General features: G+C 41.6%; 1 protein-coding gene across 1 annotated transcript; it reads left to right on the plus strand.

The window, feature by feature from the left end:
- The first annotated feature begins 39,671 nt into the window (after positions 1–39,671).
- On the plus strand, positions 39,672–116,086 carry LOC126335780 (uncharacterized). Its single transcript, XM_049999242.1, has 5 exons — positions 39,672–39,743; positions 40,077–40,247; positions 51,257–51,439; positions 104,574–104,743; positions 115,471–116,086. The coding sequence occupies exons 1-5, from the start codon at positions 39,672–39,674 to the stop codon at positions 116,084–116,086; spliced, it is 1,212 nt and encodes a 403-aa protein (XP_049855199.1).
- The last annotated feature ends 28,093 nt before the right edge of the window (positions 116,087–144,179 follow it).

Raw genomic sequence — 144,179 nt, forward strand, 5'->3', positions numbered from 1 at the left:
TGTTAAAAATGTCCACCGTTAGCGAGGTTACATGCATCCACCCTCCGTCGCATGGAATCCCTGATGCGCTGATGCAGCCCTGGAGAATGGCATATTGTATCACAGCCGTCCACAATACGAGCACGAAGAGTCCCTACATATGGTACCGGGGCTGCGTAGACAAGAGCTTTCAAATGCCCCCATAAATGAAAGTCAAGAGGGTTGAGGTCAGGAGAGCGTGGAGGCCATGGAATTGGTCCGCCTCTACCGAATCTGTTGTTGAGAAGCGTACGAACACTTCGACTGAAATGTGCAGGAGCTCCATTGCGCATGAACCATATGTTGTGTCGTACTTGTAAAGGCACATGTTCTAGCAGCACAGGTAGAGTATCCCATATGAAATCATGGCGATGAATCGAGGACGTACAGCACATACTGACGAAACTAAAATGAGCTTTTCCGGACATTTGGTCCACATAACATCTCTTCTTTATTTGTGTGTGAGGAATGTTTCCTGAAAGTTTGGCTGTACCTTTTTGTAACACCCTGTATATAAGTACTCGAAAGTAATATTGTGGAATATTTGACCATAGAATTAATGTATAAGTCTCTGTAGACTTCCATATTTCTCTCCAAAGGACCTTCACTGCACGAAACAGTCATAAGACTGAAGCTTCCGTGCAACTTAGGCGATTACTATTGCGTGAGCCAAGGTTTCGCGTGAGATTAGCTCTGCCCTCACTACTGAGTGCAGGAAGTTCGCAGCCGGCTCGAGAAAAGACAACGTCTCTCTTGTCTATGCAGCCACTCGACTGGTTTGAAGCCTTTCACATACAGCGCAGGTGACGTACTTTCAAGTCATTAACCCTTAGGCTTATTCGACTGTCCAAAAAACCGTAGTCGAAGTAATAAAACAAATACTATCGATATGATTTGTATGATGTCGGCAAACTGTGGACGTTTTGTACAGGAAGTAGTATAATTAATAGCAAAAACTGACCCTTGTGTAAGTGTATTATAGAACTGGCGCAAACGTCTCGGTAAACTTGGGTTCGCAAACGAAATGTTTACGAGACAGTTGCGAATGTGTGGTTACGAGCTGGTATTGACTTAAGTGAGGATTACAGTCCTTGTTTCCACGAAAGGATTTGAAATGTGAGCTTTTACATTAAGTATCTATTTAATAAGGCTCACATTTCCCGTATGGCCAACCTTAATAAGATATACTTGACTACTGCAGCATGTTACATGTGACTGTTTACAGTACCCTTGTAGGCGTTGAAGGGGGGCGATGAAGGGGGTGTTCCTTGCGTTACCCTACCATTTGGATGTAATATTATACGCCTCTGCAGCGATCCAAGAATTATTTCAAACATCCCCGGATCATCTCGTAAATCTTGACAAAACTGCCCAATTAACTGTTTCATTTCCTCAAACATATTAGTGGGAATGCTGCACATGCTACTTTTGTGATGATCCCAAACAGAAAGATCAGTAGGATTAAGGTAACGTGATCGCAAGGTAATAGTACTCTCCCCGCTTGACCTACTCGCATTGGACCAACGTGGCGCATTAGCAGAATGTGTACGAGTTTTCGAAAAGTCTAACTAAAATGGTGTTATCTAAAGAAATGGAAATAATGACAGCCAGAGGATGGTTAAACGCTACCCAATTTAAACAAATGTCATATTTTAACTACTTACACTCCAGTGTCGTTTGCTGATGAAAGACGTCGTAGGAAAATCAGCAGGGTTCGCATCACGAACGAAGATTTAAAATCACCAAATTATCAAAATCTGAAAAGAATTAAAAATTCACCAATAACTACATAGCCGTGTCAAAAAATCAGAAACTAGCGTCAACCAAAGCAAGCTGTAGTGTAGGAGGCGAAAGACCAAAGACGTTTGGGAAGCCCAAAAAATTTTGAAACGATAGAATGATTACCTTGTTTGTCAAGACTATATGAAGCGTTCAAGAGTTATTACACTTCACTGGGTATTTGGAAAAGTATTCATTCACTGTGACATTCAAACTTCAGCATTTTTCGTGATATACATAATATGAGTCTCTCAATGCATATTCTGGCCTGTTTCAAGTGATGTTATTTTACGACCCATTTATACGCAGATCCTGCTTACAAAGGGCTAACCGCCATCCCAAAACTCCTGCGGCCTCGGGAAAACTACCGATGATCTGTCGCTGGCTTGCCGTGACGATCCAGCTGCTCTCACTTTGGTCCCACGCGCCGAACCAATACATAATTCCATTCATCCCAGTCAACGAGGACCAAAAAAACGAAAAATTCGTGTAGCCGCAAATATTTTGCACATTGATAGGAGGAGTGGGGTGCCATGAATAAAATACAAAACACCCCACCTGTGGGGTGTGAGCGTTGACATTTTACGTCAATTTTTTACGTTTTCTTGAATAACTAAAAACTCGCAGATTCTAACGAAAATGTTTCTCCATACATCATTAAACTCTGTTAAATTTTCTGCAAAAACGGTCCTCTTCATTTTTTCTCTAGGGGTGGAAAAATCGCTGATTATTAAAAATAAAGATAGTGTTATTATAGCATAAAATTAAAGTTTAGTGTTAAATAAAGTAGGTTAAAAACAAATATTAAGTACGTGTACCAGTACGTACCAGTGCAACAGAGCAATATTAAGTGATAAATTCTGTTCTCGCTTGTAACAGGATGGAGTGGTCGGAGAGGGAGGGTAGAAACGCGAGGGCAAATAGCGTACCGGCTTATTGTCATACTCTTCCCTCCTTCATAGGTCTGCAAACTAAAGAGCGAGAAGGCGATTCACCATCACACATACCCTGCTACATCAGAAGACGCATCTACAGGGTGTCTCACAAAATCATGTTGAGCCCCTTAGCGCGTCTCATGAATCACTGCGACTCAGAAATGCGCGGGGCGTGTTTACCTTCCACAAAATGTATTAACACTGCATAGAATGCCGATACGAATCAGCAATAATACTAACGCAATAAACGCTTCTGGACAGGCACTACGTATATGTCCAATGCTATTCTACACTGCTAGAAGGAAAATTGATTCTTGTCATCCCGTAAGGGAGCGGTAGTGTTCTTCTGGGAAATGGCTCTTGTACGCTCTGTATCTGACTCAGCCCCACTTACTAAAGCCGAATTCCCCAAGCCCAATATCTTTTAACGTGCTAAATTCACATTACTATCCTTGATCCTCAAATGTCCGACTATACATAACTGCGTCGTCCAAATAGCTACAAACAAAGCGGAACTTGAACTCACAGGATCCAAAAGTCTGGAGAGAACAGCTGCACCAACGGACAAGCCGAGTGGAATTCGGTTAAATTCAGATAAGTCATAGTTGGTACGAAATTCTGTCTAGTGATTTAGAATCTTCAGTGAGAGAAATCTGGTTGTACGGCTGGTCTAACACTGCGAAGAAAAGTGCCCCAGGAAAACACGTAAAATAGTTGTGTAGATCTTGAAGAGGCACCCACTATAGAACTACCTAACCGTTTAGTGCCCCTTAGTCGACAAAGGGTCTCTAACCTTCACCCCTAGGCTTGGGAACAAGAAACATGAGTAACACGTACGAAGACGTTGATAGCCTCATGACCCCTTCTTGCAAAAAAATTTTTATAATCTTTCTCATCTCCTCCGTTGCAGGTAGAGACAATCTACAACGTAAACTGGAAACAGGAATTTTATCACAACTGAATCTGATAGTGTAGACGGTTCGTAACCCCTAAACGATTGGTAAGAACATTGGAAAATTGCGCCCATAACTGCGACAAGCATCTTGCTTCTTCCCCTTTTAAATGAAAAATATCGAAACCTGTTTCACTAGCTTGAACATAATTAGCCCCAAATCTGGAATGATTATGAAACTGATGCCTCTGTTCTGAACTTAAACCAAAGTGTACTATTATATAAATCCAATACACAATTTGCCATACCGAGAAAAGCACAGCCCAATATGACATTCACGGACAAAGCTTTAAGCATGCAAATCACGAATTTTAATGCGACCACTAAACTGACTAAGAATAGGAACCGACTCGCCATTGACTGAACAGCACTTTTGCTGAACTGCAATTAATGATGTAAACTTACAAATGCCTTTATATCTCAAAAGCTAGCACAAATTCATTTAACATAAATTACTACCCCAATCCCACAGTGTACAAACTGACTCTTGGCTAATTAAGTTGGATACACACGGTCATGAACTTCGAACCACGGCACTAATGTTGTCACATCTTCGTCGCACACCGCGCGCAGCACCCAGTCGAGGGGGACGCTCATGGCGGCAGCTGGTATTAGTCGCCTTCTTAATTAATGGACAGTTTCGAATAGAATGGCCTGATTCATTGCAATGAAAAGAATAATTGCCTTGATTGAACTTTTAACTTAATGACGCTGTTTCAACCATTCTTCCTCCCATCGCTAGAACGAATTCCCTCAATAGTGCTACAAATGTGGTCAAGATCCCTGAAACTAACAGGTTTCTCACGGAAAGACATTACCGATCGATCCTCCTCCTGCGTGCCCTCAAAGATATCATTAATACCCTGACCTGCACTGAACTGGAGGCTTAGAGCAATATAGTTCGAAAAGGTCTCAGTTGGTGATTGAACACGAAAGTAATATTCGTTAATGAGTTAATTTCCCCTTCACAAGTACTCTTTTAATACATTTATTTCATAAATATTTCAATGATTCAGATTCTGGATAACACTATTAATCATTCAGGCTAGCCGCCCTTCAGCTAACTGATACATCACTTGTAAGATGATAACATGAACAAACTGAGAAACATTAACATGAACCGTTAATCTAGTGCGCAATACAAAATTGCAAGAATATTCACGAACGTCTCAATTCTAAGCTAATCAGTACCCTGTGGAAAAGGTAATATTCATCATTTGACTAAATGATTTCCAGGCCGCAGTCGATCTACTATTCAATGACATATGATATTATATCTACAGCTCTCTGACAGCCTTGCTACCACATCTGTAAACTCCGCCCACTAAACCGCATTTATTTACTATTCAAAGTATTTTTTCAGACGACTGGTTAGTTAGTAGCATTTTAACGGGACTAGAATTAACAGTTCACGTATCTCCAACCCTACTGTAGAGATGATTGAGATAAGACTGTATCCGGCACAACTGAGAGTGTTATGGGAGACTACTCTGAAGAAGCTCAACTTTACTCTGTATTCTGTAAAAAAAACACCTCTTTATACACGCCGAGCACGTCACGTACCTCGCCAACCTTCTCCTCGGTGACCCGAAATAGACAGTCAACACCGCCAGGCAGCATTTAATACGTGAATTCATGTACACGCATCAAACACGTTCGCATCACCTCGGTTCCGAGACTTCCGGAACCTGTACAGAAAATTGGAGAGCGATTAACATAACCATCATGTCCGCCCTTTTTATTGCTCATGAAAATCACACGTTGCATTTTGTACCACCGTACAGCGAGACTTTAAGAGGTGATGGTCCAGATTGCTGTACACATCGATACCTCTAATACCCATTAGCATGTCCTCTTGCATTGATGCATGCCTGTATTCGTCGTGGCATACTATCCACAAGTCCATCAAGCACAGTTCAGAAGGTAGTTCTGCCTTCACCTCTGTTCCTGGGCACAACTTTTCGAAAGGTTTGAAACTGTCCAGTAATGCAATGCCCCACTCGTCAAGGATGATTCCGCGTAGATCTCTCAGTGGTTGGTGGGTCACATCGTTCATAAGCAGCACTTTTCAATCTATCCCAGGAATGATCGATAGGGTTCATGTCTGGAGAACATTCAGGCCACTCTAATCGAACGATGTCGTTATCCTGAGGTAAGTCTTTCACAAAATGTGCACGATGAGGGTGTGAACTGTTGTCTGTGAAGACGAGTGCCTTGACAATATCCTGCTGATATAGTTGCATTATCTGTCGGAGGATGGAAGTCACGTACCGTACAGCCGTTACGGCTTCCATAACCGCCAGCTGCGTACGTGGGCCCCACATAATGCCACCCCAAAACAGCAATGAACCTCCACCTTGCTGCACGCGATGAACAGAGTGTCTAAGGTGTTCAGCTTGACCGGGTTGCCTCCCAACATGTCTCCGACGATTGTCTTGTTGAAGGCATATGCGACACTCATCGGCGAAGAGAACGTGATGCCAATCCTGAGCGGTCCAATCGGCATGTTGTTGGGCCCATCTGTACCGCACTGATGGTGTCATGGTTGCAAAGATGGAGCTCCCCATGGGTGGCGGCAGTGAAGTTGTGCGTCATGCAGCCTATTACGCACAGTTTAAGTCGTAATACGACGTCTTGTTGCGGCACGAAAATCATTATTCAACATGGTGACGTTGCTGTCAGGCTTCCTCCCAGCAAAAATCCGTAGGTAGCGATCATCCACTGCAGTAGTAGCCCTTGGGCGGCCTGAGCGAGGAATATCATCGACCGTTCCTGTCTGTCTATATCTCCTCCATGCCCGAACAACATCGCTTTGGTTCACTCCGAGACGCCTGGACACTACCCTTGTTGAGAGCCCTTCCTGGCACAAAGTAACAATGCGGATGCGATCGAACAGTGGTATTGACCGTCTAGGCATTGTTGAACTACAGACAACACGGGCCGTGTATCTCCTTCCTGGTAGACTGACTGGAAGTGATCGGCTGTCGGACCCCCTCCCTCTAATAGGCGCTGCTCGTTTATGTTTATTTATAACATCCTCGGTATGACAACTACTGCTTGATTTGCGTATCTAATTGCTGCAGCTGACATTTGAAACTGCTAAAGAGGATTCATAGGCACCACGCCACAAAAAATAATTGAAAACAAATTTCAAAAATATTTATTTCATTTTGAATTTATGAATCATTTAATAAGATGAACCAACCTGACCAAGCTGTCTTGAAAACTTGAAACCAGTAAGTATAACAGGAATGACATTAACTTGGAATCTTGCATAATTCTAAACTTATAAATTATAAAAGACTTTCATCACTGCACTTCAGAAGGTAGTTCTGTCTTCACCTCTGCTCCTGGGCACAACTATTCAAAAGGTTAGATACAGTCCAATAATGCAATGTAATCAGAAAGATGATTACGCTGTAAAACAGTCAGAAGATACAAATCATTAACGCAAGCGAACATGGACGAAAATAATCCTGTACTGCAACTGACAGTGTCTAGAGTTATCACACGTGAAAGTGTGAGAACGTTTTCGAAGTGCACGCGAACCGTGTAAGCGAAGTGGCACTTGGGTACCCGGGAAACCGTCTGAAAACCACCCAGGCCGTCTGCCACTCCTACTCTCCTTGTCAGCTCCTCAAGCGGAACCAATTTGAGCCAGCGCGCCTCCCCGAATCCCGGAATCAGCATGCTAACGTGCGCCCATACCCGGGCACGTTCTTAAATCGCCCGACGGACGCCTTAACTAGACTGATTACGTCTTCGCGGATCCTAAGGCAGCGACACGTAGGAGAACAAAGGAAATTCCTAGAACCCTCACTTAATGCTAGTACTCTGAACTTTTCATGTTGGACTATGCGGGATAGTTTGCAACTATCTTGAAGCGTCTTCCTGTTCAAATTCTTCAGAATCGTGTCCTGACATGAGTCAAACAAACTGGCGACCATTTATTCCGATCTATTTTTTGTATGTTGAATATTTTACTTTAGTCCTATTTCGTATGGGTCACTCAGACTTTGAGCAAGGGTCTAGGAAGGGTTCCGAGTGTTTTTCAGGCAGTTTCCTCTGTAGACTACGTTTTCCCTCTACTCTGTTAATGAAGGAAAGTCGGCCATCTGTTACACCTACAGTTGAACTTACGTGATAACACCATTTCACATCACTAAATATTGCTACACTCAGGTATTTGTACGTATTCACAGATCCCAGTTGTCACACAGTGAAGTTGTAGTCGAGGGACACTACGCTTTTACGTTTCGTTACATTCTGAACATTACAGTTGATAACACCATTTCACATCCGTACATATTGGTACACCCAGGTATTTGTACTTATTCATAGATCCCAGCTGTCATACACGGAAGTACTAATCGAGGAACACTAAGCTTTTACGTTTCGATACGTTCTGTACTCTTAAAGCAATATTTTCACCAGTTTGAAATCTTATCAAGATCTTACTGAATATTTGTGATGCTTTTCCCGGGCATTACTTCATTGCCGACAACCGAATCAGCTGCGAAAAGTTGGATGTTAGTATTATATTTCCTTCCAGAGCGTTGGGGTTTAACAAAATTTACGACTACGAGAATTTAGACGTAGGCCACCCGACAGATCAGACCAGTTTCATAACGGCAGTGCTGGCGAATAAGCAGCACGCACTGAAGGGTGCTGGCGTTGTGTGGTGTGGTGTGGCGGCGTGCGGACTTTACGGCCGTCCCGTCGGCGCACTGCGGCGGCGGCGGCGGCCTAAATTGGAAATTGAACCATACGGCGAGCAGCTGCCGTGGGCCGGGCGTTTACGCCACCGTTAAAAGCGGCGATAAAACCTCGCAGGCAGCGGGGCACGGGGCTCATCTGTTGCACCGCGCCGCCTTTACGACGTGTCACACCCTCCCCACCTCTACCCCTCCCTTTTTCCACTCTCACACCCTCCCCACCTCTACCCCTCCCTTTTTCCACTCTATCTCATCTCCCCCCTCCCCTCCTTTCTCTCGCTCTCTCTCTCTCTCTCGCTCTGTCTCGAGCTCTGTGTCGCTCTCTCTCTCTTGTTCCAAACTGGACAAGCCGCTGGATCATTGTGTCCCTTCTATAATATCTCGATCAATATTTGACCTAACGCTGGCACTGCACAAGAATGGATGCCACCGAGCGTAAGGCGTAATCTAAAATTAGCCGGCGCTATATTCCATATCCAAAAGTGAACAGTAAGTGTGGATTGGACTATAATTGTGGACTCGGCTATTTTCAAAGGATAGTTGAGCAATGAGGATGACCTCTATGCAGCAGCAACATCCACGACACATTTTCATTACCAATAATAATCGTTGCCAACCCAGAGCAGGAATAATTAAAGAGTCATTCTGGGTTAGTTAAACTAAGCGGTCTGCCACAGCTATGCGATTGAATTCGTGGTTTCTTGACATAGTTTTCTGAGCATAGCACCATATCATGACGCAAGAAAACTATACATGAGGCTCCAACGTTACGCGACAGTTACAGAGGTTTTCTGCTGGGTCTCATCAGTAGACCCAGATGAATGTCACTGTAACTGTGTCCGAAATGTTGGTTTCTCCAGTAAAACTTCTACATTATGACGCAGTACGTTATTCAGAAAACTATTACATCAACTATCTCTGGCCGCAGAAGCCTATACAGTTATCATAGTTTCTTGTCAGAAATGTCACAGTTCATAGAAACTAACAGGAAGTTGAGTCACTATGATACAGCTGTGCTACTTAAAAAATTTTCTCAAATATATTCACTGTAAATATGATGTGTTATATTGCGTGTTTACTAGAAATTTAATATGTGCTGCAACTTGCATTAATTATTCTGTATTATGATATAAATATCCTGGGTTAATGCCATTGGGGAAAATTAGGAAAAGCAACATCGTTGACAGAGAGCAAAAACTTGCGAAGAAGCGCTCTCTCTGGACGCCAATGTGATGTCGGAGCAGAGCGCACGAAGACTGACTTCGTTGCGACACGTGAGGGTGAACCCACGGAATTGTTACCAGCGAGGCACTGAGAGCCTGAAGAGTGTGGGCAGATGTAACAGGCACCAACAACATCAAGATCCCGCCCCACAACTGGCTCCCAAAGATAATGAAGGCAGCGGCTTAACATGTGCATCGATATGTAAGATCGTTTGATTTTCGTTCATGTTTAAAACTTTCTGAGGCATTACCCTGTGGCTGAATCTGAGTGACTTTAGTTGCATTTTTTTTTTTTTTTTGTCAGTCTACTGACAGTCTACTGACTGGTTTGATGCGGCCCGCCACGAATTCCATTCCTGTGCTAACCTCTTCATCTCAGAGTAGCACTTGCAACCTACGTCCTCAATTATTTGCTGGATGTATTCCAATCTCTGTCTTCCTCTACAGTTTTTGCCCTCTACAGCTCCCTCTAGTACCATGGAAGTCATTCCCTCATGTCTTAGCAGATGTCCTATCATACTGTCCCTTCTCCTTATCAGTGTTTTCCACATATTCCTTTCCTCTCCGAGTCTGCGTAGAACCTCCTCATTCCTTACCTAATCAGTCCACCTAACTTTCAACATTCGTCTATAGCTCCACATCTCAAATGCTTCGATTCTCTTCTGTTCCGGTTTTCCCACAGTCCATGTTTCACTACCATACAATGCTGTACTCCAGACGTACATCCTCAGAAATTTCTTCCTCAAATTCAGGCCGGTATTTGATATTAGTAGACTTCTCTTGGCCAGAAATGCCTTTCTTGCCATAGCAAGTCTGCTTTTGCTGTCCTCCTTGCTCCGTCCGTTATTGGTTATTTTACTGCCTAGGTAGCAGAATTCCTTAACTTCATTGACTTCGTGACCATCAATCCTGATGTTAAGTTTATCGCTTTTCTCATTTCTACTACTTCTCATTACCTTCGTCTTTCTCCGATTTACTCTCAAACCATACTGAGTACTCATTAGACTGTTCATTCCGTTCAGCAGATCATTTAATTCTTCTTCACTTTCACTCAGGATAGTAATGTCATCAGTGAATCGTATCATTGATATCCTTTAACCTTGTGTTTTAATTCCACTCCTGAACCTTTCTTTTATTTCCATCATTGCTTCCTCGATGTACAGATTGAAGAGTAGGGGCGAAAGGCTACAGCCTTGTCTTACACCCTTCTTAATACGAGCGCTTCGTTCTTGATCGTCCACTCTTATTATTCCCTCTTGGTTGATGTACATATTGTATATGACCCGTCTCTCCCTATAGCTTACCACTGCTTTTTTCAGAATCTTGAACAGCTTGCACCACTTTATATTGTCGAACGCTTTTTCCAGGTCCACAAATCCTATGAACGTGTCTTGATTTTTCTTGAGCCTTGCTACCATTATTAGCCGTAACGTCAGAATTGCCTATCTCGTCCCTTTACTTTTCCTAAAGCCAAATTGATCGTCACCTAGCACATTCTCAATTTCCTTCTGTATATTATTCTTGTAAGCAGCTTCGATGTATGAGCTGTTAAGCTGATTGTGCGATAATTTTCGCACTTGTCAGCTCTTGCCGTCTTCGGAATTGTGTGGATGATGCTTTTTCCGAAAGTCAGATGGTATGTCGCCAGACTCATGTGTTCTACACACCAACCTGAATAGTCGTTTTGTTGCAGCTTCCCCCAATGATTTTAGAAATTCTGATGGAATGTTATCTGTCCCTTCTGCCTTATTTGACCGTAAGTCCTCCAAAGCTCTTTTAAATTACGATTCTAATACTGGATCCCCTATCTCTTCTAAATCGACTCCTGTTTCTTCTTCTATCGCATCAGACAAATCTTCACCCTCATAGAGGCTTTCAATGCATTCTTTCCACCTATCTGCTCTCTCCTCTGCATTTAACAGTTGAATCCCCGTTGCACTCTTAATGTTACCACCGTTGCTTTTAATGTCACCAAAGGTTGTTTTGACTTTCCTGTATGCTGAGTCGGTCCTTCCGACAATCATATCTTTTTCGATGTCTTGACATTTTTTCTGCAGCCATTTCGTCTTAGCTTCCCTGCACTTCCTATTCACTTCATTCCTCAGCGACTTGTATTTTTGTATTCCTGATTTTCCCGGAACATGTTTGTACTTCCTCCTTTCATCAATCAACTGAAGTATTTCTTCTGTTACCCATGGTTTCTTCGCAGCTACCTTCTTTGTACCTATGTCTTCCTTCCCAACTTCTGTGATGACCCTTTTTAGAGATGTCCATTCCTCTTCAACTGTAATGCTTACTGCGCTATTCCTTATTGCTGTATCTATAGAGTTAGAGAACTTCAAACGTATCTCGTCATTCCTTAGAACTTCCTTATCCCACTTCTTTGCGTATTGATTCTTCCTGACTAATGTCTTGAACTTCAGCCTACTCTTCATCACTACTATATTGTGATCTGAGTCTATATTTGCTCCTGGGTACGCCTTACAATCCAATATATGATTTCGGAATCTCTGTCTGACCATGATGTAATCTAATTGAAATCTTCCCGTATCTCCCGGCCTTTTCCAAGTATACCTCCTCCTCTTGTGATTCGTGAACGGGGTATTCGCTATTACTAGCTGAAACTTGTTACAGAACTCAATTAGTCTTTCTCCTCTTTCATTCCTTGTCCCAAGCCCATATTCTCCTGTAACCTTTTCTTCTACTCCTTCCCCTACAACTGCATTCCAGTCGCCCATGACTATTAGATTTTCGTCCCCCTTTACATACTGCATTACCCTTTCAATATCCTCATACACTTTCTCTATCTGTTCATCTTCAGCTTGTGACGTCGGCATGTAAACCTGAACTATCGTTGTCGGTGTTGGTCTGCTGTCGATTTTGATTAGAACAACCCGGTCACTGAACTGTTCACAGTAACACACCCTCTGCCCAACCTTCCTATTCATATTAGTTGCATAATAAATAACATATATAAAATCTGTAGCCACTGAATCTTGCCATTATCGTCAACCATTGTCACTTACTTTGGGTCCAATTGCTTTCCAGTTATTGAATACCCGAGTGTCATTGTTTAAAGCTGAAGAAGACTAATAGAAGACTATCATAACCAGCTTTGTTTTCTTTCTGAAAATATAACTGAACGTAATTAATAATGAAGCCTCAGTAAGTTAACCGTGTTGTTAAATAATATTCGGAGACCAGGGTACGGTTTGAGAAGCACGAGGAAAACTCGTAGCAAAATGAGTCCCACTTCGAACTGAGCCCTTATGACCAGCGAAGACCTGTCTGTAGACACCTCGGACAGCGGCCGGCTACCAGCCTGAATGTCGCCCGCCACACGGCTCGACAGCCACCCATACAGGAAAGTTGTGCACTTAACGACATTCCGTGTCCCGTTGTGCTGCCCTTCATGCAAGCCATCCTGGGCTTACATTTCAGCAAGAGAATTCCCGTCCTCACACGGTTTGTCTCCGTGCTTGCCAAACCCTACTTTGGCAAGGAAGATCGCTGGATCCCTCCCCAATTAAGAGCGTTTGGAGCATTATCGGCAGGTACCTCCACCCAGCTTGGGATTTCGACGATCTAGGACGCAAACTGGGAAGTATCTGCCATCATATACTTCAGAACGACATCTGACAACTGTGTCAATCAACGCCCCACGTAATAACTACTTGCATAAGGGCCAGCGGTGGACCAAAGCGTTATTGACTTGCTCAGTTTGTGAAGATCTTTCTCTTCAATAAATAATCCTATTTTCCTGAATTATGATCATGTTTGACTCTGAATGTACAACACATTTACCGATTACCGCCCGATTCTGATAATTTTTTGTGATGCGGTAGTGCGTCGTTTCTTTTTCTCCAGAGCGTACATAGCGATTACGATATTACGATTAGGAACAATTTGCACCGTAACCATAACATACGATTGTTGTGGTGAAAGCAAGCAAAGACAGCGTTTTATTGGGAGAAGATGCAACAAACGGATGTCATACACTATGCTCACCGCTCTCTTACCAGGTAAAATTTCCGAACGACGTCGACAAAGTTCAAAAATCAGTTCGGTTTGTATTATGAGGAAAAATGGGAGATACTGCCCAGAATATGCTGATCGAATTCCGGTGTCACTCGTTAAAACAAAGGCATTTTTCGTTGCGGCTACATCTTTTTACGAAATTTCAATTTCCAACTTTCTCCTCAGAATTTCAAAACTCCCACCTACACAGCAAGAAATTACCACCGTAATAAAATAATATAACAAGACAAGTTAGATATCGCACGGAATTATATAGGTGTATTATTCGATATTGGATGGAAGAGAAATAGTACGAAGTAGTTGTATGAATCCTCTGCCATAAGATTTCAGCATGAACTGCAGAGTAGTCATGTAGAAGTGGAGAGGTGCCAACACATCCGCCTCTGAATGAGAAGCCACTAACACATGTCCATATACTCGCACTCCCTGATCAGCGTACATTTGTGCGGAGGAGTCCTCTGCGCCTTGGAGAACGACATATACATCCGCGAGTTTTTATTTCCGTTTCAACATTTTCTTTAAATTAACTAACCATAACACATTTTTGTAAGAAAATTAAGAAGAGTACATTAGACGCCTACATTCCACTAAATATTGCCGGGTCTGATTCATTACCAAAAACTGAAAAGAAAGCCAACAAAGACAAATACTGATCCGGATAAAATGTTGCAACAGCAAAATGTTCAAATGGAAGGATTATACTTATTGAAGTGTGTTTCATGCCAAGTTTAAACGTTATCGTTAGCTTAAAAACGTCCTAATAGAAGTAGTAGCAAATGGAACTCGTTATTATGTACTTCATTATATTTAAACAGTTTTTCGTCTTTCTTCTGACAGTTAGAGTATTTCAGGTATAATTTACCACATTTTAAGTTTATAAATAACTATGTAATACTGCTCCTTAGCTTACGATTGCTAACATTTTTACATGGTGAGTTACTCATGCGGGGAGTGTCCAAGAGAAAATCGAAGACATCACACTAGTTTTGGAGTTAGTGTACTTAACATAGGGGCAATTTTAACTCTTCATTTACTAGCAGTACAGAGATGTGTTATAAAAACTGAAGTACGAAATAAGTATACGATTGTATATACCGTGAGAGACTTTCCATAGCATTTCACATACATAACCAATTTGTGTCCTATATTAATGTCAAATAAACTCTTATGATTTTGGCGGTGAGATACATTGACTCCCACAAAAGTATTGCAAATAAAGATATTTGTTATGGTATATTTGTTTTCAAACTGGTATTCAGTCACCACGATTAAGTCTGACCTAAAATGTTCATATGGAATCTTCATTCCTTTCTTCCTCAGGGATGCTACGACCTATCTACAACCATACCTAGAACGCTGCCAGTGATACAGTACTCTCATCACACAATATGAGTTTTGTTTATGGTGTGTAGCCCGGTGAAGATTTGAGAATTTTCACAAACGGCCTGTTGCTTTACCTTTATTGCCTTAGATTACTCCTTTGTAAAAACTTGCCGTGCAGCTTTCGCCAAGCCAGTTTAACAATATACTACAGTATGCTCTCAATTGATTTTTTCGGCATTACATTTTTTTATTCCACGGTAACCGAAAGCAGGTAACATCAATATGTGATCAGCTACAGAGCTAGCTCTGCCAGGCAGCTATTACGCTGCACAATTCCGCGCACTAACTGTTAATTATTCCAGAGCAGTGGACGTCATTCAGGTTATTTGGCGCGTAGCCTTCATTTCCCAGCAACTGTGGTCGTAGTTAGGCAGTTAATGATCTCGTGGATTAACCTATTTACGCAAATCAGTTTCTCTGTTAGGACCGCCACTCATGAATAACGGGAACGGATGGCGTCAGGCGTGCAGGTTTATTCATGACAAGCGCGCGAACAGCCACCCACCAAACCACTCAGACACACTTTGTAATGCAGACAGTCCAAATGAATTCAGTATTACCCATTAACACTCAAAGCCCTAGGCTACAGAGGGCTTCCCTTTCAAACCTAATTCTTCTTCTGGTCGATGGCTTAAGTGATTCTCAAACTCAGAAGAGCTTGAATGTAGGAAGGCCATATACACTGACGGATAAAGAATCGCAATACCAAAAAGCAATTAGTGTAGAGAAATTAAATTTCTGGAATACATTTATCTAGGTAAAATATTTAAGTATTTAAGTGACTAACATAGCAAAGATCACAGGTTAATGTATGCGTGAGAGAGGCCATTGCAATGCTGGTACATTAATAGCAGGTGCAACCGCCAGAGTGTTGAATACAAGCATGCAAATGTGTATGCATTGTGTTATACAGATCCAGATGTCAGTTTATGGAATAACGTTCCATGGCTATTGCACTTGGTCGGACAATACAGTGATGGTTAACGCTATTTGTGGATGATGCTGGAGTTACCATCCGATGATGGCTAATACGTGCTCGATTAGAGACGGATTTGTTGATTGAGCAAACCAAGGCAACATGTCCACACACTTTAGAGCAACAGTGGTACGTGCACGAGAGATATCCTGTTGGAAATCACTCGCTGGAATGCTGTTCATGAATGGCAGCATAACAGACCTAATCACCAGGTTGACGTACAACAGTGCAGTCAGGATGCGTGAGATAACCACGAGAGTGCTCCTGCAGTCATAAGACGTTGAACACCAGACCATAGCTCCAGTGCAGGTTCAGTGTATCTGGCAGGTTGGTTTCAGTCTCTCAATTGGCCTCCTTCTAACCAACGTGGGGCCATCACTGGCACCGAGGCAAAACCCCCTTTCATCAGAAAAACACAACCGACGTTCTCCGTGCCCCCCAATGAGCTCTCACTTGACATCAATCAAGTCCCAAATGGGTGTGGTTTGTAAATGTACTCTACACAGCATCTGGTTAGGAGCTGTCTTTGAAGTAACCAGTTTGTAACTGTCTGTTGAGTCATTGTGATACCAAATGCTGCTGCTGAAATTGCTGCTGCAGAATACGATGCGTCAGAGCGATACACCGAACACGACGGTCTTCCACATGGCCGTCTGGGGCCCTGAGCCTGGTCTTCTTGCGACGGTTCATTCACGTGACGACTGCTACCACCAATAGTGTACAGACGCTACGTTCCTACTAAGTCTCTGCGCAGGGTAGTAGAAGGAAGATCTAGCTTCTTGTAGCACCGTTACACGACCTTGTTCAGATTCAGTGAGGTGTTGATATCGAGTCTTTGTAGCCTTAGCAGCGTTCTTCATTAACATCAACTCACCAAGTCCAGCCTCAAAGGCGACTAACGCTCACGACCATTACAGTGTGTATTTAAGGCAAACCTGATTTGCATCCTCATACTGGTGCCACTAGCGCCACTCTTGGGCGACCAACGAAAATTTGAATAGACGTCATTTTTCAGATGTAGAAATACGCCTACCAACTTTCGTTAATATCGCACTCTTCGTGGTGTGAGATATAAATGAAAGTTGGTAAGCGAATTTGTACATCTGAAAGATGATTTCTATTCAAATTTCGTCAGTGTAGTACTAACATTGTCAAATTAAAATGAAAGACACAACGATGACTGAACATATTACTGTATTATTTTTTTTAACTGGAGAGTATTCAGTGCAAAAAAATTAATAAATGTGACAGTAATCGCATTACGTACACTCAAATCAACAGTTTTTATATCTTATATATATAACATTTTTCCTGAGACTGTATTAGTTAACAGTCAATATTAATAATGATCTTTAAAAAGGCTAAGCCTATACCGGAAATATGTTGCCATATAAGATATTTATTCGAGCACTATATGCCAGCTGTTTTGAGAATAAGGAAGTTCTATGTTTAAGGAGGAACAGTTTTCAATTCTAATGGTTATTGAACAAAATTTTCTCTAATATCGAACTAGTTCACAGCAGAGTGTACCCTGGCGCAAGGTCGACCCTTTATATTTCATGCAATTTAAAACATTAGACCGTAGGGGTCTTCCGAAACCCCATTTTAATGCTCAGCTCTCCATTCCCGTATGCTGCATATTGTGATAGTCCTTAGCGAACCATGTCGATTTCATTTGGCAGAATACAATCACGCTCAAATTTCAACCAAAACAAAAATGTTTGAAAACACCTAGCAAGATTAGTTATCGTGCGTCCTATATAGCTAGAGACGTTGTCAGTTGACGATTCCAAGTTACAGCAATTAACCTAAATGTTTCTGCCTATCACAACGTGTTCAATCAAGATAGTTTCAAAATTTCATAGCAGATGTTACTTATTAGGTGCAGTACCCCATTGAACATGCATGTGATATATCCATTGCTTGTAACGCGAAAGCAATCGAGGTACCTATATAACGCCATCCCTCACACATTTACCATGAAATAATTCTTAATAGCATCCAAAAACCCTTATAATATTGCCCCTCTGTCTTTCAAGAATTTCATCTCTGAATAAACTGTTCCACTCTGTTGGCTTTCGCAGTCAGAAAGCCTAAGTTGAACATTGGTGGCAATTTCATCAATAGATGATAAGACATGATTGCAAAATTAAATCTGTAAATACCAGTTTATGAACCTGATTGCCTCAGGTTTCAACGCGTGGTTGTTGAGGTATTACAGCGCTTATGCTCACTTGATACTAGGCAGTTGTGTTCTATGGTATTTTAGGCGCGGGAATCTATTTGAAAGATCCACCACGTATCACAAATGTGTTGAAAACACTACGCTAAACTTGCAGTGGCATCCATTTGGGATTCCAAAATCAGAAGGAAGTTGTAAGAATGGATTGGTACTACACAACACCAGCTTGAGGACGTGGCGATACAAAAGGCACGTCACTTTAAAAGAACTGAAAGACGACTCGCGAGTGACCCCTTTACATATTCCATTTCGGTACTGATGTACTATAGAAAACATTAATCAGGGCGAGTGACTGACGTTCTATATGTAACTTTCTCTAGGTTTCAACGTCTTGAAAACGTATGTTCGTAGAGAGTGGTTATAACTAAACTTTTGCTACTTGTGCCAGTGTCGATGGAGAACTATTCACTGTGGTGGACAAAGTGTACTGGGCTTTCCTCACAAAAGCTGTTGTATCAAAACAGCACCAATACTGATGCTCCTCTTCGCGCGTGTTGGTGGTTTAAAGGAATAAGGATAGTTCCTCTTTCCGCAACGAGGTTGATGAACATGATTCAGAAATTCAAATTAACTGGCGATTCGGAAATTCGTTCCGGGAGGGGCCGACGAACAATTTCGCCACAAGCTATTGATGATGCTGTTGCCGTGGTTAAGAATGCTGGACGTAGTGTGCGATCTTCAAGCAGTGCACGCAACTGAACATTCCGTGATCCACCGTTGGAGAAGTGCTGCGAACAATTGTGAAATGGTATCTCTAGCGCTGTTCCAGGCTGTCGTCTATTCAGACGGCCTCAGATGAACAACATTTGTTACATGGAATGTAAACGCGGTACGCAATTAACAGTCGTTACTCTCTCGTGTGGCAATTAAAACGTGTTTCTTTCAATAGTTTGTTCGTTACGTCTCTCCCTTCAGTCACTACAAATGTTTCCACAAAGTTCTATTGCCCCACTATCACTCGTTTTGCATGGGCCATCTCAAGTAGTGGAAGTTTATGTATAATCAACCTGTAGTTTGAAAGTGATATAGAATGGCCAGCTTCATCTTGTGAATGGTTTTCTGGGAGTGGGAGCGGATGCGATCTGCCATGTTACAAGACCACTGCAGGCTACGTTTTAGATGACTTCTTTGATCTTCTTGTATCCTGTCTTATGTCAATTGTATGATAACACTCGTTAGCTGGATTTGATACCTAACAATGTGTTGGTCCATCTTTGGCCCTAAAAGTAGTTTCAGCACGACGCGGCATGTATTCTGTAATATTTGACACATCGCTAGAGGCTGGCAGAGCATACCGGAGGGTATAAGTGTATGCTACACAAAGAAAATACAGTGGATCTGGACAGTATGAGCTGGAGCTCGATAAGAATTTTTTGTTCTGTACGGTTGAAGTAAGAATCCAAAAAGCTGAAGTCAATTATCAGATCCGCACCTATAGAACACGCTTCCGGGAATCAGGAAGGCACGCAGGTCCTGGGTCGAAACAGCTCGTCGGCTTAACGACGAGGTCTAGTGTGAGATTTTTTAGGTGTTTTCCCGCATCCTTCAAGGTGAACACCGGACTGGAACCCATGTCCCACCTCGGTTACACGAATCGCATTGATTTCTAAAACGTTCTCAAACGTTTACATGGGATAAAATTAGATACAGAATACTAGGATACACAGATTTCTTTCCATGTTAACATGCCGGCCCCGCAAAGATATCGAATAAAACAAGGAAAACGGAGAACGAAGAGCTGGAATTACTCATTATTCTCCTAATACTATTTTACCATAGCTTTCACTTTGTGACATAATTTAGTTACTGGGATATGCTATGCAGGGGGGTCAGAAACAGTGTAAAAAGGTTGTAAGGATGTTGCAAGAGATGTTGTGCTGAGAAAGAATTATTAAGAAAAAATTCAATACGTTGTGCCATTTCCTATTTATTTATCGTTAAGCTTGCCAATCAGGTGGTTGCGCTTGCAAATTCAAACACTTGCACAGACTAACACGCGGTAATACGCAGACATACGCAGACATATGAGGGTCCGTGAGTTACCACTTGTTGGACGCTCATTAACCAGTTAAAATGTGTCTTTTCCGAAAGTGATAAACTTTAACTAGGAGAGAAAGAGCTATGTTTGTTCAATTTGAGTAAATCGAACGACGAACACGTTTGACAACACCGTCTCAGGCAGTCTGCGTGAATTTGCGTACTCAACAGTCTGATTCACTAACTTCACTTCTAAATAACAATTATTTCTCCTCCCCTGCAATACACTTACGAACTTTCAAGACTGTTTCTCACAGCACTGTATATGTGGTCAGAAAGACATCATTTATGGAGGGAATTAAGTATGAAATCATAATATTTAAGCAGATCAAAGCCTTCTGGAATAATCATAATATGTTGGAAGTCGCAGTTAACAAAAAATACTGATAGCATCGAAAGGCTTATTTTTCTAGAGGCGTTGTTGGCGTAGAGGAAAAAGGAGCTTCATTCATACATTCGTTCTTCTTCTATTGTTGTCCCATGACAATATCGTATCTCCTCTTAGCTGGGTGGTAGTGTGCTCGCCTCCCATGCAAGGGGCCTGGGTTCGTTTCCCGGCCGGGCTGGAGATTTTCTCCGCTCGGTGGCTGGATTTTGTGTTGTCCTCATCGTCATTTCATCTTCATCAACGGAGCGCAAGTCGCCCAATGTGGCGTTATCTGAAATAAGACTTGCACTTGGCGGACGAACGTCCCGGAGTGAGGCCTCCCGGCCAACGATGCCATATGTTCATTTCATTTTTTATCGTACCTCCTGGAACCTTATCTAGTAAGTTCATCATTTTCCTTGTTGTTGGAACCCCGTTTGCACGCATTTGCCTCCCGAAGTATAGTTCTCAGTGGTTAGCTGCGCTACAGACTGTAACATATTCTACTTACAGAACAGTCTACCAACGAGTGAATTTGTGATTGACGTCTTGTAGTCCAGTACTGGTTTTGACATCTTTTGACGAACTACAATGAATGCAAATGATACGTGAATATTCAACGTTCTTGCTGCCTACCGGAGTCCTACAGTTTCCGAAAACCTAATTCTGCTTTAGCACATTCCGCCCATTCTTTAGACACAGTATTTCTCTATAATACCTGATATATATTTTGTCTCTCTGTTCTTGGTGCCTCCACATTGGAAAGGACAGATCTGCTTAATTATTAACGGGAAAAAATATTTATTTTTTCCCTGTTGAGGCATGGCAGCCAGCTTGGACGCTGGGCTGTGCCACAGTCTCACGCCTTCAGAGTTCTCACAGTGATGGGTGCTCAACGAGGGACGCCGACAGTGAACTTTGTTCAGCCTCGTTGGCCAATAAGGTTGCGCTAGATGTATCACGGGTTGCCTTGGGTGCAAACGCGCAAGGAACTGTGCAGGGTCCCATCCATATCTTGTTCTCCAGTCCTCGTCCTGTTACACGCTCCTGTTCCGGTCACCAATGACATGATTTAGGCCTTCTTGTGCAGCGCTTAGGGTTTCCTTGGTCACCTCTCCCCTTCTCTAGGCACTGATGTATACACACATTTAGCAATAAACCTCTTTGGGGGTCAGTTTTTGGTAGCAAATATCTTGTTGTTCATTTGATCACCAAACTACGGACGCCCACTTCCTGCCCACTCCTGCCTTCCTGTACATCTCTTCAGGTCCAGAGAACATTATCTGAGTCTGATAATTTCCAAAGTAAGTAATTGAAGTATGAAATACCTATATTTACTAACATTAATTGGGCAAATACGTTCTGGATACTCGAAGCATTGTCACGATGCACGTGTTAACTAACATACATCGATATCGATCGTTCTACCCAGACGCGAAAGCCAAAAGATATTTCTAATAAATAGCATGCCCCTTTTTTGAGTTCAAATGGAGAGAAAAGGAGCTGTTTGTTGGTGTTTACCAAACCTACTAATTCAAAGACTTCACGGTGATTTAGAATCAAGGAGTATTTTGATATTTCAGGTAGTTTTCGCTTCGTAAGTTATTAACTCGTTTCACTACATTTCCCTTTACTTTTGTGTTGAGTCGCTTTCATCATCCGTCTAGGATGCTACTTATTTCACTGTAGTGAAGGAGTAACTCATAATGACCTAAAACAATCAATTAAGCAATCCGTAGAAGTAAATACAGCACCATCCCCTGACACTTCCTGGTATGGTACATAAGCTCTTGATGGGAATAAGCACTCAGTTAAATAGAAATTATCAGTACCTTAAAGCACGCTTGATGTGTCTGTATGTTGTTCTTTTTTCTGGTGCGATGATAGGAGTGATACTAGCGCGAAGCTGGTTCATCAGTTTGCTTAGCCTCTTCCATAAAGTGAATTTTTTCCTCTCATATCAAGAGAATAACGACTTTAAATCACTTATTTATTGAAGCTGACAGAGAAACTGGTGGGATGGGTGCGCAACCACATACATTCAGAAGGCCTCATATACTGCAATTCCTGTCCGTTAAACGCGATCGCCGGCCGCAGTGGCAACACACAGGCCCTAGAGACAGAAGCCACTCCGCGCGGCTGCCTATTGTGTGCAAAGCATTATTAGTATGTTGCACATTCTTTGAACCGCTATGTGATGAGCACCGGTGCGGTGACCAAGCGGTTCTAGGCACTTCAATCTGGAACCGCGCGACCACTGCGGTCGCAGGTTCGAATCCTGCCTCGGGCAGGGATGTGTGTGATTGCATTAGGTTAGTTAGGTTTAAGTAGTTCTAAGTTCTAGGGGACTGGTGACCTCAGATGTTAAGTCCCATAGTGCTCAGAGCCATTTTTAACGCGATATTATTTGGAGAATACGTTTAATAAAGAGTGTTCGCGGCGTCCAGGTCAAATTGTTTCACCCTCTTACGTTTGTTATATGTCCTTGCTTTAAATTCATGAACGTGTTCGGGTGTAGGAAAATCAAGGTTAAGCGACTTCGCGTAATGTATTGCATCCTTTTCCAGGAAGTCTGTGATCTCATTTTATTTGAGACACTGGTTTCATATATTGTAGTTTTCCTTCTACTTTTGTGGAAGGCCTAAATCGATGCAATCGAGATCTTACTGTTACTACCTGTGGACATTTAGGGATTACACATTGATAACTATCAGTAACAACAGAAAATGGACGCGTCGGGAAAACCACAGGAGCGCTCTGTGGATCGAGCTATAGAAGCATGTAAAATACCGCTTACAATAGCATACGCACCAGGTGGGCGAAATAAAATTAACTAGAAAGTATTTTGGTAAGTCTGAAGCGGAATTGAGCATTCTAACAAACAGGAGAACTACATATCACACAACATGCTCGAAACAGTGATTCCGGTCCACAAATCTGATGCTGTCACAGGTCTGTTCAAGTGCATCTCTTGCCTGCTCTGTCCAGAGTACTTCTGTTGTGTACGACCTCGTGCTCAACAATAAGCAGAGGTGGTCTACGGGGTGGTGCGACAACTGTCGCCGTAAGGAACTAGACAGGAGCAGGAATCAATAACGAACAAGATAACACAGCAAGTAGAAGACTAACTCAACTTGTATTTCTTCAAATGTAGGAGACTCACTACAAATAATGCAACAAGAAACAGAGTCAAGTGGCGGCCGCGGTGGTCTCGCAGTTCTAGGCGCTCAGTCCGGAACGGCGCGACTGCTACGGTCGCAGGTTCGAATCCTGCCTCGGGCATGGATGTATGTGATGTCCTTAGGTTAGTTAGGTTTAAGTAGCTCTAAGTTCTAGGGGACTGATGACCTCAGATGTTAAGTCCCATAGTGCTCAGAGCCATTTGAACAGAGTCAAGTTATGAATGTCACAAGGAAGAGATCCCACCAGTGTGAGTGCTTACTGGCTGGCGCCAGTGGTGGCAGAAGACGCTCACAGTCCAGAGCTACTGAAGGCGTGGCTTAGCGGGCTCGACCCATTGGGTCCGCCAGACCGGGCGCGACCGCTACCAGCGTGAAACGAAAACTTGCTATTTCGTTACCCGCACTAAACGCTAATTGGGTGGTATCTGTACGTGATACGACAACTTCGCTGTTTCAGTATGTTTGAATGATTGGGAGTACCAGACATATTTAGACACTAGATGAATGCAACAGAAAATAGTGTTGACGGTTGTTGTTGGTGTTCCTTGCCGAGTGGCATGCGAAGCACACTCCATGGAAATCGTGTGTCAAACTGTTTGCGCAGGAGTGTTTTTGCAAAACATTCATCAAAGTCTGTAGTGCAAAACTTAGTGCAGGAATGGCGCGAAACTGATCTGTAGCGAATAAAAGCTGTGGCGATCCGAAAGAGTCACTCTTGTTTCAACCTCATTGTAAATTGTAAACATTGTCTGGATCTGTTTCATTTCACCCTTCTTGCATTTGATATATTTCGCCATGAAACTAAAGAACTGTAGACAATATCTTGAGATGTCTGTGGTGTGTTGTAGTGGAGGAAGGAGACGCTTTTCTAGCTACAGTCAGATGGACCGCATTTAACTGCTGGACGAATGTTATTTTTTCCAATAACACCGTGCCTTTGCTGCATCTAATGAAAGTGGGATTGGAGTCATGTAGCGTTCACTATCCAGCTGATATTTAAAACAGAAAAATATGGACAACTTCGTGTTCATAATCCAGAGGCACGTTAAGTAACTATGCTTTGAGTGGTGTGCGAATATGTAACGTCACTCAATGTTACAATGCTAGGAGACGATTTCTACTCATTAGTAAAAAGTTTTGACTCGGGTTTCTGAATAAGGCTAGTCGGGTTCAACTACGGTTGACAGCTTTTAACAGAGCTTTGATAGCTCTTAATAGATTCATCTTTGTAATATCAGTGCCACGTTGGTAACACGATATAGATCATACTGATGGAGCCAGACTCAAAAGCCAACCCACAGCAGAATCTCCGATTTAAATAACACAGACAAAATCGTAGGTGTAATGTTAACGTTATGCAATACGTGTAGTTTATGCATATAGAGGAAGAAAATATAATATTCGCTTCATGGTGGAAGCAAACACCAGCCCTTACGATAATGATTCTAACACGCCTTCAGTTTTAAATAAATATGAAATATGCTCTCAGTCTTAGACCATTATATGCCATTTTCTCTTTTGAGCAAGTGTTAGTGTCAAATATTCTGAATTTATCCGTTACAATTAGATGTAAATTCATATATAAACCCATGCTGCGAGTTGCCTATTATAATTAAAGTGGTAAATGTTATGGCTTCTTTTGTTGAGTTGTACTCCATGAGGGCGATTATGGAAGGATTTGATCTGTTTGTAGCAGATCTGTTTGTAGTAGATCTGTTTGTAGTAGATCTGTTTGTAGTAGATCTGCAATAATGACACCATTCTACATAGATGACAATGGAAAACAAGAATGTTAAAGGTATTTTCTCTCCGACTTTCTAGAGATGGACAAAACTGTTATTTTTGGGGATCGGATCATGTCACTCACTCACTAGAATGAACTTTTCACAGCTCGTCACTCACCGGTCACATAGTAACATGAAAGAAAGGCGCCTTGTCATTTTAATTCAATGTATCTGTATTTTTACATTATTTCAACATGTTTTGAAAGAACACAAACAATTAATTATTTACTGTTGCCTCCCTTGCAGTTTTAAAATTGTCATAAGTTCTTACATTTGTCTTCAGTAAAAAATTTAAAATATCATAACGAAAGTCTTGATATTTTTATCAAGCGGAAATTATGAAAATAAAACTCCTTCTTGATGCCTTTTTATATCTATAGAGAACTATATGTAACATAAAGTCTACATCGTACCTGAAATTAATTTTCTTATTTTTGAAATTGTCTTATGCTGTCGTTTACATCCAACACGACAATATCCATGCCCAGGAGGAAGAAACTAATCAATAACATACAAATTATTATGCAGTTATAAGCAAAATTTGACCAATTTTACATGCAGTGAATCGGATCCTTCTGAACAGCTACGCTCACAGGACACATACATGTCTATAACAAATAACTTTCAGAACCAACTAATGAAGTGGTGAATATAGTAGCTATCTGTGTAGTGGTTGATACAGTAGCTATCTGGGTCCTCATAATTTTAAGGGATCTCTGCTTCTAAGTAATATATCTCAGGCAAATGTGTCTCGTTCGACATTCGCCGCAGGTTCTGGGTCCTGGTTTTCCTCGAGCTGAGTGATGGTATAACCGAACTCCTAAACTGAAGAATTCGTAGCCGTACAGCAGTTATTGGTTTGGTGACCTCAATTTTTAATTTCAAAATTTCTCAAGGTAAATATTCTTTTTGAAAATATAACTGTTCTTTAGACCTCTGTCCTTTGTATTGCGTGTTGCATGAGATTTACAAAAAAAAAAAAAAGAAAAATGTTCAAATGTGTGTGAAGTCGTATGAGACTTAACTGCTAAGGTCATCAGTCCCTAAGCTTACACACTACTTAACCTATATTATCCTAAGGACAAACACAAACACCCATGCCCGAGGGAGGACTCGAACCTCCGCCGGGACGAGCCGCACAGTCCATGACTGTAGCGCCCTAGACCGCTCGGCTAACCCCTCACGGCTGAGATTTACATAATGTGTAAAGCGCAAAATGTTCAGAAGTATGGTAGATGATTGCAAGTTTAAATCATCGTCCGTTATTACGACAGTGATTTTAACTTTGATGTTATATTTGTTGGTAACAGCATTTACCCAGCTCGAAATATCTTCTGTAGGGATTCTTCATATTGAAAGCAGTCAGAAATGAAAGACTTGAGATTTTCTGTCTATGAAGTGTGCCGTGAGGTCACAGAAACTATCATTTACAGTTGTCCAACTGTCCGTTCCATTACGGCTGTCAAATATTTTTTAATTTTATCACATAACTGGGCATTAGATAGTTTATTAAATTTTTCCAATTTGTAAAATATAATTTCGAAAACCGTATTTATGAGTTATTACATACGAAAATCGATTGGAGGTGAGACCATCACAAAAGGAGAAAAAGTCGTCATTTGATTAGGAACCAAACGACCCTGGTAGGCTGGATTCAGATTTAGAACGACTTTAGTCAAAGTCATTCTAAATCTGAATAGTAGCTATCTGTGTAGTGGAATTAGGCATCGATGAGGACGGGTAGCAGAGTTTTCCTTTTTTTATCCACATTGCTAAAATAATACCGTATATGATTTGAAGGCCTTCTAGATCAAGGCGCTGTGTCTGACTTACATTATGAAGTACTGAAAAACACGTTACATATGAAAATAAAAATACTTACTGTTATGATGTGCTTTTTAAAATAACAGAAACTTATGCGGCAGGAAACAGAGAGCGGAGAAACAGCGCTTGCTTGTCAATTCCTCGTAGTTCACTTGGTCCCAAGTGAGCTGCAGCGTTTTCCTTACAAGCTGTCTTTTCAAACCAAGAGCAGGAATAAAAGATGAGAAAGGTTTCTCTCAAGAAAGCAGCGTCCTAAAGAACTTAATTCCTAACTTCCCATTCTTTTCATAGCAGACAAAAGCTGCTCACAACAATAATGTACAGTATGACAATTATTAAACTGTATTGAAAAACATAAATTATTTACAATCTGCGGCGTGCGCACGCTTTATTCAGCATGTAAACGTCACTACAGATATTCGGATTTAGGTTAAACATGTTCTATATGCGTGCCATCATTGACGATGATGTAACGCAGACGAATAGCGAAGTTCTGCACCACCCGCTGAAGTGTCGGAACATCGATGCTGTCGATGACCTCCTGAATGGCTATTTTCGGCACAGAAATGTTTTTTTTTTTTTTTTTTTACTTGCTGTACACCTTGTTTTCAATATATCCCCACGAAAAGGAGTTGCATGTATTCAGATACGGAGAATATGACGCTAACAGAGGCCTATGTCAGTACCCCAGAGACAGAATACGTTCACCGAAGTGCTCCTGCAGGACATCAATCCCTCTCCTGCTCGATGGGGTCGAGATCCGTCTTACAAGAACCACATCTTGTCGAAATCAGGGTAACTTTGGATAATGGAAAACAATTCATCTTCTAAAACCTGCACGTACCGCTCGATTGTCATCGTGCCATCAAGGAATACCGCACCGATTATTCTGTGCCTGGACGTTGCACACCACACAGTCACTCGTTGAGGGTGAAGAGACTTCCCGATCGTGAAATGCAGGTTCTCAGTCCCACAAATGCGCCAATTTTGCTTATTGAGGTACCCACCCAAATGAAACCAGCTTCGTCACTAAAGCGAACCATACATACGTATACAAACTCTCATCATGCCCCGCAGCCAACCGTGCAGTATGAACGTCCTATCGCAAACCGTTCAGAATTTATGACGATTTTATTTCATGCAGTTCAATAATTGTCACCCTGAAAGTAAACACATACATACACATCGTCTACAACGTATTTTCTGCACCTTGGAAGATGATTCTTACTGTAATTGTGTATACCATAGTGACTATTTCAGGATGTTACATGGTATGCTATTGCAGCAGTCTGCCCAAGAACCTTCATTCAACTCAGTTACATCGCTGGAGAGACATTTCAGACCTGAAACGATATCGCTCCTTTTTCATATATCACCAGTTTCTTGCTACATAGAAGGACCTACGTCACCGAATCAGTTTATGAGCGGATCAATTATTTCCCTAGTTGACATGTTGGTATGTGGCTTACTATGCGTCGTAGCTTTTCGACACACACCAGCCTATCACATAGGACTGTCACATAATATTCTCTGTAGAATCGAAACAGGAAGGCATTTCATGTCAAGTATACGATGGAAAACTGAGATCTGGAAACGAAATACATTGTTTTTAGGTCAAAAATGCACTCATTTTCAGGTTACAAACGTTATGGGAGACTTCCTAATAGCCGAACTGTATGACCGAGCGGTTCTAGGCGCTTCAGTCTGGAACCGCGTGACCGCTACGGTCGCAGGTTCGGATCCTGCCTCGAGCATGGATGTGAATGATGTCCTTAGGTTAGTTAGGCTTAAGTAGTTCTAAGTTCTATGGGACTGACGACTTCAGATGTTACGTCCCAAAGTGCTCAGAGCCATTTGAGCCATTTTGAGACTTCCTCATAACATGTAGGACCTCCTTCTGACGCATAGTGCTGCTACTCGCCGTGGCATGGTCTTAGTAAGTCATTGAAAGTCCCCTGCATAATATTGACCCATGCTTCCTCTATAACTGTGCATAATTGCCGGTACAGGGTTTTGTGGACGAACTGACATCTTCATTATGTCCTGCAAATGTTCGATGGCATTCATGTCGGGCGATCTGTGCTGCCAAATCATTTGCTCGAACTGTCCAGAATGTTCTTCAAAGCAAGTGCTAAGAATTGAGACCCGTCATTGTTTGCATATATGAAATCCATGAACGGCTACAGATGGTCTCCAAGCAACCGAGCTTAACCATATCCCGTCAGTGATTGGTTCAGTTGAACCAGAGGACATAGTCCATTCCATGTAAACACAGCACTTACTATAATGAAGACGCCAACGGCTTGCCCAGTGCCATGTTTACATCTTAGGTCCATGGCTTCGTGGGCTCTGCGCCGCAATCTAACTCTTCCATCAGGTCTTACCACCCTGACCATGGCGTTCCAGTAGTCTGTGGTCCACTGATATGGTCACGGGCCCAGGAGAGGCACTACAGGCGATGTCGTGGTGTTAGTAATGGCACTCCCGTCGGTTGTCTGCTGACATAAACAATTAACGCCTAATTCGCTGCACTGTCCTGAAGGATACGTTTGTCAAACGTCCCGTATTCCTTTTTCTCGTTATTACACGCAGTGTTCCTTGTCTATTAGTACTGACAAAGTTTACGCAAACCCCGCTGTTCTCAGCTATTAAGTGAAGGCCGTCGGCCACAGCGTTATCCATGGTGAGGAGCATTGCATTAAATTTGGTATTCTTGGCACTCTCTTGATACTGTGGGTCTCGGAATGTAGAATTCCCTAACGATTGGGAATGTGCCGCACGTCTAGCAACTATTACGACAACGCGTTCAAATCTGTTGATTCCCGTCGTGCGGCCATAGCCACGTCGTAAACATTTTCACACGTCTCACCTGAGTGCAAATGACAGCTCTGCCTGTGCACTGCGCTTTTATACTTTGCGTACGCGACGTACCGGCACTGTACGTGAGAGACGTCGGTATCCGATGACTTTCGCCACCTCAGTGTAGTCTCCATCAGTTCTGTGCACATTGTCCAAAATTCTTCGGGTGTGTTGATTCCACCATTGAAGAATTTATACTGGACAACTAGAGAAATACTCTGATGAGAAACAACATCATGACCACTGACCTCGAGAATATTGAATACTAAAGGCTGGTGTTGTGGATATATGATGCGGAAAGCTAGCTATAATAAGCAGACCTGAAAAGGATGAGCAGCAAAAGGGAAAATATTCTGATATCAGTGAGTTTAACAAGGAGATATATATTATGGCCCAACATCTGGGAACGAGAGTCTTAGAAGCGGCGAAGCTGGTCGGCTGTTCTGGTGCTGCCGCAGTTACAGTCAGTGGAAAATACTTCAAAGGTGGTGGAACCGTACGTATTCGACAAAGTTAGGAACGTCTTCGCCTCCATTTTGTCTAAGATTCTATTTTTTTTCACGTTGACTACACAATGCAGACACAAACGTATTGAAAATTCTGTTTTTTGTTTCGTCTTAATTGCGTAGTGTCTCAATTTCGAACCATTTCATAATACTAAAGAATAAATGACTCATAAACATAAATGTTTATTTCAGCGTTGATAACATGTTTGTTGTATGAATTGACAATATAAGTAATAACCAGACAATTTGTATGTAATTTCGAGTCCTAGTAAGTTACTATAGTCAGGTGACAAAAGTCACGGGATATCTCCTAGTATAGTGTTGGACCTCATTTTGTGCGGCACACTGTAGCAACTCGTCGTGACGTGGACTGAACAAGTCGCTAGAAGCTCCTGCAGAAATGTTGAGCCATGCTGCCTCTGTAACCGTCCATAATCAAGATAGTGCTGCCAGTGCAGGATTTAGTGAACGAACTGACCTCTCGATTATATCCCTCAAATTTTCGACGGGATTGATGTCGGGCGATCAGGGTGGGGTGGCCAAACCATTCCCTCGAATTCGCCATGATCTTCTTCAAACCAATCACGAGCAGTTGTCGGCCGGTGACTTGTTGCATTGTCATCCATAAAAATTCCATCGTTGTTTGGTAACATGAAGTCCGTGAATGGCTGCAAATGGTCTCCAAGTAGTTAAACATTACTATTTCCAGTCAATTATCGGTCCTGTTGGATCATAAAACCCAGTCCACTCCGTTTAAACACAGTCCACACTACTATGATGTCACCAACAGCTTTAACAGTGCGTTGTTCATAACTTGGTTCCATGGCTTCGTGGGGTCTGTCCACACTCTAATTCTATCATCAGCTCTTACCCACTGAAATAGGGACTTATATCACCAGCCCACAGTTTTCCAGTTGTGTTGGGTCCAATCGATATGGTCACGAGCCCACTGCAGGTGATGTGGTGCTGTTAGCAAGAACACTCACGTCGGTTATCTGCCCATTAACACCAAATTTCGCAGCATTGTCATAAAGGATACGTTTGTCGTACGTATCATATTCCTTTCTCTTTGTGTCGCGCTGAGCTCAAACTGGGTGGGATCAGGCTCAGTCGTCCTTGCTGGACCACGATGTCCTTAGAGAAGGGTTGAATCGTCCGGAGATTGTCATCGCACTGCCAACTGTTGTCTAGACCGCGAAGTTGGTGGATATACACGCCCAGAGGCCTTTTCGTGTCGATTCCGAGCAGCGGTGTTTCTGAAATGTTTCTCTTGCTCACTCTCAAGCAAACCAGATTATTTAAACGCTTGGTGTCGTGTTACGGACCTCCATCGGAGAGGTGTCGAAAGAAGGGTCGAAATTTGGGTAAGAGAAGCTGTGACGCCGTTTCCATCATTCCATACGTTCACGGTGACCTTAGACAGACTTTTAGTAAAATTTGCTACCAATTTGACATTATTACAGGTCACATAAACTCCTCTGGCTTTTTTTCGCATGTGTAGACTCCTTGCTGTTTGAAGCATCCACGTGCCCGAGGATGACGTCACAGGGCGCCATGCTTCAGCATCATTATAAAGGAAGATTGTGAGCACCTTTGAACCAAATTTAAAACTTCTACACTACGATGGGAGACAATTACAGGGTCCATAAAAAGTGACCCTTATAATTTTGTAGTGTACATTTACTATTTATATTCATGTAACCTTAACGACATAACAGAGATGCCGTTCCTTAACACTTGAGATATTGACATAAAAGAGCTAAATACAATATCTGTAGAACCATAAACATCACCTAAAGTGTCACTCAACACATACGATTGTTTTCCATCTTTCTGAAGTACTCATTTGGCCGCTCATTAGTTGCTTATTGTATATTGATCACGTATTCTTAATCTGAGTTACTGGGCTTATTCCTCTAGTGCTGGGGCATCACTTAAATTCGATATTGCATAACATCGTCGAGCATATGATGAAAAGTTTCCTTTACTGTGGATAGACGCCGAGATATCTTGAGGTCCTTGGAACTTTTACCACAACCCATTGCACCTACACACAAATATAAATGGCCGCAAAGCAGCAAATCATTTTCTCTTTTGAAATGATCTGCTTGTGTTATATGGAATTGCGGTGAAAAATACGCCCGCAGCGAGTGCTTCTGTGTTACCTTACAAGGTGAAATCGTTTCCAGGAGGCAAGCGGAACTACCAGCGCGGAACATGCGAGTGGATACGTTACCAGCATGTTCTCTTAGTGGGAGAGGATCCTGCGACACACGCGCCGCAGAAAATTTCACGCATGACAAATTACAGTACGTTACAAGGTAACTGCTACTTCCGGTCCACTGTATTGGGTGGAAGAGTGTAGCAATTTTATGAAACTCTCTGGTAAGGAAACTGTTTGACAGGCACTTCTCTTTTTAGCTCAATGCCGGTGGCGTTTAACGTAACTTTTCACCTAATTTCGGAGCAAGTAAGAACCGACTCCTTAATGGATGTTATGGATGCGAAAATACAGTAGTGAGCGAGTTAATAAAAATATTACTATCTTTGAAAATTTAGAACCTGCCACTAATATTTTTGAAGTTACACTTATCATTAAAAAAAGAAGCTTTGACAGCATTAAAGAGACAAAGAGTTTTCCTTTTATTACTCTTTGTGGTGATTCAAGCTTATTTGTTACGAAGATGATATAATTATGCTCAAAGAAACCTAACTGTATTACCTTTCGTTTAAGTTTCTGCGCTCTGATTTTCATAACTTAATCCCACTCTGTGTCTATTCTTTCCTGACTATAAAGAGTGGTTTCTCTTTGTTTTCTGCACTGCCCTGTTGACTGTCAACGAGGAATCACCCGCTTTTGCAGTCGGTCTCGTACTGCCTACACAATAAATTACGCTAACCTCACCAACAGAAAACGTGAGAAACGAAAAGTAACACAGAATTTAAAATAGCAAAATGAAACTTAAGAACGCTACAAAAAGCTGGAAGAACTAAATGAAGTCATGAAACACGCTGAATAGCACGGTATTGGAATCTCGATATAACAGTGTACCTGACTTCGTACCAAACTGATTTGATTATTTTGATGCGACAGAAAAGCCAGGAAAAACCTGTGTTGCGACGGTTCTAAGAGACAAATAAAATAATTCAGTTGTTAATATCTACCACGTTAACTATCGAACATTTTTGACGTAAATCGATGGTTTTTCAGCTGATCAGTCCGTAGTGGAAGCTTACTAACGACGAGCAGCGAACATAAATAATGATCCAAGGTGGTCAAAATAAAAGTGGCCAGAAAAAAAATTACAGTCAGACTGACACAGAACTGACCCTTGTTAATGAACAACACAGAAGATGATGGAACTGGCCACCGTTCACATCAAAGTAGGACTGTGGTCGACTTATCAAGCTGTGAAGCAATCCAAACACTCCAATATGAGAGATTGCAGTAACATGTTTTCAGCGTTCGGCTTTTGATCTTCTAATAAAAACTCAAGTCCGTTCGAACGGGCCACGGAAGGCGCAAAGATACCGACCCACCGCCGTGTCACCATCAAGCAATAGGCGTCGCTGGATACGGATATGGAAGTGCATGTGGTCAACCGTTTCCAGTTTTCGTTGCCGAAATCGCATTTTCTCAATCAAGCAGCTCCTCAATTGACCAGACAAGGGCTGAGTGCACTCCACCGCTGACAGCGTTCGACAGACCCGGACGGCCACCCATCTAAGTGCTGCCCGAGCCCGACAACGCTTAATTAGTGTGATGTCACGGCTTCCAGAGTTATCACTGCCGCAAGGCCGTTGGCAGCTGTTCTAGGTATAGAGAATTGCATGAGTATACCTGCCCCTTCAATTTAGCCCAAAGTAAAAATCACAGGAAGAGAGATCGATTATACTCTCCTCGCCAAACGTCTCAGGCGCTTGTGACGGTGGTGGTGGTGGTTAGTGTTTAACGTCCCGTCGACAACGAGGTCATTAGAGACGGAGCGCAAGCTCGGGATAGGGAAGGATTGGGAAGGAAATCGGCCGCTCCCTTTCAAAGGAACCATCCCGGCATTTGCCTGAAACGATTTAGGGAAATCACGGAAAACCTAAATCAGGATGGCCGGAGACGGGATTGAACCGTCGTCCTCCCGAATGCGAGTCCAGTGTGCTAACTACTGCGCCACCTCGCTCGGTGCTTTTGACGAGCCTGTCAAGGCGCTGTGTGCTGCTGTTCCGTCTTGCTGAAAATATCTAAACACTTGTTCATTTTCTGTGAACTGATCCACATATGGATTAAACAGTTTCTGGATGCACCGATTAGCCTTAAAATTATGGTGAAAGAATCGTGTTATGATGCGGACACCAGACATTGCACGTCGAATACGAGTCTTGAGACTATGCAACGGCTTGTCAGAGTACTTATGGAGATTTTCTAATGCATAATCGCGTATACCCTGACAAGCTGGACCAGGTATCATCTGAAAAAATGAAAAACTAAAGATCCAAAAAGTCTTCACCCAGAAACGACCGGTAGGGATCAAAATGTAAAAGTTTTTCTGGACGTTGTTAAGTCAAGCATAACAACAAATTTTTAAAGATAAAGATGTGGATTCTTTTGGATCAAGTTTCGATACGACGATCTCTTAATTCCACTTGCACACATGAACGACACTGAGATGTCGTCGGACTTTGTTTCAGGCTTTTCTTCTCTCTAATAATGTTTTCTGAGGTTCGAACTCTTTACGACTAGTGCCACTAAGTTTCGCATTGCATATTTCGCAGGTTTTAAGCTCTTGCGAAAATGGTTCCACATACGTTTTGCACGAACTGTGCTTAGCATAACATTCGACAATAAAATTGCGCTGTTTTATCGAGAACACATAACTAAACACGACTGCTTCACTCACTCACTCACTCAAACTAAATGACGCAGCGATTTACTAGGGATAGAGCATGCAGGAGAATGGCAGAGTAGACACGTGACAGCAACTGATTGCTGCTTGTAAATCGCAGTTCACATCGTTTAGTGTGATGTCTTCCTGATAATTAACAAGTCTCATTTTCGAGTCAGCCTGGTAATTATTTTCCTGGCCGATTCCATTTTGCCCAATCCGCTCGTTTGGTCAGACAGTGGAATTCTCTGGAACAACAACAAAAACGATAATGGGAGACTTCTCGCCTGCTAACTAATTAAGGCTGTTAACTTTGTATTAAGAAACATCCACAGCAGAGTGGAAAGGGTGATACATTTTACGAATTAGGAACACTTGATTCAAATACTTTTCAAAAGATCAAGGATAAAACTCTGTTGTTGCTGTTGTGGTCTTCAGTCCTGAGACTGGTTTGATGCAGCTCTCCATGCTACTCTACCCTGTGCAAGCTTCTTCATCTCCCAGTACCTACTGCAACCTACATCCTTCTGAATCTGTTTAATGTATTCATTTCTTGGTCTCCCTCTACGATTTTTACTCTCCACGCTTCCCTCCAGTACTAAATTGGTGATCCCTTGGTGCCTCAGAACATGTCCTACCAACCGATCCCTTCTTCTAGTCAAGTTGTGCCACAAAATCCTCTTCTCCCCAATTCTACTCAATACCTCCTCATTAGTTATGTGATCTACATATCTAATGTTCAGCATTCTTCTGTAGCACCACATTTCGAAATCTTCTACTCTCGTCTTGTCCAAATTATTAACCGTCCACGTTTCACTTCCATACATGGCTACACTCCATACAAATACTTTCAGAAACGACTTCCTGACACTTAAATCTAGATGTTAGCATCTTTCTCTTCTTCAGAAACACTTTCCTTGCCATTGCCAGTCTACATTTTTACCCTCTCTACTTCGCCCATCATCAGTTATTTTGCTCCCCAAATAGCAAAACTCTTTACCACTTTAAGTGTCACATTTCCTAATCTAATTCGCTCAGCATCACCCGACTTAATTCGACTACATTTCATTATACTCGTTTTGCTTTTGTTGATGTTCATCTTATATCCCCCTTTCCAGACTCTATCCATTCCGTTCAAATACTCTTTCAAGTCCTTTTTTGTCTCTGACAGAATTGCAATGTCATCGGCGAACCTCAAAGTTCTTATTTCTTCCCCATGGATTTTAATACCTGCACCGAATTTTTCTTTTGTTTCCTTCAGTGCTTGCTCAATATACAGATTGAATAACATCGGGGAGAGGCTACAACACTGTCTCACTCCCTTCCCTACCACTGCTTCCCTTTCGTGTCTTTAGACTCCTATAACTGCCATCTGGTTTCTGTACAAACTGAGAAAACGCTAGATACGAAATATGTCTACAAGAGCGTGCAGAAAAGTAATGCTTCGAATTTTTTATTCTCTTCTCAAAGTCTGTTGAGGTGTTACATGTCAGAGGTATTACTTGGTCGAATTTCCTGCGTCGCTGACGCAAGTTCCAGGCTTCTGCCGATAGCGTATAACACGACTATAAGTAACGTAATTATGTCGTTGCATGAGAAACTGCTTGCTGTAATCGAGTTTCTTCAAAGACTTCGTCGAAACAAAGCGCACCCTTCTCTTCAGCACGACAGTGTCAGACCTCACACAAGCGGTGCGACATCAGCAACAGTCTGACGCCTTGCGTTCGCTGCCATCAGTCATTCTTCATAGAGTCCCGACGAGGCCGCATCCGATTTTCATTTGTCTCCAAAACCTGAAGAAGACATTCGAAGACTTCATTTGGATAGTGATGAAGCGGTAGCAAACAGAGGACAGGTTGTGGCTTCGTCAACACTATTAAACATTTCACAGATAGGTATCAACAAACTGGTCTCTCCTTGACAGTAATGTGTTCGTCACTAGGATGACTATGTTGAGAAATACACTACTGGCCATTAAAATTCCTACACCAAAAAGAAGTGCAGATGACAAACGGGTAATCATTGGACAAATATACTATACTAGAACTGGCATGTGATTACATTTTCACGAAATTTGGGTGCATAGATCCTGAGAAATCAGTACCCAGAGCAACCACATCTGGCCGTAATAACGGCCTTGATACGCCTGGGCATTGAGTCAAACAGAGCTTGGATGGCGTGTACAGGTACAGCTGCCCATGCAGCTTCAACACGATACCACAGTTCATCAAGAGTAGTGACTGGCGTATTGTGCCGAGCCAGTTGCTCGCCCATCATTAACCAGACGTTTTCAATTGGTGAGAGATCTGGAGAATGTGCTGGCCAGAGCGGCAGTCGAATATTTTATGTATCCAGAAAATCCCTTACAGGACGTGCAACATGCGGTCGTACATTATCCTGCTGAAATGTAGGGTTTCGCAGGGATCGAATGAAGGTTAGAGCCACGGGTCGTAACACATCTGAAATGTAACGTCCACTGTTCTGCATTTTATCAGTCTAGTCCTTATGGGAGACAACAACTGTAGCATTGCCTTTGTCAGGCGGTAAGACAACAATTTCAGAGCGCTCCCTCAGATCACGAATGGTCGCCCTCTTTTTACTGGTGATATTTGACGTCATCGGCTTGGACGACACAAAGGTTTACAGATGATGAAACATGGCTCTATCACTTTTCACCAGAGACGAAGAGGCAATTAGTGGAGTGGCATCACACAAATTAACCCAAGAAAAAAATAATTCAAAACCACCCCTTCTGCTGGAAAAGTTTTGGCTATAGTGTTTTATGATTACGAAGGACTCTTGCTTGTGGACATGGTGCCAAGTGGAACCAACATAAATTCTCATGCATACGTGATGACGCTGAAGAAACTTCAAGCTCGACTGAGTCGTGTTCGACCACATCGCCAAAAGCAGGATGTTTTGGTATTTCACGAGAATGTACGGCCACATGTCGGTCAAAAACCATGGAAGCGATCACAAAACTCGGATGGACAACAGTGAAACACCCGCCTTACAGTCCTGACCTGGCTCCGTGTGACTATCATCTCTTTGGGCAACTGAAAGTCCAGGGCCGGGCAAACGTTGCACGCGGCTCATGAGCGCACAGCGCCGCACGTGTGCTGCACGCGTGCAGTCGTCGCCCGGGTCAGAGGCAACAGCCGGCAGGTTGCGGAAGTGTAGTGCCAGGCTAAACCGCGGACGTTGTATTTCAAGAACCGGAAAATGCAGAGTGAAACAAGGAAACTGGGAAGTGGAAATCTGCTATCTTCTAAAAAGTAATGGGAGAATTATTTTTTCCTTAGTGCAGAAACTTGAAAATTCGAAATGTTTAGTATGTGAGAGTATTCTCGCTGGTCAGCGGAAGTTTAGTATTGAAGGCCATTATAATAAATTTCACAAGGACGAGTGCAATTTATTATCGGATTCTGAGCGGATGGGGAAATTGACTGAGCTTAAGAAGAGCGATCTGACGTTATTAGATGAAGCTGTCCTAGTTGCTGTTGTCACGAGAGATATGCGACTTTCTTTCGTCATGTCTCTCATCTAACTGATTTAACATTTTATGAAGCAATGTTTTCAATATTTCAGGACGACAACAATAATAGCCCAGCGGTACGTGCAAGTTATAAAATTGCGCTTAATATAGCGAGAGCTGGAAAACCATTTGCTGAATTAATAAGCCTCGGTTAAGAGCAAACATGAGTGATGAAAATTTACGTAACTGTTTGCGTTTGTCTGTATGTAGAGATTTTGTTCCAGATATTAAACGTATTGTAAACTCCACCTGTGATAATTAAATAAAACGTATCGTACATATCAAGTACTCTTTCAAACCATGATTTCTTTCAAGCACTCCTACAAACCTTATTCCTTCATTCAGTAAAGCAAGCTAAGAAAGAAAACGCATTGCAGAGGGAGGAGAGGACAGAAGGTATGGTGGGTCTGGGAGATAAGCGAGTGGCCAGCTTGCCCCTATGTGCACGCACCTGTTAACAACACGTGCAGGGTTCCTGCCCACCCCTGTGAAAGACACTTCGTGGAACAAGGTTTGAAGATGATGACTCCCTTGTGCACACTGCCAACCTGTGGCCCCAACAAGTTGGTCCAGAATTTCACCGTGCGGGTATACAGGCGCCGGTTCCAATATGGCGTATGTCAGTTGAGAGGGATGGAAATTATGTGGAGAAATGAAAATGTTGTTCCTAAAGAATGTATCTATGCACTGTATACCTTACAAACATGTAGAATAAAAGAGGGATTTTAAAAAGAAAGTGTGTATTTCTTTTGGAGTGACCCTCGTATGTCGTATGTGCTTGTTGCCGTGTAGATGAGAATACCGCCGCTTGGTGACGGTGTGGCTGTGGTGTGGTGTGCCGCAGATGCCACTGAAGGAGCTGGGCCTGCGGCGGCTGTGGAGCGGGCTGCGCGCGGGCCGGGCCGAAGCGGCCAACGGCTCCGGCGCGGGGTCGGGGACCAGGGACTCGTCGCTGTCGCCCTGCGGGGACCCGCAGAGGCCCGCCGCACCCGCCGGCGGCCTCCCGCTGCTCCAGGTAAGGGGACAGCCACGCAGTCCGTCAGTCGGGAGTGGCGGAACACGCCTTCCAGTACAAAATACTGATTGCAATGGATTTTATTATTCTGTTGTCCTACTGAAAGAACAAACTGTGGAGTTCTGATGCATTCTTAAGTCACAGCCTTGTTAGTGCAAAATCCGGTACTGGGGCAGACAGGTTCATAATTGGGAGTAGCCAATTTGAGAGTGGATTTACAGCCACGACATTTGCCTTACAACCAACGTTAACTTCCGGAAAGTCTTGGTCAGAACGACCCTACCTGGCTTTTTCCTATACGTAAAATACAGAGTTACATGATGCTCTTAACAGCAAACTGAACGGGTTGTTCAGTACGCGAAGGGAGATGGAAATCGAATAGTCATGGAGGACTGCATGAAGTTTCAGGGGAAGAAGAAAGAGGTATGGGAGAATATGGGCTACATAGTAGGAATGAAAGAAGGGAAAGACTAAATCAATCCTGCAATAAATTTCAGTTAGTAATAGTTTTCATTATTCACAAGAGCAGGTGGTATACTTGGAAAAGACCGGGATATAAGGGAAGAAGTTACATATAAGGGAAGAAGTTGCATCGTGGTTAGGCAGAGATTCCGAAATCAGATACTCTATTTTAAAACGTACACAGAAGCAGATATAGACTCAGATCACAATCTAGTGATGATGAAGAGTAGGTTGAAGCTTCAGAGATAAGTCAGGAAGAATCAGTGGCAAAGAAGTTAGATAAGAGTGAACAATAAGAGTGAAAGACCAAGAACGAAAGCCGAGCCGTGTAGCCGCACGGCCTCAGGCATCTTGTCACGGTTCGCGAGGCTCCCTCCGTCGGCAGTTTGAGTCCTCTCTCGGGCATCGGTGTGTATGTGTATCGTCCTTAGCGTAAGTTATTTTAAGTTACATTAAGTAGTGTGTAAGCTTAGGGACCGATGATCCCATAAGATCTTACCACAAATTACCAAATTTAACAAGAACGATCTGCTCCTATTAAAAAGGATTTATGACTTTGATGTAGTCTTTCGCCACTACTGCTCAATCTATACATCGAACAAGAAATGACGGAAGTAAGAGTAAAGTTCGAGACTGGAATTAAAAATTCAAGGTGAAAGGATATCAATGATGCGATTCGCTAATGACATTGCTATCCTCAGTGAAATAGAAGAAGAATTACATGATCTACTGAATGAAATGAACAATATAATGAGTACAGAATATAGACTGAGATTAAGTCGAAGAAAGACGAAAGTAATGAGAAGTAGCAGAAATGAGAAAAGCGAGGAACGCAAAATTAGGATTCATGGTCACGAAGTAGGCGAAATTAAGGAATTATGCTATATAAGCAACAAATTAACCGATGACGGACGAAGGAAAGAGGACATCAAAAGCAGACTAGCTGGCAAAAAAGGGCATTCCTTGCCAAGGGAAATCTAGCAGTGTTCAAACATAGGCCTTAATCTGAGGGAGAAATTTCTGGGAATGTATGTATGTTGCACAGCATCTTATCAGAATGATACATATGCTGTGTGAAAACCGAATAGATTTGGGGCTAGAGTAGTGTGTTGAGAGTTAGATGGGCTGATAAGGAATGAGGAGGTTCTCGTCAGAATGGGCGAGGAAAGCAAGACATGGTAAACACTGATAAGACGAAGGTACAGGAGGATAGAACATCTGTTAAGACATCACGGATTGACTTCCATGGTAGCTGCAGAGGTTAAAACCTGTAGAGAAAAACAGAGATTGGAATAAATCGAACAAAATATTGAGGACGTTGGCTGCAAGGATTAATCCGAGGTGAAGGGGTTGGCACGGAAGACAAATTCGTGTGAGGCCGCATGAAAGGAGACTGATGACTGAAAAACAGAAATCTCAGCGCTCCTGAGTGGTCTTCTATTGCCATGCTGAAGGAGAGGGAGTTCCATGTGTGGAGGAAGTCTGCGAATTCGAAACTTGATTACAGCACGCTGTTTCCCACGTACCGACATTGTTACACGCTACAATTCGGAGCCCTGTAGCGGCAGACGGCTGCAAATGTGTATTCATTAAGAGTAAAGATGGAAAATGTTAATAGCGTTTGTTTTATTTTAAAGAAGCATTAAGAGTTGTCACACAGAAAATTCGTAGGCAATTCTTTTCAGCACGCCAACGTATTACTTTGAGTAAGTTTTAAATAGAACTGCAGTTTGCACTGGTCTTTAGTCTTTTCTTACTTTCATCTTGACCTTTGAGTGAAGGAACTTAAGCTAATGCAAGTCAAACACATAATGAAGCAATGCGATCCATCAAATCTGCCATACTTGTTTCCTCACACCAATATACAACAACAACACTGTTTTCAGTGGTGCAACTTTCCAATCAAAATTTCTTAACTTCAAGATATTACTTAAGCAAATTGAAATATGTGTTTGAACTGAAACGGTGACACTCGTTAAGGTTCACTGCATTAAGTTAAAACCACTTTTAACACAGTTTGAATTAACGTGACTCTGGCTCTCCTACACTATATCAGAGAATAAAATGTCTGTAATTTGCCAGATGCAGTGCAGGACTTGCTGCTAACATACTCCTGCATATTCTTCACTTCTCTAATAAATTAGCTAGACCAAAGTACAATAATGTCTACCCTTGAGCAGAATACCTAAAACAATATGGTACAGTATTTGCAAGACTTAATAATGCCTGGAAAAATCTTGCATCCCTGTAAGCGATACAATAGAGACGACTTTCATATGCGGAAGTGCACGTAACTACTTGTTGTAATCGGCTGTGCCAAAGTTAGCACAAACAGTCGATGTCTTACAGAGGTCGCCGCAACATGACTTCCCGTGCTCGCTGTCACTACAGTAATCTCCACAGCCCAGGCCGTCTGTGGTATACCCCTAACAGAGACAGGCGTTTCCAAAACGGAAAACGACAAGGCACATTTGCCACTCTATCTCAACGCTGCTTACCAGGTCAGCCTACTGCGCATTTTCCCTTATAGAAAAGGTGTTAAAAAACGGGACAACAAGGGCAAAGGCTTCGCCGTTCTCAGTGCTAATGACTGCCACTGTTCTCTGGCAGAATATTTTGCACTGCGTAAACATAATTTTTACTGCTCTTAGGATAAGCTGAGACCTTACATATTTCTTATTGATTTATGTGCTTAAGTTAACAAAAACGATAAATACATAACATCATATTACACTTTCACAGCATGTTGATTACGTTTCTCTGTATGAGCCTCATGAAATATTTGTAAATCATCAAATCATATTTCGTAACACACTATGAGCGACTTGAAGTAACGCCGCTCCATCACACTCGGCAGCAAAATATCCAGAAAAAGTGTGAAAGCCATCTGTAAGTGTATTTCTTTATGTGTATACTGTAGTGGAATCGAAATTAACGTTGCAAATTGACAATAAAGCAAGGAAATTTATGTCTATTGTTATAATCTTTTACAAATCATCATAACAAAAGTTGGATCAGGATCGATTTGACAGGGCATAGACACGACTCAGTAATTGGGCATGAAGGGAGTAGTATGTTACTTTATAGCATCACATGAAGGAGTACGTGTTACATGCAAGCGTGTGTGGGTGGTGTGATTTGTTGATCTCTCAACAGATATCTTGTGGGTCGTGTGGGCGTTGACTAACAGCCTGCAGCTTTAGTTTTCGTGTACCATGGCTCTGGAGGAAACACTCTGATTGCTTAAATTCTTCGTCTGTGTTTCCTGCCTAATCCCTTTTCTGATAGGAAGCCGCTGTGTGGCCGACACGATGTTATTGTCCTCTCCGATTGTAGTGGATATTCCCCTGCTCCAAACAGGCTCACAGCATGTGTCTTCTGCAACTTTATATTTCTAACATAAGGTAAGACGAGTAACGTGTTTGGATGCTTAAAAATTCTAGAATCAGATCGTGCGAAAGGCCATCCTTCAGGCGTTTCTCTGTATTCTCGAGCCATCAAGGAGGGCCGCTTAACAACAAGCCGGTCTGTAACGGAACTGCCTTAGTGTCTTAGATGCTCGACGCTTGGTGGACTCACGTAGCTGAAAGTCAGTTTTTAAATGGGACACCCTTTTCAGAGAGAAGTAGACACTTAAGCTGTAGCTGTCCATTTTCTGGGGTTTTTGGGAAAGTCTCACTATATCCGAGAGTGGATTCACTGGAACCGTGTTCTCCTGAAGAGTTACAATACCAAGCCAATGTCAAGTCATATGGACCACATTTTGGAACTATCCTTAATGACGTCAACTCACCATCCATTATATCATGTCCTCAGTCTCAGAACTTAATTGAATCGTCTACCTTCCATGTGTTGGCATGCACGTTCCACACACATACACTTCACTTTCATTACGTTAGTAACTGCAGTTTCCATTCTAATCGGGTCCCAGATTCATGTGTTTGTTTTCCTGTCCGTAGCGATTCCCAACATTCACCTCTAGACTGCTCGCCGATCAAATCTTGGCTATTGAATGTTTTCGTTACAAAACGCCATATGTCACAACCTTAAGTCACAACTGGTAATACAAGCTAGCGGTGAACTTTCTGTATCAAAAACTTTGGAATCTTCATTGAGAAACTCATTTATCAAAAGCAATGACGACCATTTTTAATCCTTATTGCATAACTTATGCTGTCTTTCTACTCGTTGTCTGAAACTACTCTCGAAATTAAAATTTATCAACTGATTGACAATTTGTTTAATTTTCTTTTCAATTTTCTATTTTTTTTTTAAATCTTGATCTATTGTATTTGAATCTCAAGCGTGTCGTCAAGACTAAACACGGTGAACCCGGTATGTTTCTTCTTAATTCGATTTCCTTTTTCGCAAATTAAAGACCTGAGACGTCCATTTAATACTGCTGAAAATAATTAAATAATTTTAATAAATTGAAATCTAAAGTTTGGAGTCTTCTTTCACTTCTGAATGTGCAATTCAGATTAAGTCTAATGGGAAGTTTCGCATTTTTATGTATTCTTGATTATACAAAGAGATGTTGAATAGTATTATATTTCTTAACGACTGTTACAACATATTTTCTTGAAACGCAGATAAACACTTTCAAAATTTATTAATACCATTCAAAGCGGTTATATACTTCCTTCTTCATGAATGATACACGATTTATTTTTATGTACTCACTTCGAAAACTAGCTTCCTTCGCATAACTAAATTCTGTGTTTCTGTAATGTGGTCGTTGTTGATATTAGCAAACATTTAGTAAATTACGAAGAGAAGGCAGGTAAGTCCATGGTGTTTTTATGATCTGTCTTATTTTTCTCCTTTCAGGCGAAGAGAAAATTTACCACATTTTTTACCGTTTTTGGAGAACAGTATTCCTCCTCAGATAAGCTTTAAATATTTTTGCTATTTCTTCTCCTATTACTTCGACTCCTGTGGTCACAATTTCTATTTTAACACCGGCTTCTGTACGCATCTTTCCATTAACGGCTTTACTCCCATTCTCTACATTAATGCCAGGAGAGTCATTATTTGCAGTGTTAGGGGAACGGCGGCTGGTTTGGGCCAACAGGTAGTATGGGCCACTTGGTGTTTCTCGGGTTTTCTGCAAAAGAGCGGAAGCGTGCATTGCTTAGAATGAAGCGCGAACATGACTCCGTCACTTTCTACAACTTGCTCGATGTAACTGTCGAGTTTGTGTCACAAATTTGTAAACTTAATTAGTTTGTAGAGTCAAAGATGTTAAATGGCGTAATTTTCAGTATCAGTCCAAAATATTAAGGTTCATCAGTAATGTTATCATACTAGCATTAATATGTAAGAAATCTTATGTACAGGGAGTCTAGAAAGTAAGTAGGTATTGAAAAAGGCAAATAAGTTCTACATTTACAACGCCAATTTCTTTAAAATTAGTTTAGTGCGTCTTTGACGTCGACCAAACATCTGAAACTTCAGGGTATGGAATCCTCAGTCCTCTGGAGGACGTCGTGTGGAATACTGCCGATGGCGTGCTGAATCCGTAATTCCAACTCTTCCATTGTGTGAGGTTTCGTCCGGAACACTTTTTCTCAGCCCCATAAAAAGAAGTCGCTTGGTCTCAGGGCAGGAATTCTTTCAGACAGCTCAGGAGGTGCGCGTCTTCCAAGCCAATGTCTTAGAAGCCTCTCAACCACCGACGCTCGTACATATGTGAAGCGAGAAGATGCGCCATCTTGTATAAAAATAATGTCTTCGATGTTTTCCCATGCAAATACTGGGAGATAAACACAATTTTGAAACGTATGGGGGTAGCGTACTGCGTTAATTGTGTCACGCATGACAAATGGCATTTGTGACAGTCATTCCACGCCGCACAGTCACTTTTGGGCGAGGCTGCATCTTCTGCACCGTCTTTTGTCCAATAGTGGGCACTGAGTCGACTGATAAAGCTTCCCACATGGAATACGGTCTTGTTACGCTACAAAATGTTGTTAAACAATTGAGGTCAATCTTTGTGCCAATGCATAATCGACTCCCCGCACTTCATTCTGCAATCACAATCCTCCAGTGTCAACTGTTGCACGTATTACGGTTTCCATGTTAAATAATTAAGTTCATTATGCAAGACCTGAGATACGCTTACCTTATGAGTACACTTTCTCGTGCTGCATAGAATGTTGATTTCGGAAGGCTGTGTACGTACATTTCCTGCACACTCACCACTTTATCATCAGATCGAGACGTAGGTGGACGACCAATTTTTCTAGCATCTTTCACCGAGCCTTTGATCATTACCTTCTGTGACTTTTTTTTTCTCCCGTGGCGAATTGTGGCATTGACACCACTCACAGTATGCCACCGTCTCTGCACGAGAACGTTGGAATTCCACACTTCGTAACGTCCAGTACACTGTGCTCTCGCTGTTGAACAGTCAGGCGACCGGCCATGTTTCCACATGGCGTGTACAGCTCCTCTCACGACAACTTTCTGTACTGCAGGAAACGAATAAACAAGCGCTGGCCGAGGGGAAAAGAAGAAGGAGGGCAAGAGGCTAGAAATGGAACAAATGCCGAGCATCAAGCGCAAGTCTGGCCTGGTAACAAGATGTCTGCAGCTGTATCATCGCCGGTATGGCAATATGACCTCGGAGCCAGCTGAAATGCAAACCTTATTTAATGACCTATAGGTTAACACTATTTCCATTATGCTTCCGTCGACTTGTAAACCCACTTTGTATAACCTAGTTACGTTGCATACACCCTGTAGATTAGAAACAGCGGTGTCTGTGTTATTAAGAAATATAATGCACCAAGAACTGTCTTACAGGAAACATCACCCCACAAGTTTAATGTGCTGTGTCAGACTCAGTACACCACAAGTTCAAAGGTTTTTTTAACGAATTGCTTTTTATCATCTTTTATTTTTATATGTAAATGTATTAATTTGTTTGTCACCACGAATACCCTTTTTTATTTAAAATACCTATTCAGCGTGTTTCTGAACTCCAGGAAAACATTATTACAGCCAAATGAGTAGCATCACAAAGTAACAATATACATAATTTGAAAGAGCAGACATTTAAGTTCTTTTCAACAATATTCGCTTCACACATACATCGTGTGGGAAACGTGTGATCCTACAAACTATTGCCACACACAGTCCAGCGTACCTTCCGGAACTGTGGCTATTGCTAGTTCTACTCTCCGTTTTAGTTGCAAAACATCCTCTGGAAGAGATACTTTACGTAACGCCATAAAGAGGAACTACAATATCCAGGGAGATATCAGGTCGTTTTAGCACTTATTGGTCTGTTGCTCCATCACGATCAATCCAACGATTGGGCAGCACTGTGTTCAGATGTGCCATGACATCACGGTGAACATGCGGAGATGCGCCATCTAACTGAAGGACAAGGTTCTCTGATTCTGTTTGCAAATATGGCATCAGCCAGTTATGCAACATCTGATGGGAGGACTTTCGATTAACAGCTTGTTCTTCAGAGAAGAAAGGTCTATAAAGTTTTTTGTGAGACATGGCACAAAAAGACTGATCTTCGAAGAATGTCGCTCGTGTTCAACAATGTTATGAGAGTTTCCCCAAGTCCTACAATTGTGCCTCTGTAATTTCCCATTTGTATGAAATCTCGCCTCGCCAGAAAAAATTATGGGATTTATAGTACCATCATCTTCGACCTGCAATGAACAGCAAAATTCGAAGCGCTGTGTTTTGTCTTTAGGATATATGTTTTGCATTACTGTAGTTTCCGTGGTTTCATGTTTAATTTTTTGCGCAAAACAGACCACACAGTCGTTGTTGACATTTCCAACTCAAGTGAAGCTCTGTGTAGAGACTTTACAGCATTCGTTCAGTGTTATTAGCATTCACACTTGCCCGACCACTTCTTCTCTTCTTATCTCAAAAACACCCAGTTTCAACGAAAGTCACATGCCAGTTGTAGATTGCCTTTCTGGTTGCTGCTGCTTTCCCGTAGCTCATCCTGAGTTGTCGTTGGACATCAGTTTCAGTCTCTGTTTTGTGAAATTCTAGGATGCGGAAAGCCTTCTCAGCTCCAGAAAGCGTCCCGACTGCAATGAGGAAAAAGTTAGAAGTTTACTCTTTAAATTATGTATACATAGCAAACACAAATAAAACCGACAAACTGCAGGGGCGGATTCCTGACTGGGAATGGAGGAAAAAAGTTCCTATGAACAGGTGTCCGGAAATGCACAGTGTTCAGGCAACGACAAAAAATGGTCCCGGAACACAGCTCAGAGTTGTCCATACGCGTCACAACAGATATTCAAAACGGCCTCCATGTGATGCGATGCACGCGTTCGCACATGCCTGTCATGCAGGATTCACATAATCGTACTTTGGCTTACACCATGTTGGCGGGCGACTTGCCTGGAGCTTGTATTAGGGTTGGTCTCAATATCCCGTAGAACCCGATCTTCCAAATCTGGTATATGCAGTCGGCCGCCTTCCTGCACGTCCGTCTGTCCAAAATGGCCCATAAACACATAAAGGACGACATAGGGCTTGAAACTTTGTGCAGTGTCGTTGATGTCTGTGGGGGTGCTTGTTTTGTTATAGTCGTGCTGCCTCTCGACCGTTTCCATGTGCTTGGCAGTACATAAACACCGTCTCGGCTTGTTCCCGACTGGAATACCGGGCCATTCTGGTGCTTATACCACGCTGCGTCAACCAAATAGCCTGAAACACCCAAAGAACACACTACACGTGGTCAGAGGAACTTACATGTGGCTACGACACATTTCCGGACACGTGTTCATAGAACCTTTTTCCTCCATTTATGGTCAGCAATCCATCCCTACAATTTGTCGGTTTTATTAATGTTCACCCTGTATTGTTACGATGTAAAGGTACTCATTTGGCTCCAATAAACTTTTTAAAGCGCTCCCGGATTTTTGAAACACGCCGTACTTTTTTTGTATAACTCATAATGCCTGTCACAGTTCTTAATAGCTCGAATTGTAAGCCTTGTATAGTCTTTTCTTGCATTTCTTGACGAGTGTTGTTCGTGTTACAAACCTTTTTTCACCATTTACGCCAAAACAAGCGTTCAGGCAAAGGCTTTATGCAGTTACGCCTTATTTGAAATACACTACTGGCCATTAAAATTGCTACACCACGAAGATGACGTGGAACAGACGAGCAATTTAACCGACAGGAAGAAGACGCTGTGATACGAAAATGATTAGCTTTTCAGAGCATTCACACAAGATTAGCGCTGATGGCGACACCTACAACTTGCTGACATGACCAAAGTTTCCAACCGATTTATCACTCACAAACAGCAGTTGACCGGCGTTGCCTGATGAAACATTTTTGTGATGCCTCATGTAAAGAGGAGAAATGCGTACCATGACGTTTCCGACTTTGATAAAGGTCAGACTGTAGCGTATCGCGATTGCGGTTTATCGTATCGCGACATTGCTGCTCCACTTGGTCGAGATACAGTGACTGTTAGCAGAATACGGAATCAGTCGGTTCAGGAGAGTAATACGGAACGCCGTGCTGGATACCAACGGCCTCGTATCACTAGCAGTCGAGATGACAGGCATCTTATCCGCCTGGCTGTAACGGATCGTGCAGTCACGTCTCGATCCCTGAGTCAACAGATGGGGACGTTTGCAAGACAAGAACCATCTGCACGAAGAGTTCGACGACGTTTGCATCAGCATGGACTATCAGCTCGCAGACCATGGCTGGGGTTACCCTTGACGCTGCCTCACAGACAGGAGCGCCTACGATGGTGTACTCAACGGCGAACCTGGGTACACGAATGGCAAAACGTCATTTTTTCGGATGAATCCAGGTTCTGTTACAGCATCATGACGGTCGCATCCGTGTTTGGCGACATCGTGGTGAAAGCACATTGGAAGCGTGTATTCGCCATCTCCAATATGGCGTATCACCCGGCGTGATGGTATGGGGTGCTATTGGTTACACGTCTCAGTCACATCTTGTTCGCACTGACGTTACATTACAGAAGTGTTACGACCCGTGGCTCTACCCTTCATTCGGTCCATGCGAAACCCTACATTTCAGCAGGATAATGCATGACCGCATGTTACAGGTCCTGTACGGGCGTTTCAGGATACAGAAAATGTTCGACTGCTACCCTGACAAGCACATTCTCCAGATCTCTGATCAACTGAAAACGTCCGGTCAATGGTGACCGAGCAACTGGCTCGTCACAATACAGCAGTCATTACTCTTGATAAACTGTGGTATAGTGCTGAATATGCACGGGCAGCTGCACCTGTACACGCCATCCAAGCTCTGTTTGACTCAATGCCCAGGCGTATCAAGGCCGTTATAACGGCCAGAGGTGGTTGTTCTGGGTACTGATTTCTCAGCATCTATGCACCCAAATTGCCTGAAAATATAATCACATGTCATTTCTAGTATAATACATTTGCCCAATCATTACCCGTTTATCATCTGCATTTCTTCTTGGTGTAGCAATGTTAATGGCCAGTAGCGTGCGCGGCAGTGTGTACGGGACTACTGAGTGCGGAACGTGTCGGTGTCGGGTGCAGGTATGGCCGAGCCAGGACTCCCCGCGGGGCGAGGCGGACGGCCAGAGCTTCGTGTTCCCCTCGGAGGAGCCGGGCTCTCCGCTGGCGCTGGTGCCCAGCGTGGTGGCCGCCGGCCGCGACGACGAGCCCGGCTGCTGCGACGCCTCCGCCAACCAGCACGACTCGGGCATCGACTCCGTGCAGGTGAGCAGGCGCGTCGCCACCGCTGTTTGCAGCTACTTTGTAATCTGTAAAAAGGACTCACGAGCTCAGTACGCGATTCACCCGTGTTCCTAAATTAAGCAGTCCTCGAGATCAACAAGAAGTACGGGACCATGACGATGCTGTGTCTTCAGCAGTCACAGTGACATATTAGGAGCTCTTTCGAAGAACAGTCGAACAACATTTTACTTTATCTGTCATACATCTCACGAAATGACCAAACGTCGAAGTAACGAAAGTTCGACCTCGGACTTCTTCTCAGCGACAGTCGTTCTTGGTTCTTCCAACATTCGCCAATGGAGCTGGAAAGACAGGACACGATAAGCGTGCCCGAGATATTCCCTTTGGCACAAAAGTTCCAGGACAGGTTGTTTATAATTCTAAGTTGGTAATACTAGAAGAAATTAATGTTTTATGTTACCCTGTATGCGTGTGTCCTTCAAATGACCTTGGCCGAGTTTCCGCCCCAACTCACAAGGTGGCAACTTAGTAACACACTATTCGGGTTCCTGGTGCATTAGTTACAGTGACACAATGGATGCTGAATGTGAACAAAGACTGAATACTATGTTCTGGGTTAACCTTGGAAAAATAGCTAGTGGAAAGTGGACAATGATTAAGCAAGCATATGCAGGCAAGGCACTGTCGAGAAGTTGTGTTTTCGAGTTGCATAAAAGGTTTCGTGAAGACAGAGATTACGTAGAAGACGATTCCAGAGCTGGTCGCCCGCCTACAACACAAACAGAAGCAAACGTGGAGCGTGTGGCGCGGTTATTGCCAGATGCAGGCCATGTAACTGTGCGTACGAACTCATAAGAACTTAATTTGAGTCGTGATGTGTATCTTTAGATATTACGGAAAGATTTAGGAGAACGCAAACTTAATGCAAAACTCGTCCCTCACACACTAAAAGACGAACAAAAAGAGAAAAGACGAAGAATTTCTGACGAACTACTGGATACAGCCTGACGTGATCCGACATTTCCGTCAGTGATTACTACTGGGGATGAAAGTTGGTTCTACTAATATGACCCCTTACACAAAGCGTGAAGGTGCTGAATCGCCGAGTCCTGCATCACCAACCTCGGAAAAAGTCAAACGACAACCTTCGAGAACAAAGAGAATGTTAATATCATTCTTTGACAGTAAAGAATTAGTTTACCATGAATCTGGTACTCCAGGTCAAACAGTGAACAAAATTGTTTACTTCGAAATCTTGGAACATTTGCGACAAGCAATTCAACGTCGCCGTCCAGTCTTGTGTCATTCTCTGGGCTGATCCTTACTGCTTGACAATGCAAGACCCCATACTTTTATCAGTTACCGACTTCTCACCTTGCAATGTTTCCTTATAGCCTCGAGCGAAAAGGGGACTGAAAGGAAAGCTTCATCAAGATATCGCACAAACCCAAAGGGCTGTCACAAATGAGCTTGCAGGTATCGCAGTCGAAGATTAATGACGTAGACGAGACGACACGTTAAGCTACTCCTTCTGTTCCAGACACATTTTACTTCCTTATTTTTCCATCTTTATAATTTTGTATTGCTTATGTACATATCGTGTGGCGTTCAGTAAGTAAAGCATTACTGTCTATTTACTGCTCAATGGGCACTGTTGGGAGTAAGATTTCAGTTCCCACGATAGCTGAAGGAGGCTGTGGGCTACATGGCGTTGCCAGTGGAGGATGGTATGGGGCGCAGTGGCTAGACACGAGAACACCCGTTACGTCAGCAGCGAGGTATGTAGGTAAAGCACTGTTATTTAGGAGGGTATTAAGTAATCTTGCTTAACAAATATCTGTTAATAATAGTCGCTTTTTCCAATACGGATATTCATCTAGTGAAGCCTGCTCGTCACAAGTAAACATTCTTACGACAATATTTCAATGGCAGACATCAATCAATAAATAAACGAATAATGTGCAAGCTAACGAATGTGTACCAAACGCTGCGAAATAAAAGGAGTGTAAGAACGAGGTACAGGCTGAGCGCCATAGCCGCCGATAGGATGTCTTCCGATTTAGTTCTGGTGTAAGACGCGCTCTCAGGAAATTGTTAGTTTTTTAAATTTCTAGTTTTAAGTTAACCATTATTAATTGTGTCTATATTATCAGTTTATTATGTTTCGTAAAGCCAACGGACTGATACTGCTTTTGCTAGGGACATTAACTTCGAGAACGTTTAAGAAAAACAGGAAGAAAGAATGGTACTCACTAGGATAGTCCAAGGACGGTTTGTCTTAATCGCCGCAGAACTGGGGTAGAAAAGTAGGGCTAGTCATACTGTACTCCTCTTATACCATCCTCTTCGGACTCACTGGCTAAACTGCGACATTCCTCGTGGTGCAGTACAAGAGGAGGCCTTACTGCACTCGATAGGAGCTGAGACTCCCGGACTCCTTTATGAGGCTGCTAAGTCCAGGTCAAGCAACAGCCCCTGGGAACTGAACATCTGAAGTTACTTTGCACACCAGTTACGAGTCGTAGGTTTAATGGAGCAGGGAATACTTTTTGGTTGACACTATAACTTTACTGGTGATTAGTTTATTGATGGCTGGGCGCAGTATGGCATGGATCGATCAGGAATTACATGTTGTCCTTGAAATCATTTCACAGCTACAGAGAACATTCCAGGGGAGGGGAAACATCCAACGCTAGATCAGCCAAGGTGTAACAAATCCTATAGCTCAACTGTGCCCTAAGCATCCAAAATAAGCCATTAACACACATCCTGCCGTATCTAGAAACGTATTCGCAACTTCTATGTCACTATTAGCCTGTGTGTCTTCTGTTGCGCAAGACGACTGCGTATGCTCGCTGACTCGTCAGACACATTCCACTCAGATAAAAGTGCTGTCTTTGTAACACACCTATTAGGTAAGCTGGAGAGCGGAAGGCTGGTTTCGGTTTTTACCAAGGACATTAGTTGAACCATTTAGCAGCCTTATTTACATGCCAACCCTTATAAATCATAACGGTTTAGGAAACAACCATAAAAACTAATATCTCCAACTCCACCTTGGAATAGATGAAATTTAGTTATGTCTGCTTAAGTTTTAAATTATTAAAACTTTGGAGTGATAATAAAATTACCTGGTGCCGGAAAGAATCTTAAAAGAACTCCACAAACCAAGATATTAAAGAAAAAGTTGAAAATCAGTTATAGCAGCACTTTACGAACGGTTAATAGTATTTCCCCCTACATACAACCACCGTAGTAACTCATAATCAACATGTTGAATACACTCTTCCGATCAGGCACCGCTTGGAGTCCCACACTATGAGCCTCCACATGCAGATTCACAGCACGCCCCAGTCACCCACCGCTTTGTTGCTGTCTACTCGAACGGGCCAAGAGGGAGAGAAGCCTGCCACCAGTTTGTTGTTGCCCCAACCAAAACCACACAACACCAGAATATAACCAGGGGCCCATATTACAATACGGACGCACAGAATGGCAGTGACTTGGCAGTGAACTCAGAATACGAGAAAGTATGGTACGAAAATCTGTATTTTCAGCTCGAAATACGCGATATTTTTCATTTGTATTTTATATGTTGATCTCGTAGTGTAGTAGTAAGGTACGTGCTTGGAAACTGAAACGTTTTCGTGACCCTGCGTAGTAATATGCTCGAAAAATTTCAACATTTTTTACTCTTAGCTTTAAGATTAACTTACTGTAATTTAGATGAGTATAAACTCATCTAAAGCTTTGTGAATCACATCGCGGTCTTTTCATATAAAATTATTTATTTCTAAAACCAAATATTGTAATTTTGACTGTATGGTAATTATAAAGTGGAAGAAAATTCACCTTGGCACATGTCAAAACCGTAAAGACATCTGATAATAAACTGGTTGCATCACATTATTTTTCTGGTTACGACTTATATGTGTGTTGCTCGTATTCTGCTTTACTCTTAGATGACAAAAGTCATGGGATGGCGATATGCAAAATTACACATGACCGTAGTATCACGTACACAGAGTATATCATGGCCGTGTTTTGGCGGAACTGTCATTTGTACTCAGGTGATTCCTGAGAAAAGTTTTCCGACATGATATATGGCCGCAGGACGGGAATTATCAGAGTCTGAACTCGGAATGTTAGCTAGGGCTAAAGCACGGGACATTCCATTGAGTAAATCGTTAGGGAATTCAATTATCCGAGATCCACAGTGTCAAGAATGTGCCGACAATTCCAGATTTCAGGCATTACCTCTCCCCATGGACAGAGCACTTAATGACAGAGAGCGTTTACGTAGAGTTGTCAATACTAACAGACAATCAACACTGCGTGAAATGACCGCAGAAATCAATGTGGGACCTAAGATGAACGTTTCCCTAACGACAATGCGGCGAAATTTGGCGTTAATGGGCTGTGGCAGCAGACGACGGCTTCAAGCGCCTCTGCTAACACCACGACATTGCCTAAGGCGTCTCGCCTGGGCTCGTGACCATATCGGCTGGAAAACTGTTGTCCGGTCAGATGAGTCCCAACCTCAGTTGGTAAGAGCTGATGGTGGGATTCGAATGTGGCGCAAACCGCACGAAGCCATGGATCCAACTAATCAACAAGGCACGGTGCAAACTGGTGGCGATTCCATATAATGGTATGGGCTGTGTTTACATGGAATGGACTGGATCCTCTGGTCCAACTGAATCGATAATTGACTGAAAATGGTTATGTTCGGCTACTTGGAAACCATATGGAGCCATTCATAGACTTCATGTTCCCAAACAACGATGGAATTTTTATGGGTGACAATGCAATATGTCACTGGTCCACAATTGTTCGCGATTGGTTTGATGAACATTCTGAACAATCTGAGCGAATGATTTGGCCATCCAGGGGGCCGAACATGAATCCGACGAGCATTTATGGGACATTACCTAGAAGTCTTTTCGTGCACAAAATCCTGCACTGGCAACACTCTCGCAGTTAAAGACGCTATAGAGCCAGCGTGGCTCAGTATTTCTGCTGGGCATATCCAGTGACTTGTTGAGTCCATGCCGTGTCGAGATGCTGCACTACGCTGAGTAAAAAGAGAACCGACACCATATCAGGAGGTATCCCCTCACTTTTGTCAGCTCATTGTATTTTCACACGCATAATTTTTGCAGTATATGATTCCACATTTGTTTCTGTTTTGTATAAAACTAACAACGTAGTATTCTGTGGACTCAAGTAAATTTTTTCCTGCTTACCAATTTGTGTGTCAACTGCTTAATTTAAATGTTGTTCACATCATACTTTGTTTTAGTTCACATCCATTTTTCATACTTCCTTGCATTTAATAGAAACCTCCGCGATGGGAGCTTTTGACAGAATTGTTATTCAAGTTTGTTACTTCTGCTTTCAATGGTATTGCTTCTTTCCACTGAGACTGCCTTGTAACTTTAGAGACCAGGGTATTCTTAGTCGCAAATGCAAAAAAATATAGCACTAGTTACGCAAATGCTTTCACACGTTATTAACAGGTACTACAAACAATACGAGTACATTTCAGTATAAAACAGTATACTACACTTATCCTCCCATTCCAAAGAAAACTTGAAACCAAATAACACACACTCTCATGCTTTCATCACTGGATCTACTTTTTCTTGTGTGTATCAATGACCTTTCATCAGTAAGATTACCAGATGCCGAGGTTGTTTTGTTTGCCGATGATTCAAACATTGGAGTAAATAGCAAATCAAGTGTAGTCTTAGAAATATCAGCTAATAAAATATTTTTGGACATTAATCACTGGTTCCCGGCCAATTCTTTGTCACTAAACTTTGAAAAAACAGATTACATTCAGTTCAGAAAGATGTCGGGTTTGCAGCCGGTCGTCGTAAAATTCATTGTACGATATTTCGGCTGGTCAGCTGCCAGACATCTTCAGGTGAGCCGAATGAGGACTGACGAAGACGTTCTCCGCTGATAGCACTGCGTTGCAGTTGCGGAGACAGAAGGGCCAGAGGCAGCGCCCTCGCTGGTGGAAGTGCAAGACGCAGCTGCCGTCGGTATTGTCGTTGGCCACAGCTGTCGAAGTCTTCTGGCGTCTTCGTCTCGAGCAAATTTCGGAGATGACGGAATTCCATGCGTTATTTAATTTGTAACCACTGTCACGGTTCGTTAGATTTCCCGCAATGCGAATTTCAAGGGATTCTTTGATAATGGAGTCCCAAAAAGTAATTGCTATGGCCACAATCGAAGTGTTGTCCTACTCCATTGAATGTCCGTTAGAAATACAATATTCCGCAACTTCAGACTTACTGGGTTCCAGTAGGGGTGTGCAACGTTAATGTTCCGTACAACGCTCTTCCACGGTAAGCGTTGTCTGTCCTATACAGGCCATACCACATTGACACGGTATTTTGTAAATTCCCGCCTTCCGCAGTAACAAAGCATCTTTCACCGATCCAAGCAAATCCGAAATCTTAAAAGGCAGGCGAATAACCACGTTCACATGAAAATTATTAATAATCCACGCTATCTTGAAGGACATATTTCCAACGAAGGGAAGAAAAGCTACGGACCTGGCTGACGCGTTCTCCTCTTTATGCACTTCCCGCTTCCTGGCTCTAGCTGACAAGCCCCTGTTAATTTGCCTAGTCGAGTATCCACTATATCTGAACACCGTCCTCAAATTTGCAAGTTCCTTAGGCAAATTATCTGCATCCGCACCGTATGTGCCCTGTGCACGACAAAACTTCAATTTTGGTCATAGCAATGACTTTTTGGGACTCCATTATCAAAGAATCCCTTGAAACACGCATTGCGAGAAATCTAACGAACCGTGACAGTGGTTACCAATTGAATAACGCATGGAATTCCGTCATCTCCGAAATTTGCTCGAGACGAAGACGCCAGAAGACTTCGACAGCTGTGGCCAACGACAATACCGACGGCAGTTGCATCTTGCACTTCCACCAGCGAGGGCGCTGTCGCTGGGCGGTGTGGCCCTTCTGTCTCCGCGACTGTAACGCATGCGCGACAGTACTATCAGCGCACTATATAAGACGAAGCGGAGAACGTCTTCGTCAGTTGTCGTTCGGTTCATCTGAAGATGGTTGACAGTTATCCAGCCGAAATATCGTACCATGAAGTTTACGACGTCCTGCAGCAAGCCCGAAATCGTTTTGAACATTTTACACTACATGCAGTGCAGAACTTGCAAGGGGTTTCCGACGAGTATATGCTTAACATACAACGACAAGTAGATAGAAGAAGTGGACGGTGTTAAATTCTTGGGATTACAGTTTGATAATAATTTCAACTGGGAGGAGCAAACAACAGAACTGCTGAATCGTCTTAACAAATCTCTATATGCAATGCGAATTGTGTCAGACATAGTGGATATAAAAATGAAAAAGCTGGCATACTATGCTTACTTTCATTCCATAATGTCATATGGGATTATTTGGGGTAAGACATCAAGCCAAGCTAAAGTTTTCCGTCCACAAAAACTTGCAATAAGTGTTATATGTGGTGTGAACTCAAGAACATCCTGCAGAAGCTTGCTTAGGGAACTATGGATACTAACCACTACTTCCAAATATATTTACTCCTTAATGAAATTTGTCATTAAAAATAGATCACTTTTTCAAACCAACAGCTCAATTCATGGAATATATTACTGAAGAATAATGTTCACATCGATTTAAAGTCACTTACTCTTGCACAAAAAGGGGTGCATTATTCAGAAACACACACTTTCAGTTACTTGCCATAAGCCATAAAAAGCTTAACAACCAATGAAATTCAGTTTAAGAGAAACCTAAAGTATTTATTGGTGTGTAATATGTTTATTACCTTATAAATAAAAAACATTTTTCAAATTTGAAATTCATTGCATTAATGCGATCTTAATAACTGAGTGAAATATAGTGTTAATTAAAAAAATGGCGGGTATTTCCCTTGGGACCTGTGGAAGGTACATTAGCTTCTTTGTTTCATTTGTATTTGTCATTTATTATTGTTTTTCTGGCCTGTTTTACACCCTGGAGGACATCCTCACTATGGATCAATTGGAATGAAAGTAAATCTAATCTTTCTCTAATCTAGCACACGATCCTACGTATGAATATGCACATCGATTTAGATTATGTTGCTGCATAATAGTGCGTGTCAAAATCGTTATGTACTCTGTCATGAATACTAAAATGCATGCTTCGTGGCAAGAAACGAAACCATTCAAATCAGAAATACATGCTCATTTCGCGACAAGATGTAACAAAGTGGAATACCAATTCCGTCAAAAGCTATCATGGAGATCTCTACTAAGCGCGAAAAAGTACGAGCAAGGTGAGCAAACAAAAATGAAATATAACACGAGCAACTTACTTACGATGTATTTAAATCCAACAGTTCACACACTGATTCACAGGCAGGAACGAATGACCACAAAACTCTATGGGACAAAATCAGCTTTTTTACGTGAATCAGAAATAAATATGGAATAATTTACTGTACCCAATACTATGGATACTGAGACCCCCGCTAAAGCCACAGGGCAGAACAGGTGATTAGGATTGTGGAAAGGGCGAAATAGGGTGTCGGTCAAGATCACTAAAAATTTTAATTTATTGTAATTTAATAACACTTTTAAACCAAAACGGCACGTAGCCGAACGTTTAGAACTTTGAGTTTCAAAAAGGTAGTTATTTCACGGCTGAGGGCCTCCAAACAAGAAATCTTAAAAGTCAAAAAAAGAAATATGTAGTTGAAATAGCAAATAAAATAATTAAAATATATATGGTATCACAGCTAGGCTGGAAAGCCTCAGGGCAAAAGTAGATATAACAAACATATGCAAGGTGCAATACAAGCAACAATTAAAGTTGAAGATTTTAAAATATATAATCATAATCTTTTAAGGCAGAAGACCGCAATGTTTTTGCTTGAAAGGTAATTTTAAGAATAAGGTTTAAAGCGGCTTCGGCCTACAATTGATTTTCCAAACTCCAAAACAAAAACAAAAAAACATGAAGTCCAGTACAAATAAGAATTTTTAAATCATTGGCAGTGATAGATTATAAACAGACAATGAAACACCAGTGAGCAGAGGAATAAAGAAAACGGGTATTCAGAAGCGTCCAGCCTGCCCTCGTTCACTTAGGTGAGACAGGTGGTGAACCCAACTATACTTGATCCGTCGGATCAGCCAGGGGACAGCCACAGACCCACCGACACAACGAATTTTCCACCAATCAGTACATGAGAAGTCAAACACAAAAGTAACAAGACAATGTAGTAGCTGTCAAAACTACACACCATGTTGGACAGCAACAACAGGTGAGGAAAGGACGCTGCCTGAAATTACGTTAGTGGCCATGGGAGGCAACCGGAACACTAATGGCCACAAGTCAGAAAATTCCACTGGTGCACTCGAATTGTAGTCAACCAATATAGTTAATTGCACCGCATGGTGACTAAATTTCAGCAATAGAAACCGCTCCGTGTTGCTCACAGAAAAACCTCCCCAACTGCGAACCACCGAAGTGAACCACACAAGATGAATGGATGTGGCTTGGATAGTTGAAACTCCTATTCAACTTTGGCGTCCTGGGTCGGTGAACCACGAATCTCGTAGCTATCGGACAGCTCCATACACGCTAGGACACTGCTCAGGGACCGTCAGTGGACCCGGCCAACTGCACCCGGAGGAGATAACTTCCCTGGTCCGCAGCAACCGACCGACTCGCCAAAGAATGCCAACCACATTTAAAATCGTTGTCAGTGGAAATAACGCCAACTACACACACAATCTGACAAACACTTGCAAGAAGACCTGAACAATACACAACAGTAACTAAGTACGCATCAAGACAAATCGGAAGTCTATGCACATAGGCACAGATGAATCATGAACGATAGGCGAGCCAAAACGCGTCGTCCGGTAGGACGACCGATCGATGATCCACCAAGACCGCGGCCCGGCTCAAGTGATGCGTGGCGGCAATGGTGCGGAGAACCATGTCGACGCAGACGTCAATGCTGTTCCAACTCGACTGCACTAGTGCTGCATTGTAACTCCCCAAATGGCACGTCCGGTCTGGGCTTCAGAAGTGTTCCAACTGACTCTCGACCCGAACTCGCAACCCAAACTGGTCTACAACAGACAACGACCGTGAGGTAATAGCAGTTGAGCAAAGATACTACGAGAGGGGATATATCGATACGCGCTGCTAACGCCACTCACGGTTAAGAAAAGCAGCAACTCAGTGACAGTAGTAATTTAAATTAACGTAGGGAGGTGGAAGTACGTTAAAACCAGTATGTTAAATAGATGATGGCGGGAACATGAGCCATGCACGCCTCAGATATAAGTAAAAATGAAGCAGAATACGAGTAGCAATTCGCAATATAATTCAAAGCGTGTAATACACGCAAGAAGTCGTACTCGGAAGTACAGTACGATGAAACTAGCTGTTGTTTGCTACGAAACGAAAACAAATAGGGGACACTAAAAATCACCTAATAAGAAACTAAGATGATCGTTGAATAGTTTGATGGATGATCAACTTGTAATTCTCCAAGTGTCCTGGCAGCAAAACGAGATCGTATTCCCGAAAGTTCCTATGTGGGTTTAAACACTCCCCTCCCCCCCCCCCCTTCCCCACCACCCCATGCGAGAAACACACTACTCGTTTTGCAGCGCACTGCTGAGCATAGATGTATTTTGTCCTAAGAGTTAGCCAAATTTTACTTTTAAAATCTGAGTAATTTCCTGAATTCATAACTTCCTGCGATAGTATGAAAGATCAGACATTATTGAGACAGTGTTTTATTTACTTACTGTGCACTAACATGCAACAGAGCTAGCCTGTATTTACGCATTGCTTGTAGTGTATCTGAAGCTCCTCTACTGGCTAGAAGTCACTCTGCATTTGTCAGTGTGTTAAGATGTGTTTTTACTGAAGTGTGGTGAGAAGCAAAATGGATTCCCAAGATTCGGGTATGTGCCGTTATTTATAATTATTTTCATTCATTTTATTTACTACTTTTATTATTAATCATTCGTTGTGTTATAGTTCAGTGTGTTTCTTGAATATTTGTTAACACAGTCTGACAAAATCGCTCTTCTACTGGAAATTTAATAAAGCAGCTGCGTAGTACCGAAATTTGATTTTCTACATTCGTTCTACATTAATGAATTGTCAGCTATAAAAAATGTCATCTGCGAAATGAATTCTGGCAGCATTTTGTTTTTATCCTAAGTCCTTAGAAAGCCAAAATTTTGACAAGAAAAGACCCCTACGATTTCATAAAGAGATGTTCTGAAAAAGAGTTTGTAAAAAGATTGGACGTTATGGAAAATTATATATCAGACCCTACCTTCCCTTATGAAGAAAATAAAGGTTTAAATAAAACATGTCTTACATTAAATCACAACTAAAAAGCGATTGCTTGCTTGGAACAAAGATGAAAGTAAGTTGGACAAATAACCATAATCGGCTGCAATGTACCATCAAGATTCAATGTTGCAAAATTCGAGTTGGTAAATCAGCTAAGTCGTTCGTTGAGGTATGTTAATACAGTTAAAGGCGTAAGACACAGTACTCAGAAACAATTCTGGCGCCACAGAAAGGATGTATGTCAGTCAAATTTCATACGTAGAGTAATACTCTACATAATATGCAATACAATCACATAAATATCATCAATAGCATTACAAAAACACAGAGATTTAATCAATCAAAAAGAAGTTGATTTTAGAAATTAATGTAGAACAGTGGAACTAAACGAAATGAACTGATGAGTACGATTTATCACTTTTTGTCATACTCATTGATTTTGATCAACAAAGTCTGATTTACGAACTCTTGAGAAAGATGACATTAACTCAACATTTTTTGTACAATAAATAAAATATACAATGTTAAACATTACATTAGACATCATCAGAATAACAGTAAATTCAGAAATGTATAAAGACTCAGGCACCAGTCTCCAAATATTTAAAATTATTCTCAGCCAGGCAAAAGGAACTTTCAATCCTGAAACCAGAAAAAAAAAACAAAAAAGCAGTAAATGGCAGTCATGTATACTTGACTCTCCATCATTTTGCTGACAAAGTATCATTTCTGAAAATAGGACTGACAGCTAATCACAGTGAGACTAAAATCATGTACAAGCAATTCAGTCATGCAAATTATCAATAATGTCATAGATCCAACTGACAAGTTTTTATATTTGAAGAAGTTGAAGACATTGATTGAAACCTCTGCAAAAGGAATAAACCCATCAAAATAAAACTGGAGTGCATTTCATGAAATGTAGTTTTCACAATGAAGACTCCAACATATTTAAGCCAAAACCTAACAGTAATATATTTTACCAGAGAGCAACGGCCTTTTATAGTGAAATTATTGAGTAACTTAGACTTCTTTAGTGATCAGTTCAGGAGTGCACAATGGGTATTTCTAGAAAATACAGAAGCATAAAAAAAAGATCAGTGAAATGAGTGGAATGGTGTATTTACATTATGAGAGCTCCAATCCATTGTAAGAGACTCTGCAAAATACCTAACCTGAGGTAATTGACTGAACTAATAAATAAAAAGTAGGAATGGTACCTACGATTTCTATATTTTATTAAGAGAGAGGAAAGTGGAACATGTCAGTTGCAGGCTATGTATACATGATTTGTTTGGCTGAAATATAATGGTGTTTGTCACTACTAACATTATCAAATAAATAGAAATATAATAGCATAATAATTATGATTGTATCTTGCACCAAAAATGCTAGTAGCAATTAATCTTATATTTGTGAACAAAATACAATTAGTGCAGAATAAATGCTTTCTGAACCAATTTGAAATTTTGCTAGTTGTTTGACACACATTTTATGTTACAGGACAAATTATCTAAGATATGTTTTCCTTCATGTTGAACTTCTTTCTAAGTCACTAACATAATTGGTAATGAATGACCATCATTTTTTATTCTAATGGTGTAGCTACATTCATTACAACTACTCTCCTATTCCTTAGGTTTCTTATGGCAGATTTCATTAGCATGAAAAATGGGAACTGCTGAGACTATGGAACTTAGTTGATTGAGGAGCTTGTTAATATATTTGTTACTCTTCAGATTTTTATCAATAAGTACATCTAAAAGATCGAATCATTCAGGCCTATTGATTGACTCATATTTATGTACTAGATTATTTTTAATGGTTACTGTTGGTCATAAAAGACTGCATACACAGCGTTTTCCCGAAATTAAATTGAAATAACCTGTTGAGAACAACTCACCAATTATATGAAAAATATTATTAACAATTTCTATCTGATTGGGTTAGTAATCACATTTCTGTCATCTGAGAAGAGTATCATGCCTACTTGAAGTATCTTTCATATATCTTTAAGAGGAGTAAACACATAGCAAATCTTGTGGAACATCATTCATTATTAATCACCAGTCAGTGAACCATCTCTCCTTCCAACATTGTTTGAACCATTCAAAAGTCTTTTATGCATTATCTTTATCACATATGATGGATGTTCATACATGCCTGTTTCTTGGGAGAAAGTCATAATCTTAGATCCATTGACTAGATAATGTTAACAAGAGACTTTCATTGTGTAAGGTTTGTGATATATGCTGAGTAGACGTTTTATTGGCATTTTGAGGTGAACAGACCTTCTGTTACCCAAACTGTGTTGCCCTGAAGGAATTATATCTATGTTAAAGTGACCTAACTCTTGAACACATAACTCATTCATATATTTCAAAAATTTTGTAAGGAAATTGGATGATACTTACTTATATTTTTTAAATCGTTTATTGGATTCAGAAAAATCCTTAATCCCACTCAAGACGACAATTTATTAATTCTACTGATTACTAATTTCACTGTAAGATGTCAGCCATCTTCAGATTACAGAATAAAAATTTTTATGACATATGTCACACTGCCATTAATCCTGTGCAAACAGTATACCTCTGTCTTATTATACACTTGGTGAAATATAAATGTAAAATGACCCAAGACTACAAGAGCGTCACATGTAACAACATTATATCAAATAATCTCCACAAGTGTAAAGTAAGATCACAATTAACACGCTACACTATACTAGATATGTAGCATGAGGCAGCAAATAATTTTCACTTAGTTACACGATGATGCCATGGCCATTTAAATTTCTCCTATCGGTTTCTTTTATAAAAAAGTTGTAATAGCCTTAAAGGAAATACACTTTTTAAATTACAACAGCCCTTCATAATTTTTATGTAAGAAGTTGGCACTACTAAATTATGCATCAAGTTTTTAATAAAATTTCCACTGAAGCCACTAGATTCTTAGTTGAATTATTTAGCCATATTTTTATGATTTTTTAAGTTCATTGCCACTTCTGAAATACCAGTTACAGTACAGACATTTAGTTTAAGTGTGATACTATGTAGTGCATTTGCTATTAGCTCTATATCACCTTTTACTACTTTTCATATAGTTTCAATTCTGTTGTTGGCATTATTCGTTTATGTTACTTTTTGAATGTGTATACGTTAAGGCATATGTATATAATGTCATTTTACGTATACTTCTGGAACTTTCAGTAACTTTTTTCTAAAATAGTACAATAATTTTTGTACAATGTGAGTGATACAGAATATATACAGGTTCTATAAATTATGTATATTTACTTTTCAATTTTAAATGATTTTTGCACAATTTTTTAGGAAAGCTACTTCCAGATACTGACATACATTCCTTACCAAATACATTTTATTTGAAGCTCACATCTCTTTTCATATGTACCTAACCCAACTCCACTTTCATTACCTTATAATTAAAACATTTTGTCCTGGAGTCAGTTAATCTCACTGATTCATACATACGTGTTGCAGAACTCGTTCCTACATTACTTGCCGTGATGGCAAGTTAGCACACAAATAATGTATATTTTTCTATCATGAGCACTGGCTATGAAAATGTTATCAGTATATGCTGTGCTTTCTTGCTGTACACAAGCTTAAATCATCACTGCTGAAATCTGATTGTAACAGATAAATAATATTTCCATCTCTCTTTCTTTGAGAGACTCCTTAATGCAATAAAGTTAGATAACAACATTAACAAACATTTGACTTCTTATTCTGGTCTGACAATTATCTCGAAAACGAATCTAAATTTCTTGTAAATGGTTGAAAGTTTCCTAGTATGAACCTGTAAACACTTATTATTACAAGGGAAGGATTCTGCAGTAACAATTCACATTAAAGGCATCTGGGAACTGATCTGCACGACACCTGCTTGAATCAACACTTTTTGAGTAGTGGTTACCTATAATATATGTGTTAATTACTCCTTTTCCGTACTGACTACACGAAAATACATACATCAAAAAAAGTGTTGCATCACCCCGTTTCACAGAACTCCTGAAGATAGACGTTGACTGTGCATATTGCATCACAGACACAGTCCCTTTGTCTGTTCAGAGATGTCACTAAACCCAAAGATGTAAACAACCATGCATGACCAGAAACTATTAGACGGAGGGGGTCCAACAACTGATCAATTTCAGTCATTCCATCAGGAACGAGGTATACAGCTCGTGTTGTATGTACTTCAACCATGCCTAGACGGTCAATACCGCTGTTCGATTGCTTCCTCATAGTTACTTTGTGCCAGGAAGGGCTCTCAACAAGCGAAGTGTCCAGGCGTCTCGGAGTGAACCAAAGCGATGTTGTTCGGACACGGACGAGATACCTCGTTCAGACCACCCAAGGGCTACTACTGCAGTGGATGACCGCTACCTACCGATTATGGCTCGGAGTAAACCTGACAGCAAAGTCACCATGTCCAATAATGCTTTTCGTGCAGCTACAGGACGTCTTATTACGACTCAAACTGTGCGCAGTTGGCTGCATGATGCGCAACTTCACTCCCGATGTCCATGACGAAGTCCATCCTTGCAACCACGACATCATGCAGCGTGGTACAGATAGGCCCAACAACAAGCCGAATGGACCACTCAAGATTGGCATCAAGTTATCTTCACCGATGAGTGTCGCATATGCCTTCAAACAGACACTTTTCAGAGACGTTTTTGGTGACAACCCAGTCAGGCTGAAAGCCGTAGACACACTATCCAGCGAGTGCAGCAAGATGGAGGTTCCCTGCTGTTTTAGGGTGGCATTATGTGGGGCCGACGTACACTGCTGGTCGTCATGGAAGGTCCAGTAATGGCTGAACGACACGTGAATGCCATCCTCCGACTGACAGTGCAACCATGTCGGCAGCATATTGGCGACGCATTGTTCATGGACGACAATTCGCGTCCCCATAGTACACATTTTGTGAGTGGCTTCCTTCAGGATGACGACATCGCTCGACTAGAGTGGCCAGCATGTTCTCCAGATATGAACCCTATCGAACATGCCTGGGATGGATTGGAAAGAGCTGTTTATGGACGTGATCCACCAACCACTCTGAGGGATCTACGCCAAATCACCGTTGAGGACTGGGACAATCTGTACCCATAGTGCCTCGATGAACTTGTGGATAGTATGCCACGACGAATACATGCATGCATCAATGCAAGAGGACGTACTAATGGGTATTAGAGGCAACCGTATGTACCGCAACCTGGACCACTCACTACCTCTGAAGATCTCGCTGTACGGTGGCACAAGGTGCTATGTGTGGTTTTCTTGAGTAATAAAAAGGTAGAAAATTATTTTTGTGTTTATCTCTATTCCAATTTGCTGTATAGGTTCCGGAGCTATCGGAACCGAGGTGATGGAAAACTTTTTTCGTGTGTGTAGTTCTCGTCTTTAGCCATATTTAACTTCACTGTTCCGCATTTACGCAATGTTTACACAGATTCAAAGCATATAATTTTTTTCTGAATTCATAAAATCTAATCATACAAGAAGCACAACTATCTCTTTTTCAATCTTATAACGTTCTAATAAAAACAAATTTTATTTATATGAAAAAATAAAATGTGAACTGCAACCATCGTACATTGCAAACCGCTACATTAACGTAAGTACCCAATGTTCATATGTGGTGTAAGTGTCGACGTTTAGCTTTGTAATGTGCTTCTGCACTTAACTTTCTCATCTAGTGATCATACAGACTTCACCTTCAAAGCACCTGCGTACCTTCGCCAGCTGACAGAGTCAGCAGAGTGTCATTAAAGAGTCACTTCCTGCGGGCCTTCAGAAGCTCTGCAACGTAATTAGCGCTAATGGCCACTGCAGCGGAGCTCTGTTACAATACAGCGACGAAGCACCCACTTACTCCCTTCCTTCTAAATAACCGCCTCTTCACAGCACACCTGCACGCCATTCAGTAACACCGACACCTAGGGTAGCAACGTCTATAAGATGTAATTATACCGCTCAAATAGCTTAGCTCGCTGCTTCGCGAAGTAGCCAGTAGTTAGTTGTTCGCAACTTCTTTCCACAATAGCAGCTTCCTTCATAGAGAAAACACAAAATAATTTGTGGAAATTTCATCAGGAACGATGTCCACAAATAGTACGAAAGTTGCTAGAGATAAGACGTGAACAGTAGCCGAGTTTGGTAATTTTGATAAATACTTATCTAGAAAAGTGAAGAATATTTCAAAGTCTGAACGTGGCTGTCGTATCATTCTGTAGTGTGAATATACATTATTAAAAACAGAACTAAAGCATAATAGCCTTCATCATCGCGATATGATGTGTTTTTCAAATCTTGTGCTTGAATAGCCATTCGTAGCAACTGAAGAAAAGATGACTAAATTAAATTCAAGATGACTGTTGTGATAATCAGAACTGCTAAAATTAAAGGAAAACATCACACGAAAACAAGCAGAATTTAAAGGAATGAAATTTTCCCTCTCCAGTGGGAGTGTCCTCTGAAACTTCCTGGCAGATTAAAACTAGGTGCCCGACCGAGACTGGAACTCGGGACGTTTTCAAAGATCCCGAGCTCGAGTCTGGACTCGGCAGACAGTACGTTTCAGAATTTGTAAGGGCTATAACATGTAACCAGAACTTCGTATGAATGCTCACCAAAGTTTGAGAAAGATCGAATGAACGAACTTCCTTGATCTCGTTCAACGTGTCGTTAATTTAAGAGTTTTAGTGAGTGGAAGGGCTAGGTTAAAGTGGGCGTGACATATTCATTTAAAACACATTGCGTTTATTGTAACTTCAGTGCCCAGTTTCAACTCTTTAATATAATTTTAAAGCCTTCTTAGTGACAATCTGTTTATTACAATTTTTGAATGTGAAAATCCCCATGAAATGTTAATTACAATTATATCTCACACAATTATAACAAAGTTGAATTTTAAAACACTTATCTGCAATTGATAATTTCGATGAAATTTTATTACTGTTAACCAAGCTAGAAACACAATGTAAACGACTTTAGAGAATGCATACTTTTAACGATGAATATTTTAACTGGACATTATATTGCAACACACTCAACTAACAAACAACATGCTTTGGTCCATGCCTGGAATAACTAGTTCTGCTAGCAACAAAGATAATATTACTTCTCCGAATATTACAGTTCGGTAGCGCTCGCAGTTTTCAAAATTGGTTACTCCCTAGTAGCTTTCAGGCAGCTATAACGATGTTTCATTGCTTGTAGTAACATACCATCGAGCTCTACACTCAGGTGACAAAAGTCTTGGAATAACGATATATACATATATATACATAAACAGATGGTAGACGTATCGGGTACACGACGTATAAAAGAACAGCGGATTGGTAGAACTGTCATTTATACTCAGGTGATCCATGTGAAAAGGCGCCGGACATGATTATGGCATCACGACGGGAATTAACAGACTTTGAACACGGGATGGTAGTTGGAGCTCGTTACGGACTTCAGTATTCCAAAATCAACAATGTTAAGGCTGTGTCGAGAGTACCATATTTCAGGCGTTACCACTCACCATGCACAACGCAGTGGCCGACGGCATTCCCTTAGCGACCGAGAGCAGCGGCGATTGCATTGAGATGCCACTGCTAACAGAGAAGCAACACTGGGTGAAGTAACCGCAGAAATCAGTGTGGGACAAATGACGAATTCATTTGATAGGACAGAGCGGCAAAATTTGGCGTTAATGGACTATGGCAGCAGACGACCGACGCGAGTGACTTTGCTAACGGCACGACAACGCCTACAGCACCTCTGCTGGGTTCTTTACCATATCCGTTGGACCCTAGATGACTGGAAAACCGTGGCCTAGTCGTATGAGTCCCGGTTTCAGTTGATAGGAGCTAATGGTAGAGTTAGGGGTTTGCGCAGACCCAACGATGCCATGGTCCCAAGTTGTCAACAAGGCACTGGGCAATTCGGCGGTGGGTCCATAATGATGTTGGCTGTTGTTGTCGTTGTGGTCTTCAGTCCAGAGACTGGTTTGATCCATCTCTCCATACTACTCTATCCTATGCAAGATTCTTCATCTCCCAGTACCTACTGCAACCTAAATCCTTCTGAATCTGTTTAGTGTATCCATCCTTTGGTCCCCCTCTACGATTTTTACCCTCCACACTGCCCTCCAATTCTAAATTGGTAATCCCTCGATGCCTCAGAATATGCTCCACCAACCCATACCTTCTCCTAGTCAGGTTGTGCCACAAATTTCTCTCCAATTCTGTTAAGTACCTCCTCATTAGTTACGTGATCTCCCCATCTAACCTTCAGCATTCTTCTGTAGTACCACATTTCGAAAGCTCCTATTCTCTTCTTCTCTAAACTATTTATCGTCCACGTTTAACTTCCATGTGTGGCTACACTCCATACAAATACTTTCAGAAACGACTTTCTGACACTTAAATCTATACCCGATGTAATTAAAATTTCTCTTCTTCAGAAACGCTTTCCTTGCCATTGCAAGTCTACATTTTATATCCTCTCTACTTCGAACATCATCAGTTATTTTGCTCCCCAAATAGCAAAACACATGTACTACTTTAAGTCTCTCATTTCCTAATCTAATTCCCGCATCATCACCCGATTTAATTCGACCAATTTCCATTATCCTCGTTTTACTTCTGTTGACATTCATCTTAGATCCTCCTTTCAAGACATTGTCAATACCGTTCAGCTGCTCTTTCAGGTACTTGCTCTTTCTGACAGAATTACAATGTCATCGGCGAACCTCAAAGTTTTTACTTCTTCTCCCTGGATTTTAATTCCTACTCCGCATTTTTCTTTTGTTTTCTTTACTGCATGCTCAGTATAATGATTGAATAACATCGGAGAGAGGTTACAACCCTGTCTCACTCCCTTCCCAACCACTGCTTCCCTTTCATGTCCCTCGGCTCTTATAACTACCATCTGGTATCTGTACAAATTGTAAATAGCCTTGGGCTCCCTGTATTTTACCCCTCCCACATTCACAATTTAAAAGAGAGTATTCCAGTCAACATTGTCAAAACCTTTCTCTAAGTCTACAAATGCTAGAAACTTACGTTTGCCTTTCCTTAATCTATTTTCTAAGATAAGTCGTAAGGTCAGTATTGCCTCACATGTTCCAACATTTCTACGGAATCCAAACTGATCTTCCCCGAGGTCAGCTTCTACCAGTTTTTCCATTCGTCTGTAAAGAATTCGTGTTAGTATTTTGCAGCTGTGGCTTATTAAACTGACAGTTCGGTAATTTTCACATCTGTTGAAACCCGCTTTCTTTGGGATTGGAAATTTTATATTCTTCTTGAAGTCTGAGGGTATTTTTCCTGTCTCATACATCTTGCTCACTAGATGGTAGAGTTTTGTCAGGTCTGGCTCTCCAGAGGCCGTCAGTAGTTCTGATGGAATGTTGTCTACTCACGGGGCTTTGTTTCGGCTTGGGTCTCTCAGTGCTCTGTCCAACTCTTCACGTAGTACAATATCTCCTATTTCATCTTCATCTACATTCTCTTCCATTTCTATAATATTGTCCTGAAGAACATCGCCCTTGTATAGACCCTCTATCTACCCCTTCCACCTTTCTGCTTTCCCTTCTTTGCTTAGAACTGAGCTCTTGATATTCATGCAAGTGGTTCTCCTTTCTCCAAAGGTCTCTTTAATTTTCGTGTAGGCAGTATCTACCTTACCCCTAGTGATATGCGCCTCTACATCCTTACATTTGTCCTTTAGCTATCCCTGCTTAGCCACTTTGCACTTCCTGTCGATCTTATTTTTGAAACGTTTGTATTCCTTTTTGCCTGCTTCATTTACCTCATTTTTATATTTTCTCCTTTCATCAGTTAATTTCAATATCTCTCCTGTTACCCAAGGACTTCTAATGGCCTTCGTCTTTTTAACTATTTGATCCTCCTCTACCTTCACTATTTCATCTCTCAAAGCTGCCTCTTCTACCTTCACTATTTCATCTCTCAAAGCTGCCCATTCTTCTTCTACTGTATTTCTTTCCCCCATTCTTGTCAATCGTTCCCTAATGCTCTCCCTGAAGCTGTCTACAGCCTCTGGTTCTTTCAGTTTACCCAGGTCCCATCTTCTCAAATTCTCACCTTTTTGCAGTTTCTTCAGTTTTAATCTACAGTTCATAACAAATAGATCGTGGTCAGACTCCACATCTGCCCCTGTAAATGTCTTACAGTTTAAAGCTTGGTTCCTGAATCTCAGTCTTACCATTACATAATCTATCTGAAACCTTCCAGTATCTCCAGGCTTATTCCATGTATACAACCTGCTTTTATGATTCTTAAACCAAGTGTTAGCTATGATTAAATTATGCTCTGTGCAAAATTCTACCAGGCGGCTTCCTCTATCCTTAACCCCATTCCATATTTACCTACTACGTTTCCTTTTCTTCCTTTTCCTACTATCGAGCTCCTGTCACATGACAATTAAATTTTCGACTCCCTTCACTATCTGAACAATTTTTTTTATCACATCATACATTTCATCAATCTCTTATTCATCGGCGGAGCTAGTTGGCAAATAAACTTGTACTGCTGTGGTAGGCGTGGGCTTTGTATCTATCTTGGCCACAATAATGCGTTCACTATGCTCTTTGTAGTAGCTTACCCGCATTCCTATTTTCCTATTCATTATTAAACCTACTCCTGCATTACCCCTATTTGATTTTGTGTTTATAATCCTGTAGTCAACTGACCAGAAATCTTGTTCCTTCTGCCACCGAAGTTCGCTAATTCCCACTCCATCTAACTTTAAACTATTCATTTCCCTTTTAAATTTTCTAACCTACCTGCCGATTAAGCAATCTGACATTCCACGCTGTGATCGGTAGAACGTCAGTTTTCTTTCTCCTGTTAACAACGTCCTCCTGAGTAGTCCCCGCCCAGAGGCGGCTGTATTTACAAGTAAATGACCAGGTCCTCTGGTCCAACTGAAACAACTGAGACTATTTTCAGCCAATCATGGGCTTCATGCTCCCAAAGCATCATGGAATTTATATGGATGATAATGAGACATGCCGTCGGCCACAATTGTTCTCAACTGCTTTGAGAAACAGTCTGAACGGTTCGAGTGAATCGCTCGACATGAATCCCACCGAGCGTTTATGGGACATAATCGAGAGATTAGTTCATGCCCAAAATCCTGCAGTGGCAACATTTTCGCAGTTATACACGCCTATAGAGGCTGCAGGACTCAGTAACTCAGCAGGGGACTTCCAATGACTTGTTGAGTGAATGCCACGTCGAATTTCAGCACTACTGCAGGCAAAAGGAGGTCGGGCACAATATTAGTAGATATCCTATGACTATTGTTTCCTCAGTGTACTTGCCACAGCGTCTGCACAAAAACGTTAGCCAAGCCATTTAGCGGCGCTCAAAAAACTCGTATAGCAGCAAACAAGCTTTTTTAAACACGAACGCCAACTAACAGACAGTGTTAAGGCATAATGGTAACCTCTGCTGTCACCGATACGGACCAAGCAAACGACTTCGCTGCGGTATGGCGAGCGGCGTCCTGCAGGAAGACCGAGCCCAGTATTTGTAATTAACGGCTGAAGGCTCAACGCAAAGACCGCTACACCGCTGTGCGCTGTGACGGTAAAAACAGCTGCAGCTGGGCGGCGCCGCATTGCAGCGAGCACAGGAGAGGCACGCGCGGAAATTCAAGTCGTCGCAACCTGGAAAGACTTGTGGTCGTAAGCACAGCTAATGTCACGTGAGGCAGTCGTTGGTGAGAAACAGAATAGTTTTAAGTCTTGTAGCATACAAGAAATCGTCGTAGGAGGACGGATGAAGGACAGATATTGACTCACTCGATGACGAATAACAGAGCGCACACACATTCACACTCACACACACACACACACACACACACACACACACACACACGCACACACACACACACACACACGCGGTTGCTTTGCATTTATTACAGCTGAAACGCTTGGACTCTTGTTTTTCTCTGTATGGTGCTGATGTTGAGTCAAGAAGCCATCAAGGTCATAAGAAAGAAGACTCTACCAAAGGTAAACGTGTATAAGGAAGGAAATCGGTTGCAGCGTTAATGTAGGGACTAGCAGAGTATTAGCTCAAAGCGATTTTGAAAAGTCCCTGGTAAGGAAATTTACATGTCGCTCCTCTTTGTTATGAAACCAGCGTCACCTCATTCTTTCGTCAAACAAATGATGTGTTACTACTTTTCTATCAAAACAGGCATAAATACTGGTGGATGTGGGAATAATAATAATGAAATCTGTATTACAACTCCTGGTAGTGCTGAAAAAAATATTAATGTCGCATTGACTAAGGAATACAGAGATATAAGCTGCAGAGAGTTATTGCCTAGGTAACAAACAATAAGTCATGTATGAATTACAAGGACTTGGGTAAAAGTTCCTTATATTGTGATTGTATTCAATAGACGATGACGCGAATAAATGATTTTAGAGCACTCATGAAAATTGTCATGGGACTGAACCTCAGGCAGCGCTTGAATTTGGAGAATGACTACATTTAAGACAGACTGGAGCGCTGCGTAAAAGTGGGATACCGAGACTGAGTAGAATCTTTTACATTTTTTTCATGGCAGAATCTGGTATCCGTCATTATTTGCGATTGCTTTCTATGTAAATGTGCTTTAGCCCACTGCTGGAGGACACCCTGATTAATAGGGTAAAATTGAATACCTTGAAATGGTGTTTTGTTGTAAAATGGCAAAATGGAAAAATAGTAAAATTAGTAAGATTCTAATTGATATGGATTCTAATTGATATTGATTCTAATTGATAAGAATAGTGCACTAACACCTTCTAATTTTTTAGGAATTGATCGTAGAATTGCGTAGGCAAATAGAAAATATCATTCTGGTTGAATATGGACTAGTGTTACTAATGGATCGGCAGGTACGAAATTATCTGGGTCTCCTAGAAGGTAAGGATTAATTAGGCATAATTTAATTAATAACGATGTTATTAATACAAATGTGATAGAATCCTTGAAAGTAAAACATGGGTGAAATGGAATTTTTTCAATATCTCCATTTAGCTGTAAAGGGTTAATAGACCCTGTTTGATGAAGGAAAAATAAGTGGATTGCGGCTATAACAGCAATAATAAAAGTTAGTACAAGATTAAATGTAAAGAATCTATTTAATGTCGCATTATCAACAGCAAATCCTCCTCATACTTATTGAACAAAGTATGTTCGTAAGTATGGAATTGCTGATATTAAAGTAGTAATTACTGTTGCACCTCACAATGATATTTGGCCTCAAGGTAAAACATATCCTATAAATGTAGTTTCTATAACCAGAAATACACTCCTGGAAATTGAAATAAGAACACCATGAATTCATTGTCCCAGGAAGGGGAAACTTTATTGACACATTCCTGGGGTTAGATACATCACATGATCACACTGACAGAACCACAGGCACATAGACACAGGCAACAGAGCATGCACAATGTCAGCACTAGTACAGTGTATATCCACCTTTCGCAGCAATGCAGGCTGCTATTCTCCCATGGAGACGATCGTAGACATGCTGGATGTAGTCCTGTGGAACGGCTTGCCATGCCATTTCCACCTGGCGCCTCAGTTGGACCAGCGTTCGTGCTGGACGTGCAGACCACGTGAGACGACGCTTCATCCAGTCCCAAACATGCTCAATGGGGGACAGATCCGGAGATCTTGCTGGCCAGAGTAGTTGACTTACACCTTCTAGAGCACGTTGGGTGGCATGGGATACATGCGGACGTGCATTGTCCTGTTGGAACAGCAAGTTCCCTTGCCGGTCTAGGAATGGTAGAACGATGGGTTCGATGATGGTTTGGATGTACCGTGCACTATTCAGTGTCCCCTCGACGATCACCAGAGGTGTACGGCCAGTGTAGGAGATCGCTCCCCACACCATGATGCCGGGTGTTGGCCCTGTGTGCCTCGGTCGTATGCAGTCCTGATTGTGGCGCTCACCTGCACGGCGCCAAACACGCATACGACCATCGCTGAAGACGACACGTCTCCATTCGTCCCTCCATTCACGCCTGTCGCGCCACCACTGGAGGCGGGCTGCACGATGTTGGGGCCTGAGCGGAAGACGGACTAACGGTGTGCGGGACCGTAGCCCAGCTTCATGGAGACGGTTGCGAATGGTCCTCGCCGATACCCCAGGAGCAACAGTGTCCCTAATTTGCTGGGAAGTGGCGGTGCGGTCCCCTACGGCACTGCGTACGATCCTACGGTCTTGGCGTGCATCCGTACGTCGCTGCAGTCCGGTCCCAGGTCGACGGGCACGTGCACCTTCCGCCGACCACTGGCGACAACATCGATGTACTGTGGAGACCTCACGCCCCACGTGTTGAGCAATTCGGCGGTACGTCCACCCGGCCTCCCGCATGCCCACTATACGCCCTCGCTCAAAGTCTGTCAACTGCACATACGGTTCACGTCCACGCTGTCGCGGCATGCTACCAGTGTTAAAGACTGCGATGGAGCTCCGTATGCCACGGCAAACTGGCTGACACTGACGGCGGCGGTGCACAAATGCTGCGCAGCTAGCGCCATTCGACGGCCAACACCGCGGTTCCTGATGTGTCCGCTGTGCCGTGCTTGTGATCATTGCTTGTACAGCCCTCTCGCAGTGTCCGGAGCAAGTATGGTGGGTCTGACACATCGGTGTCAATGTGTTCTTTTTTCCATTTCCAGGAGTGTAGAATTACTGTCCCAATTATTCCAGTGTGTATATACATTTTAGATCCATAGTGGATTACTCGCCTACATGGTAGTAAATGCAAATAAAAAATATAGATGCTCCATTGGTGTGTAAAGTTCGAATGATTTAACCATTATTTATACCCCAGCAGATGTGCATCACACCACTGAATGCTATTTCAATGTTTGATGTATAGTGTATAGCTAAAAATAGTCCAGTTACGATTTGAATTACTAAATGCAGCCCTGACAGGGACCAAAAATGTCATCAAAATGAAATATTTGTTGGTGCAGGTAAATCAACTAAGGAGTTGTTAATAATTTTAATTCATGGGTGTCTTAATCATAAGGTTTATCAAAACTAGACATAATTGTCTCAATGGGAATTCTGCTATCGTTCATTAATAAAATATGGGTTTCAGTCTTCGATCGCTATTATTTATTATCAGTTACTGGTCTCGGGCTAGCTGCCATTCTTCAGATCATATAGTGTAGTTACAGAGTAACTTGGCCATACAGAACACTCGGTTCGCTGAGTTATGACAGTAACATTCCATTATTGTTCCTGTTATTAACCCAAATAGGAAAGTTTGAAGGAAAATGAAGAGTAATATTGATATTGGGTGTCTTAATTTAATAAAATTAATATTTATTACATTTGATAGTTATATAATTATTATTTTAATCATTTCAGAGTTGGTTTATTTAACATATCGGTTCTGGGGGCAGGTGAAGGAAGCTTTTTCACCCATGAAGTTTTAAAAGTGGGAGCTAGACTTATTTCAAGTTTACAAGACTGGTGTTTTTTTAATATTAAAACTATTGTTTATATTCTCTATTTTTACTTCTTTTTTGTATACTTTGCAGGTGTTTATGTTTTTTCTTCTAACTGTAAGCATTTAATAATGGTTCTTCTGACATCAGAATATATTGTTCATTATTAATTTATGTTGATTATTGTTTTTCATATTGAATTTGATTATGATTATTTGTTCATATTTTTTCAATATTTCTATTTGTGAAAGAACTTGAGATGTTTCTATTTTGGTTTCAATAATTCGAACTCATGGTAATGATTTTTTCAATTCTTTTGGCTTGTCTTTATGCTATACTATTTATTTATAACTGTGTTTCTGATCCCTCTTTATTTATTAAATAATTGTTAATGGCTGGTTCATTCTTCAATGTTACTGACAACCTACGTTTTTTATGATTTGTGTATATTCTTATGCTGATTTAAATATAATTAAGTATTATTTTGGTATGGATTATTATTCTTTCAGTTTAATTTTGTTGAGTTCTTGGATTTTTCTTTAATAATTACTGCTAGAGTTTCAGTTTATTTAAGTTCTTATCACTCTAATTATTTTTTTATGGTTTTGATTTTAATAACCTTCACTTTATTTCTCATTTGTAGATTAAGCCTTCTATCTTTGTAGGGTAGATTTATTCCTGCTTTGCTTTGGATGTTAGGTTGGGATTATCAACCTGAGCATTTGCAGGCTGATGTTTATTTAATTTTTTATACTTTGGTTGCTACATTACCTTTTTTGTTAGTCTCATATTTTGTATTCTCCTTTATTGGTTGATTTTGATTCTTATTGTTTTATATTTTAATGTTTTTTTATAATTTTGGACTTTTTAATTAAAATTCCAATATTTTTGGTTCATTTGTGACTCCCTAAGGCCCATGTGGAGGCCGCTATATCTGGTAGAACAATTCTTGCTGGTGTATTGAAGCTAGATGGCTATGGAATTTTTCGTGTAATCAAGGTTATTTCTTATTTGGTGTTGAAGTTTAATTATTTGTGGTTGTCTTTGGTTTTAACTAATGGAGTTATTGTTACATTTATTCGTTTTTGTCACATTGATTTAAACACATCAATTGCTTATTATTCTGTTGCTCATAAAGGAATGGTCATCAGTGGATTGTAACTATGAACTGATGAGGTTGTATAGGTTCACTTTCTTTAATAGTCAGTGTTGGTTTATGTTCTTCTGGTTTGTTTTGCTTGTCTAATATTGTTTATGACCATTTAGGTAGATGAAGATTACTAACAAGTGTATGTCCGCAGCTCGTGGTCGTGTGGTAGCGTTCTCGCTTCCCACGCCCGGGTTCCCGGGTTCGATTCCCGGCAGGGTCAGGGATTTTCTCCTCCTCATGATGACTGGGTGTTCTGTGATGTCCTTAGGTTAGTTTGGTTTAAGCAGTTCTAAGTTCTACGGGTTTGATGACCATAGATGTTAAGTTCCATAGTGCTCAGAGCCATTACTAACAAGGGTATGTATAATTTGTTCCCTAGAGTGGTTTTGTAGTGATTTCTTTTAAGATCGTCAAATTTAGCTGCTCCTCCATCATTAAATTATTAAATTGAAGTTATTTAATTAGGCCTTGGTCTTCATTTAGATGTTTGGCTTTAACATTTATATCTTTTTTAGAGCTGCTTATACTATACATATATATATATATATATATATATATTCTTATTCGCAGCATGGGAATTAATATTCTGGGGTTTATACTTTTTCTATTGGTTATTTTTGGGAAAACCATCTTTTACTTTTGAATTTTTGTTTCAATCGTGAATATATCTTTGTTCAAATAGCTTAATTTTTTAATTTAAAATATTGGTTTGTGGGACAATGATATGTAGTTTTTTATTTTAGGCCATGAATTTATTTTCTACTTGTTCTTTGAGTTTTTTCCCTTTGTTCTTTGAAAGAAGTATAACTTTTATTTTAGGTGTCTATTATTTAATAATTGATTATAGAGTTTTTGTTGAGTGGAAACTTTATAATTTAAATGGTTCTATGGTTTTTATGACTTTAATTTTGGTTTGAAGATATCTTATTTTTATATCTTTTGTTATATATATTTCTTCTTTGGTAATTTGTTATAGAGAAGATTATATATTGGGCAAAAAAAATATAAATCGCTTTATTTTTATTGTTTTAATATTTATTCTTTCAATAGGGTTTTTAATTATTAGTCCTAATTTAATAGAATTTTATTAGGATGAGTTGGTTTAGGTTTGGTTTTTTATTGTTTAGTTATTTACTACCACAATGGGAATGTTCAGTTATTGTAATGTAAGTGTTTAGTTATTTACTACTAAAATGTATAATCTTATAGTGCTGGTATGTAAACAGCTTTTTCTAATCCGATTGGTGATGTTGCTGTTTTAATTGCTATTGCTCGAATGTTAAATTTTGGTGGTTGATATTATATTTATTATTATGATTTTATTTCTGGCTCATTTGAAATAAAGCTTACTACTATATTAATTCTTCTGGCAGCCATAACCAAGAGAGCTTCGATTCCTTTTTCCTCTTGCCTTCCTGCTGCTATGGCTGTTCCTACTCCTGTTTCTACTTTTGTGCATTCATCTACTCTTCTTACTGCAGAGGTTTATTTCTTGATTCATTTTAGACCAAAATTAAATACTTATAATTGTGGTTGGTTTTTACTTCTATTGGTTGTATAACTATGTTTATGGCTGCATTGGGTTCTAATTTTAAATTTTATTTAAAGAAATTTAATTCTCTTCTACCTTAAGACAACTTGGTTAATTAATGAGAAATTTGGCTAAAGGTTATCCAAAGCTTGCCTTTTTCATTTATTGGCTCTTCAATAATTCCTAATTTATAAGATCCTCAGGATATTCGTTTATGGGTTCAATTGTTAAATTTATGCATTTGACTTCTGTTTGTTGTAATGTTTGTAGTTTATCTTTATGTGATGTACCTTTTTAGCTGGTTTTTATAAAAAGTATTTAATTTTTGAGATGGTTTGTTTAAGATGAATTATTTGTTTAACTTCTTTCTTTATTTTTTGCACTGGTTTAACTACTTCTTTTTCTTTCGTTTTGTTATTATTCAGTATCTGGAGATAATAATTTGTACTCAAGATTTTCTTTTGACAATAAGGACTATTATATTTCATTTGGTATAATTGGATTATTCCCCCATGAACCATGGACCTTGTCATTGGTGGGGAGGCTTGCGTCCCTCAACGATACAGGTAGCCATACCGTAGGTACAACCACAATGGAGGTGTATCTGTTGAGAGGCCAGACAAACATGTGGTAACTGAAGAGGGGCAGCAGCCTTTTCAGTAGTTGCAGGGGCAGCAGTATGGATGATTGACTGATCAGGCCTTGTAACATTAACCAAAACGTCCTTGCTGTTGTGGTACTCTGAACGGCTAAAAGCAAGGGGAAACTACACTGATAATTTTTTTTGAAGACATGTAGCCTTACTGTATGGTTAAATGATGATGATGTCCTCTTGGGTAAAATATTCCGGAGGTAAAATAGTCCCCCATTCGGCTCTCCAGGTGGGGACTACTCAAGACGACGTCATTATCAGGAGAAAGAAAACTGGCATTCTATGGATCAGAGTGTGGAATGTCAGATTTCCTTAATCGGGCGGGTAGGTTATAAAATTTAAAAAGGGAAATGGATAGGTTAAAGTTGGATATAGTGGAAATTAGTGAAGCTCGGTGGCAGGAGGAACAAGACTTCTGGTCAGGTGAATACAGGGTTATAAATACAAAATCATATAAGGGTAATGCAGGAGTAGATTTGATAATGAATAAAAAATAGGAGTGCAGGTAAGCTACTACAAACAGAATAGTGAACATATTATAGTGGCCAAGATAGACACGAAGCCCATGCCTAGTAGAGTAGTACAAGTTTATATGCCAACTAGCTCTGCAGATTACGAAGAAATTGAAGAAATATATGATGAGATAAAATAAATTATTCAGGTAGTGAAGAGAGACGAAAATTTAATAGTCATGGGTGACTGGAATTCGACAGCAGGAAAGGGGAGAGAAGGAAACATAGTAGGTGAATATGGATTGGGGCTAAGAAATGAAAGAGAAATCCGTCTGTTAGAATTTTGCACAGAGCATAACTTGATCATAGCAAACACTTGGTTTAAGAATCATAAAAGAAGGTTGTAAACGTGGAAGAATCATGGAGATACTAAAATGTATCAGATAGATTATATAATGGTAAGACAGAGATTTAGGAACCAGGTTTTAAATTGTAGGACTTTTCCAGAGACAGATGTGGACTCTGTAGATTAAAACTGAAGAAACTGCAAAAAGGTGGGAATTTAAGGTGGTGGAAGCTGGATAAACTGACTAAACCAGAGGTTGTACAGAGTTTCAAGGACAGGGAACAATTGACAGGAATGGGGGAAAGAAATACAGTAGAAGAAGAGTGGGTAGCTCTGAGGGACGAACTAGTGAAGGCAGCAGAGGATCAAGTAAGTAGAAAGACGAAGACTAGTAGAAATCCTTGGGTAACAGAAGAAATATTGTATTTAATTGATGAGAGGAGAAAATATAAAAACCCAGTAAATGAAGCAGGCAAAAAGGAATACAAACGTTTCAAAAATGAGATCGACAGGAAGTGCAAAACGCCTAAGCAGGCACGGCTAGAGGACAAATGTAGGAATGTAGAGGCTTATCTCACTAGCGGTAAGATAGATACTGCCTACAGGAAAACTGAAGAGAGCTTTGGAGAAAAGAGAACCACCTGTATGAATATCAAGAGCTCAGATGGAAACCCAGTTCTAAGCAAAGAGGAGAAAGCAGAAAGGTGGAAGGAGTATATACAAGGGCGATGTACTTGAGGACAATATTATGGAAATGGAAGAGGATGTAGATGAAGATGTAATGGGAGATAGATACTGCGTGAAAAGCTTGAGAGAGCACTGAAAGACATGAGTCGAAACAAGGCCCTGGGAGTAGACAACATTCCATTAGAACTACTGATGGCCTTGGGAGAGCCAGTCCTGACAAAACTCTACCATCTGGTGAGCAAGATGTACGAGACAGGCGAAATAGCTTCAGACTTCAAGAAGAATATAATAATTCCAATCCCAAAGAAAGCAGGTGTTGACAGATTTGAAAATTACCGAACTATCAGTTTAATAAGTCACAGCTGCAAAATACTAACGCGAATTCTTTACAGACGAATGGAAAAACTGGTAGAAGCTGACCTCAGAGAAGATCAGTTTGGATTCCGTATAAATGTTGGAACATGTGAGGCAATACTGACCTTACGACGTATCTTAGAAGAAAGATTAAGGAAAGGCAAACGTACGTTTCTAGCATTTGTAGACTTAGAGAAAGCTTTTGACAGTGTTGACTTGAATACTCTCTTTCAAAATTTGAAGGTGGCAGGGGTAAAATACAGGGAACGAAAGGCTATTTACAATTTGTACAGCAACCAGATGGCAGTTATAAGAGTCGAGTGGCATGAAAGGGAAGCAGCGGTTGGGAAGGGAGTAGCCTGTCCCCGATGTTATTCAATCTGTGTATTGAGCAAGCAGTAAAGGAAACAAAAGAAAAATTCTGAGTAGGTATTAAAATCCAGGGAGAAGAAATAAAAACTTTGAGGTTTGACGATGGCATTGTAATTCTGTCAGAGATGGCAAAGGACTTGGAAGAGCAGTTGAATGGAATGGACAGTGTCTTGAAAGGAGGGTATAAGATGAACATCAACAAAAGCAAAACGAGGATAATGGAATGTAGTCTAATTAAGTCGGGCGATGCTGAGGGAATTAGATTTGGAAATGAGACACTTAAAGTAGTAAAGGAGTTTTGCTATTTGAGGAGCAAAATAACTGATGATGGTCGAAGTAGAGAGGATATAAAATGTAGACTGACAATGGCAAGGAAAGCGTTTCTGAAGAAGAGAAATTTGTTAACATTGAGTATAGATTTAAATTCAGGAAGTCGTTTCCGAAAGAATTTGTATGGTGTGTAGCCATGTATGGAAGTGAAACATGGACAATAAATAGTTTGGACAAGAAGAGAATAGAAGCTTTCTAAATGTGGTGCTACAGAAGAATGTTGAAGGTTAGGTGGGTAGATCACGTAACTAATGAGGAGGTATTGAATGGGATTGGGGAGAAGAGAAGTTTATGGCACAACTTGACTAGAAGAAGGGATCGGTTGGTAGGACGTGTCCTGAGGCATCAAGGGATCACAAATTTAGCATTGGAGGGCAGCATGGAAGGTAAAAATCGTAGAGAGAGGCCAAGACATGAATACACTAAGCAGATTCAGAAGGATGTAGGTTGCAGTAGGTACTGGGAGATGAAGAAACTTGCACAGGATAGATTAGCATGGAGAGCTGCATCAAACCAGTCTCAGGACTGAAGGCCACAAAAACAACATTTGGTTTATTATTTGTTTCTCTATTTGGTGGTACCCTTTTATCTTGATTGTTGCTCCCTATTCCTCATGTGAATGCTTTGCCTTATTATTTGAAGTTTTTGACAATTGCAGTTGTAATTTTGGGTGCTTGTTTGGGGTATCTTATTTCTAAGTTTGATTTTTCTCATAATTTGTTTTCTTTAAGTATAATTTCTTTTGTTAGATTTGCTGGTTCTATGTGATTTATACCTTTCCTCACAACTAAGTTTGTTACATATATTCCTTTGAATTTAGGTTATTATTCATCAAAATCATTTAATTATGGATGGGGTGAGTTATTGGGCGGTCAAGTTTGTGCAGATTATTTATTTACTTAATAGGATTTATTCAAGGTTGATACAATTCAAATTTTAAAATTTATATTTTAACTTTTATGTTTTGGATATTTATTTTAGTAATGTTATTTTTCTTATAGTTAATAGCTCATAATTAGAGCATGATTGATTTCATTCATGATTTGGCCCCCCTAATAGGACTAAAATGAAGAATATTGTTGATGCTGTTCAAATTATAATGTCCAATGTTTTTAAAATAATTACAATTGGTAGAATTAGTGCGATTTCTACATCAAAGATTAGGAATATTACAGCAATTAACAAGAATTGGAGGGAGAATGGTATTCTTGCTGATCTTTTTGGATCAAACGCACATTCAAATGGTGATCTTTTTTCTGGTATTAATTAATTTTTTGATAGTGTTGTTGCAAGGATTATAACGATTATTTGTATAAAGAATCTAATGAAAACTGTTAAAGGTAGAAGTATGATTGTTTTTCTTGATTTATATCAATATTTATGATTGGAAGTCAAATGCACTAATTATACTAGAAAAACAATTATGTTCCTCATCAATAAATTGTGATATATAGGAATAATCATACTATTTTCGAAGTATATCATACTGCAGCGTCAAATCCACAATGGTGCCTTGGTGTGAATTTCCAGTAATGAAATGGAGTCCATGGAAGTGTGTTGCAATAAAGAATGTAGATCCATACACTGCATCTGTGATAGTGAAAGGTGCTTCTCAATATTCATATGCTTGAAGTATTGTGAAATATAATCCTAATAATACTGTGAAGAACAGTCCTTGTAGTGCTTGAATGTGGTTAGATTCCATAACACTGTGGTTACTCATGTTAAGGTTACTCCTGAGGCTAAAAAACAGCAGTATTTAGTAATGGACTTTCTATAGGTTTAAAGGGTTGAATTCCCATTGGAGGTCATAATATCCCTAGTTCAATTGCTGATGCTAGTCTTCTGCTAAAGAAGGCTCAGAAGAATGATACAAAGAATAGGACTTCTCATGCATTAAATAGGATTATTCCCCATAGTAATCAAATTGATACGAATCCTGTATGTAATCCTTGGTATTTTCCTTCCTGTACTACATCTCATCATCATTGATTCATAGTTAATAAGGAAATTCCAAATCCAATTAGGAATAGGTTAATGTTAAATAGGTGAAATCATTTTGCTAATCCTGATACTAGGACTATTGCATCAATTGTTCCTATTAATGGTCAACGTCTATAGCCTACTAATTGGAATTGTTGGTTTGAGTGAATTGTTAACATAAGTTTAGTATACTTCTCTAGAATATAGAGTTCTTGAAATTGAGAAAACATAAGCTTTAATTATAGCTACTGCTGATTTTAAGATTAGTAGGAGTATTTGCCCAATAATTAGTAATGAAAATAGATTTATTGCTATAGATGGTCCTGTATTTCCTAATAAGGTTAATAATACGTGTCCAGCGATTTTATTTGCTACTAGTCGTACTGCTGGTGTACCTGGTCAGATAACATTTTTAAATACTTCAGTTAATACTCTAAATAACATTAAGGCAGGTGGTGTTCCTTGGGGTACAAGGTGTGTGAATATGTGACTAGTGTGATTAATTCATCCAAATTGTTGCCTAGGGAACAAACACAAAGTCACGTATGAATTACAAGGACTTGGGTAAAAGTTCCTACTAGTGCGACTGTTTTTCTATAGAGGATGACATGAATAAATGATTTTAGAGCACTCATGAAAATTGTCATGGGATTGAACATCGGGCAATGCTTGAATTCGGTGAACGACTACCGTAGCGCTGTGTAAGAGTGGGATACCGAGACCGAGTTGAATCTTTCACATTTTTTCTATGACGGAATCTGGTATCCGTCATTACTACCGATTGCTTTGTATGTAAATGTCCTTTAGCCCGCTTATGGGGGTTCTGGAAGACACTGACGCCATGGACGGTGACGCATGTCGGTAATTCAGGGTCTTAGTAGAATACATGCAGTTTGAAATCGCGGTGATTTACTCCTTCATTCTGTCGCGAAGGACTTGGGCAGTAAAACGAATTCTCAGATATGTCTCTAATTTAGACAACTATGGTTTTGGAGTTTTCTTCCCACCCATATACATGAGGCCCTTATCGTGCAACGTCTTACACATCATCATAGTGGGGGAACTGTTAGCATAAACACCTGGTGCACCATGGACACCATAATCGATCAGAGCTGCTCTGAATAGCGTCAACTCTGCAGCCTGGACACTACGCCATGGGCGTCATAGAAGCCAAGATAGTGCCCCTCCATAGCACGTTCAAGAAGAAGCATTTCATCAGAAAAACACCCGAGCCTATGCCAGAACGACGTGTAAGATGAATTCTTTTGCAGTGGCATGTTCACTCATCTGACTTGTCTTACTCCGGTACAATCTGACAAATACTGTATACTGTATGAAGGTAACAGAAATGTCATTCAACAGGGGTGCTTTGGAATCTGGTATGATGAAATACCACAACATGTGCACCATGATTTTACACTGTTGCCTTCATTAAACTCTCTGCAACATTAATGATTTATTAAAATCGTGGTAGGTTATATTTGGCTTAAAAGTGATGGTTTTCTGACGATTTTCGTGAGGGTACAACATTCAGTAACAACATTACAAACGGTAGTCCATCGCAGAGAGAAGCTATCCGACGATCACCAGTAGCGGGGCAGCTCACTTAACATTAATAAATGCTGGCTAAGATCAAATAAGGAAATACAAACCCGTTGTTCATGCAGTGCTGGTCTGTGAGAGAATATTGTAATTTCTGAGCGAAAAATAGCAGGGCAGTGGTTTATTATATAACTTACTGAAGAACTGACTCTTCCACAGCTGGTAATTCATTTAAACGCAAATAGTCTTGAGCTGTAAAGCTGATTTTCAAGTGTTCATGCTCGCTGAAATTGTCCAAGAATTATTTCCTGAAATATTAAAAGCGAGGGACCCAGCAAGAATTTTCTCTGAGAAAAAAGAAAGAAGAAACTTCAGCTTCTTGTCGACAACCTGCCTCTTTCTCGGTTGCTCAAAAGTAGCGAGGCATGTTAGTGCGCATAACTAAGGAACGGAAGTAACTTTCGCATGATGTGCCGCTGCCAAATAACATAGCTCGATGAAACTTCGACCATACATACAAAGAAATTGTTGATGATAAACAAATCGGCCACAGTTGTAAAAAGTTTTTACTCACCGAAATCTTACACGACAGAAGTCGCTATACACTGCCACTGCCTCGGGGTCTTAGGCCCACCATCAGATGTACCTGAAACCTAGCAGTAGTTGGATGTCATGTCTTTGTTCGAACAAGCACTACGTGAACATCTGATAGATGTCTGGGCATAGACATGACATCCTACTACTGCTAGCTTTCAGATGCATCTGACGATGGAGCTAAGACTACTAAATCATACTGTATTCGAACATTATGAAGTAACTCAATGGAAACGATTTACTGACACGTAGTATGGATTCAGAAAATATCGTTCTTGCGGAACACAAGTAGTTCTGACCGAGCGAGGTGGCGCAGTGGTTAGCACACTGGACTCGCATTCGGGAGGACGACAGTTCAATCCCGTCTCCGGCCATCCTGATTTAGGTTTTCCGTGATTTCCCTAAATCGTTTCAGGCAAATGCCGGGATGGTTCCTTTAAAAGGGCACGGCCGATTACCTTCCCAATCCTTCCCTAACCCGAGCTTGCGCTCCGTCTCTAATGACCTCGTTGTCGACGGGACGTTAAACACTAACCACCACAAGTAAGTCTTCATACTCATGAAGTAATGAGTGCTATCGACAGGGGATGTCAAATTTTTAGATTTTCAGAAAGCTTTCGACACCATTCCTCACAAGTGTCTTCTAACCAAACAGTGTGCCTATGGAATATCGCCTAAGTTGTGCGACTGGATTTGTGATTTCCTGTCAGAAAGTTCACAGATCGTATTAATAGACGGAAAGTCATCGAATAAAACAGAAGTAATATCCGGCGTTCCCCAAGGAAGTGTTATAGGCCATCTATTGTTCCCGATTTATATTAACGACATAGGCGACAATCTGAGTAGCCCTCTTAGATTATTTGCAGATGATGCTGTCATTTACCGTCTTGTAAAGTCATCAGATGACCAAAATGAATTGCGAAATGATTTAGAGGAGAAATCTGTGTGGTGCGAAAAGAGGCAATTGACCCTGAATAAAGAAAAGCATGAAGTTATTCACATGAGTACTAAAAGAAATCCGGTAAATTTCGATTACGCGATAAGTCACACAAATCTGAAGGCTGTAAATTCAACTAAATACTTAGGGATTACAATTTCAAATAACCTAAGTTTGAACGATCATATAGAAAATGTTGTGGTAGAGCAAACCAAAGACTGCGATTCATTGGCTGAACACTTAGAGGGTGCAACAGGTCTACTAAAGAGACTGTTTACACTACACATGTCCGCCCTATTCTGGAGTATTGCTATGCGGTGTGGGACCCGTATCAGTTGGGACTAACAGATGATATTGAAAAAGTTCAAAGCAGGGCGACTCGCTTTGTATTATCGCGAAATAGAGGAAATAGTGCCACAGACATGATACATGAGTTGGAGTGGCAATCATTAAAACAAAGGCGTTTTTCATTGCGATGGAATCTTCTCATGAAGTTTCAATCACCAGTTTTCTCCTTCGATTGCGAAAACATTCTGTTGGCACCCACCTACATAGGGAGAAATGATCATCATGATAAAATAAGAGAAATCAGGGCTCGCACAAAACAAATTTAAGTGCTCATTTTTTCCCGTGCGTCGTTAGAGATTGGAACGGTATAGAGACAGCTTGAAGATGGTTCATTGAACCCTCTGCCAGTCACTTAACTGTGAATAGCAGAGTAATCACGTAGATGTAGCTGTGGATGTAGATGCAGTGTACAGCGACTTCCGTCGTGTAAGACAGCAATAACGTTTTACAATTGTGGTAGATTTATTTTCAGACAATATGTTAGAAAGTCCCAAAAATAAAAAAATTGTAGAAAGATCTGCTACTTCATAGTGCGGAAGGTAACCAAAACAATACATATGAAACGGGAGAACGACACTTACATTCAAAGACGGTAACGACACTGAATTCATCAAAATTTAAGATGTTTCCCTGGACATTACAAACGGCGGGAGTTCTTAATAGGATGTGTTATCACCACTGACGTCCATACATACTCTGCAGCGTGCTCCCCTGCCGGCCACAAGGTTGATAAGTAGTTCTTGTGGTACAGCGATCCATTCCTCCACCAGCACGTTTGACAACTGACAACTGCTGCGTAGTCGTCGGTGTACGTGGACGTGCTGCAGTAGCCCTGCCCAAGGCATCCCATACATCCTCTCGGATTTAAGTCTGGGAGGCTGGACAGGTCAGACTAGTCACTAAGTATCATCTCGCTCCAACAGCTCCCCCACCTGAGCTGTTCGTTACGTTAATGCATTCGCGTCCGTAACAACGAAGCCAGGACCGAAAGCTCCACTGAAAAGATTCACGCAGAGAAAGAGAACAGGCAGATTCCATATTTCTCGATTCCCACAAAGCATTTGACACGGTTCCCAATTGCAGGCTGATAACGAAGATACGAGCAAAAGAAAATGGTTCAAATGGCTCTGAGCACTATGGGACTTACCTTCTGAGGTCATCAGTCCCCTACAACTTCTAAGAACTAATTAAACCTAACTAACCTAAGGACATCACACACATCTATGCCCGAGGCAGGATTCGAACCTGCGACCGTAGCGGTCGCGCTTTTCCAGACTGTAGCGCCTGGTACCGCTCGGCCACCTCGTGCGGCGAAGGTGCGAGCATATAGAGTAAGTTCACAGATAAGTCACTTCTTAAATGATAGAATCTAGTATGTTGTCCTCCACGGCGAGTGTTCATGAGAGACAAGTATACCGTCAGCAATGCCCCAGGGAAGTGTGACAGAACCACTGTCGCACATACGTATATGGTTTGGCTGGCAGTGTGGGCCACAATTTGCGGTTCTTTGCTGATGATGCCGTGGTGTACGGTAAGGTGTCGACGTTGAGTGACTGTAGGGAGATACGAGACGACTTAAACAAAATTTACAGTTGGTGTGAGATATGGCAGCTAGTCAAAAATGTGGAAAAATGTAAGTTAATGCGGGTGAGGAGAAATATCAGGCTCGTTCGGATACAGTGTTACCAGTGTCCTGCTAGACACAGTCAAGTCGTTTAAATATCTGGGCAGAGCGTTGCAAATAGATATGAGGTAGAACGAGCATGTGAGAAAAGTGGTAAGGAAGGCGAATGATCGACTTCGGTTTATTGGGAGAATTTCAAGAAAGAGCGGTTCACTTGTAAAGCAGACATCATATAGGACGAAGGTGCGAACTGTTCTTGAGTACTGCTAGAGTGTTTGAGATCCGTTCTACGTCGGAATGAAGGAAGGCATTCAAGGAATTCAGAGTCGGGCTGTTAGATTTGTTACCGTTGGTTTGAACAACGCGTGTTACAGAGAAGCTTAGGAAACTCAAATATGAATCCCTGGAGGGAAGGCGACGTTCTTTTCTAGAAACGCTTTTGAGAAAACTTAGAGAACCGGCATTTGAGGCTGATTCTATTGACTCCAACATACTTTGAACGTAAGGACCACGAAGACAAGATACGAGAAATTTGGGCTCATACGGAGGGGTACAGACAGTCGCTTTTCCCTCGCTCTATTTTCGAATGGAACAGGAAAGGAAGTGGCAACTAGTGGTACAGTGTACCCTCCGCCACCCACCGTACGTTGGCTTGCAGAGTATCTATGTAGATGTAGACGCAGAACAGTGTCACAATGACGTTGACCAGGGGGTGTAAGTTGCTGAAAGATTTCGAGGCCAGTACGCCTATGCCATAACACCTGGACCACCAAAACGAACATATTCCAAATGCTGGAGGGTGGGAAAGACGTAACGCACCCAGGGACATTGGCGAACACGATTATTTTTGTGGTATAGGTGTTGTAGTGTGGGGGACGCATTACGTTCCATCGGCGTGCTGACTTTCAAATCTTTGAATGTGATACATTCACTGATCAAAGTTAGTGTGACACTGTACAACTTCCTTCAGCGGTGCATTAGGCACTGATTTCATTGTTATGAATGACAATGTGCGACCTCATCGAACAACCCACGTGGAGGAGCTTTTGAAGAGAGAGCAAATCTGACGAATTGGCTCGCTTGTTCGTTCCCCCCGACTTAAATCCCATCGAGCACGCATGGGTTGCGTCGAGGAGACGTATTGAAGCGCCAATGAGCACCCAGCAATTGACAAAGGCACGATGGAGGAACGGAACACCCTACCGCACGAACTCCTTACGAACGTTGTGGGCAACATGGGAACACGTTGCAGAGTATACGCTAACGCCCGTGCTCACCGCACACGGTATTGTGGACTATGTACCGCCTTTTTAAGGTCTCGGGGACTTCCATAAATCGCGCTGACTTCAGTGCAAGTATTGGCTTTGAATGAATCTGTCATTTCTGCCGAACGGAGTGGCCGTGCGGTTCTAGGCGCTACAGTCTGGAGCCGAGCGACCGCTACGGTCGCAGGTTCGAATCCAGCCTCGGGCATGGATGTGTGTGATGTCCTTAGGTTAGTTAGGTTTAATTAGTTCTAAGTTCTAGGCGACCCAAGAAGTTAAGTCGCATATACTCAGAGTTATTTGAACCATTTTTTCTCATTTCTGTTCCTGTTATGGAATATTTCTTGCAGCTACCCTCTCCAGCTGTTATTTCTATGTGTGCTCCAAGTTCCTTCGAGCCATGTTATTCAGGAGCGATGTATCATGGGAAAGTTACTTTCATCCGTAACTTTTGGACACAAGTGAATATCCGACATGAGCCATCGCGATATAAACTTTAAGTGGTTCGGACACACCACAGAAACCAATACCAGAATGGCTGGCAGGTGATTTCAACTTCATTCACCAAAAACATTTTAGTTTTAACGATTGCACACACCATTTAGTAATGCATCATAAACTTAAATAATGACTTTCATCAAGACTTTCATCAACTCTGGACAGGCAATTACATATTTTTAATCATCTGAAGATTATACATGGTGGACTATTGATCGTGACCGGGCCAAATATCTCACGAAATAAGCGTCAAACGAAAAAACTGCAAGGAACGAAACTTTTCTAGCTCGAAGGGGGAAACCAGATTCCGCTATGGTTGGCCCACTAGATGGCGCTGCCATAGGTGAAACGTATATCATCTGCGTTTTTTAAAAATAGGAACCCCCATTTTTATTACATATTCGTGTAGCACGTAAGGAAATATGAACGTTTTAGCTGGACCACTTTTTTCACTTTGTGATAGATAGCCCTGTAATAGTCACAAACATATGGCTCACAATTTTAGACGAACAGTTGGTAACAGGCAGTTTTTTTTTAAAAATTAAAATACGAAACTTAGGTACGTTTGAACATTTTATTTCGGTTGTCCCAGTATGACACATGTACCTTTGTGAACTTATCATTTCTGAGAACGCATGCTGTTACAGCGTGATTACCAGTAACTACCACATCAATGCAATAAATGCCCAAAAAAATTATGTCCGTCAACCTCAATGAATGTGGCAATACGTGTAACGACATTCCTCTCAACAGCGAGTAGTTCGCCTTCCGTAATGTTCGCATATGCACTGATAATGAGCCGACGCATGTTGTCAGGTGTTGTCGGTGGATCACGACAGCAAATATCCTTCACCTTACCCAACAGAAAAAAATCCGGGGACGTCAGATCCGGTGAATGTGCGGGCCATGGTATGGTGCTTCGACGACCAGTCCACCTGTCATGAAATATGATATTCAATACCTCTTCAACCGCACGGTAGCTACGTGCCCGACATCCATCATGTTAGAAGTACATCGCCATTCTGTGATTCAGTGAAACATCTTGTAGTAACATCAATAGAACATTACGTTGTAAATCAGCACACATTGCACCATTTAGATTGCCATCGATAAAATGGGGGCCAATTATCCTTCCTCCCATAATGCTGCACCATACATTAACCTGCCAAGGTCGCTGATATTCCACTTGTCGCACCTATTGCGGATTTTCCGTTGCCCAATGGTGCATATTATTCCGGTTTACGTTACCGCTGTTGGTGAATAACGCGCTGAATAGAACGCGCGCAAAAAATCTCATCGTCCCGTAATTGCTCTTGTGCCAAGTGGCAGAACTGTACACGACGTTCAAAGTCATCGCCATGCAATTCCTGGTGCATAGAAATATGGGACAGGTACAGTCGATGTTGATGTAGCATTCTCAACACCGACGTTTTTGAGATTCCCGATTCTCGCGCAATTTGTCTGCTACTGATGTGAGGATTAGACGCGACAGCAGCTAAAAAACACCTACTTTGGCATCATCATTAGTTGCAGGTCGTGGTTGACGTTTCACATGTGCCTAAACACTTCCTGTTTCAAAAATGTTCAAATGTGTGTTAAATCTTATGGGACTTAACTGCTACAGTCATCAATCCCTAAGCTTACACACTACGTAACCTAAATTATCCTAAGGACAAACACACACATCCTTAAATAACGCAACTGTCCGGCGAACGATCCGGACACTTGGATGATGTCGTCCATGATACCGAGCCGCATACATAGCATAGGGGTTCCTATTAAAAAAAAAAAAAAAAAAAAAAAACGCTGTTTATATCCATTTGACCTATGGCAGCGCCATCTAGCGGGCCAACCATGGCGCAATCTGGTTTCCTCCTTCAAGCTAGACGAGTTTCGTTCTTTGACGTTTTTTCGTTTCATGCTTATCAATGAACCACCCTGTACATATCCTTGGCTCTTTATATGTCTCATCTGCGTTACTTTTACTTGAAGAAGAAAAATGCGGGTTGTATAAATGATTTACTTAGAGTACTGCTTTATATTTCTCTTGAGAAGAGACCAACATACCTGTCGAGGTGGTTTGAAATTGCTCTTCTGTTCCAGAAAAATGTTCTAAGCTCTGGCACTGCTACGATGTTTTAAGTTTCTCATTTTCCGCAAATCACGTAAAGCGAATGAAGTAATGGTTCTTTTCGCAACGCCACGAATGATTTGTTTCCGCAGTCTTGCGCCTTTGGAGCTTTTACTGACTTCAACATCCATAGAGCGTTATTTTAACATCTCTCTTTCGATATCATTTCAGGGACACCTTTAGCTGTTGCGTGCCGTATTTCAACGGCACAGTGATACCTTCACGGAGAATCCGATTCCGCTTGGTCGGCCTGAAAGCCTATATCCCTTCGCATTAGGCGAGTTTGTTTACATCATGTTTCACCAGTGAGCTTACACAAAACAGGAAGCAACAAGTGGCGCCGCGCACCTGCATTGCTACGCGGCTGTCATCGTTGGCACCTGTGGTAGGACCGAGAAATAAGCCGCGTTCGTTTTAAGCGGCATGTGAATCCCTGCCGTCTGTTAAAGAATGCCTGCTCTTAAGAAGATCCGTTCCAAATTGCTAAATATGTTTTTGGCGGCAACATTGTGTAAGACTTTTGTTAGGCTGAAATACCTTAGGTTTGTGGATATTTGCTGCAATGAAATAGTCACGCATTCATCACCGTTTGATAGGTTGGCCTTTTGTGAATCAACACTGCGCATTTAATGAAAAGCCTTGCTTTTGTTAGAGCTTTATTCAGTTCACACTACCAGTTTAGGCCTCTATATTAGGCCATACTCAAGTGCATACGAAATGCCATATGTTGGTACTAATATAATAGGCATATAGGTATTTTTGGTTTTTTTATAACAGAAGATGACAAGCAATTCTTATGTGTATACACTACAAGTCAGAAATAATACACAACTTACGTTATGCTGTAGAGAATCAACATCAAATAATAAAAACAGTAGAAGTCTAGTCAATTTAAAGATGTTTTGTGCTCAATTAGGTCATGAGAAAATGAGTGTTTCGTAATTATAAAAACGTGCAACCTGAAAAACTGTTAACATACTTTAGATAAACAGTTATATTTTGAGCTGCTTCAGTATTATAAGTTTCTATGTTCGAGGTGTCCGAGTCGAGTATAGGGGTATGACCTCTAACGAGTAAAATTAGAACTACCGGGAACTACTGAGGGCTATCGCATAGCCTAGATGCATTGTCGATTACTTACAGAAGTACGTTTACGAACAACTAGCTACAGCTGCAAACCTGTGGAAGATGTTTAAAGACGTTATGAATAACCGGGCCTCAGATATCCAAGAAATTGGTGCTTCTTAACGTGCATTACCCATTAAGCGTCTTTTCCTTGGTTTCAGGTGTGCACATATTTCTATCTCTACTTAGATGTCTATAAAGTAATGGACTGTATAGTTTTGTTTTTGTAGTTACGAAACCCCTATTGTTCTCATGCCGTCATTGGGTGCGAAACCTTTTTAACTCCACATGACTTCTATATTCCCCCTATTAGGGAAAGTTTGTAGTACGTTGCCGGACCAGTTTTAATATGTGAAGGTTTTACATTTTGCTCTGACTTACAGGTCAGCCGCCAGAGAATATTTGTTTTCTTGAAGCATTACGTCCTCCAAACAGTGAAAGTAGGCGGACAAGTGCATTCCATGCTGCTAGAAAAGCGTTCGACACTGTGCTAAACTGTCAACAGGTAACAAATACACGTTCATATGGAGTTTCTGTTCTGTTGTCTAGTAGAAGCACTATGAACGAATAGAAGGCAATGCGGTGCTAAAAATGGCAAGCAGACATGCGGTGTAGGCAGCTATTGTGAAGTGTGAGAAGAAAATGCGGAAGGGCCGCAGATAATTTTTCTATTTGCAATCGATATGATATTCAAACTCTTCCGTGGCCATGTTTAATATATATATTGCAGAAAGATCGCCGAATAACGGTGCCAACATCCAGAATACCTTAGACAGTATTTCCATGTGTTGGACAGAATGGTAACTCTAGTCAAATGTCAATAAATAAAAGACAAGAAAGAAACGAAAGTGCACAGAATTTGGCATCGGGTTTTATTACAATTCTCCGACCGCTGTAAGGCGTTTAAACACTAGAGGTAACAAGAAAAAAGGAAAGTAAAAAAGGAAGATTGGAGTTCAGCGTTTCGTCGACAACGTGGGCATTAGAGACGGAGCACAAACTCTGATTAAAATGGATGGGGAAGGAAATCGTCCGTACCCTTCCAAAGGTGTTTTCCAGGCATTTTCCTGGAGCTATTAATAGAAATCAAGGTAAAGTTAATTCAGAATGGCCGGACACCGATCTGACGCGACGCTGTCCCAAATACGAGTCCGGTGTGGTAAAGGCAGCGTAATCTTCATTACGTCATTCTGAAAACAGCGCTTCAAGAATTCGTAATTCTGTCCAAAGGCAGTAACTAGCCTCTGTAATCTACAATGTAGTATTTCCGTCACGCCCAGGTAACATAAAGGGACTTACTGACGGAAAGTGAACATTCTCCTCTCAAAAATCTGGTAATTTAAGGACGCAGTATTTATAGAGTTCCAGCGCCTGAGAGACGCATGTACCCTTGCACCTCGGAAGACTGACAGTGGAAGGCCTTGTACCGTCCGCATGCTTGACGTTTTGTACAGGCTGTTGAACAAAAAGTGTTGAATACTTTGAGAGGTGGTAGTATTCATCGAAACAACAAAATTAAGTGAAATAAACATGGGTCCGCATAGGTATACTTACCGAGATAAACACGTGTTTATAGGAAAGAATGCGTGACGCTTGGTTGCATATTAGCACAATCGTTGCATTGGTGCTCTGTCAAATATGTCGGCCGGGTATTATGATGTCTCAAACACAGTGTTCTGGAGGTGTGCAGTCAGTTGCAGGCTGCGTTAGTTTTCGTCGTGTTCTACATTACCGTTAACCCTGTGTACGTAACATGGTGTTTCACCTTTTTCCAAACATGGATTCACTTAAGTGTTTATTGTTATTGCGATGTTTGTACATTCAAATTTCGTTAGCAATGGACGTTTACTACTCAACAAATGAAAAAGTGGATATGATATACTGCTATGGTTAGCAAATTGACGTAGCCTTCGAGCCCGTGCTCTCTACGCTAAAAATTATCCACAGGGCAGAGTGCTCTCTGGTAAGCTATTCTGCAGACTTTTTCGGCATCTGATGGACGGATGTACCCTTGTACTTCAGAAGAGGACAGGGGAAGAAGGCCTTACACATTCCTGACGAGTGAAATGATGAAATGTGTGGTACATTCGGTATAATAAATCTCTGGGACCAGTTTGCGGCGGTTAGCAGCAGCAGAAAACATGTCTCCCTCTTCTATCTGGGTGTACTTCATGAACAATTGCTGCACCCATAATATATAAAGCACATTCAGGCCCTAAGGCTACAGGATCATCATGGCAGACGGCGGTTCTGTCAATGTCTGTTGCAGAAGTGTTCCGAAGATCCACTGTTCACATCCAAGATTTTATTTACCAATGAGGTGAGGTTCACAAGAGATGATGCAATGAATATCCGTAACCAGCATGTATGGACAGATGTAAATCCCCGAGCAATTCAGGAAAGAAGGCATCTGCATCGATTATCAGTCAACGTAAAGGCAGGAATACTTAACGACAGATTAATATGGCCATACTTGCTACCACAAGGTTAACTGGGGCTTGTTACCTGGATTTTCTCATTAATGTTTTGCCTACCGTGTTATAGGCTGTTCCTTTGCAACACCCAATACAAATGTGGTTCATGTATGATGGCGCACCAGCACCCTTTCGTCACAATGTGCAGGAACTTCTGGGGCTAGTGGGGTGGGGGGTCACCTTTGACTGTGCATTCTCCAGACCTCCATTCTCTAGGCTTTTGGTTACGGGGACACTTGAAGGAATTGGTCTACGCGACCCCAATCGGCGATGAGCCGGCGCTATAGAGTTGCGTCTTCAATGTGTGCCAGCAGGTACCCTTACAACAACAACTTCAGAGAGTGTAACATTCCTTATGCCGTAGGGCAGTGGGGTGCATTGTCACGAATGGACGCCCCGTTGAACATCTCCAGTAAACATGTGTCTATCGCAGAACGTATGTATTTCCGGCCCATATTTTTGGTATTATCTCAGAAAGTATTCATCTATGGACCGATGTTCATTGGATTTATTCTTTTTCTTTCGATGAGTACTACCACCTCTCAAAGTATTCGACGCTTTTCGTGAACACCCTGTATTTTCTCCTAATGATAAGACTTGCGGGCTACCTTTAATCATTCTATAGACAAATAGAACAACAGCGGAAATGTTTTATAATATGAGAAAACCCTTCGAACATTTACTGCACAACGACTTGGAGAATGTACTGAGTGTATGAAAAACATTTTCACAAATATTTGGTGCTGCTTGGCACCAAAACAAGGGGAAAATGTCATATTATCAACTGTACCAAATTGCTTCATTATTTTGTTACTAAATGAAGAATATTTCATATGATGCCATTCATAATGGATTCTTCGAGCCATTTCCAAAACGTTTTTATGTGGGTTTAGTTGGCATATTCTCCGAGAGGTTGCTAACAACTTCTATAGGTAAGTTGTCTCTCTTCTTCCAGTGTAGTGCAGTGTTCCGATAATTTGAAAGACGAGGTGACAGAATTTGCTGCGTAATGTGTCTCCGAGGACTTTCCTCGAGGGCTCTTAACGCGTTCAGGCCTCTCCCGGTTTCCGAATCATGTGAGTGGTTTTCTGTGAACATGCCTTGTCGCGTCTGCAAAAATGTTTCGATAAATATCAGTCTGCTTTCACATATCTGTTGCGAAGATATGGATTGTGGATGAAACCGTGTTTACACGAGAAGAAACGGACAAGAGTCACATCTGGGCACAGGATAATCTGTTCCGTATTACAAATAGTAGTCCCTAATGAAATATCATACATATGTTCTTCGTGATTATCTTATTGGGCTGGATATGCTGCCACCATGTATCTAGTACGCGTCCTTGGTCACGTATCGCCACAACATCAGGAGAATGTAGTGGTGAACGTTCATCAAAACACATCGTTCGAGAACCATTTTGTTCCAACGTCCTTTGACGCTTTTGACAAATAAATTGGTGCCTACCGGATTAGAAGAACAGAATCTTATACTTAACCCAGCAAGTTCCTATACCATACTATAGGCTACATTTCTTGGGGTAATCTCTTACCAAAGAAGCAGCTTCGTATCAGTGAACAGGGTGATAGTTTCAAGCTCTTCTAGCAACATGTCACTACGTAATACATGTAATGGACGTATGGTATTCGCCAAATTGTAGCGGACAATGTAGCAAATTTCCTGACGTTCGCTAGTAATTCTTATCGTTTATAGTCGCCAAATTACGCCTCCAACTTTGTTTTCTTCTACGAGAATTACATAATCTTTTTTTGTGCATTTGAAAGACTCTTATAACTTGAATGACATAATATGTACGGGACTTGATCAAATAGTACCAACATAACGTCTCCCCAAACCACTGTCCCACAGTCAGGAGAATAGATTCAACACACGTCTACCCTATTGCACTAAATGTAAGCAAGCACGGAATTAAGATATGAAATGAAATTAACGTGTGGCTTTGTTGGCCGGTACGCCCTGTCCAGGGAAGTTCGGCGCCGACAAAACTTATTTTAGGTGAAGCCACATTGGTCGATTCGCGCGTCAGTGATGATGAGATGATGAGAACAGTAAAACACCCAGGAGAAAATTTCCAACGCGGTTTGGAATCGAACCCGGGTCCACTCAATGGTAGGCAAGCGCGATAGCACTTAGCTAAGCAGGTGAACCCACAGATATAGTTCTCGTGTTTGCCTGTGCACTCAAACCCCATCAGTTTGGGTTCTACCAATGTAGGAATCAGGTAACACACTCGTAAAGTTATTGAGGCATTCACCATGATACTACAGTCGAAAAGTAAATACCGTTTATGGCAAATGTTGGCAAACTAATAGAGCAGCGGAGTGATTGTATACCGAAGAGTATCTAGAACATTCCAAGCACTCACGATCTGTCTTTGGACACCTTATAAAAAAAGAGTTCTAGAACTTGAAGTGTGGAGAATAAAATACGCCAAAGAAATAGAAGAGCAAGCGATGCGACAAATGAAACTATCATTTCAGCAGCAGTAACACGCCATACAAATGTTCCTAAGAGGCATCTGGGAAGTACGCCAGGGATCAACCAAACAAATGTTGCACGAAGACTACATGCCACCGCATTTCTTTCCCTTCATATCTCGCTACATCTACAGATTCATGGCAATGACTTTCAGAATTGCTTGCAGTTCTCCAAATGTTATTTACGAAAAGTTTACAGTGTTAGGTCATACCTGTGCAAATTTTGTGTAAGGGAGGAGCATCGATTAGAAACCATGGGCAAGTCAATCTTCACAATCTGCGCCAATCTTTATCTGAAAATCTACACTGACTCAAAGAATCGGATAAAAACAACTTTCGTGGTCTATCAATATTTGCTGCATGTCTGTCAAGATCCGCATCATTGTTCTCTGTTTCACTGATGGGAATCCAAATACGCTCAAGTATCTTGGGTTCCTGAAATAGGCTGCTGTCGGAGTTATTGGAAGAGACCCCACAGACATGAGGCATTAGTTTGGGACCAGAATGACGGATGTCCCTCCCATTCCGCACATGCAAAGACAAACACTCATTCGTGAAATGCAAAATGGTCTTCACAGTCACTAAATTTAACGCTTATATACTTTTATTTGCAGAGAAAATTAAAACAAGAGGACTATTATGAAACACTGATGATTCTCGAAGGCATGAAATACTTTAGAACATGGGTCTATGCTGGTGTTAACTCCAATTGAAATTCACAGTACGGTACTGTTTCTCCACAATCACTTTATAGCGTACAGCAATGGTCAAGGTCAACATTTTGAGCATTTGGCAAACAGCTGTGATAGTAAACATGCGAACCGTACCTGACTTATTTGTATTTGGTATAACAGCGTAGACGTTTGTGGAACCTTTTCTCCTGACGGCTGGACAGTTGTTCGTGCGCTGTTATCTTGATACTTTTTAATGGACTTCCGTACGTGTTACATCGTTTAGTTGAAGTTCTCATAGACACATCTTTCAAATGTCACAAAAAGAAGTGTACAGATCTATTAGAAAAAATAAAGTGGGTGTCGCAATTCGGCGACTATAAACGATAAAAATTACTAGCGGATGTCGGGAAATTCGCCACATTGTCTGCTATAACTTGGGAAAAACCTCTCCTCAATATACAGTTTAACCAGAAACAGTAAGGAAAGCTTATAAAAGTGTTGCAGAATATGATCTGTTGTGAAATAATTGTTAAGATAAAAATACTATACTTTGTGCCGTTTCCGAGTTAATTAGCAATGAAGTTAGCCAAGCAGGCCGTTGTGGGCGCAAATTTAAGAGGTCTGCAAAATACAATCAATATCAGTTGTTCTCATCGCGTATATAACAACGCACGAGACTGCTCAGTCCTTGGCTCGAGTGCGGTACTTACTACCGTCCCATGTCCAGCTTTTCTATCGCTCCCTGATCGGTTTTAGGGAATCAAACGAAGAACAAGTCTGGCGACACCTTCTCTAGCGGGTCGCTTGAATTTGCTGGCAAAACGGCCTCATTGGCTAACCTCAGTGCTAATTGACTCAGAAATGGCGCAACATATAGCATTTTTTCTTAACAGTTATTTCTCAGCATAATCTACCCTGGAACACCCTTACAAGCTTTTCAGGCTGTTTCTGGCCACCCTGTACTTATTCTGTCTTGGTATATTTAGGGTGGCCTGTCTTTGGCTGCCTCACCCTGTGTACGCATAATGCGTAATTACGCGTGTTTAATGATGGATGGATTCATGGCACATATGATTTTTTTGTTAACCTGCAACACATAAGCCAATGATGGTAATATAAATTCTTTTTCTATTCGTTTTCCCGGATCTGTACTATCACACTGTACGTTTAGGTAACAGAGTATTTAGACATCTTGTACATACCGTTGCTAGATTTAGAAAGTAAAAATGAGAGCGTGTTGTGGTCTCAATCTTTGTTGATGTATCGGAAGTTAACGATATTTGTAATTTGAGTCTTCTTCCCCTTCCTCTCCTTCTCCTTCTTCTCTTGCATTTTCCAATTTTCTTTATGCATCGGCATTGTTATACGGGTTTGACAATGTTAGCGACAGTTGGTGCTCGGATGCCCTTACTAACGCCACCACTCCACGACGACGGAATCTGAGTACTCTATCTGTCTTAGTCTACAGAAAATCTCATGTTCAAATGTGAGGACCTTCTGTAATTGTTCTCGAATAGTCTAATTGAGGTAGGACATGGGTTTGGGGACCAGCTTAATATTTACATACTTGGATGTGGAAAACCGCCTAAAAACCGTACCTAGACTGGCTGGCCCAACTTCGCTAATCCCTGAAATGGATACGATACGGTGCGGGCTTGCCTACCCTAATCCCGGAGGTGGCGCGTTAAGGCCTCGGCCATCTGGGAAAGTCACTGAACTAAGTAAATATCGACTCTGTTGTTTGAGTACACAGTATGTGGTATCAGTTACGAAACCAAGTATTCGATAATTTCAGTTGTGAGAAATGTCAGGCTATCAGTTCCTAAAGTACTGAATGCTGTTGGATGAAATAATAAGTTTGCACTACTATTTAATGATAATTAAATTGTGCGCACTATCTTTGTGTTATACAGAAAACAAAATGTCAGTGGTGGGAACTAGGTGACATTTGCTGCCTCTAATGAACACAATAGGTTTCAACAACATGCTCTAGTATTATTAAACATGTACCCACTGCCTTGGAAAAGTAGTTGGAATACTGATTTTATACTCATGCAAAAGCATCGCAATACGTACGTATTCTAGAATAGTATTTTACCCTTAAAGGTCTTGTTCTAAACGACTGCATTTGCTTTAAAGAAAAGCTTATGATAATATATATTTATAATAGTACAAATGGGTAGCGTAGTATGTAGGTACTACTTTGTTTCAGGCTGGAATGGTTGTATTTACTGTTGACCTTCGTAATTGCCTAATTTTTGTATATGGTATATTCGCCCTAAATGTGTAAGTTTGTATTTTACGTTACATGCAAGTTTCTTCCTGAAAATATACGACAGATTATCTGTTTCGCATTATATTCTAAATAAAGTCCTTTGTTTTAAAGAGCAGCTTAAAAATACCTACTGAATCAATTAACACCGTTAGATTTTATCGGTGTCCTTACAAGTGTCCCAGTATTATCGAGGTATCGATACAACTTTAGGTGTTGGCATCGATTTCAGATATCGCATCTACTCTGATATTGTAACATTCGTATTTATGACACATTTACGATAGCCGTGGATTGTGTGTAGCCAGATTAATTATCGATTTACTCGTGTTTTGAAACCAACACAGCAGGTTTCTGCAGCGCCAGGTGTTTTGCTTGGGTCAGAGTGAACGAGACTTGTATGTTGTCGCAGGTGAGCCCGTGCCCGACAAACCCACCTGCACCGCCCGGCTGCAGCAGCGGCGCTCCCCCTGTTGGTGTGCCAGGCGGCGGCGGGGCAGGGGGAGGGAACTCGACCGCCTGTTCGCCTTCGCCTGGACCCCGGAGGCCGTCCAGCGCGTTGCTGCATCCCGACCACGCCAGGTGCGTCCATACAGCACACTACGTAATACACACGGTGTAACGGGTAAAGGTGCAGATATTTGTATGTGTGGTACCTTAACAAGTATGCACATAAATCTACTGGTTGCAGTTTTCCTTGCACGGAGCAGTCTTCTCACAAACACGTCACGAACTTTAGGAAATGATGGTTTCTGCATGGTCGTAACCGCACGTCTAAGTAGACTATGCCTGTCAGTATAGATTAACCGATTTGCGTCCAAGTAACCCCGCTTCAACACCTGACCTTCTGCCTCAGGGGAAAGATGCATCAATAGCTTTCTTATACCACACGTACATGGAGGTACTACCGAACCTAAAAACATCTGACTTTAAATAGCTATAATTATTAGTATGCAAATGACATAAATACCAATGTAATATTGTTCAGTACACTGTCCACAGTGACCAATAGAAGTATCTGCACTCATACTCTGTTAACAGCACGGTTGCTAAAATTTTGCCAAATACACTGTACATGATACTCTTTACCAACAAAAATGGGATAAGTCAGTTGATGAGCAGTTCGACTAAACGCTACCAGACTGATACTGTAGTATTTTCAGTACAGAGAAAACCTATTAATATAGATAAAGAACGGAGCGAGTGTTTAATGGCTATTCCGTGTGACTAATTTTACTGGAACTTTTCAGATGGATATCGTAATGCAGTATTCTCCACGGATGTGCAAGTGCATTTTATCGCCAACTTTCATAATCTGAGAAAGTTCAAATCATTGATTTGTAAGATATGGCAGGTTCATACCGACGGATATCAGAGACAACTGTAGTGCAATGACTCAGAACGATTGGTGACAGTGGTCGGGAGTGTGCATAGAGGAGTCGGCATGGTTTATTCCAGAATACGTCACCAGAAGACGGTCGTATTGTTAGAATGGCTCTGAAAAATATACAAATGGCAACAGCTAAAGTCCGGGCAGTGTGTCACGACAAACCATCGGAACAATTTACCGGCTGCTGAGTTGAGATCTGGAGTTGTCACGTGCCGTTACAACTGATGCCGTACCACAAACGACATGCTGTAGAGCCAGTGTCAACTAGTAGACTGAGCGACATTCTGTGATGTTCAGCGCTGTGTCTCACTCCTCTTTGTGGCGGTCGGATCGACAAGCGTCTGTGGCCGATCAGATGAAGGGTCAAATAAACTATTAATTTTCAAGACGAATATCTCTCCAATTCCTAGATATGGTAGTAGGGATGTATTGGAAACGACATCAGGAGGGATTTGGTAATATTTTAATGGATGCTGAATACACGCCAGTAACTGACAGGTATAGTAAACACTGTTGTCAAAATCTTCACGATCAGGGTACGAAATGACATATTCCTGCAATTCACACCACAAATGCCTGGAGGTGTGTACAGGACCTTGACTTGTCTGAACAGTCAACCATACAATATGTCTGCTATACGATGGGAAGAAGTATACATACATGCCAGCCTCCCATCGGTAATCTTCATGCGCTGGCGCTGCATGTGATTCAGCCACGGCAAGAGATTCCTTAGCATAACATTAGGAAGTTGTTTGCTTCCATACTACAAACAATCCAATAGTGTATTTAGGCCTGTTGTTGTCACAGAACAACTGATATTGGTGCATATCAGTTCCAAATGGAATGAAGTAACCTTTTAATACTCGTTATTTGATGAACGCTTGTGTAGAGTTCGATACACACTGATGAGTCAAAACATTATGATCACCTACTTAATATCTTGTTTGTTCGTCTTTGGAACGAAATACATCACAGATTGTGAGTATCAGCTATTCGACAGTTTCTTTGTAGGTTTATGGAGGTATGTGGCATTAAATATCTACACACAAGTCATGCAGCTCGCGTAAATAACGGACCGCTGATTTGGGACGGTGGAGGCGCCCGATAGCGACCCAGATGGTCTGCATAGGATTTTGTCTCCGAGGCGTCAACGTAAGTTCACTACAATGCTCCTCAAACCACTGTAGCGTGGTTCAGGCCCCGACACACGAACATTTATAATGCTGAAATATGAGGTCGCCATCGGGTAAGAAGAGATGCAGGTGGTCCGCAGCTGTCGGCGTGTCTTCACAGGTCTCATACAAGCACAGGAGAATGTCTCTCTTACTTGTTAGTATACAGGGTGAGTCACCTAACATTACCGCTGGATATATTTCTTGAACCACATCAAATACTGACGAATCGATTCCACAGACCGAACGTGAGGAGAGGGGCTAGTGTAATTGGTTAACACAAACTATTAAAAAATGCACGGAAGTATATTTTTTAACACAAACCTACGTTTTTTTAAATGGAACCCCGTTTGTTTTGTTAGCACATCTGAACATATAAACAAATACGTAATCAGTGCCGTTTGTTGCATTGTAAAATGTTAATTACATCCGGAGATATTGTAACCTAAAGTTGACGTTTGAGTACCACTCCTCCGCTGTTCGATCGTGTGTATCGGAGAGCACCGAATTACGTAGGGATCCAAATGCATCGGTGATGGACCTTAGGTACAGAAGAGACTGGAACAGCACATTACGTCCACATGCTAACACCTTTTTAGTCTTTTTCACTGACGCACATGTACATTACCCTGAGGGGTGAGGTAAACGTACACACGTGGTTTCCGTTTTCACTTACGAAGTACAATACAGCTACCACCAGCTTGCGTCCGTGGCGCGCTGCATCCGTGGCGCGCTGCACGTTTCGAGACGATGTTCACCTCGATGACGGCGTTTGTGGAGACGACCATCGACCGAGTGTGGCAAAAATGTGATTCACCTGAAGAGCGGACACGTTTTCATTGATCGACGGTCGAATCCAGATGGTCTCGTGCCCACTGCAATCGTAATTGACGATGTCGTTGGCTTATCATGTGAATAAGTAGGGGTAGTCTGCTCCGGAGCTGCATATCCAACAATGTACGGCAGGCGATGTGCTCCGAAACACTTGTGCGTGTACCAGAATTGTGCTCTTTCGGCAGAGATGCCACAAATCACCATATATCCTACTTTACAGCAGATAAGTCACGGAACACTACGTTCTATGAAGAGTCGTGGTCGACCAACCGTTTAGCGCCTAGTGGTGGTTACACTGTTCTTCTATCGCTTTCCGTAGATGCTCACGACAGTAGCACGGGAACATTCGACCAGCTTCGCCATTTTAGACATTCCCATTCACAGTTTCTGCGTAATGATACTCTGCCTTTTGCCAAAGTCGCTTATCTCAATGGATTTCCCCATTTGCAGCCTGTATCTTCGTTAAAGTGATTCTCTGTCCGTTTCTGCTCCACTTGCATACGTTCGTTACCGCGTTAGATGCCTGCAACACTACCAGGCTGCACCCAAAGTCGCAGTGGCCAGTGGTCATGGTGTTTTGGCTTATCAGTGTGCAGGATGTAACGAGTAGAAGTGCAGATATTTCTATTGCTGACTGAGGACGGTTTACTGAAAAACATTACATCAGTATTCACGTCGTTCACAGGCTAATAAGTATCGCCATTACAACTCGTCCGTTTTATGTTTGTTAGTACCGACAAGTGTACGTGGAAAGAGAAAGCCATTACTGCTTATTTTCTCCTGAGCAGCACGTCAAATGTCAATGCGTGGATGCGTGGAAGCAAAACGATGACTCTATACTGACAGGCGAAGTTGACTTACAAGGGGACCTTCCGGTCTCGCAAACTCAAATTGGGATGAAAGTTTGCAGGCTGGTAGTATACCTCAACGGGGGTCCACTCATTGAAGCCTACAGAACACTACCGAGAATATTCTGAGAAAACGGGCTATAAAATGTAAAGCGTGAGCTCATACACATACGATGGATAGTAACATTCCATTGGACAAGTGAAATAACTCATTCAGCACGGTGTTAGCATGTCATACGGCCGATCCAGGTTCGAACCTGTCTGCAGTTGGGCTCGCGCAGCCGTGAGGTATGGACGTCCGCTGTTGTGGAGCTCGAACGCGCGTTTGTTCACTTCTCGCCGGGGTTTCGTGCATTGAGTCGTCCTTACGAGAGCGCCATAGCACACGCTTACCTCCGGATAAAGATCAAGGTCGCACACCAAGCACAATATGCACGTCCAAAGACGTTACGAAATTGAGAACTTCAAGCGGAATGATCTTCACCTGGATCCGCAGGATGTAATTGACATTCACTTTTCCATCACTGGGAATGTTGTATTTACTTGTAAATTATAGATTGCAGCGATCTGTCGCCCTTTTTCAATTTTATTGTGCAGATCTAGATTTCGGCTAGAAGCTAGCCATTCTCGATGCACTATTATCGCTAATTTTTAAGGAATTATCCCATGTGCCTGGTATGCTTCCAGGCTTTCTGAAGAATAAGAAATTTTCAGGGACGTCAATGAGGCACGTTTTCCAACAGATCTTTTAAAAAAGAATTGTTCCTGTAAACAATCTTCCTCCATAAATTCTGCAAGATGCGAAAACATTTTTTTGTTTATAATTTTTTTATGACGATTGTCTTCTGGTGCTTGCACATTACAATATGCCAATATATTTTTGTTTGTTTTCAATGTTTTTACGACAATTATCATTCTGGTGCTTGCACGTAAAATAGAAAATTGACAAATGAACATGATAATTTAAAAAAAAAATTTAAATTGAAACTTCACCCAGAATTTTGTGACAGTGGTAATTATTTTACCTCCATCAAAATGCATTTGACATTATTCAAATTTTTGCAAGACATTCACTTCGTTTCCCTGGCAGCCCCATCAGTAAGCTTGAAAATGGATGGTGGCCCTCGAATGCTTTCTTTAATCACTGTTTACGTGAATATGTCTCGCTCCTCCATGACACTGGCAACTCCGGTTTAGAGGAATATGTTCACGCACTTTAGGAGAGGCTAGAGATGTTTAACTAAAAACATATGATGAGCTCAGTGAGACATTAAGTGAATCTTTAGTTATTTGTACAGAACATCACTACATTTTGTGGAATGGAAACGACTAGCAAATATGTTAAAGATCATGTGAGAAAATAAAATTAGAGAGTGTTCGAGGAAAATTGAAAACAGTAAGCGAATGAAGAAACGAAAACACAAACGTATGCTGAGTTTTCAGTGCATTTTATTAATTAAGAAGGCAGATGGATGAGTAGCCAACAGAAAGAAACTTGTAAAAGCATATTATGTTTGGAGATATTGAGTCATCTGCTGACTCAACACTGAATCACATGTTTGACTGTTCTCATACATGTAGCTCACGAAGTCATCGAAATGCGGGCTGGCTTTTGCAGCGGCTTGTGAGCTGGAAAACATTTTCTCGCGGGAAGCCTACGCATGTGCGCGTGACTCTGGACGCCAGCGAGAGCTTTAGGCAGCTATTCTCTTATCGGGCAGTTTGACCACATGCTCGTGGCCGTTTAATCCGATTATGAAAGAGCACTGACCGCGCAGCACGCAAACGGCAGCCTGCGGCTTAGGCGGCACAGCAAACCACTGAGGGGAGAGCTCCGTGCGATTGGGAACGCATGATACGACAGCACTTAGCCCGGGGTGCCCCCGTAACGCGTCTATTGCCGTGGCTTCGCGGCGAGCTCTGTGTGAGCATGCGACGCCGCGTTTGTTCCCCCTACGCTTCAAACTAAACGAACACTTCACTTGCCCTTGATATTTCGTAGGGAGAAGACTGTTTCATTACACCAACAAAATCATCAGTTATTGGGAAGTTCGTGGCAAATTAAAACTGTATGCTGGATCTGGACTAGAACCCAAAACCTCTGTCTTTACAAGGCAAGTGCTCTAACGGCTGAACTACCCAGGCACTACTAACGAACCGCCCCGGTGGCGTGGCTCCAACCACTAGAGCATCTGACCGCGAAAGGCTAAAATTAGGTGTTCGTGTCCCGCTCTGGCACACAGAAATGGCCAAGATGTCTCAAATCAGCACACCCTCCGCTGCAGAATGAAAATTCACGCTGTAATGATACGAGTATTGCTATAAGAAGCAAATAGGGAATATATTCGCAAGTACATGGTGGTGGTGTTGTAATATAAACAAAAAATAGCGAGATTATCACTGTCTTTACTAATTTAAATTGAAATGAATTTTGTCATAATAATAAAAATTGAGTTCCAAAAGGCAGATCATTTAATGAAGTCTGACTCAGTGTGTTCCATTCTTAATTACGTTCACTCATGTAGGAGGACACAAAATATAAAACTCCATGGAAACACGATAATATGGTGGCGAGCTGTCTTGTAAATGAGCAGATTAATTTACGAAAATGCTGCTTATTCCCCCTTCGGCTCTTGAGCACCGTCCCGCTGACTGAGACGCGCTGATAAAATCTTTTAAGAGTCTTTAAGCCTTTAGATCTTGTCTCTTGCGACTTCTTTCTCTTCTCCATTTATAACTTACAAAATAATCGCGTATCCTCTTACATGCTGCTGTATGACAACTTGATAGCAACTCCGGGGTTCCGCACCTCTCTGCGCGCGCAAACTGCTTTCATTCTCTGAGCACTATAACCGCCGTCTAAAGTTGAACCTTATACAGTTATTATAAAGAAAACTGCCTACCTTCCGCTAAATTATTACTCTTCTTCACAAAGCTGGCTATTTTTCACAAATTAAACGACATTGTCCCTTCCGTTCTTCTTTTCACATCCATGTCCCAGCTCTAATAACTCGATTAAATTTGTCTCTTGCGTCTTAACAAAATTTTCGCACAGATAAAAGCTCTCCAGTAGGACGAAAACATTCTCTTTTATGCATGAATTGCATACAAAGTCAGACAGAACACAACAACTTATTTCCAGACTACATTTAATTCCTTACATATAAGAAAATGAAAAATTAATGATGTACAAATCATATAAAATCTTTATTACATATATTGTTTGTGTTGTGTATATGGCGGAGCAAATCTCTGTCGCATGTCCTCTTCAGCTGGATTGCATCCACTACGTCTGCCGCCTCTGCAGCTGGGCCCTTGAAGTCGGAGCAAGCTGCACTATAAATATTATGAACTCAGAATTTAACATGTCGCATGGTGTAATTATGGGTCCTCCTTAAATAGAGGCCGTTTTCTTACACCAACCCAATGGTCCCATATTTACACCAACTCTTCTTAAGCATCAAGGCCACTATCACGTCTATCCTAAAAGCGTGTAGATGCCGTGTTTCTTGACGTCCGCAAGGCGTTTGACACAGTTCCCCACATTCGTTTAATGAACAAAGTAAGAGCATACGAAGTACCAAACCAATTGTGTGATTGGATTGAGGAGTTCCTAGATAACAAGACGCAGCATGTCATTCTCAATGGAGAGAAGTCTTCCGAAGTAAGAGTGATTTCAGGTGTGCCACAGGGGAGTGTCATAGGACCGTTGCTATTCACAATATACATAAATGGCCTAGTGCATGACATCGGAAGTTCACTGAGGCTTTTTGCAGATGATGCTGTGGTGTATCGAGAGGTTGCAACAATGAAAAATTGTACTGAAATGAAGGAGGATCTGCAGCGAATTGACGTATGCTGCTGGGAATGGCAATTGAATCTCAATGTAGACAAGTGTAATGTGCTGCGAAAGATAGATGCCGTATCATTTAGCCACAAAATAGCAGGTCAGCAACTGGAAGCAGTTAATTTCATAAATTATCTGGGAGTACGCATTAGGAGTGATTTAAAATGGAATGATCATATAAAGTTGATCGTCGGTAAAGCAGATGCCAGACTGAGATTCATTGGAAGAATACTAAGGAAATGCAATCCGAAAACAAAGGAAGTAGGTTACAGTACGCTTGTTCGCCCACTGCTTGAATACTGCTCAGCAGAGTGGGATCCGTACCAGATGGGGTTGATAGAAGAGATAGAGAAGATCCTGGGGAGAGCAGCGCGCTTCGTTACAGGATCATTTGGTAATCGCGAAAGCGTTACGTAAATGATAAACTCCAGTGTAAGACTCTGCAGGAGAGACGCTCAGTAGCTCGGTACGGGCTTTTGTTAAAGTTTCGAGAACATACCTTCACCGAAGAGTCAAGCAGTATATTGCTCCCTCCTACGTATATCTCGCGAAGAGACCATGAGGATAAAATCAGAGAGATTAGATCCCACACAGAAGCATACCGACAATCCTTCTTTCCACGAACAATGCGAGACTGGAATAGAAGGGAGAACCGATAGAGGTACTCAGAGTACCCTCCGCCACACACCGTCAGGTGGCTTGCGGAGTATGGATGTAGATCTAGATGTAGATGTAGAAGCGTGTGTAACGTAAAACTTGCTTCTAAAAGTAGCTTACGATCCCGTTATTCCGGATATCACTGAGAAATTGTTTTAAAGTAGCCAGAAGGATATAAAAAGTAAACGTTTTCACATACCTGCCAAACGTTTGCAGTCCTGAAGGAACACCAATTCACGCAATGACCGACGCTGTAACTACACTGCTTGAAACAATGTTTCCAACTTAGAACAGCTACCGTCTGTCAACAACAGGCACCGCTTCCAGTCCCGGTCGCCAGACTGCAGCACTTCCTACATCCTCTTTGTAAGGGGTGCCTGTACCCATTTTTACACCTTTCCCTCTACTGAAGTCTCATGAATAAAGTATTAAATCAATTACATCTTGCTTTTTTTTTAGAGTAAAGGATCGTTTATATACGTCTTTTTAGAATGTGGCCCAGGTAAGCTAAAAGGTTGGATACTCCTGTTCTAGACAGTTCACCACTTTCAGTTTAAAGTGGAGTCTAGTAAGACAAAGATCGCATATGAGGTAACGCCCAATAGGTATGCAACACACCAAACGTGCAGGTAGCGCGGGTTCGAATATAATTGACCAAAGCTACTACGGAAACTACCGTAGTCTGCACTTAGTTATACGAGGGATATTCGGAAAGTAAGATCCGATCTGCCCGCCTGGTTAGCCGAGCGGTCTAACGCACGGCTTTCCGGAGCGGGAAGGAGCACCTGATCCCCGGCACGAATCCGCCCGGCGGACTTGTGTCGAGGTCCAGTGAGCCGGCCAGTCTGTGGATGGTTTTTGGGCGGTTTTCCATCTGCCTCAGCAAATGCGGGTAGGTTCTACGTATTCCGCCTCAGCTACATTATGTCAGCGATTGCTGCGCAAACAAGTTCTCCACGTACGCGTAAACCACCATTACTCTACCACGCAAACGTAGGGGTTACACTCTGTTGTGAGACGTTCTCTGGGGGGGTCCGCCGGAGGTCGAACCGCACAATAAACCTGGGTTCGGTATGGGGCGGCGGATGAGTGAAATGGACTGCGGTAGTCGTCGTGGGGTTTTGGACCACTGCGGCTGCGGCGGGGACGGAATCTCTCCGTCGTTTCTAGGTCCCCTGTTAACATATAACATACAAGATCCGATCGGTCAACAAATGGAAGCCACTGTGAAACTCTAATAAAGATTTGCACGTATGTGTTCGACAGTGTCTCTAGTCGGTTGCATCACTTCCCTCTTTACAGTTCTGAGAGCATGGTGAGCACATACAGATGCGTCGAAAATAGTGTCTCCCGCCACGTATCCTCATACGTGGCGGGAGACACTATTTTCGACGCATCTGTATGTGCGTGATTTCGCCTGTATGTGAGAGATTTCGCCTAATGTTATGCAGCCCACATTACAGAACTGCCTTACGGTTCCTACTTCGTGACAATTCTCGCTCGCAATTTGCAGGGGCAATGAAAATGATCCTGCAACTTTTTCCATGGGAAATGTTTTATCACCCGCACTACAGCCAGTAGCTGGTTCCCTCTGTGTTTCACTCCGCTCCCATTAACTACTGGCTATGAAGACAACATTTTCGCACAGACAACGAGCTATAGATGAGCGTAGAGAATTGGCGGGAAGCACAGGCGTCTGCCTTCTATGACGAGAGTATTCAAAAATGGTTCAAATGGCTCTGAGCACTATGGGACTCAACTGCTGTGGTCATTAGTCCCCTAGAACTTAGAACTACTTAAACCTAACTAACCTAAGGACATCACATACATCAATGCCCGAGGCAGGATTCGAACCTGCGACCGTAGCAGTCGCACGGTTCCGGACTGCGCGCCTAGAACCGCGAGACCACCGCGGCCGGCGACGAGAGTATTGAAAAGTGGCTACAGCGCTACGACAAATGTCTCAGTCGGAGTGGTGACTATGTAGAGCAGTCGGCTTTCCGGGAGGGAAGGAGCGCCTGGTCCCCAGTACGAATCCTCCCAGCGGATTTGTGTCGAGGTCCGGTGAACCGGCCAGTCTGCGGATGGTTTTTAGGCGGTTTTCCATCTGCGTCGGCCAATGCAGGCTGGTTCCCCTTATTCTGCCTCAATCACACTATGTCGGAGATTGCTGCGCAAACAAGTTCTCCACGTACGCGTACACCACCATTACTCTATCACGCAAGCAAAGGGGTTACACTTGTCCGATGTGAGACGTTCCCAGTGGGTCTGGGGGGTCCACGGGGCCGAACCGCACAATAACGCTGGGTTCGGTGTGGGGCGTGGAGGGGTGAAGTGGATTGCGGTCGGCGTCGTGGGGCTACATACAATGTAGAGCAGTGGCTGGAAGCTGTAGCTAAGTGTTGCAGATAAAATATTTCTGATTATCACAGCGGTTTCCATTTCGCGATCAATCGGAACTTACTTTCTGAATAGCCCTAGTAGTTCTGTACAGTAGCTTACTGTAGTGTTAGAACTCTAGTTGAAACCCGTTTCATTATAATGTCCCCCCTGTGCGGCAGGCTGCTGTCGCTGCAGCTGCCCCAGCGGTGCTCACCAGAGCTGCAGACGCTGGAGGACCACTCGGCGGCGTCGGCGCCGCTGTCCTGCTCGTCGTCGTCGGCGTCGTCGCTGACGAGCGTGGCGGCGGCGTCGGGCCCCGGCGCGGCGCTGCCGGCGGCGTTCGGCGGCAGCTACCACGGGCTGTGCGGCCTCAACGGCGCCGCCTGCTCGTCGCGCACCTCGGACAGCGGCGGCATGGCGGGCGAGAGGCGGCGCAGCTCTGCGCGCTACTCGCTGCTCGACGCGCTAGACCTGGAGTACGCGCTGCTGCGCGCCGCCGCGCGCGGCTCCGTGGGGCCGTACTCGCTCAGCGAGTCGCTGCACAAGCTCACCTTCACGCAGAGCCTCGCCTTCCCGGCGCTGGCGCGCGGCCTGGCCGGCAAGCGGCGCCGCAGCGACCAGCGCGGGGGCAGCGGGTCGGCCGCAGGGCGCGGGGGCGGCGCCGGGGGCGGGCCGCCCCTCGGCCGCGACGGCGAGTCGGGCCTCAACGCCTTCGCCAAGGTCGTCACGGCGCTCGTCCTCGTACTCGTCAGCGTCCTCGTCTTCGGCGTCGTCTACAAGTTCGTGCGCACGTGAGGATTGCTCGTGTCCCCTTGGCCGGGGCACTATAACGTCTCCGCCCCCCACGGAGGGGGTGTGGACGTCGGTGCCGGGCCGAGGGGACACGATGCACTCGTATCGTAAGCGGCACCAGCTCGCTGGTGGGTCTCGTTGGACGCTATGCTGTCTCAGAATATCGGAAATCGGGCAGCACCTCGGGATTTTACCGTTTCGAGACTCCTTCTGCTGAAATCTATTCCTTTTTAAAAAAGGAATAAACATATCTCCTCAGTTGGTTGGCATTTCATTGTTGACGTTATCCAAGTTTGGGCTGTACATTCCACAGTCACACAGATTACGATACTCCGCGGTATAGTATAATACGTCTATTAATTCGTGTTAACATGCTCTGGTATTTCGTGCAGAAGAAAAAGATATATATATATTTTTATAAGTGCCCAAGTAGCCTTTGATTATTGTCTTGGGAGTATCACTTATCATCCTTCAAGCACACTTTAAAAGCGATTATTCTTTCTTAAATCGTTTTCAGTCTTTATACATATAGTCCCACTCTACAAGTGTAGAGCTCACAGTAGTCACACATTTGAAACTTAAACCACTGTCCACAGTGAGGAAACTGGATCCCCGAACCTCCCTCCACAACGCAGTGATGTTTCCCAAGACGTCAACGAAAGCTAGAAGGAATAGTATTGACGTGATCTATTCTTTTTTCGTTCATCGTTATCTTGATTCGTGTCGTTCTCTTCTTTTCGGACTAGGGCTTAACCTCAACGTTCTTAAATATGTGTAGGATACATTCCATCACTGTCTTCCCTGGCGATTTTTACCTTCTGGCTGCTCGAAGATTCGAGATATACCAGTTCACACATGCTCTATCACAACTGGTGCAGAATACGTTTAGTATGCTATATCGTTAGCCGATTTGAGCACCAGACTCGGACAGATATTATATATCGATGGTGTCTGTTCTTTCGGTCATGCTTGTCTGAAAGAACAGAAAATATCCGTATATAATATATAGTGCATACGGTATACGATGTTTCGGTATTTCATTGCGGATGCCCAACACTATCCGAAACCTTGCGAGAATACAGTTAGTCTGCGAGCAAGTGGATTCATGGATAAGGGGCGCTACTCTATTGCGTGAGTTACATGGATGTTTGGATCGGTCGGGGGCGTGCTCGAATAACCGAGGCGGTTAAGAGAACCTCTCGCGTAAGACGGTAAATTGGAGTCCGACTGACGGCCCAGTACAAATTTTTGTCTTTCGACGTTTGGTTTACTCATTGCCCCACTACAACTAAGTGTTTGACATTTCTTACGTCATGTTTCGAATAGATATTGTTTCTCGCCAGACAGTGTCCAGATAATTTCATAAAGCTGATTGTTCCACCTACGCTACATCTGATCATCTGCTCAAGCGCAAAATTTATCGTTTCTTACGCCTATCTCGGATTCACTAGAAGCGAACTTCACTTGCAGTACGGCAGACATTCAGACAATTGTCTCTTACAGCCGAGTCTGGACAATCAGATCTGTTCCTCGACGGCCTCTCAGTTCTGGCAGCGACGCATGCTTTGCTAAACCCCGCAGGAAGAAATCACACACTAAGAGGTCTGGCACGACCAATCAATCTATCACCCAGATAACGATTTGGTATTGCCTAGCATTTGTAGGACAATATGGTGTGAACCTGTCTGGGGGTGAGAGTAACTCTCCTTTTACCATGTGGAATTTATCGCTGTCTCAAGAATTGGACGATACGCGATGCTAGATTGTCCCTCGACAAAGAAAGATGTTCTCTTTTGGGTGCCACATTCATTCTAAATGTACGTTTCTCGGCATATCATCTCCGAACATTGTCCACTCTCAGATAACAAGACAAAATCAGTGTCTTTTCGTAATTCATAATGATGCTTTTCCATATACTATCATCTTGTTCGGCAATTATCATAAAATTTTCATGACGTTAAGCTCTCCGTTGGATCATTAGCTAGCAGATTGTGTACCAATTGCAGTATGGGTGAAATACAAAGAGCGAAAATCAGTGTCGTTTCGTAACTCATAATGATGCTTTTCCATATACTATTATCCTGTTCGGCAATTATCATAAAATTTTCATGGCGTTAAGCTCTCCGTTGGATCATTAGCTAGCAGATTGTGTACCAATTGCAGTATGGGTGAAATACAAAGAGCGAACTCCTCTGCAGTCTTCCTCGAGTAACTCTATTTATTGGTAGCCTATTCACAATGTTTTTCGAGGGTACCGTAGGAAAGTATAACCCATTTCGTCGATTTTTGTTCGCTTAAATGCAGGCATCCTGCGCATCTTCTTCCTTACCCTTTATCGTAAATACTGTTCGTGTCACAGTCAGACTAATAGTGTAGGAGTAGCAATACTTCCAGACTGCTGTCTAAATGGTCGTCCCACTGTGTAAAAAGTGCCTATTCACGGATATTCAGGCATACTTCACCATGTAGTCCAACAACACCAGCACATACGTTTCCTACTGGCTGTACATTTAAATTGTCATAATTGAATTTTAACGCTATAATTCATTTATTTTCAATTTCGTTAAAAATATGTCTTATGAAGTGCCCCAATAACTCTGATTCTGTATCCAATGCGAAGAATTCATTTCTGAAAACGCGAAACTATTACTTGAGACTAGCTGTTGACTTACATACTACACAACAAAAGCGCAAACTTACTATTCAAAACATTGAGCAATAATAACTCAAGAGCGCTCATGAGTAACTTTTATTCAGATGTAAGAGACTATGAAATAATCACTACAACGTGTACACCTTGCAACCCACTATTGTCTATCTGCCATCTCTCCGTATGAATAGGGCGACTCCGTTCCTATGTTGCCGAAAACCCCTTTCAGTTGTCTCCTACATCTGATTAATCTTCTGAAGTTTAGTAGCCATCAGGTAACATTTGTTGATTCAGTAAATCAGTACGTGTTCACGTGCTTCCGTATTTGTTTTCAGGCGCTTCAGCATACACTGTTAATTGTACACTGCTGAGCCTGTTGACCCTACAGTGCCACTGACAGCTTAGTTAAGGAACATTACAATTCAGTTTTATAATCTTCAAGATGAAAATGATCGCTGGTAATTAGATCGACTTCTACGAAATGGATTATTTTATTTCATGTAATAAAGAGGCAGAACATGGCCTCTATCAGTCATCATTAGCCTCTCCATTCCAAACGCCGAATGCATCTTCTATTGCTCAAATCTGTGCCATTGTTGAGTATCTTCTCTAAGTGCTACAAATCTCCTTAATACCAATTACAGCATAACTATTGGGACGATAGCAGAAAAGTCTTGAAATAAACAGCTCTAAAATTTTAGTAGTAAACGTAAACGTCTTTATTACTTGAGGCTTTCCGATAGAGGTGTTCAAAAGACTTTAACTAGTTTACAGAACGGAAATATCGATCATGACTCCTGAAATCGGAAACAAAAAATTAACACGTAAATCTATGAGATTTGTTAATTCGAATTTATGGCCTTACAAGCGTTCCCATTGTTAAGAGCAAAAACAAGTGCTTCTTCCAAAGTAATTTCGGTACGCAGTTGTTCCAGGCTGAGGACCTCGTAATGGGCAGCAAAGTCGTTCTATAAGACCCACCAGCTGGCTACACCACTGCAGAGCCCAAATTCGTGGTTTCCGCAAGAGCTGTATCTCTTGCTGACCGGTTGTGCATTCTTTTCATTACGTGAAAACTGCTCATTTAACACTGACGATGGTGAACGTGGACTTATGGTGCGGAACATGGACTTACGGTGCGTTTTCCTGAGATGTTCCATGTAATGTTCAGACAGTTTGCGCAAGGTTATTTTAACGCTATGCTTCCAGTCCTGAGCATCTGCTTCTACTCGAATCTAATCAAGTTTGGTGAAAAGAGGAGAAGAAGAGGTGAAGAATGAGAGGGAGGAAAAAGAAGAGAAGAAGGAGAAGGACATCACGCTTAAAGTCAACTCGTGTCATCGAAATGTTGCGTGATGATATTTTCGTCGAATGCTACGATTTACACTACATATATTTACCAGAAAATAAAGTTAGTGTTCTAATGTGTAATTTTGGCACTGTTTAAGACAATATCTTTTTATTGTTTGGGAGCACCTTATATATTTGTCCTTTTTGGAATCATACCATATATAAAAGAGACATATATTTACAGAATTACGATATTTGCTCTTGTCACTGTCTGGAAGAAAAGACGCTGTGGCTAAACATCCAGTCAGAATGGGCAAACTGTGCCTTCAGATTGCAGCTTTAGATATAACATTTAGTTTAAGTTAGTTGCTTCCTTATTTCTTAGAACTACTGACTTATCATAATTTTTTGTCATAATATATACGAGAGAGTTCAGATAATAGGTTTATACCATGCTAAAAAAGCCTCACGTCATCTGATGTTTGCAGTTCTGCAATGTATCCTGTAAACAGTGAAGGCATTTATGTTTGGGCATCGTTATTGCGAACTGTCGACTGGCTTTTGTAAACCTGTATTTAAAGCAAAATTTAACGATATAAATTATTCTTTCAATCCTTTTGCCTGCCGTTTGTGAGTAAAATACTTGATCATTTTCTAAACTGGAGCATATTAGTAAATAATATTTTTTCAGTACTATCACTAGCAACACTAAAGAAAAACAGCAAGCAGTATTGGTAATCGGATGGGAGAGCCAATTTCGTGAATGACCTTCATTGCTAACAAGCTTAAGACGATATGAGTTATTGTCGAAGCCGTGCCCAAGAAAGCATTGTGAAAATTTTAAAATGTTTGACCGTGTGGGGGCAAGGGAGGGGGGGGGAGGCTTCATATATACATTCTCCATAAACAGTGACCGTGGAATATACGTATCCTTTCGTCTACTGTTCGCAGATAATTCCATAAAATGAAGTTACCCAGCCGAGTCTTTGAATTTATATGAAAATTGACTCTTTAAAAACGTTGATTACGTTTTCAAAATACCATTTCAATCCAATCCCCGTTGATTGCTTCAGAATTAAATATTTGATATCAGATACCTACCAGAATGTCCTACGTTCACTCTTCTGTGTGTTATTGACGACGGCAGTGGTAGTATAGAGGGCATGGTGCCATATGAATAACAGAAGTAACAAGAGAATCATAAATGAACTATCTCATTTACTGCTAACCAATCACTGTGATGAACGGTACTGTTGTCACTAACGAGTTTCCTTTCAATTCTATCGAGTTCTAATTAGCAGTAAATAATATCCCTCCCCTAGTGACAAAGTGATATCCAATCAGTTCACGATACAAAATATCATGACTTGCGCTACATAGAACTCCATACATTTGCTCATTGCCATCTGTTATCACTACGACATTATGCAGCTGTGCAGATTTCTCGCAAAAATCATCTCATGATTGTTGATAGTACTGAAGAAATAAGCCTCCAGTTAAAACAGTTTCAAAAGAACGAAAGTTTTTTACAACAAATAAAGTATGCATAGCATGCATAATTTAGTTCAAAGTTAGAAATTTTTGTATTGAACACAGAATATTTTAAAACTTGAATTTTTATAATTCATAATCCAGTTACTGAACAATAGGATTAGGTAATGAGCGGATAATTTGACGCCATCTCAGGTAAACAGCGAACTGCCTGTATTGTGAAGCGATCTGTTATGCAGGAAACCATATAAGTTGAATTTTTAGATGTTTCATCATTCCTTCAGCTACTGTTTCGCAAAACGATTTTGTGTACGATATACACCTACTCCAGCTTTCTTAAAATGGCCCAACACCGTAGTAATTTATCATGCTGCGGTCATCAGAATGAATGTAACAAGATAACGAAAATAGAAAGCAATGATTAACTATATACAGATCATTTTACGACACAGGCAGTGTGAAGGCTGCAACTGTTATATATCGTGATATGGAAAAAAATAATGTTTATTTTACATAAAACTCCAGAAAATATACTTGTGCAAGGAACACGTCTTTTATTATATTAGCAGTTAAGGTCAATAAAACCTTTTTAAAGAGCGTAAGGTCAGTAGACTATGCTAACATAATTTTAAAGGGATCACTTACCAAGAAGACTCACATACTATAGTGGAATGAAAGTCGGAGGAACGTCTGGCCTAATCTCTAAATGAAAGCACGAATTGGTTGCGAGGATACACTATGTCCCAGCCTTCGATTCCACGGTGTAGCTTAAGCATCACACTTATGCAAAACTAATATTTTTTCTTTGTTAACAGGACGTTTTTAAAATAGATTGCTTTTCATTGGTGAATAATTCAATAGAAGAGGGCGCAGTTCGCTCACAAAATGTCTTTGAATTATCCTCAGGTTTGGTACATCTTCACAACAAAAACCACATAAACATGTGCTGTCAGCCAGAAGGTTTGGAAATAGTTGTACCCTCGCAAGTCAATTCTGCAAAACTTGTTATATACTTGATACGAACTTTATTCTTGTACTTTCTAATACTCTGTTCTTACGAAATCTCTTTTACCTATCTGAATGATATGTACTGTGCATATAACGGAACAATTAAATAACACTACCAAAGTTTTATATATATCACTCTCTTTTTCTCAGAATTTTAAGATACCTAATGTAGCCCCAAACGTTTTGCAGTGGTGTTCTTTAGCGGAAATCAAAGGTGCAGAATACGGACACCAGTCTTCACACTCCAGTATAACACAGTAAGACTAACAATTAAAAATAATAGTCCCGCATTACTAGTTCACTAATAGTTCTATACATAATCATTGAGCAAAATCGAGTTAGACTCACATTTTCCAACGAAGAACAGGAAAATCTCAATAGTATTTTATATGTGGGAAACATAATATATGATACATATTACAAGAAGAAGAAAAATATTACTGAAACACATATATTGAGAAAGGCGTCTAAAACATTTTTCATAAGAAATTCATATCACACACTGATAGGTAGAAATATCAGAGTAGGATTTAATACAGTAAATTGACACTCTGTCACAATGACACACATACTTAAAAATGTAATGCGTTTAAAAAAAACATGTGCGAAGTTCTACAGTGCATGGTACTAATGTATTGCCATTTTCCTTAGCTCTACATCTCAGTCATTACAGGGGTGGAGGGGTGCCAATTCAGACTTAATGAAGTAAGGGCGTGGAGACGTGCATGATCCACAGTAGTGTATATATGTTCGTAGGATTAGTAGACTGAAGAGAGTGCAAGGGGCATACTGGCATGTTAGTTGTCCTGGAGCCGCCAGCGGGTGTGTGGTACTGGAGAGAGATGCAAAGAAACAGACCAAGAGTGTTTTTGATATTATAGTTTATCTTGTGAAAATTGTGTATAATCAAAGGAAAATTGTACAGTTGAGTCCAATCAAATGGGGCAGCGCAATTTTTAAGACACCAACTTGATATCCGAGAAGACGGAGATTTTGCTGCACAGCCCTACTGATATAGATTTTCCATGGTTGACCACCTGTCCTACAATCCTTTGTGTATGTATATTTGAGTTATTTATTATCATTATATCATCAGATATAATGATAATCCTATATAGTTGTAAGATGATCAGTTGATAAATAAATAAATAAATAAATAAATCCATAAAATGTAGAATATCTACGATAAACCTCAAACATGAGCTATTAAGAGTCCAGGAGAAATAGTTTCAGTGTATACTAACACGGGTGTACGAAAAGGTGTTTTATGATACCAGTTTTATTTAATGTATGCATATATTACGCCAAACGATAATGAATTATAAACCTTTTGGTAATCGATACTGAAATTGGCAGGAATAGTTAAAATTGCACCGTGACACTTTCATACAATCAAGTAATTCTTTCTTGTTCCGAAGATTAGTTCCAACAAGCCTCTGCTTCAATTATAGAAGGCAATCGAAGGCAATAAATTTGAAATATCGCTCGGTAAAACATATTCCATGGGTACTAGGTACTACTATAACATCGCTTCAGTAATGGTGTCTCACCAAAAAGTTTCAAAGCTTACTTCCTTGCATAATATATCCATCCTTTGAGGTAATTAATATTAAAAACTAAGTCGAGAAATTTAAATGATAAATATAAATTTAAGATACAAAGTAAGGAGGGCAACTATAGAGAGCAACAAGAACAGTTCGATGACAGGGGCACGGATAAACGATTCTGAATTGTGAAACCTCATTAGTAACTATAGAAAGAGGAATTGCAACTTCAGAAAAATGCTTATCAGTTACCGATATAACTACGAAGTACGCGAACGAATACGTAAATTTCACCACATCAGGCATATAAAAGAACAACATGAACATATTGTAGAAACTTGAGATCTGTTGGAAAAGCGATGACTAATGTGCGTATCCTGGGATCCGAGGACAGATACCAGTCCCATCAACACGCGCAGCCATCTTACGAGGCCCATGTCCAGCAAGGCGTCGACAATATTTTCTAATGACGGAAAATAAAATATACTTTCGCAGAAACTGGGTTTAAAATAAAACAAAAGGCGCATCATCATAGATCACATTAAATTTTTGCAGAAGAACCGAAATGTCAAACTAATATTTGATTAAACTTCGGCGACCTCTTATCAAACATCATTCACTCCACATTCCATTATTTTTCGGGATTGCATCGGGAATATTATTAACTCTTGTACCGCTATTTCTGCTGAAAACCTTTCAATCATTCTCAAAATAAGTCGCATGTAAGATTTTTAAAGCACTTTAAGCTGTGGAGTAAATGCGTCTGCATAAAAGATAACATTACGATTCTTGAAGTTTTCGCTGTGTACTGAATATTCTATGAGGTTTCGGGATTGCAGCTGGTCCAGGGAGACTTCTTGCCAGAATATTTCGGCTGACAACCGTCCAGTGGCGGGCACTCACCTGAAGATGACTGTACGAAGGCAGCCGAAATATTGTCGCAAGAAGTCAACACCTCACGCCAAGGATGCAGTTGTTATTACTTAAATGGAAATAAGGCGGGGTTATTTCACTCGGTTGCAAACAGATTCTTTCGTTTGCACGTTTTTAAAAGGCAACAAAATAAAGCATTCCGGTCTAAAGTTGGTGCCCCTGACTCATCCAGGAAGCGAGGGATCATTTAGACTGTAGACCGGATAGATATTTTGGTTCGTTCACCCATTTAGGCGCAGGACTGAGTAAAACTGGACGTCAAAACCCCAGTCTGAACATTCAGATTTCCTCATTTTCAGCACTCTTTGATTAAAAAATTCCAATAGCAAATAAATTTATGTAATGTGGAAAAACAAGGGAATCTTCAGATTTTCAAAAGACAAACAATAATGTTAGTCTTCAGTTGCAGGATTAACAAAATTTAACTTATGATTTGGTTTGTTAATATTTTAAAACAGTTCTCAAATATGCGAGATTCATTTCCACTGTCATCATACATTTTAATGTGTTTATTTTTGCAAAATCTTTCTATTTGGATTCTTATGTCCATCAATTCGTGTTAGGAGAGGCGTTCAGTAAGTAATTTAACACACTTTTCTCGGCCAGTTTCCGTTAAAAAGTGCGGAATTTTTTGTCGGACATCATGGAACTTCCCTCTTCATGAAGTTCCGATAGATGGCGGCTCTAGACGCAGCCTTCAAAATGGCGTCTGTAAAGGAGGTGCGTTCCAATCAGAGAGCTGTCATTGTATTGAAATATTAAGAGGCCAAATCACATAAACTGCAGTTATCAGTGGCAGGAATTATCTCTTATTTAAAGTTTGGAATTTTATTCTTTGATTTTCCGCTGAGTTTGCTTTTAATTATGACCAATTTAATTAGTATCGATCATGATTTTATTTAACTATTATCCGTCAAGTAATGTGAGATGAATACTGAAAACGAATGGAGGCACCAATGGTTGTCTTGGCGTTCACGTCGTTCAGCTGCAGAGCATGTAGAAAGAATATGTGGTCGCCTGAAATCTTAGAATGTGTCTTAACCACAAAGTTAAAACTTCTGGGGACTCCTCGAATGTAAACGTAGTTCGTGAAAAATGAAACGTGGATGTCCGACTGCGATCAAGGAAATACTCAAATAAAATCACGGGCCATTATTCTTCCCGAAATAGTGACTTTGGTTGCAGCAACGCTCGAAAAAATTCAAAATTAATTTTTCCGAAATTCCTAAGGCATCGTTCGTAATCCACGGTTTTATGAAACTCAGTTCGTCGTAAATAAAATATTCATTGCCTTTTCATTTCATCAGATGTATTAACTATATTCGTTCAATTACTTTCGAATGATAATAACTGCTATTTTTCACATATAGAGCCGTAAATAGTTTTAATTAACTTTATCGTTGTCAGTGACTGCCTTAACAATAGGCACGATACTGCAGAAAGCTATGCTTCCCTTCTCTCTCAAGTCAAGAAGCCAAAAGGTAGTAAACTAATGTAATAACCCACACACTAAACTTGTTGCATCCTTTAGTCGCTTCATTAAAGACTTAGATACACAAGAATGATAGGTACCCACCTACGCTCTCGCAGCTAAATCTTCGTTTGCACTGTACAAAATGTAAAAAACCGTGCGATAGCGATGCATGTGTGCTTTGCTTATTAACACAATTCTACATTACAACATCGAGTATTCCATCCAAAGCAATATTAGCTCCGAAATATCAAGTAATAATATTATTGTCCTTTACTGTAACAACTGTTCTCCTTTCAGTCGGTCTGCACGAAAAGATGAAATCATTCTGTAAGGGGCAGTCTAGTGAGGAGAACTATGGATATGTTTTGGGGCTATCTTGCTACTGAGTGCAAGTATTTTTACATCTTGTCCAATATCATGAGGCCAATACAGAAGACCACAAAAATTTTTAAAAGTGATGGAGAAGTGCTGGTTCTGAAATGAACGGCAGTAATTTAGAAAACAAAAGACAGTAAAATGGTTTCAATAGTCTGAAGAAAGGAAGATATAAGATTAACATCAACAAAAGCAAAACTAGGATAATGGAATTTAGTCGAATTAGATCAGGCGATGCTTAGGGAATTAGATTAGGAAATGAGAGTCAAAGTAGTAGATGAGTTTGGGTATTTGGGGAGAAAAATAACCGATGATGGTCGAAGTAGAGAGGATATGAAATGTAGACTGGAAATGGGAAGGAATGCGTTACTGAAGAAGAGAAATCTGTAAAGATTTAAGTGTCAGGAAGTCTTTTCTAAAAGGTACTCACATAGAGTGTAGCCATGTATGGAGGTGAAACATGGACGATAAACAGACAAGAAGAAAATAAAAGCTTTCGAAATGTGGTGCTACATAAGAATGCTGAAGATTAGATGGGTAGACCACGTAAATAATAAGGAGGTACTGAATAGAATTGGGGAGAAAAGGAATTTGTGACACAATGTAACTAGAAGAAGGGATCGGTTGGTGCGACACGTTCTGAGGCATCAAGGGATCACCAACTTAGTACTGGAGGGACGCGTCCAGGGTAAAATTCGGAGAGAGAGACCGAAGGATGAATACACTAAACAGATTCTGAAGGATGTAGGTTGCACCAGTTACTCGGAGATGAAGAAGCTTGCACAGGATAGAGTAGCATCGAGAGCTGAATTAAACCTGTCTCTGGACTGAAGACCACAACAACAACAGTCTGTAGCGAACTGAGAAACTTTAACCCGTACAACAGAAAAGTTTTAAATTGCTAACAGGTTATAGGACTCATTCTTCCTATCCTACGCCGGGGGCCCTCAGTAACAAATAAATTACTATTGTTAATGATTCACGAATTTCGACAGAGAATATGTTATTTGAAATAAAAGTAAAATAGTTTTACGACATTTCTGTTACATCAAAAAGCTACGCTGTTAGAAACTGAATAAACATCTTATATCTATGTGTGGCGCTTTAGCAACATAATTTGTCACCAGCTGTTGTGGAGGTTGAAGCTAGCGTTCATTATAAAAGTATATTCTGTTGGTATGTATGGCTGCGATTTATTTATGTCATTGCATAATCAGGAGCAAATCGCAACAATGGTCGGTTGATTGTAGAAACCAACAGTTTAATATTAGGAACAACCAATTCATGAATGAAATTCTTTCCTTTGATGCAGGATCCTTCATATTTAATTTATAAGTATCTACTCAAGAATGTAGGGTTCGTTTGCGTCAAGTATTCGAACAACATAGTTGCATGAAACTTATGAAGAAGCGGATAGTGAGATTAGTTTATCACTCACTTTCGATTCTTGTTCAATATTTCCTGACACATACTGTGCGTCTGTCTTTTGCATTTGTTTGCCAGTATTTAATTTATTTTTATGGCATAAATTTATCTACCATATATTCCACAATTTAATCGTTTTTCTCATTCATCTAGCTTGGACTTCAATAATTGTAGTCTCCAATATAAATTGAAATAGCCACTTCATTTTCACCCTATTTTGTTACATCAGGAGAACAGAGTCGTTATTAAAATTATTTGCATATGTTAAGTCATTATGTATGCAACGTTAAATCAGATTTTTGACATCATTTACTAAGTGCAAATACAGTATTGCTCTGCAAGTAGCGGCTTCAATACGGGAACGCTAGCCTAGCGCCATTGAGTTATCTAGCTATTTTGGTAAGTGTATGAGTTTTTCTTCTGCATACTCTAAATCGCAGACATTCTAAAAAGATGTTTCCGTACCGAGCTAACCGTCTCTCAGGTTACCAGTGTCTTTGAAGCACTCATTAGGGATATATTACGCGAAACATTTTCTAAAGCGGTAACTCAAAGCAAACAGAAGCGTGAGGGCCGAGCGTTCAGCTGGGAAATGGCAGCTGAAATGGACCAACTGACTTACAGTCTTGTCTTGCTTGGGGTTCCGGCCTGCGTGCCTTGGAGTGCAGAGGCACTGCTATGGTTGAGTAACGTTTTAAGTAGAACTCAACTCACTAATGTTGATTATTCTCAGTTCTCCGTCCAAATGTTTGCCGAAATTCTGGCTTCCATTGCGCCGCTTTGCGTATTAGTATTTGCAGAATTTCCAGGTTTTTAGCGTGCAGTTATCAGCGTTCAAACTCAATGTTCGTTGTTCAGTGAGATGGTCAGTTGTCGAGGCATGGTACTGAAGCTGGTTCATTGGTCCAAACGCTCACTAAGACCATTGAATTCATCACAACCTATCCTAGTGAACTGCTTTCAGCACTTTTTAATGTATGTTATATTCTTTTTTTCGTGATCTAGTGAACTACGTATTTCATGCATGGACGGTTGCGTGCTACATTGTGGCCGTGATTGTGCTTTACATAAAATGATACTCTCTTGAGCCCAAGTTTGCGTGGCCTATTCGTGATGCCTTGCAACTGTTTAATGATTCTAATATCTCCACGATAGTGTGCGTTCTTTGCAATCTACATCGAACTACCTGACGTAACGTCATAGACCTACTACTGTCTGCAGAGCTGCTCGTCTTTCTCAGAACTATTACAGTCGGTATAAACATTTCTCAAAACAGAAGCTTCAGTTGCTTCTCTCCTTGCTTTCCTAGCGAGCAGGTGATTCATCAGCCGGAGATGTCTTCTGTCTACAAGTTACAGAGTCGTAAGTAGGAGAGGTAAGATTAACAGAGTTAGCGATGGCTAGGATATCCGGTCGCCCTCTACCACTAACAATTTATAAATCCAATAATTAACAGGTCGACAACATGAAAATACAGGGCAAAGGCCACCAAAAAGAGGAAGAAGAAGAATAAGATAAACAGGAAACAGACTGAGCCAAACACATAACTTGGCTACAAACTGAGTTACTTACACGTTTTACAACCATTCTGTTCACTCATGACAAATAAGGACAATCATGAAATCCATTCAGATATTTATTTATGTCCTCCGTTATTACTCTGCGTAAAGTAAGCTACACCTATCCTTCCTGCCACCAAACTTGATGCAGAAGATAGTGTCTTATTCGGCGTACGTTTCAGTATACATATTTGCAACTATTCCGAATTTAACAGGACAGGTAGCTTACAATTACAAATCAGGCTGTACAGACGTACAATAGGAAGACACAAGATAACAAAGAAGTGTATTTTAACAGTGTATGACGGGCCTAGTCCGAGGAAGGTAGCTACCAACAAAGTGTAAGGAAATGCTGTGCAAGATATACTTGACACACATAAACAATGTGTCCCATTTCTGGTAGGACTGTGGCTATGCAAAAAAACGGCCATATATTATGTTCATAAAATTACAGTATTTAATCAAAATGGTCTCCCCCTGAATAAAAACATAGCTGAAATCGTATTAAAAGTGTTTTCAAACTGTCATTGCAGCCCTTTTCGGGAGTTGCATTTAGTAGTGCAATATAATTTTCTTGGACGTGCTTAACTGCGTCATAACTGTATTCTTTAATTGATAGCTTCAATTTGGGACATAACCAGAAGTCATCTTGGGCCAAATCCGGCGAATACGGTGAGTGATCCAGGACTGTGGTCCATTTGCTGCCCTAATCTTCGTTTTGCGGGCTGAGGTGTCGTCCTGGAGAAGGAACCACAAAAGCTTGTGGACTCAAAAAACTTGATGGCGTCTCACTGCACTAATACCATTTGCCGGTGAGTGTCAGAAATATAGAGCTAAATTTGAGGCTAGGAAGTCTATTGCAGCAATGCTAGCGCTATGACTTTCTACACAGCTGTTTTAGAAACATCAAGAATCATAACGCCACAACTCACCTCGAGATACCATTGCAGTTTCGAGTTGCACACAGGCAGTCCTAACTGAACTGGGACAAAATATGTGTACACTGGAGTCCTGGACAATAATAAAGTGAGAGGAGAATAAAATCCAAGCCTGTGTAATGAAATTCCTGAGAAGTATTTCAGGCAAAATGAGGAGAGAGAGAGAGTGATAAACGAAGTTGTTAGGAACGGAAGTTGAAGTGGAAAATCTGAGTGAGAGAACTGGCAAGAACAGGTTGAAATAGTTTGGACACGTAAAGCGAGTGGAAGATGACGAAAACGAATCGTGGTGGACACCAAGTTTGAGGGTAAGAGGGACTGCCTCAATAAAGTCGACTTTATGAAGAAGGAATCACGCCTGGAAGAAAACAGTTGAAGAAGAGGAATGGCGGAAAGACAGAGGAAAGTGGAACTCTACGATAAACGTCCCAATTCGGCCTGATGCTGGATAAAGGGGGAACGAGGACGACGACGGTGACTACAACAGCAGCATAACAAGAAAGAACGGGAACAGGAAAGCGGACACAATAGAATGCCTAAAGCTCATAGTGTGAGATGCTCCCCTTTTTTCCGCCTAATGAATAAAATTCTGATCCTCCTCCCAAAGTGCGGGCTGTATAGGGAGCGAGATCACAAATTTAAACCGACTGTAACATATGCCAAGTTCAGGAAAAATGTGTGACGGTCATTGGTTGACGAAGAGGTACAAAGTCTACGATTATTTCAGCGGTTCCGTCTCATTTGAACATAATCTCAAACTCGATAGTCATTGGTTACTTTAAACCGTACGTCACTAGTAAAGGATGTGGGAAAAAAATTTGACCAAAAGCGTTTGGCAGAAAGACAGTATCAAACACCTAAAACCATCGAAAAGAAACGCAAAGTACGTCTATTTAAGATAGCTGTTAAAAATTATTTTAACGCCTTTTTAAGAGACAGTCTCCACTCCTTCCGATCTGATCACTTAAGCGTAGAAAAGCTGTGAAACGATTCCAAAGAGATGGTATCGACGAAAATTGATAGATATATACCACATAATATGTGATGCTACTGATCCCCCACGGTACACAAAACGGGTCAGATCACTGAAGCAGAAGCAACGAAAAAAGCATGTCAAATTTAGAAGATTACAAAATTCCCATTATTCGCGAAGTTTTGCAGAAGTTAGACATATAGCGCGTACTTCAATGCGAGGTGCTTTTAATAATTTTCACAAGGAACTTCTGTATCGTAATCTGGCAGAAAACCCAATGAGATTCTGGTCATACATAAAGTACACCAGTGGCAAGACGCAATCAATACCTTCACTGCGGGATAACAACGGTTAAGTCACTGATGGCAGCGCCACTAATGCATAGTTATTAAACAGGGTTTTCCAAAACTCCGACGCAAAAGAAGACGAACTACATTTTACTGAATGCCAATCAAGAACAACTGTCCAGATGAGAAATATAGAAGTACATATCCTCGGTGTAGCAAAGCAGCTTAAATCACATAATAAAGGCAACCCCTCCTGTCCAGATTGTATATCAGTCAGGTTCCTTTCAGAGTATGCTAATACAATAGCTCCATATTTAGTAATTATGTACAACGGCTCGCTCACAGAATGTTCCATACCAAAAGACTGGAAAATTACTTAGGTCTCACCAACACCCCGCTGAATTACAGGCCCATATCACTAACGTCGATTTGCAGTAGGGTTTTGGAACATATACTGTGTTCTAACATTATGAATTACCCGGATGGAAACGATTTATTGACACACAGTCAGCACGGATTCAGAAAACATCGTTCTTGTGAAACACAACTAGCTCTTTATGCACATGAAGTAATGAGTGCTGTCGAAGGCGATGTCAAATTGATGACATATTTTTAGATTTCCAGACGGCTTTCGACACCGTTCCTCACAAGCGTCTTCTAACCAAACTGCGTGAGTATGGATTATAGCCTCTGTTGCGCGACTGGATTCGTGATTTCCTTCCAGAATTGTCACAGTTCGTAGTGATAGGTGGAAAGTCATTGAGTAAAACAGAAGTAATATCCGGCGTCCCCAAAGGAAGTGTTATAGGCCTCTATTGTTCCTGATCGATATTAACGACATAGGAGACAATCTCAAAAGCCATCTTAGACTGTTTGCATACGATTCTTTCATTTACAGTCTTGTAAAGTCATCAGATGACCAAAAGGAATTCCAAAATTATTTAGATAAGATACCTGGATGGTGCGAAAAGTGGCGATTGACACTGAATAAAGAGAAATGTGAAGTTATTCACATGAGTACTAAATGAAATTCACTAATTTCGATTACGTGGTCACACAAATGTGAAGGCTATAAATTCAACTAAATGCTTAGAGATTACAATTTCAGCCGACGGAGTGGCCGTGCGGTTCTAGGCGCTACAGTTTGGAACCGCGCGACCGCTACGGTCGCAGGTTCGAATCCTGCCTCAGGCATGGATGCGTGTGGTGTCCTTAGGTTAGTTAGGTTTAAGTAGTTCTAAGTTCTAGGGGACTGATGACCTCTGAAGTTAAGTCCCATAGTGCTCACAGCCATTTGAACCATTTTTTGTATTACAATTTCAAATAACCTAAATTTTAACGATCACATTGATAATGTTGTGGTTGAGCAAACCAAAGACTGCGATTCATTGGCAGCACATTTAGAATGTGCAACAGATCTATTAATGACACTGTTACACCACGCTTGTCCGTCCTATTCTGGAGTATTGCTGTGCGTGTAGGATGCACATCAGGTAGGACTGACGGATGACATCGAAAAGGTACAAAGAAGGGCAGCTCGTTTTGCATTATCGCGAAATAGGTGAGACAGTGCCACAGACATGATACGTGAATTGGAGTGGCATTCGTTAAAACATGGGCATTTTTTTCGTTGCGACGGGATCTTCTCATGAAATGTCAATCATCAGTTTTCTCGTCCGGTTGCGAAAACAGTCTATTGGCACCTACCTACATAGAGAGAATTGATCATCACGATAAAATAAGAGAAATTAGGGCTCGCACAGAAAAATTTAAGTGCTCGTTTTTCCCGCTTACCATTTGAGAGTGGAACGGTAGAGAGACAGCTTGAAGGTGGTTCATTGAATCGTCTACCAGGAACTTTATTGTGAATAGCAAAGTAATCACGTAGATGTAGACGGAGATGAAAGAATTTGAGTATGGGAACTAGGGGTCGCAGTTACTTATTTTCAACACTACATAACCGTAACTGAAAACTGACGTAGGGACGTCTTTACTCACAGTGAATCGTAATTCACGGACAATGTACACGCGAACGAAGTATTTGGACTATGTGTTCGTCACGATGAGAACAAGAAAAGCTTAAGACATATGCATCGCCCTTGGAGTACCATACAGCACTTCTTTAGGAATGAAAGCAATCACCTGTCCATGTTCCATGCTCCAACATATCCTAAAAAGAGAAAGTAAATGTTTAAACTGGCCACAGTTTTGACTCCGACATAGAACAAAGCGGCGATACAGGGACTGGTGTTGTCTGCAATAACTCAGGAGTAATCTGAATCACTTATGCTGCTGCCATAATATGAGCCATCAAGTCCTGTTCATCCTCGACTGACGTTGCAAAAACGCTATCTTGCATAGTCCCCCAGAGGAAACAATATAAGGGTGTGAAGACCGGCGAACATGAAGGCCACCCCGTTGGTCCAGAGCGTCTGATCAATCCATCAGAAAATGCCCTGTCTAGGTGATTTCAGATGCAAGTGCAAAATGTGGAGCTGCTTCGTCATATTGGAACAAAATATTCTGCCTAACTCTAAGAGCACATCCTCCAGAACAGCTGAACTACTTGCAAAAACACAAGGTACATGTGAGCACTCAACCCTTAAGGTTGTAAGGATCAATAAGTGAGCCATTCACAATTCCCACCTACATGCTCACAGCAAATCGCTGTTGATGGTTAAAGACGTAAGTAGGGTGATGAAACGTGTCATTTTAAAATGCATTCGCGGGTAATGCAAGAATCCTCCATAAACAACACACCTTCAGGGAAGTGCGGCTGTCGTCCTACTCGTTGTAGGACTCAGCAAATAAATTCCAGACACCCAGGGAAGTCGTTCTCATCCAGAGCTTGTACCTCTTGTCGCTGGAAAAGTTGTTGACCAATCTCATGAACGACATTCGAGACATGACACCGATCCACGCCAAGTTCATTTCCGATTTGTCTGGTGCATATCGCTGGATCTTGCTCTGCGCGATTTAACACCTCTTCGTCAAACTCACTGTACTAACAATGCGTCTCCTGCGTGCACCATGATCTCTCTCATACGTCTGTCAACTGATACAAATGTATTTTTGTAAGGCAGCTGTGATGTGGATAACGTTCATGTGAATCCTGCGAGCCGCTCTTGCATTGCCATGAGCAGCTCCACAGGCCAAGTGCCTGTCACTTAGCTGATTCCATGTGAAACCATATTCGATGTTAATGCTTTAGAACACACACTCACTCGTTGGTACCTACTCTATCCGATGAAAGGATACTTAAAATCATCGTTCTTCATTGCTCATCACTCCCTTCTAGCGACAGTGAATAGAATGTGATATGAAACTTCCTGCACATTAAAACTGTGTGCCGGACTGAGACTCGAACTCGGGACCTTTGCCTTTCGCGGGTGAGTGTTCTACTAACTGAGCTACCAAAGCACGACTCACGCCTCGTCCTCACAGCTTTACTTCTGCCCGTATCTCGTCTCCAAACTTTTGTTTGGAAGGTAGGAGACGAGGGGGCGTGAGTAGTGCTTGGGTAGCTCAGGTCCCGAGTTCGAGTCTCAGTCCGGCATACAGTTTTAATCTGCCAGGAAATATCGTATCAGCGCACACTCCGCTGCAGAGTCAAAATCTCATTCTAGAATGTCATTTGTGTACATCTGGAAAACACTAACAAGTTTCATATCTTAATACAGCCGGAACTGATGTTGACGCACATAGCGCCGTAAATGTACAACTCCGTACCCTCGTTCCTATACTCATATTCATTCGTTTGATGCTCCACTTCTGGCGAAATTGTTTTTTCGCACTCTGTACACTGATAATCCTACAAATCATACTGATACATTGTACACACAATAAGCGCATTCGACCAGTGTAACCTACCACCAAGCGCAAACACCCTAAGGGTAGAGTAGCGCTCTACCAGAACTGCGGTTGAGTAGTTTTTGTGTACTATATAAAAGACTTAGTAAATGGTAGGATTACTGGAAGGATTGGTAGCATTGACAGGTAGAAGAAATCTAAATGAATTTGTAAGAAAGCGGGAGCCCATTTCAGATCCGTAACTTATCTCTGGAGCGGTTAGTGTGTAGGCTCTTTCTTGTGCCTCCCCCCCCCCCCTTTTTGCTGTGGTTCTGTTGGCCCTAATCGCCTATTGAGGCGTGCACGGAACAATTGGGAGTGGGCGCAGCAGCGAGACGCGGCTGAAGCTACGCGGCTTACTGGGAGAGGGCAGTGACCCTGTCAGACGTTGTCGTTGAAGTAGCGGTCGTGCTGTGACCGGTGCGAACCCCGAGTTTGTTTTGGCCAAGCACGGAAGCACCGCTCGTAAGTGGACGACGTGGCGTGAGACTTCCCTCTAGTAGCAGAACTGGGGGACAGGAGGACAGTGCATTGCGGCCGTGCAGAGGCCTGAATACAACCGTCTCCATCCCATCACTGTGCCCAGACTTCTGTCTGCGGGTACCACCTTTAGCTGTGGTAATTCTGATGGATACGCTGTTTTCTCATCCAGCATCCTTCTTGTAGGATTAACTGTTGGCGGTCCTTTACAACTTTCGCTTTGAGCTGTGGTGCTTCAGATGAGCTGTCGCGTTTTGTGTGCAGGAGTTCATCGCCCCGTAGGTGCCGTTTCGCGTATAAGCACTACATGTGTCTATTGCGTAATTTACTGGGTCTAACTTACAAAGCTGTGAAAATTGTTCAAAATGTATAGAGCTTGCGTCCGGGAAATTTGTATGGAGTAATATTTATTTATTTAAAGCCGAATGCCTGGCAAGTTCTACAAGCGTGACCGTAGTAAAGTCTGTTGTGTTGTTTGAAATATGTTGTATTGAATAGCAGCGTGTGTAATCTCAACTGTGAGGCAGACAAATTACTGGTAACGGTTGCTCTTGCAGTACTTGATTACGTGCTGGTTGCCTCTATTCGAATATGTACGCAAGCACCTCAAATTATGCAACAGCGTTTTAGTGGCAATTTAAAAGCTGTCATTTTATCTTAGCCTTATAATGAGCTACACTTTTACTGATTTGAGCACTGCTACAGTACTTCTATAAGTCTCCTACTTACATCATTTGATGGTTAAAGTTGCAATGAAAATGTCTTACCTCCTTTAAAATATCGTAATATACTTTAAGAACTTCGGGCGTTTTGACTGTTTGCAAGCCTATATGTTAATATCTGATTTCCCATTTTGCGTGCAAAAGGTTTCCTGCCTTCACAGTTGGACTAAAATGGGCCATGTTCTACTAGTTTTTTGGTGTGTTATAAAAGGAACTTGTTGTCTTCTGTGCTGTCTGGGCTGCGCCTCACGCGTTGCCGCGTGTCGAGTACACTTAAGTTGTTCTATGACCGAGGACGGCTGTAAAATTATGGTAGTGCTATAATTGATGCATGTATTCTACCCTTAAGATTTTTTTTCCTTGTGTCGGCGTAAAGCCAAGCGTCGGCGCGTCAGACGGGAACGGCAGAGCAGAGGCGACTGTGAAGAAGGCGTCAGCTAATTGCGCGCTGACCGACCGCTCTCCAGGACGACAACGTGACAGCAGCGGCCTCTATGCGAAGAGAGCATAAGCGCCGGTCCCGACTGGTCGTGGCACACTTCTACAGCAGCATCAAGATTACGCACTTCTAGACCAGCGATTTAGGAACTGTATATACTGAAGAGATTTCTTATTTGCATGTCGCTCTTTGCTTACGACACTTCTATGTTATTGTAAAAATTAAGTATTGCTATTGTTCGTTTCGTAATAACACGCACTAATACGATTTGTTTGAATTGTTGTCTAGCGATCCGAGAAAGCAGGTTCCCAGACACCCCACATTTCACGAGTAGCCAGGATTCATCATTTCTGATTCCAAACTGTAGCTAGAAAATTTTGATCTGTGTTTTAAAGAATTGTAAAGATTTGAAACCCTTCCCGAGTTGCCAGACTTGTTAGTAGTTTCTAAACTGCATTGAACAAGTGGGTCATTTGTAAGGTATTTTCTTAACATTTCTTCTTTTTCAGAAAAGAACCAACAAGAAAGCTGTATTTTGCAATTAAGTTTTGTCACAAGCAAAGGGATAAGTTTCAAGTAAAAAAAAATCGTCTACTGACGGGAATCACTGTCATATGTCTCAAAATAAAATAAAAAAATAAAACTCCTCCCAACGATGCTGACCGACCGCCTCAGTCCATCGGCGTCACTGGATGAGGATATGGAGGGGCATGTGGTCAGCCCATCGCTCTCCCGGCCGTATGTCAGCTTCCGATACCGGAGCCTCTACTTCTCAATCAAGTAGCTCCTCAATTTGTCTCACAAAGGCTCAGTGCACCCCGCTTAAAATAAAATAAATATCCTTAAACGTTAGGCTTGTTGCTTTGCAAGAGTTTTCTAAATTTCTGGCTTTTCATATATTTGAACAAATAGTAAGTTGTTATATCGTTGTGTCCCTGTGCTATTACCAGTGTTGGTTGTTTCGATACCTGATGAATAAAGCTTGTTGTTGGAAATTCTGTGTAGACTTGGTCCTTTCAGTCCCCGCAGCCTTGAGATCTGCTAGCAACATACCAAGGACTTCTTTTCATTGTTTATTTGGTTGTTTGTTTTGCACATAATTAGAACTTCACATCATTTTGTTTTAGCCCATTGCGTATTTAATAACCTTACAAAATATAAATTTAATTTTAGAAGTAACAAAACTTACCTGATAGCGTAACTGCTGCTCTTTTATGTACCAAAGCAATTACTTTTGATGAAACGACAGTTTTCATGTACAAACATAAAAAATATTTATATAATTCTTGTTTTTATTTTGTACTGAACAGAACGTTCTTCATCGCAGTCAAAGTGGAAAGTTCCCTGTTATTATCGATAGGTGATGAATTTTTTTATGAATAAAGAAAACATGTTTTATGTAACTTCAAAGTACTGAAGTGATGTTTGATATATTTCTGCTTCCGAAATATTGTGACCAGATGACGAGATGTTACGGCTGGAAACCCGATATGAATACAACGAATTATTTCGCTGGTAAAGTTTACGGAGCCACAGTGCTGGAGGGAACTGACACCATGATCCTACAGGACTGTCCATAAATCCGGAAGAGTACGAAGGGTGACAATCTCTTCTGAATAGCACGTTGCAAGGCATCCCCGATATGCTCAGTAATGTTCATGTCTAGGGAGTTCGATGGCCAGCGGAAGTGCTTAAACTCTGTTGAGGGTTCCTAGAGCCACTCTGTAGAAATTCTGGACGTGTGGGGTCGCATTGTTCTGCTGCAATTGCCCATGTCCTTCTGAATGAATAATGGACACAGATGGATGCAAGTGATCACATCGGTTGCTTATGTACGTGTCATCTGTCAGAGGTCGGCAGGGGTGGCCGAGCGGTTCTTGGCGCTTCAGTCTGGAACTGCGCGACCGCGACGGTTGCAGGTTCGAATCCTGCCTCGGTCATGGATGTGTGTGATGTCCTTAGGTTAGTTAGGTTTACATGGTTGGAAGTCTAGGGCACTGATGACCTCAGAAGTCCCATAGTGCTCAGAGCCATTTGAACCTGTCAGACTCGTATCTAGACGTATCAGGGGTCCTATATCGCTCTAACTGCACACGCACCAGACTATTACAAAGCCTCCACCAGCTTGAACCTGTTGACATGCACGGTCCATGGATGCATGAGGTTGTCTCCATAACCGTAAACGTTCATCCGCTCTATACAATTTGAAACGAGACTCGTCCGACCAGGCAACATGTTCCAGTCATCAACAGTTCAATGTCGGTGTTGACAGGTCGAAGCGATCCGTAAGGCTTTGTGTCGTGAAGTCATCAAGGTTACACAAGTGAGCCTTCGACTCCGAAATCCCATATTTATGATGCTTTGGTGAATGATTCGCACTGTGACAATTGTTAATGACCCAACATTAAAATCTGCAGCAAATAACTTGTTTCATTTTGACCGATTCTCTTCAGTGTCTGCAGCTCGTGGTCTCGCGGTAGCGTTCTCGCTTCCGGAGCACGGGGTCCCGGGTTCGATTCCCGGCGGGGTCAGGGATTTGCAGCTGCCTCGAGATTACTGGGAGTTGTTGTGTCGTCTTCAACATCATCATTCATCCCCTTTACGGTCGGAGGAAGGCAATGGCGAACCACCTCCACTAGTACCTTCCCTAGTACGACGGTGTGGGTCTTCCGAATCGTCCCCTACGCTCTTCAGTCACAGTTGGTCCCGTTCTTGCAGGATATTTTTCAGGCCGCAGCTATGCCGGAGATTTGATGTTTTATCTGATACCTGATATTCACGGTACAATCGTGAGATGGTCGTTCTGGAAAATCCCCACTTCATCGCTGTCTCGGAGATGCTGTGTCCCATCGCTCGTCCGCCGACTATAACAAAGTCACTTCAGTCTTGGTGACCTGCCATTTTAGGAGCAGTAATGGATCTAACAACTGTCCCAGACACTTGTCGTATATAGGCGATGCCGACCACAGCGCCATGCCTATACCAGTTTCTTTGCAGCTTCAATGTAATTTAGGAAATGTCTTAAAATTTCACACACTTACAATATTAAATAGCTTGATATAAGAAGGAGACACATGACTTACACACCCTCACGTTTGGATACTGATAAAAGGGAGAGGGTTTACCAACTACCTAGTACTCTTTTTGTCCCAAGTTATGTCATAAATAAAAAGAATAAAAAGACTTCAACATAAGTCTTTGAAAATATGATTAACAAACGAAGGTTATGTAGGGAAAACAAGCTATACTAATTACCACCACAAATATTTTGTGCATTATTTAATGTTAGAAACAGGAACAAACAGAGTGGCCGGATTTTAACGCATTGACAGAACGAATCCGTTTAGCAATAACGACATTAACACCCCTCTGGGCATACTGCATGGACGGCGTCATGACGAGTGCACTGTGGATACGACATATTAAAAAGAACAAAGATAATCTATGACAAGTCGACTGCTTTGTGTAGTATCAAATCACAAGGAACTGAAAGGCCAGGTGGGGTGAGCGTCAATATATTTCTGGCGGCGATTGATCGCAAACGAGTAGTGAGCTGTAACTCTCAGAAACGGTGTTGCATCCATCATCGCAACGTCCGCGTCTAACAACGCCGATTTCGAACACTTCTGTCCCTCAAGTGATGAATCTGCTGATGCGGGAACATGTTTCCCGCTGATGGAGTGAGCTCTTAATCTCAGCAGCTTCCGTCCGTTCTAAATACGACGAGTGACGGACACATTTGTTTCCGGCCGCCTGACGAATGGTTCTGTTGTCCGTGATGGCATTACTGAATTGATATAATAGCGACACCATTGTGTGTTTACTATGGCGAATGAAAGTGTGTGTCTGCCGTTCACGGCACCACTCTTCTATGACGTGCTGTGGTCTCTTGAGAGAGATATTGCCCTTTACGAATTCTGAGCAAATGGAAAAGAAAAGATAATGTTAGATGATCGGAAGTGTTATTTCCCACGGAGAAAGAATACAGATGTGTAAGAATATTAGAGGTCTTGCTAACTCGGAAAACTTTGAAATTTGGATACTTGTGGTAAGTTCCTAAGGGAGCAAACTGCTGAGGTCATCGGTCCCTAGGTTTGCACGTTACTTAATCTAATTTAAACTAACTTACGCTAAGGACAACACACACACCCATGCCCGAGGGAGGACTCGAACCTCCGACGGGGGCAGCAGCGCGAACCGTGGTCTTGCTAATACTGAAACAATAATGTATGAGCACGAACAACAAAATATTGCACTCATTAATACCAAAATGATATTTTACAACCTTGGTGGTTCGACCCTTACTCTTTTGCGGAAAACAGCACAGTGAAGCAAAACTCAACCATAATATACGCCCTTGCGTCTCTACCCAGACATGCTAATGAGTGAGTCATCTACGAATGTAATAGTTTGACGCGACAAGTAACGGGAATGTCGTCAGACCTTGTATTGATCTCTGGCACAACAGTCTAATGCAGAAAGGACAAAACGGATGATTTCAGCGTATTTGACAGCGAACAGGTCGTGGGCGTTCGGGAAAAGTGACAGTCCATCTCTATGAACATGCGGATCTGGGCTTTCCACGTGCTACCGAGACAATGTTGTGCCAGGAGTACCTCGCCTGATTCAACTGTTGTGGGCAACCAAGCATTGATTGATATCGGGACCCACCGAACAATGCCGCAGATTGGTACAGTGAACAAGTGGGCCTCATCGATCATTGATCGATTTAAACTTGGGCAAGGAGATTCCATACTATCCAGAAGAACCTCTATGACGTACAGCAGCCACGACTCCATTAGGGTACCGTGGCTCATCACATTCCACAAGTACAGACAACATTGGCGCAGAAACACTGCCATCGGACGCTTAGAGCATGAGAGAAGACAACCTAGGCCAATGAATGTTCGTATTTGTTCGTACACACTTTAGACTGGTTACTAGTACTGTGAAAACTACGTAAGACGATGAATTCCGCTTGCCAAAAGCCTTACTGACCCATTATAGAATCCCATTGAAACACATCCGCGCCAGGCTCTCCGACATGCTTCACACTTAATACATTCTGTACAGCCGCACTCTGTGCGAGTCACTTGTTCACGGAGTTAACGTGTCGTAAGGATCGATAGGAAGCGAGAAAGATCTCTACGCCACTGCCGTGTCATATCTTGGTGAGCTCTGATACTTGAATTCACTCGAGCCAATGGGAAGGCAGACCACCAAAATCAATTTTCCAGCATGCTTTCAGCACGAAAGTGATAGGTGACTCACCTAGTTAAAGTATAGGTACAGGTAGCGTGATCATTAATGCATTAATATATACCCATTTCAGTGAGTTAGTTGTTTTTTTCTCTAATCTTCCCGCTAACATCGCATAAGTTACTACATAATTTTTTCTGCACGCTCATAACTATGCCACAAAGTCATCTCTGCCTGTCAGTATATAGCAACCGTTTTGCGTCCTTGCATCTACACTACAGTACCTGAACTGCTGATGACGGAAAAATAAACGTTAATATATTGTTTGTGCCACACATACTTGAAGGTACTAACCAACCTAAAAACGTAGTAATTTTGTTCAGTAGCTTTCTTTAGTCATCCATAGAAATGTCTGCACTTGTAGCCCAGACAGTCTGTGTAATCCTAATTGTGATTCTCTGTTAAACAGTCGCATCAAAAAAGAAGAGCTGAACCCTTGTACCTGTTGCGTAGATTAACATCGTGCATGGCGCTTGAGCAGCTATTTGTGAACGAGAATTATATGTCTATTTTTACTTTTTATTTAATGTCCGAAAATAGACAAAATAAGGTCGAAGACTGTTGGATCATTCTCGCTTAACGATAATCCAACAAACAAACCAGAAGCACACAAGGGTGTAAAATATTATACCTCCAGAAAAATTCAGGGGTAGTGTGGAAACACCACACTACTTGTATTGTATCCAGTTCTTTACGACTCTCAATACGCTGACCATTCACCGTGCGCATCACCACTGAATTGAATAAAAGCACAATATCTCTTTTTTTATGTTTTGTTTAGCTGTACGGAGCCAAAGAATTGTGGCAGAATCAGAGACGTCCAAAAAATGTCTCTAAGGACTGTGGGACTTGACATCTGAGTTATCAGTCCCCTAGACTTAAAACCACTTATACCTAAGGACATGACACACATCCATGCCCAAGGCAGGATTCGAACCTGCGACCGTAGCTGCCGCTTGGTTCCCGACAGAAGCGCCTAGAACCGCTCGGCCACCGAGGCCGTCTCACAACATGTGAGATATAAGGAGACATTATAAAAGTCAGACACGTGCCGGTAGGTCCTGGTTCGGTGCAGCTCTAGTGATGTTTCAGTGTTTCATCACTATGTTCAGGTAAGCCTTGCTGCAAAGGCTAATCACAGGTTTCATTCACGATCAGTTCATGCTTCTCGTGTTTCAAGCACATATTTAGAATGATGTTCACTCAAAGTAATTTCTCGAACTGCGTGTTGGGTGATCTGTTACGGGACTCGGAGACACTTCTGTGAGTTATGCACATGCGGGTGCCAGTATCCAGTTATAACTTTTCCAGCTGCGAGTACAAGGGCTTGCTGAAAGGTAATACCTCGGAATATCTGATGTGAAATTTTTTTTCAGTTTTTTAGACGTGAAATGATGAGA

The sequence above is a fragment of the Schistocerca gregaria genome, chromosome 2 (genome assembly GCF_023897955.1).
Source record: "Schistocerca gregaria isolate iqSchGreg1 chromosome 2, iqSchGreg1.2, whole genome shotgun sequence".
NCBI classification, from domain to species: domain Eukaryota; kingdom Metazoa; phylum Arthropoda; class Insecta; order Orthoptera; family Acrididae; genus Schistocerca; species Schistocerca gregaria.

Bases quoted from the DNA above. Each gene is read 5' to 3' on its own strand.
- LOC126335780 (XM_049999242.1), top strand. From the start codon at position 39,672: ATGTGCACGCACCTGTTAACAACACGTGCAGGGTTCCTGCCCACCCCT. The intron at 39,744-40,076 runs GTTTGAAGATGA...GGTGTGCCGCAG, and splicing joins AAGACACTTCGTGGAACAAG to ATGCCACTGAAGGAGCTGGG. The intron at 51,440-104,573 runs GTGAGCAGGCGC...ATGTTGTCGCAG, and splicing joins CGGGCATCGACTCCGTGCAG to GTGAGCCCGTGCCCGACAAA.